This window comes from Ascaphus truei, chromosome 5 (genome assembly GCF_040206685.1).
Source record: "Ascaphus truei isolate aAscTru1 chromosome 5, aAscTru1.hap1, whole genome shotgun sequence".
NCBI classification, from domain to species: domain Eukaryota; kingdom Metazoa; phylum Chordata; class Amphibia; order Anura; family Ascaphidae; genus Ascaphus; species Ascaphus truei.
The window spans coordinates 33811183-33955361 of NC_134487.1; the positions used below are offsets into that span (position 1 = coordinate 33811183).

The window sequence follows — 144179 nt, forward strand, 5'->3', positions numbered from 1 at the left end:
CATGTACATATAATATGCTACAATGAAATGTATGAAATGTATCTGCAAACACCCAAATAAAAAGATATTTTATAAAAAAATTAATTTAAAAAAAACACATGGACCATGGTGCAGTTTTATTATGTACTACTGTACCATGTCCATAGAGCAAGAGAAACCAGAATGTGATTTTGGTCCCCTTATTGGAAGGAGACAGGAACATTACTGAAGTGATCTTAGCTATGCTTCGGTCTATTGATAAAGGTAAAAATATTGTTACAATAATACGTACATTTTAAACATGGTTTTATTTTTACCCTCTGTCTGTCATTCCCAAAGTCAAATATACACTTTTTTTTTACTTCTTAAGTTCCCATCCATATTGCTATTATAGAAATTGCATTGGGAAGAATTGCAGGGAGTAAATGATGATACTATTTTTTACCAAGGGAACCAATGGTATTACGTTGTATACCCGAATGGGATGTATGTAGTACCTTTATGAAGCATCCTTTATCTTTGTTGTATTGCATGGCAAATGTCTGCCATGTAACCTCTACAAGGGAATTAATCAGCGTTTGTCTAACAGTAGGAAATGATAAGAATATCTGTGCGCAGGCTCATAATACTTCTAAAAACTGTTTTCCGGCCAACCCTCACCACACCGACTTGCTGATGAATGAAATCATCTGCCCGACGCTCGATTGCGTGATTTTGTGTTCCACTGTGGAAAACAGCACCATGTTCCAAGCAGAAGAGGGAACATCCACCAATACCAATTATTGGCAGCATCATCACTATAAGGAAACAAAATAACATAACAATGCCCTGAAGCATACTGTAGGCATACTACATCAGAGCTCCTATTAATACACAGCATAGAAGTAAACAAAGCAAAAGGACAAATGTTAATAAAAAGCAATATACTGTAAATAAAGGGGTATACAGAAATACTAGAGATAATATTTACAAATCGGGACAAAGTATCAGATGTAATTGTGGGTGAGAGCTTAGGTTCAAGTAATCATCAATCAGTGAGGTTTTGTACAAACACATAAGCTGGGTCGTAACACACAAAAACTAAGGTTTTACAATTCAAGAGAGCTGATTTTTCAGAGATGGGAAAATATTTCAGGCATTCTTTGGCAGAGTTGAGGTATTTGAGTGGAGTGCAAGAGCAGTAGGAAAAATTAAAAGATGCAACTGAGAGCAACTGACCTTTGTATCAGAAAGGTTAGTAAAAGCACAAAGGTTCCCCTTACATTGGATGATATTTCACTGTGTTGTAGTGTTTGCCTTCCTCTCGATCAAAATACTGTAAATACAATTATAAGATAAAGTATCTGTTGTCTAAATTTAGCATACAGTAAGTTGAACTTGATGGACATATGTCTTTTGAACCTCATTTAGTATGCAACTGTAACGATGTAACTAAGTAATATGATATGGTTCACGAGGAGGTGGTCAGTATTGTAGAGTCTAAAAACCTTTTCGGAAATATAGGCAAGTAAAGGAAAAGAAGATAGAGAACTACTATACCAGGTTAGGGAGAAATAATCTATTTGAAATATATTGGTGAAAGGAGATAAACAACAGGAGAAATAGTAAGACTAAAGACAGAAACGGACGGAGACCAAGGTATAGCAAACCATCTCAATCTTATACAATACTATACAAGAACATGCTATTATTGTATTCCCAGCTGAAAAGGAAGGGAGGGCCCACAGTTAGAGAACATGAATATAAATAGAAAGGTGAACACAAGTCAATTTATTGAAAATAAAGTTTAATGCAATTTTTAAAACTGAGAGTTGACTAGTCAATGGGGTCAGATGGGATGCATCTAAGGATATTAAAATAGCTTAGAGGTGTGCTAGCAACATTCAAAAACAAGGGAGGGGGTAGGGGAACCCTTGCTCTGCTCACATATGTTTTGTGTTGATAGGTAAGGTGCTACCCGGGATATATATGTTAATGGAGACGAAAATAGAAAAAGGATCCCAGTTATGAGCACTCGGTGGCTAGTTTCGATGATATAGATAGATAATGTGGTATATTGGTGCATCACCACAGTAAGCTGAGAGTAAGCCACAACATAAGTCTCATTGAATGAATCCAGAATCCAGGAACAATAATATGATGATAGAAATGAACTTCCCAGGGTAAAAATAGGGACCTGGTGGTGCCCACACAGCTACACCAATATATGGTCTCCGATATGCATAAATTCACCACTGGGGTATACACCTTGAGAAAGTCCTGAGGGCTGAAACGCGTTGGTGCGTGTTCCTATACTATTGCCAAGCTGATCATTAAAGGTTAATATATATTTTTTTCCCTTGATTGGAGTTGCCCTTATTTTCGCATTTTGGATGCTGTGAGCTGTGCTCCTTTTCTCTTCTACCTTGATGATATAGAAGAATTTATTTAAAAATAGCTTTTATTAATGTACAAATATAAAATAGTTTGGGCTTTTAGACAAAATGGCGAATTGGTAAATTATATGGTCGACAGAGGTTAAAATGTTGCCAGGGTGTGTATGACTTGATACACTAGTAATTGCCAAGAGCGTCTATGTGAACCCTGTATCGAATTACTGCTTATCTTGCCTAGCCAATGTATGTATACTGTGTTGCAGTTGTTTTACTCAGGGTGCTCCCCCCTCCCCCCACAGTGTTGTATTAGGCTAGGTTGTGAGGATTTTAACTATATCTCAATCAGCAGTTATTCATTCTTTTCTGGCGACCTAACTCCGACATCTATATCCAGAATATGCCCAGGTCAGTGAAATACAGTGTACATAGAGCTGATCCTGATACCGCTACTCTCTAGGATACAATCATTTTGTTTTCTTAAATTGATCCTGCATGTGTCATTATCCTGATATTTTGTTGCTGCATTCGCTAAGCTGCTTTGAGTCTCTGAACTCCTATTGTCGGGAGCTCTGCTGCGTTTCTCAGCAGTAGTGACCTTAATCGATTCCTAGACAAACCAGTTTTGGTGCTAGGTCCAGTTAATTGGTTGTATCCTGTGATTGTTAGTATCCTGATACTTAGTACTGTACTTGCGGCTCCTAGACCTAACGGTATAAAGATGAACTAGGTTAATTGGTTAGATCCTTAATCTGTATGTGTCTGGATACTTAGTAGCAGTGATCATTTAGATAGTTTACCCCCCAGAAGTCCTCCTTCTGTTATCAGGAGTTCTGCTGTGGTTCTTAGTAATGATGGTAGCCGGACCATATTTGCTTAGAAGTTATAGGAGAAAGGATGTCTAGCAATCTAGTGGGCGATCATTGAGATTATGTGGTCCGTGTCACCACCTTTAGTTAATACCAATATGCATCCGATCCCTGTATATGTTTTTTGATCACTTTTTAAATGGTAAATGTCTGTTGCCTGTAGGGTTTGATACTGATACAGAGTAACACAACGGAGCTCCTATTGTATTAGGAGACTAGAGCCACGATCTCACCAAAAGAACATAAGTAGTGATGTCATTTTATACATCATTGGTCTATAAAGCCTTCATGGTCCCTAATTTAGCCAAGGGGTTCATACCAATACCCTAACAACTTTGCAACCCATTGTATACCATAGACTACAACTTCTATGGCATCAATGGGTTAACCACAGCCTGTAATTTGTTCGTTATTGGCCTAACCTCTCTCCCTTGGGCCTTAACCCCCATAACCCACCCCACCCAACGAACCTAAACCCCCTCTACAGTACTGGACAGTTGCCTTACTAGCCTAAGGTGGCTAATAGAGATAATAGCCAATATAAACACAATATACTGTACAGTGACACAAAACCTCATTACAAATTCTATATATACATATATATATATATATATATATATATACATATATATATATATATATATATATATATATATATATAATTAAAAAATAAATAGATGATACCGTTCTGTGGCTAACAAAATGCTTTTATTTGTGCGAGCTTTCGAGATACGCTGATCTCTTCTTCCGGCGATGTTACAATGAATGAAGCAAGCAAAAGTATACAAACAAGACCAACGTTTCGGTCCTTGCACACCCTGAGGAAGTTCATACAAGAACCGAAACGTTGGTCTTGTTTGTGCTGTACTATCAGAATATAGTTTTTTTTGTTGCCATTTATCCTTGAGTGCTGTCCTTTGTCTTCTCTTGCTAGGGTTGATCTCTCCCCCTCTCTCCCCCTCTCTCCCCCTCTCTCCCCCTCTCTCCCCCTCTCTCCCCCTCTCTCCCCCTCTCTCCCCCTCTCTCCCCCTCTCTCCCCCTCTCTCCCCCTCTCTCCCCCTCTCTCCCCCTCTCTCCCCCTCTCTCCCCCTCTCTCCCCCTCTCTCCTCCCCTCTCTCCCCCTCTCTCCCCCTCTCTCCCCCTCCCTCCCCCTCTCTCCCCCTCCCTCCCCCTCTCTCCCCCTCTCTCTCTCCCATAATCCGTAATATCACTCAATGGAACCTCAAATACTCATATGATTTACCCCATTCTAGTTTATAGCCTCCATTTTAAGGACGATAAGCCCCTTTCAACCAATCCACCAAAAGGGCTGATGCACAACCATACATTTTTATTTTACAAAGGTTCGATGGTCAAAAACCTTTAAACAAGTCAAAATCACTTAACCAGCAATAAAAATTAAAAAATCCACATGCCTGATGGCAAAAAAAAAAAAAAAATAACAGAACTCAAACAGTCAAATAAATCCGGGCCATATGGCCTATTTGTAATTTGCAGCCATGTGTGGCCTGGTGACAAGAGCTCCTCATCTTGACCGACACACTCGATCCTCTATTGATTGAAGATTCTTTGTTGATTGGTTATCACATCATAGATTTGGCCAGTCATGTTTGGCTAAATCTGTAATGTCAAGATTAATGATGACAATCAAATTGTGCAGCAAGCAATCTGAGTTGTTGCTGTACCATGTGATGCCAAATTTGTTGATAGAAGCACCTAACACCGGTCTAAAACATTTGGTCATGGTCATTTCACCGCGACCAAATGGCCACCAGTGCTTCACCCCGACTCCCCCATCCTTCCCCGAAACCTTCATAACTACACCCCCCTCCCACCCCCACAGAAACTGCTTCCGCCATCCACTTTGCCACTTACCCTAAAACCCCCTACCCTAATCCCATACCCAAAACCCCTTACCGTTACCTGCTAAAACCCTTTAAATTAACACCATACCCTAACACTTAAACCCCTTAAATCATCCCCCTACCCTAGCCGCTAAACCCTTTCGTTAACACCTACCCTAAGAACTAAAACCCCTTAAATGAAACCCCAACCCTAAAAAGTAATAAAACTTACCTTAGAAGCAGTGAATTCCTTACCTTAGAACAGTGGCGGATCGACTGCGGCGGAGAATACGTCTCACGCCGGTGGCCATTTGGTCACGGAGAAATGGCCACGACCAAATGTCCCATTACGCCTAACGCTAGGTATAGCCATAACCTAAATAAAAATGCCATAATTCTTGCGTTAACGTTGACAGACTCCTGTCGATATGCATTGAGGGGCTCCACACATCTTTTTCATATCATTAGCTCTAACGTCACTTAATGGTAATAATACAGCACATAACACCTCGTTAGGGGGCATTAAAGATAGCGTTACCACTTAATGAGATGTTAAACTTAAGTTAATGTTTCGGTAAGTCATTAAAGAACTTCTGAGGACCTATATCTCTGTGCTGGCAGAGTATATGCTATCGTAAGTACTGTATGTATCTCTATTTAAAATGATAACCGAGAAAAGTTGAAAAATCCCACCTCATGCATTATGGACGGGGAATTTAAGATTCATTAACCAGTATACTACCTTGGGCATGAAAGATTATATTTACATTCGTGTGTAACTTATGTCAGACCCAAAATCACTTAAAAAATATAAAGATGTAGCAGATGTTATTTCACCCGGTGGCACGCTATGTGTTGTCTAAAAACAGGCTGAGTTGTACTTCACGTGTCTTCTAGCACAGGGTTTCGATACAGATGTGCTTTATCACCATTCGCAATTATACTGCGATACCAGGTATGAACACTTGGTGCTTCCAATAGCTATATTGTAGAGTTGTAATCTGTGGAACGCATGTGCGTTTCACATAGTCACGTCATGTGCATGCGCCGAAATCCATTGCCTGTCTATGGCCCAGAAAACAGTAAATTTTGCGGCCCAGGAGGATTAAAGCGGCTTTAATCCTACTGGTCCAGCCAGTCTGATAGAGCTACGCAGAGGAGTCCCAGAGAAAAGCAGTCTCTCTCCATGTAAAGGTTGGTAAGTAATTTAGTCCGGTCTGTCCTGCCCCTTAATGACGTCATCTATGTCATCAAGCGAGTTGGACAGGACTTTAAAATGACGTAAATATCCATATTCGGTCAACTACATTATCGATTTGCAGGATAGATACGGAGATTGCTTCAGAGCTGCTCTGGGGATACATAGAGAGGTGTTGTTTCCTCTGCGTAGCTCTTCCAGACTGGTGACTGGCCGCAATGGTTTAAGGCTGTGGGGGTCCCATTCAGAAGCATGGACACCTGCAGAGGTAACATTTCTGGGCAGCTTACTATTTTTGGGGTCATGATCGCACACGGCAGCACTGTGGTCCAGCAGCCATGTGTGAATGTGGCCCCGCAAACAGTAAGTCTGTCTACATCTGTAATTCCCCAGTGCTGCTGCAAAGAAAAAGTAAAACAACTCCAACCGGAACTGTTGGATTTTCAAAACTATATTTCAGGGGTCTTCCGTGAGTTAAAATGTTTGCTCCGTAAAGCAATAACTGCTGTCCACTGTTGATAAGTATGTCCCGGTCACGTACACTAGTGACTGTGTAGGTGACAGGGGTTAATAACATATAGCTGACTCACTAACCTCCCGGCAGGACATTAAAAATCAACAATAAGTCCCCAAAACTCGCCACACTAAACCTCAGTTACTCAACCACCACCAAAAATCATTTATGGCCTTACTCTCAGGAGTCATTGGTCCCTTAATACTAAAGAAATATGGAAGGAACACAAAAACCCAATGTAGCAAAACTTGCCCGAAAATTCCTTCAAAAAGGTAATAGGTCCAATCAGAGCTCAAAGACTGTACTTATTCAATTTTTATTTCATGTTACAAAAAGTTTACAGTGCTTGTTACCGAAGAGAAAGATTGCAAAAACATACAATACATTAATGCAAACATTTTAATCAAAGTAAAGGCAATAAAACAGTAAGCCTAATACTGTATGTTACCACCTACTAGACTCCTCAAGAGACTTGAGATTAGAGATATGAACACTCGCGTGTTATTGATATTACAGCCTTCTTATTCTCATTTTGCCGCAAACTTTGCCGCTTTGACAAAAAAACAGGCCAACCTTTTGTTATCTCCCACTGATCAATCTTTTGTGACATTTATGGCTGATGTGACTAGGAGAGAGAGAGAATGATTTTAAGAAAATACCTCATTGCTAGATTAACGCTTCCCACATCATTGCGTTTGGATGATTTTAATGCATGCAAAGACATCTGTTTTGATAGCGCTACTTCTAATTTTCAGAGGGAAACAAATTATCTGACATAAGCAATCCTGGCCATCCTCACATCTGGATTCCACCTTTTCCTTAAAAAAGTCAGCAAAGTCCTGAGGTGAGATGGAAGAAGAAGAGGTGGCAGCCGAGGGTGGTCTGAGTAGAGGGTCAAAGTCAGAAAAGAGTCGGCGTGGGTTAGACTTGTGTATTTTGATTAGTGATGAAAAGTAGGTTTGTTTAGCCTGAGAGAGGGCAGAATTGAAACAGGACAGCATAAATTTGTAGTGAATGAAGTCTGCGAGCGTATGAGATTTCCTCCAGAGGCGTTCAGAGGAACGAGTGGAGCAACGCAGCATGCATGTGTGGGAGTTTAGCCAGGGTCTGGGGTTAGAAGGGCGAAGACGGCAGAGAGAAAGCGGGGCATGAAGATCAAGAGAGGAAGATAAGGCAGAGTTGTAGTTCCTGACCAGGTTGTCAGGGTATGAAGCAGAACTGAGAGAGGAGAGGGAGGAGCTTAAAGTGGAATCAAGAGCTGGTAGGTTAATAGAGCGCAGGTTTCTGCAAAAATGAGGGCGAGATGGAGATGGAGAGAAGCGAGAGAGAGAAAATGAGATGAGGTGATGATCAGAGAGAGGAAAAGGGGAAATGGAGAAATCGGAGACAGAGAAGTTTTTAGTGAAAACCAGGTCTAGATAGTGTCCATCCTTGTGGGTGCTGGCTTCAGTCCACTGTTGAAGGCCAAAAGAAGAGGTTAGAGAGAGAAAGCGGGAAGCCGAAGGGAGAGAAGGGTCATCAATGTGGCAGTTGAAGTCCCCAAGGAAAAGAACAGGGGAGTCTGAGGAGAGAAAGAAAGAGCCAGGATTCAAAGTGAGAGAGAAAGGCAGAAGGGGGATGAGTAGAGGAAGGTGGGCGATAGATGACCGCCACATGGACAGGGAGAGGAGAGAAGATCTGGACTGTGTGAACCTCAAAAGAGGGAAAAGCAAGAGAGGGAGGAATAGGAATGGTTCGGTAGCGGCAGAGAGAGAACAGCAGGAGCCCCACGCCTCCACCCCTGCCATCAGGGCGCGAAGTGTGGGAGAAGGAAAGGCAACCATAAGAGAGGGCAGCTTCCAGAGCAGAGTCAGGTCTCAGTTATAGTAAATAGGAGCAGAGAGTGAGAGAGAAAGAAGTCATGCACAGAGAGGAACTTGTTGGAGAGGGAGTGGGCATTCAAAAGGGCACAGGAGCAAGGGAGAGAGGGGGGAGGGTGGCAGGGAATGGGTATGAGGTTGGAGGGGTTGACACCAGAAGGAGTATAAGTTGCATGTGGAAGGCGAGGACGAGAGCAAGTAGAAATAAGGCAGGGACCAGGATTGGGAGAGATATCCCCAGAAGCGAGGAGGAGAAGCATGGATAGAAAGAGAATGTGTGAGGATGATTTGTAGGGGTGTGTTTTAGTGAAGGGGGTATAGCTGTGGGTTGTCAGAGGGCGCAGGTAAGAAAGGAGTTCATGTGAACTGAGAAGTGGTGAAGGAAGGAGAGATGAAGATATATGAATAGAGTTAGAGACATGACGAGGCTGGTGGAAGGAAGTGCATAATTTGAAAAGAAGTGAGGTCACAGCAAATATAAAAAATAAAGGTGGCATCACAGCAATCGTTAAGTGCTGAGATGTGCAGTCTGGGATAGATGATATCCTCCTTTCCAGCGTAGTTCAAATGCAGGAATCAGAAGCAGAGGGTGTTGTCCACTTTTCCACTTCTTTTTGAACTAATCCAACTATATACTGTATTTCCTTGCTGGATTTCTGTTATCACTACTTTCTCACTCTGTGAAGGTTAAACAGGAGGCCACAAGCCAGAGTTTTGTCCTTGGAAATAGAACAAACATCTCCTGTTTAACTTTCTTTTATTTCAGCTCTGCAAATATATATGCTAATTTGTGTGTGTTGACACAGCAAGTAAACGTCCAGTGACAAGAAATGCACTGTACTTACTGTACTGCATGATTACGCCTCGTTTTTCTGCCTGCTATTAAGTATAGATGTATTAAATATTAGTGCCTATGTTCATCCGACTCCGGTCTGGCCTTCCATATGTATCTCTTCCTGTAACTACTCAATAATAAAAAAAAGTCTCTGGCAGACAGTTTTACTAAAAAACAAAAGGGAAACTTTGTTTCTTCCACACCTGTGAGGATTGGAATACCTCAATTTTCAGGTTTTACTGCAGAGGACAAGCACACTTACAGTCCTAAGGGTCCATAAGGCCTTGGACATGGTCAAAAAGACCGTGCTGAGGCGCACTGAGCCGCGCTAAGGGAAAACATTATCCCTATCAGCGCGGCTTTAGACGGCGCTTCTGCACGCTTCCGCAAGCGTGCGGAGGCGTGTGGAAATGCAGGAGACAGGCAAGTTTAAATTTTGCCGCTCATGCAAGCGCAGGGCCTGTCACGTGACTGCCAGAAGCCAATGGCAGTCCGTGACGTCGGCGCCGTGACACTCTAGCCCCACCTTCCGGCCCGCTTCCATGCCCGCCTCGCACCCGGCTCCCACCCTGCACACAAGCGCGCTCGCTTACGCTCATGCAGGGACAAGAAAAATCTCCTGCGTGAGCAGGTGAGCATGAGCGTCAGCGCTGCCAGCGCCGCTCCCTGCACTATGTCCCAGGCCTTAACCGTACAAGAGTGTACACAACTCGCAAAAGAATGGAGAATGTGTCAGTGTCACTCCAGGTGTCTGTTTTATGTTTTAAATAAATTGTTTTAGTTGATATGTAGTATGGTGCTTTCTATTCCTATTTCTATATCATTGATGTACGACTGTATACTCAACTACAACTGATGGCTACACGAGAAGCCCTGAATCTTATCGATTTGCAACTTAGGTGTGAGTCTGTTTGAAATACAGGAGCACTATTGTTAATTACTGCACTGCAAACTGCAGAAGGGTTAAGGTGTGTTTTAAAAGATCGTCACAATTAAGGGTGTACAGGCATACCCCGCATTAACGTACGCAATGGGCCCGGAGCATGTATGTAAAGCGAAAAAGGACTTAAAGTGAAGCACTACCTTTTCCCCACTTATCGATGCATGTACAGTACTGCAATCATCATATGCGTGCGTAACTGATGTAAATAACGCATTTGTAACAGGCTCTATAGTCTCCCCGCTTGTGCACAGCTTCGGTACAGGTAGGGAGCCGGTATTGCTGTTCAGGACGTGCTGACAGGCGCATGCGTGAGCTGCCGTTTGCCTATTGGGCGATATGTCTTTACTCGCGAGTGTACTTAAAGTGAGTGTCCTTAAACCGGGGTATGCCTGTATTTTATATTTTCAAGGTGACCTATAACCACTGGATTTGGGTATAAGACTCATTTGTCTATTAACAAATTTATTGTCTGATATTTTACACTGTTTCTTCATCTTTTTATATATTCAAATGATATGTACTGTATTGTATTGCGCACTGATAATTGGAAACCAGTGCCAAGGAGGATAATTTTTCATCAATTACAACAGTCTGCTCACTGGCATAGAGCTACAATAATGAACGCTCCCACCCCACAGTTTAGAAAACAAACAGCAAACATTTCTGATTAAAGTGTTAATTGTTTTACAATTGGATGTCAGTGTAAGGGTTCCAGTCCAGGCTTTGGCTAGCTGCTGTGTACTTTAATTATTTTTTAAGTATTTTGATTACTGGCAGCCTGCTATATTGGCTGCACCTGTTCAAGGGCTTAAATCGCAGCCATGACTTTCAGCCCCTCTCTGAGCATTGCATACTTTTCGTTGTGTTTCTGGCCACCCTGGACTTTAGTTCGTGAGCTTTCCCCATTCCTGAGCCTTCCGTGTGGCTTGCCTATCCCTGTGGCTTCCCTGTTCCAGAGGCTAGCCTGTTGCTGTGGCTTGCCTATCCCTGTGGCTGCCTGTTGCTGTGGCTTGTCTATCCCTGTGGCTTCCTGTTCCAGAGGCTAGCCTGTTGCTTTGGCTTGCCTATCCATGTGGCTGCCTGTTGCTGTGGCTTGTCTATCCCTGTGGCTTCCTGTTCCAGAAGTTAGCCTGTTGCTGTGGCTTGCCTATCCCTGTGGCTTCCCTGTTCATTTGGAGTTCCTTTAGCTGACCTCGACCTCGCTGCCTTCCGCCTGCCCTGACCTTTTGCCTGTCGTCTGGATTCTGCAACATTGCTGCCTGCCCTGACCATTTGCCTGCTTATGACCACGAATACTCTAACAGGACTCTTTTCCTTGGCTCTGATCGGTTAATTGGCGCCTCAGCCCTGCAGGTCCACTTCCTGATCAGAGATGAGCATCGTCACAGTCAGAAAGCTTTGTGTATCTGATCTCCTATTCTGTGTACTGAATGGAACAAAAGTATGTGATGATATTTCCTGATATCTAAAATACTAGTCAAAACACGTTCCTCCCCTTTGTGCTTTATAATTAAATGACAAATCATATCAGAAATCATTGTTAGATCTTATAATTATTGTTTAAAGCACACAAAGATACAAATTATCTTATATTTAGATAGAATAGTGTTGCCACCAAGATACAAGTCTGGGAATATGGCTAGTTTGTATTTGATCTAAGACTGTTTTTCATTTTTACAGAAATAAATCATTTCTAAATGAATAAGCAATTCAATCTTGGAAAAAATGCAAAGACAAACAAAGAACTACAAAAAGTTAAGGTATTTATTGTTTTTTTTTTACATCATATTTGAAATTCACTTTTTTCACAAATGTTCTTTTTTATGATAAAATTGAAAGACAAAATTTACTTTAAAAGAGTTTGAAGGAGCAACCCAAGTAATATCCAACACGTGTGTTTAAAAAAAATCTGTTCTGTAGTATTAGATAATACTTACTACCTTTTTTTAATTTTAAAATTGAACTCGTAATGCCGTTTTAATACGGAGCATATTTTCATTTCTATAACAGGCTTTAGCAGACCTCCCCAGCATCTTTGTAATACTTTCCTGTTTGCGATCATGTGTTTCTAAGATTCCCAGCAGTTTGAGCTGCAAACTGTAACAATAGATAATGTTACCTTATTAATATAAGAATACAATGTAGCTGCTGAGTCACCCCGACTGAAGGATTGATTTGAAACGGAAAGGCAGCCTTTTAGTGACCCCAAGGAAGCAGGATTTTGCTGTTTGATCACGAGAACGAATCGATCAGCAGCTTAGGTAATTAGTTTTCAATAAAGGTAATCAAATGCATACTGTATATTAAACCAAAAAAAGATTTTTTTTTAAGAGTCTTGGATTGCCTCTTTAAGTGAATAGAATTGAGGAAAACATTTTCTATGTGTTCATTGTTGATGTTTTATGGAGATTATGAAATAATATGTATTTTGATGACTAATGGCACTGGAAACAAATGTGCATTTTCCTTCTCCATGTGTGATTACTAATAATTATATAATGAGCTGAATGTTTTCATTAAAAATAAAGTGCAAAGCATTAGAAGTTGTATTGGTCAGGGACAGGCTTAGAACTGTCCTAGGAGAGTTTATCCCACGTTCCATTTTATTGTATGGAGCAGTGGTTCTCAAACCTCTCTCTCTTCAGGAACCACCGGCCACAACAAGTTTTAGGAATAACCAACACTTGCACAGTTGAATTAACTTCATTTGCATATGAGTAGAATGTTGGGTGGTTACTCCATCAAACCTGGTCTAGCTCAGGGGCCTGTGACGAGGGTTGAGAACACTGGTAAAGAGGTTTTCAATCCTCCCAGTTCTCCTATTCATGTGCACCTAAAGAAGAGAACTGTGAGTTTTCAAAGATCTTTATATAATCATAGAAGATGTTTTACATAATTTCATGAGTGAATAACTCTCTTGTTTATCCACTTAACACCATTACAACCTGCAACAACCCGATCATTAAACAACAACCTTTAAGGCAAATATTCAAATTTTACTTTATGTCCGTAGCTACTGTACCATCCACATGCAATTAATACAAGAGCTTGGGTTTGCAGACTACACTAGTTTACCCATTTTTGTAAAATAATCTGATTTCAGAAAGCTTACTGACAAGATGTGCAGGAACATCTAGCACTGCTATGCAACTTTTCTGAGTGATATACTACAGTATTTTGATGACACCCAACTATGTAAAACAGTTCAAATGTTATGTACGGCCTGCTAATTCAACTGCACTTGTGTGTGCTTTGCTGGAGTGTCTAAAGTACATACAGTACTTCTATATTATATAAACTATGCAAGACTATATTTGATTTTCTATGTTACCTAAAGTATATTTCGGCAACTGGGTACTGTATCTGTCCCTATTATGTCCTTTCTTGGTTTCGACTGTTTAATCACCCTAAATGATTGCACTCTTTCTCACAAGAAAATGACAATATGAGAGCACATTGAATTTTCAATCTTATAGTTCAATTAAAAGTAATAGAGTCTGCTCTCCAAAATGTAAATATTGCACTAAATGATAGCATTTATGTACATCATGGCACAGACTTTCAGAAGGTTGCTAGCAAGACCAAAATATAGCTAAGTCTATACACCACACATCAAATCTTTATCTTAACAAGCAAATTCACCGTGTCAGACTAAAGTGTAGATTCTCAAAAATGCTGGATTGTTTACTGTAATAAGTATCTCTATGCTATTGTTCCTGATTTCCTAATATAGAAATATACATTTTACCCCAAAAATGTTGTGGATTATTTTTGGTCTTCTGAACTACCATGAATTCTCTGAGCGTTCTGATTTGACCGACACAAATGAATTGAATTCTGTTGGACTTTACTCATGGCAAAATAGAAGTGGATATAAATGGTTTACGTATGGACCCATTTCCACGTGTATTTAAAATGAAGTACATTAAAAAACCTGTTCAATCACATACAGTACCAGTACTTTTTTTTTTCTTTTTTCCCCCCCAATCTCAATATGACTTTGCAGTACATTAAGTCAAGGAAGTAGGGGGAAAAGGGGGGCAATGATTATTAATGATGTTATTGCAATTTGCCATCATGGTTAGTGTATACTGAAGAGTCATGGGTCACTCAATATCTTCTGATCATATGTTTCCCTTTATCTTCATATTTTCCGTAATTCAAAAGCTTACAGTTGTTTACCTGAAATGCAAATTGTTACTATAAATCTCAGGCAATAATAAAGTTTATGTAATCATAATAACTAAGTTAATTGTTGTTGTTAATTGCTGTTTTGTGTAATTTGGTAGATGTGAGAGCCCAGATAGTGTTTAAAGTAACTTAAAGTATATATTCTAGAGCCGCGGTGCGCAAACTCCCCGCGCCCCCCTACCTGCTCCCTCCTTGGTCACGCCCCCCCTCACGTCTAATGATGCATCAAATGACGGTGCTGGGTCATGTGATGTCACATGACTCGCAGCGGCATTTGACGTCACTTCACGCCACGTTATCATAGAGACGGGTGACCAGAGCCTGGTAATTACGTTTGCAGAGGCCTCGCGCTCTCAGAACAGGGCCTTTGTAAATGCTGCGCCCCCCCCCCAGAAAAATCTCGGGCCCCCAGTTTGCACACCGCTAATATAGAGTATAAACATTTTAATTGTGCCCTTGTCTGATAATAGAACCGTGGGATCTATGTATTGAGAAGATGTTAAGCACTACGAGTAAAAAACAATTGTGTTATTTTGGGGTTTTGTGAAATGTAACATCAGATTTTTTGTGTTATTATTGCATATTATCAGTGAATTAGAAGCTCAATACCATGTGTTGAAGGTGAAAAAAATGGGTAAACATCTACATCTGGATCAAAACACAATAAAAAAAAATCTATTGTTTTTTCTTTATGCAGATATGAATTGTGCATGATATCATATAAAATGTATTTATTATGTGAATCATTTTATAATAGCATTACACAGGCTCTTATAATAGAAACATCCCCCCAATGCCCCTTGTAATCACTTGCCATATTGCTAAATTAGCAAAATCGGAGGAAATGACCTTGCAAACCTTTCTTCCTGATTAACTAACATCCATCATCCTACATTATCTATCAACATTATTACAGTATGTCAATCTTATCCTACATGCAAACTGTACTATTTTCCAAGTGGAAATAGTTTGTTTGGCAGTAAATACGAACTTATTCTTAGGAGTGCAGGAAAAGCAAACAATGGGTCTTTTTTTGTCCATGAAAAAGTCCTTATTCTGCTTCTACTTTGTGTTTTTATCCTCTTTAAATTTACCTTTATATACAGATGCAGCCACCAGTGTCCAATCACTTGCCGGGGTAAAAACTAAGGCATCTCACAGCAAATGCCTCAACATTTCTGTGAGATTCCTAATGTCCCATCGGATTTACACAGCAGGGGTCCCTGCAGTCCCATTCTGTTTGAAAGGGACTGCAGGGACCTCCCGCTGTGTTAATCCGATGGGCCATTAGGAATCTCACAGAAATGTTGAGGCATTTACTGTGAGACTGCCCCAGATTTTACAAGGCAAGTGATCTAATACTGGTGGCTGCATCTGTAGTCCAATTAAAAAGAGAGCTCTGGGCACGTAGTGGAGGGGGAGCAGGACTTAGATGCCAAGGGGTCCCTCTCCAGGTGTTGTGTGTGGATGACAGTAGGGGGTGGGGGCTAGGGTATTTTAAGTGGGGGCATTAGTTAGCCCTTCCTCTTTTAAGTTATCTGTGGATGAAAAGTTCCAGCGCTCCCTCCATTAAAGAGGTATTTACCTGTGGGGCTTTATGAATAATACAAAAAAAAATGTTTTAAAAGGAAAGAAGAGAAGCAACAGAGGGTGGAAGGAATAGGACAGAGGGGGATGAGGATCCTATAACAGATATGTGCTTATGGCTGGTTTCTTTGGTTAGGTAACCATGGTAATGCATCTGCAAGGATTCAGTCAGTCTTGGCTCCCTTATTTGAGGTGTTGTGATCCTCTTATTATATGTTATCAGGGAAGCCAGTGTCAAGCCCGGCTAGAGCGGCCAGTATGGGCGTGTTCTTCTAGTGTGACGTTATGTGGCCTAGGTGGCTAGTGGCAATGTTGAGTACTAGCCGAAGGTATCCCTTGGGCTCTTATAAATGGTGGCACAGCTAGCTGGCTTGATTCCTGTGGTTTATCAATGTGATGTATTTTCATTATCCTGTTTAAATAAAGCTGTGATAGATTTATCCTCCCAAAGTTTGCGTGGTGTGTTTTTATTGGGGTTAAGGAAGGGGACAGGACAATAGTGTACTAAACCCTTTACAATCAGTATTCAGAATGAAATAGTGCACTTACCTATTTAGATTTTTTGGAGCTCCTGACACAAAGTGTTATTGAGCATGCGAGAAACACAACAATGCCAAGACAAAGCAGTACTATTTGCATTATCAGGAGAAGCTCCATAGGGTTAGTTACAGTTCCCCTAAACATCTTTGCTGTGTCATCATCAACTGTAGCCGTCTAAAAAAAAAAAGTTACATTAAGTTCACATTTTTCTGGTTTATTGGGGTAACGAGTAGAGCTTTTCTCTATCAGTAGAGTCCAGTACATTGAGAGATTAAGCCCCTGTGACTACTAAAGATGGTAGAATTACAGCCCGTAAATACCTTCCGGCCCATTAAAGGGAAGGTATCGTCATGTGCCAGAAGGTAGACCCCATGACATAGTAACTACGGCATGCCCAACAGAAAACATTTTTTTAGGCTTAAATCACGTCCTGTGTTCCCATGAAGAGCCCAGGGAGGAAACGAAGCCGGGCTCAACTTCTTCAGTTTCCTGCAAAATGGCCCCTGCAGTCACATGACCACTATTGAAACCGGTCACGTGACCGCACTGTGCTGGAGGGACGTGGCACTCAAGCACCCCAACCCCTCAGGCACTCAAAGGGTTAAATTGCCTTTTGCACAGAAATAACAAGCAAATCGAGTTCCTTGCCACTTCTTAGGGAGCTTCAGCTGGGCCACTCATCTATTCTAAAATGTGCTCCAGAAATAATTGGTGATCACTAGAAAAACCTAAATAGTGAACTTCAGATCTTCATTCAACCTGACAAATACTTGCCCGCTATGGTGTCCCTTCAATCTTTACAATACGCGATATATAAGAGCACAGAGTATGATAGTTGGCATGCTTAATATCTTGTTAGGAAAGTTAGAATGAGTAATAATGGGTGCACAATTACTAGCGATGTGCGAATGTCCCCAAAAGTGAAATGATTTTATGTAATTCGTAAATTTTGACAAAGCCACAATGTTTTGCACGGCTTAAAAAATTAACCAAAATGTAGCACATTCCATGGAGCATTTGCATTCCACGTCCTAAAATTGTGCGTTTACTGAAGAAGTGGACAAAACCCCTGTTTCAGGTTTTGGATTGGAAGCATTGGCGAATCACTCGCACACGCTGATGAGGCTGCAACATTTTTCACAGGATAAAAAGGGGAATATGTTGCTTGGTTCACAATCTTGGGTGAAAATTTGACACCTCTCAGTGCATACAGTTATGTATTGATGGAGTTGTTGTTTTGATGTGTACAGTAATGTAAAAAGCTATGGAAAAGCCACGGGAAATATGCTATTTTAGATTTAGTTATTCAGCTTTCTTTCTGAAATACATGAAAACAACATGTAGAATATTTTATCATCTGTTATTTTATGCAACTTAAATATTTGTTCAGAAACTCAAGAAAAAATGCAGTCTATACTGCATATTTTTTTCCCACTACACAAGAAAAATTCTGCTACAAAAAAATGTGCAAATTAAAGTTCTGTAAAAATCACTTCCTGCTATTCGTGAAAAGGGAAACCCATCCACTTTGGTGGTTACTGGAATACAATTGTGGGCTTTGGGAGCCTGTGTGGCTGGCTATCCCCATTCACCCTACAACTGTGACAGTGTTCTGTGTACTGTACATGTATAATTATAGCTGTACTCATTAAAATACAGGTCATTAAAGAACATTTTTATACAAGACTAGTGATGACTGCTCAACAAATTGCCGCAAGCCTCCAGGATTCCTTGCGAGCAGTTTAAACAGAACTCTATTGACTATACATTTGTGGGATAGATCCTGACTCCTTATTACATCTCTATATACTACAAGCAGAAGGTTTTTGTCTGGAACAAAGAATACCATCTTTAATTTTTTTTTTTTTACAACATTTATAATTCTTCATAATCCTCTCCCTCTCGTCCCCTCCTCAAGAAAAAAAAATCCACATTAAATAAATCTAACCAGAAATATTCTAAAGAACAAAACCACCAGACAAAATGTCACCACTCAATAATCTATTCATGTCTGACACTTTTAATACTGTATGTGCTCACCTCATTTAGCCATAAAACAGGAAACACAAACTCTGATCGGAGGTTTGACAAAACACTGGAAAAATAATTTCAAATATTGTATGAGTACAAAAATATAATTGGTCTCTATCATACTGCATCAGTGAATTTATTTTGATAAATACAAATATCAACATCTCTCTCATACAGATCACAAAATAATGGGAGATATTTTGTACTGTAGACATGAAATGCCATGTACAGTAGCTTGCCATTTATATAATATACAATACACACTACTTTAAGAGAGAAGTAAAATATACCAAACTGTTTTCACATTTACACAACATCTGAAGCAGCTTCAACTTGGCAACCACATATCTGCACAAAAATGTAGACTATGATTTTAAAATATACTCATTATATGTGACAAGCAGCTCATTTCATGACTGAAGGCTAAAATCACATTTAAAAAATGCAAAATGTTTTCCAGTTCGCAAAGAGAATATTCGAGAATAAGCAAAATATTCTAAAGTTCCAAAAAAAAGAGAAATACTGGTATAAAAAAAAGTCAAAAGAATATGCATCATATTCGCAATTTGGTGCCTAAATTGGGGAAAAAATGTGAATTGAATTTCGACAAGTTTGTCCATCTCTATAACAAAGCTGAATTTCAAGTTTAGGAGCAAGCTAAAAAGACAATAAAACCAATAAAATGAAGGGTGGGAACTTTCACCGGTGTTTTGGTTCGAACAATTTTTCCTGTTTTGGTTTTGTGTTTGCCAAAACTACATTGGTTTGCGATTTTTTTTTTTTTTAATTATTGATAAAACTAAAATAAAAAAATCACTATTGTCTTCTAACATACAATGCTTCCCCTGCAGCTAGGGATTCTGGGAACTTAACAAATAAAAATAAAATAAATAAAAACACACAAACATTATAATAAAAAAGGTGAATACGAAGATGGTCCTTTCTTGGGTTTTGGCTCAAATTTCCTTCCGATAGAACATTAATGATGAAGTTTTATTCTTGATCTGATCGACTTGGAATTTGCAATGAACATGAAGTCCGCAAAGTTTGTAATGTAAATCTGAAAATGTGCCTATCGTTGATTAAAATATTACAGTGTTTTAAAGCAGCAGTTCAACTATCCAATTTTTATTTTATCCTTTCAGTTACCTGAGCCATGCTAGTCTTACCTCTGGCCGATCCCCGGTTCAGGAACTATTCAGCTAGGTTTTCACATCTCTTAGGAAAAAATTCCACCAGTAAAATTATGACAGTAAGCCAATGAGAAAGAGTAATATCATTAGGATGGGTACTATTTCCCTCATTGTTTGACTGCTGAATCTGAGGCCTTTTTTGTTGCAGATTTTTGCTGGTCCATATATTTGAAACTATGACATTCCCAGGTTTTAAAGCATGGAAATTCTGCTCTGTCCTACTCTACGTAGGTTTAAGTACAAAAAAATAGGGGGGGGGGGGGGGGGGGGGGGGAAATGCTAAGCATCCAAAATAACTTCTTATATCGCAGACAACAGGAATTTCGGGGTCTATACAAATCTGGCAGAAATACACCTGGAATATGTGGGAAATAGTTTTCCAAATTGTATGCGCATATTGAATAATTGAATAATAAATAATTATAGTATATTTTATACTCACTCAATTTTTTTTGTTGGCTTAAACATTACATTGACCTGCAATCTTTTGGCAAATTGCAAAGTAAATCCAGTTACCTGAAATAAAAGAATAAATCACAATATTGTTTCATTATTTTGATCTTCAATCTACAAATCTAGGAAAAATATATGTCAGATTCAAACAGTTGCAACATAAACGTTTGAGTTTTAGGGGCCCTTCTAAAAACGTAAATGTAGCATGAAGGGCAAAATAAATGTATATGCATAATGTCAACTGTTTAATTCTATTACCAAAAGGCTGTGTTTTATGCAGATGTGAGGACTATTTAATGGTATAACTATTTAAGCCGCAGCAGCTAAGCAAAATAACAACATTTTGTACAGAAAGTAACAATCACATTTACTTCTTTAAACAAATGTAACCATATATCATTATGACTGGGCCTGTGCTGAAACAGGGATACCCTGAAAACCTGACCTGTTGGTAGCCCTGGAGGACTGGAGTCGCCCCCCTCGTCTCCCCCCCCCCCCCACCCCCCACCCTGGTATACAAAAAAGGATTGCTTGCTTTTGTTTTGTTTTTTTAAATCAAGCACACATTCCTTTTCTATGCATAGAAGTGTTTCCCTTCCTGTATTTTACCATGCCCTTATCAGCAAGACAATTAAGGTAAGAGATTGGGAGAGTGGGGTGATTAACCTGTGCAAACTCACGCTGTACACACAGTGATAGCACACAAAATGGAGTAGACAGAAGAAATTAAATTGCTTATACTGTACCAGGGGTGAGCAAACTTTTTATGCTGAGCCCCCCTTTTCATCCATAAAATTTCTCGCCCCCCCCCCCTGCCTGATGTAATCAAAATCACATGGGGAAAAAAAAAAAAAAACTTTATTAAACGGTATACAATATAAATCCAAATATGTTTAAATACTTACATATTTCAACAGCTCACGCTTGCAAAATTAGGCTGCGTCCACGCTGCCGCTGAGAGCGGTGACATCACCAACTCTCCAAGCATGAGCACAGGGTGTCCTGCATAATTGCGCAAGCGTGGATCGGGGCTATTTGTGTGTGTGTCTGTGTGTGTATGTGTGTGTGTGTATTGACTGCTGCTGAGCGCACATCAAAGTCAATTTTGTTTGTCTCCCCAAGCGCCAAGCTTGGGAGAGCGTACGTGCACAAAGGCAATCCTTTGGGGGGGCATTCATCCACCTCTTTGCTACCTCCCTTCCCTCTCCCCCCCCTTTTTTTTCTTCCTTCCCCTCCATGCTTTTTATCTTGCTATCCTCATTGTCATCCAAACTCCTACCTACAGTATTATTTATTTTTTACCGTTTTCAATGTTGTGTTTACACAGTTTTTTTTACATTATTTCTGTACATTCATAGTATGATTGATACAGTGGCAGCCTACCCTTTCACTTGCAGAGGATCGCAGCGAAGCAGGTTGCCAGCAGAGGAGAGCAGGAACACAGCGCTATTGCAGGGCAGACACCGAAGGAGGGGCGTTTGATTTCACCGTGCTCGGGCGTGCTCCTCCCTGTACCTTCGAAGCCCCTGCGCATGCGCTCACACACCATCACGTTGCTGCCACCTGCACTATCCTGTTCAGCCACCCGCACACATCTTTGGCTGCCCGCCCGTGCACATCTTCTTGGCCGCCCCTCGCGCACAGCGTCTGCCAGCCCGCGCACCCAGTTTTGGTCGCACGCCGCCTGCGCCCCCTAAATAATCTTGCGCCTCATTGCCCCCCCAGTTTGCGCACCACTGCATTACAACACACACCCTCTCAATCAATCACCACATACACACACTCACCACATACACTCAATCAATCACCACACACACACACTCAATCCCCCCCCACACACACACACTCACACACACCATACACTCAATCCCCACACACTCACACAATCACCCCCCCACCCACACACTCAACCCCCCCCCCCACACACACACACTCAATCCCTCCCCCCACACACTCAATCCCCCCCCCACACACACTCAATCCCCCCCCCACACACACACTCAATCCCCCCCACACACACACACAACCCCCCCCCCCCCCCACACACACACAATCCCCCCCCACACACAATCCTCCCCCTACACACACACACACAATCCCCCCACAAACTCAATCCCCACACACTCACACACACACACAATCCCCCCACGCACACACACACTCAATCCCCCCCCCCCCACACACACTCAATCCCCACACACACACTTAATCCCCCCCCCCCCACACACACACACACAATCCCCCACACACACACACACAATTGCCCCCACACACACACTCAATCCCCCCCCCACACACACACACTCAATCCCCCGCACACACACACACTCAATCCCCCCCACACACACACTCAATCCCCACACACACACTCAATCCCCCCCCCCACACACACACAATCCCCCCCCCCACACACACACAATCCCCCCCCACACACACACAAACTCAATACACACACACACACACACACACACACACACACACACACACACACACACACACACACACACACACACACACACACACACACACACACACACACACACTTTCTCCTGGGGGGGCGACATGCTCCGATCCCCCAACCCCCCATGCTGCAGAAAACTGGTGCAGGAAGCAGACAGAAGCCCCGCCCCCTCTGCAAGACACAGACACATAGAAGCAGCAGCACGGAGCTTCTGGCCGTCCGTGCACAGCTCTGCCCGCCCCCAGGTTTCCCTGCAAGCAGCCCGCGCCCCCCCTACATAATCTTGCGCCCCCCCAAGGGGGCGCGCCCCACAGTTTGCGCACCGCTGCTGTATACTATAAGTACAGATATAGGATAAGGGGCCTCATGCAGAGAGCATAGAATTTTAAAATTGGCGAATTTCATAAAAAGTAGCTTTTTTGGAGAGATTTATTCTCCATATGCAGAAAAGTGCGAATTCTGCTATGTTTAACATGGATGCGTGTGGCGAGTTTAAATTGGCGAGATGCGCGCTTCAGAAACGTGTAAAAACAAATTTGCGCCTTTTTTTTCCCCTTTACTATAGGCGGCGAGCGCCATCTTGCCATCTTTTCCTGGCGCGGCAAAAATGCGAGAATCGCGCCATTTTCTTGGCGCGAACAGCCGCTACATGCCGTTCGCACCTCTCTGCATTCGGAGAGTTTTAAAAATGGCGAGATGGAGGTTCTCGTCTTGGCTCGTATGTTGTGCCTACTTACAAGATGTAAGTTGTTTTCAAGCGTTTTAGACACACAATGGTCTCTGCTATGGATGTTGTTCTCCACTTAATGAAGCGGTCTCCAATAGTCAGCTCAGCAACCCAGTGCATGTAAAGAAAAATGATACCATAGTACAGACCAGTATAATGATAAAATTAGACTTTATATATTTAAAATTGAACACTTACAATAAAAATGAATATATTAAGCATTGTTCACAATATTAGTGAGGAGAGAAGAGTGTGTTAGCTTCCGGCTCACCCGCCTCCTCCGATGGGACCCGGTACAGTTAGCCTCTTTCCGCGACTCCACGTCTTTGGCGGTGGACTGTGTGATTTGGGCTGTATTCTCCCGTGGGCTGTTTGAACTCCCCTTCAGCTATTCAAGCCTGGAGCTGCCTCTCGGGTGGGTGATCCCGCCTCTCTCACCGCCGGAGCGTCACTTCCGTTTAGTTCCGTCGCGTCACTTCCGGGTGCGGCTGGTAGAATTTCTAAATGGCAATCACGCCTCTCTCCTCTCTCCCGTCTGGACGGCTCCCACTCTACGCGTTTCGCCAGAAAAGGGTGTGTGGCTTCCTCCTCCTCCTGTACCGGGTCCCATCGGAGGAGGCGGGTGAGCCGGAAGCTAACACACTCTTCTCTCCTCACTAATATTGTGAACAATGCTTAATATATTCATTTTTATTGTAAGTGTTCAATTTTAAATATATAAAGTCTAATTTTATCATTATACTGGTCTGCACTATGGTATCATTTTTCTTTACATGCACTGGGTTGCTGAGCTGACTATTGGAGACCGCTTCATTAAGTGGAGAACAACATCCATAGCAGAGACCATTGTGTGTCTAAAACGCTTGAAAACAACTTACATCTTGTAAGTAGGCACAACATACGAGCCAAGACAAGATATTGAATTTTGCACTTTAAATACTGTTTACACTTAGATTGTTTTTTTCTGTTCTATTTTCCTCCATGCTCCCCCTGGAATACAACAGGAGTGACGATTTGCGGGACTAGCGAAACCAGTCCCTACCAGCTGGGTTTGAGCAGGGGGTTTGAACCTTTTAAATATCACTATTTGCACGTTATTTGAGCACGTTTTGAATACCTGCTATAATCAATTGATTTTGTTAACAACATTCACGGTATAGTTTTTTTAGTGAAACACTAATAGAGCTAGCGCCGTTTTTTTCACCTTCACAAGAGATGGAGGTTCTCGCCAGCCGCGAGGCGAGTTTTAGCAATAGAAAAAACAAAATGGCGCGTTTTTCGTAACTCGCCATTTTCTGCCGGTTTCTGCGCGAAATTGTACAAAAAATGGCGAATTTCGAAATAACGATGCTCTCTGCATGAGGCCCAAAGTATCTGTCGTCTAAATTTAACATAGGTCGACCTTGATGGATGTCTTTTTTTCAACCTCATCTACTGCAGTATGTAACTATATGTAGCTCCCAAGTCTCAGTTCAACATGTTAACAATCTAACTGTAAAAATAAAAAAAAATGTAACAAAATGAATCAAAATCCCTTAGATGTAAACCTTTTAAACATGCCCCTGCCGTTAGTATTATCTGGCTCTAGGAGGGACTGCCCCTTGAAGAGCATGTTATAGTTAGTAAAGTGCATTTTCTTTCCTGGGGAAGGGACTTGTAAGAGTTTTGCCTTAATTTCTCACTGCCAGATAGGATTTGGTTCTTAAAGCAGTGCAAACTTCAAGTAGCTTAAATTTACCATCAGGGTGATGGATACAAGTCTTACAACACCAGGGCAAACTTGAAAAACAACTAACAAGGAAAAAATGTGTGGGAAAAGTAGCCCCTATAAAAGAAAAGTCTGTCTATAAAGGAAACCCTGAAGCCATTAGCGCAAGGGCAGAATGACTGCAGTTCCAAATGACTTGTAGCCAGTCCAAAAAGGATTATTGTCACGAGATACAGTATGCCATGGAGACAGTTAAACGACAACTAATCAGAAAAAATGGAACTGCCTTACTCCAACCGTGAGAATATGTGTCATAAAAAGGTAAGGTTTTGCATGCATAATTTGCACAGCCAGATAATAAAACCATGAAGGAAATACTGTATAATAAACCAACTTTCTCTGGCTGTTGTGACATAGTCCAAAGATGTTAGGCAGCTTTCTGCCCCGTTTTAGGTCAGAAAGTGCAGAAATAGTTAAAAATGATCCATTCCACAGCTTCACATTAACTCAGACTGCTGGATGGAAAATCCAGACCACAGATTACAATGGGTCTAGTTCTCCCTCACCTGCTCTTCTAATCACTTGCACAGGTATGTAGAGCAGAGAGGTTTGCATTTCACTCTCTCTCCTTAGAGCCTGGAGGCTGGGGGTATCGCTGCTCCCCGGAATCCAGTTCGGGGTGGACGGCCCCTCCAAGTATCACAGTACCAGAGGATTTGCCTGGACACTTGGAACCGTGTTCCCAGAACGAACAGATAAGACAAAACAAATGGTTATTGCTGTTGATAAAAGACTGTGCTGTATCTAGTGACCCTAAATGAGAGGGCATTGTTTTAAGCTGGGGAACCAGGTTAGTTGGCCCAGTTAGTTCGCAGTTAGAGGCTGATTCTGATGTGTAGTTAGTTCCCTGAAAGGGATAGGATTTCTTTATATGATTTGGGTTTTTATTTCTTAAAAGTGACACTGTGTGAAATGCTATAACACTGATATGAGTAAACCGCTGAAGGTTAAATGTCTGAGCGCCTCCTGCCTACACATGTTAAAGCTGCAGTACCTTACTTGGATGAAAATAAAGCAGGCAGAAGCCTGAGTTAAGCAACGTAATACTTTGCATGTTCCTGTTTGTTGTATAAATAACCCCAGAAGACTGTGTCGGGAAGAACCCAGACAGACGTCAGCGCTACAAAAGAGGGGCGTTTGTCACATATGGTGGAGAATGCGGGTCGACACTAAAAAGTCTGTGGGTTTGCAAATAAATGCGGGGGTTTAAAATGGCCGCCCAGCTGAAGATAAAGTACAGATGCTATGAGTGAAGTTTGTCCCACTGTGTATATCAGTTGTGCTTCCAGCATACACAGAGAATGTGCGAAGTGTGGATGCAATAGCACCCTGAACCTAAAAAAAAAAAAAAAAAAATACATTTTTTTGGTTTTCTGAAGAAAGTGAAAATTGCATCTAGCAAGTGCTGTTTGTAAAGCTAATGTCTTTTGCTGAAGTGAGTGAATTTGCAGCTAACAAGTGCTGTATGTAAGTTGCTGAAGTGAGTGAAATTGCAGCTAGCAAATTGTCCCTGCCGGGTTTCTAAAATGGCTGACGTGAAATGTTTGTTTTGTAATGTACATAATCATGAAATACAGTGTCCCTTCAGGCCATACGATGATGATGACGACGATGTGGCCGCTGGAAGAGAGCCGTACCTACAGATGAAATTAGTATGCTGGGCCTGTCATAAAGTAGGTCACATGGAAGATGTGTGCCCCAAAATTCTCAAAGACAAACAGCTGCAAAAGCAAGCAACGCCCTGTGAGTGCAAGCAAGATGTGGAAGCTGATACCAGTGAGTGTGTGCCCAGTACCACTGATATCTCTGGAGCTAATAAAGCAAAAAGAAAGAAGAAGAAAAAGAAAACTGTTCCTCAAGTCACAGGGGAAGTGACCGAGCCACTTGAACCTGCGCTGTCAGGACATGCGTCAGAAAGGCGCAGAGATTTGCTGCAGACCGGAGTGACCAGCAGAATTGTCACGGGAACAGTGGCAAAGAAAAAGGAGGAGCAAAGGGAAGCTTTGATTTCTGCACTCCAAGCTGCCCGCCATGATTATGAAGTCCTGTGGCAGGATTTGGTGAAGGAGCGAGAATGTTGGAAGAAGGAGCAAGAATCTAACAATAAGGTGCGAGAATCGAACGCCGAGTTACCGAGGTGTATACTTCCAGCTTTACAGGAGTACGAGGCTTTGAAGAAAACAGAGTCTCTCTTACGGAGTGAGTTGGAAGAGGTGACGAATAGGCTGGAAATGGCCAACACCGTAATTGCCACCATGGATGGAAAACAGATTAAGTCTGACAAATCAATTGCTATCCTAAAACAGAAATACGGGAAGGCTCTACAAGAGGTTCACGCGCTCAGCACAGAGGTGCAAAACTCATGCCTGGAGGGCCACGGTTTGAACACAGAGCTGGGAATGTTGAAGCAAACCCATGAGATTGCCCTGAGTGAGTTAGAGACTGTAAAGCAAGAAAATGAGACTCTGAAATTGAAAAATTCAGATTTGACTGACCAAGCAGAAAAAGTAAAGAAACAGTTGACTCAGGAAAAATTAGAAGTGCAGGAAGCACTACAGAATGCATTGATGCACACTCAGAACCAGCACCAGGAAGAAATGGAGGCTCTGAGAACAGAATTGCGACATGTGTGCACAAAACAGAATTCTCTCGTGGAGGAACTTAACGTTTTGAAAAAGGAGAAAAGCATTAGAATAATTCAGAAGCACTGCAAAGCTCTTATCCAAGGGAGAAGGGAAAGAGAAAATTATCGGCGTAAATGCGCCGCAACTACTGCACCGACACACTTTATTCGAGCAAATACCCAGTATGTACCTGGCAGATACCTGGAATGCGCCGCTCCTCACCTCTGACAAGCCCCGTTGCGTTTGCCTTCCCAGCCTGGGTTCATGCCTGGCTGACGGGCGGCTGATCTGTTAAATGATAATGATTAGGATTTAATAGGCTGCAATGCTTTGCGTGTCTACCAGATGGCATAAATTCCTGAATTGTAATGCAGTATATATATATATATACTGTGCAGTATTGCAGCCAGCGGGAATAAAATGCTTCAATCCCTGCCTGGAAAATAACCCAATGCACTCGGGCAGAAAACAGTCACAAACCTCAATACACCCGGGTATACCCGAATTCGTGGGACTAGCCGAGCTCGAATAAAGTGTGTCGCCAGTGTATCATCATACAGGCTGCCTACAGAGGGATGAAAATTCACCGGAATAAAGCAGCCTATGTTCTTCAATCATTCTACCGTGCCCGCATGGTACGAAACAGGTTCCTCATTATGAAAGGAGCAACTATCAAAATTCAGTCTCTGACTAGGATGACACAGAACAGGATTCGCTATCAAACCCTGAGAAAGGCGTCACTGGTTATCCAGCGGTACGTTCGCCTGAATAAATGTAGGCCTCAGGAAAGAGAGGCCCAAGGCTACATGCTTGCCAGCTGCAAAGGTAAAATGCCACACGGTACAGCCATCAAGGTGAAGGTGCTCCAGGTAATTAGCTCTTCATCTTCTAAGTACCATATAATTGCCCCAAAGGGAAAATCCCAAATCTCTAAGAGTGAAGATGGTTGTGAGAAAATACATGGCAGTAAGAAGTACCATAAAGGTTCAAAGGTTGCAAAGCAAAAGTGACGAAGGTCAACGCTGGCCTTGAATTTATCCAGATCTTGCCACTCTGGGCCACAATATAAAGACAAAGACTATCCGGCCCCAGAGTTCCGTCAGAAGCTAAAGAGACAGTCCGACCATGTGCAAGAGACAGAAAGCGTTAAAATGAACTCTGAGGATATAATGGACTGGAAGTCAAGGGGAAAAAAAAGTAGTGGAACTAACCAATTGGGTTACACGTGCGGACTATGTCACTACTACAGTATATGCTATACTATGCCTTTAGAAAAGCATTTTTGTAAATATTGCAATGTTGTATTTTTTTTCTCTTCATTGAAAATATAGGTAAAACTACAAATTAATATACAGGGTTGATGGCCCTTAAGATTACAAGGCTGTAGTTTATATATAAAATATATATATATATATATATATATATATATATATATATATATATATATATATATATATATATATATTGGTATCTTACAATATAGGGAAAAAATGCCCTTTCCGGTTGGTAAATATATAATGAGGTTCATATTCTAGAGTAGAAAAACCCAGGGAGGTAATAGAAACTGTCTGGTTTTGTGAGCATATTTAGCATATCCTGGGTTATAAGAATGTGTGCTAGACATTTATTTTTCAAAATAGTTCCCTAATAGAGAGAAACAAAATATGTTTGCCAAGTATAGTCTCTTATGACGAAAACTATTGACCATAATTGCCGCGGGAAAAAGAAAAAAAAGTTAATATTCGTGTCGTGAATGTTTAATATTGTACTGAGGAGTTAGCTCAAGTATTTCAGGTAGGACGCTCACCCCAGTGAGGTCCATGGCCGCTCACCCCAATAAGTGTGAGCTGGGGAGGGGGATATGTGACATAGTCCAAAGATGTTAGGCAATTCTTAACCCTATGCGTTTCAACACAAGGTGTCTTCGTCAGGTGAAGAAACCCCTGTCGAAGACACCTTGTGTTGAAACGCGTAGGGTTAACTTATTAGAGAGAGGAACCCTGTCTGTAAGATTTGTCCCCATGTTCCTGGTCTGTTTTCATAGCAGACAAGTTGAAAACCATTGCTGTTTTCGATCGGATTGAAGACTGTTCAGTTTCTAAGTTGAACGTCGCACGAGACATGAAGAGGCTCCCCCATGTGATGCGGAAGTGGTGAGGGTGGTGGAGACAAGCCGTGCATTTGGAGATACTGGATGTACTGATTCCAAGTCCAACAAAAGAAGAGGAGATCGAGGTAGAGGGTAGCTGTGCGTCTGGAGACGCGGATTATACAAATTTATCTACTCGTTGAAGAGGGGTGAGTGAGTTGCTGGAGAAATAGGAAGAAGAGGCAGGCTAGCCCCTTCCTTCTCCCCCCCTCCCCCTCCCTCTCTCCAACAGCGTTCCACACTGCTTCAAAGCAGATAAACTACACATATCCCACCACCCAGAAGATCATCACGGAGGGTAAGGAGAACTACTATATATATTTTTTTTCCTGTGTGAGCATCAATCTATGCTATAGGAACTACACCCAAAGTTTTTTTAAAGACTTGGTTTCATATCGGGACATTGTCATTCTACTTAGATGACGTGTATCCTCTCTCACATTATTGTTGTTTTATTTGTATTAAGTAAAGTTTTTTAAATTTTTCAAAGAAGACTACTATTCATTCAAGAATTGCACTGATTATAATATCTACAATCCTGATGGATAGAATTATACCATTGGTTCATCATTTCCATATATTAACTATTCATACTCCCAATTGTCTACAGCAAGGAATCTTCTTGTTCCCAATGGGATATAGTGACAGTTGTTTTTTGGGAATCCCTTCCTTGATGGTGCTCTGTTTTTTGACATATTGTGGAATTCTCACTTTATTTTTTCCATCCCTTTTTCGCGCCTAGGTCATCTTCACTCATATATATATATATATATATATATATATATATATATATATAAATATATATATATATATACACACACACACACCAAAGTTTAATTGTAGCCTTTAACTTGTAATACAACTGACTGATTTCAGAGCATGTTGTCATCTACTGTAACTAGCCGATTTCCCTTTATATTAACGGGACCTTTTGCATTTCCCTCCCCGATCAGTGTGTTTTTGGAGGAGGAAGAAGCAAATGGCTTGTACAAGTCTGGAAAAACAATCTAAATTAGAAATCGGCAGTATACTAGGTAACGTAAATACCACATCAATGTGTCAGCAGATTCAACTTAACAAGTTGATATTACACAACTGCAGGATGTATGCATGTATATGAATACAGTATATATGAGTTTCAATATTACGGTACGGTTGCAGATCCGAAGCAGATTTCTCAATCTGACTGATAAGAATCATATTATCCAGACAGTACCATAGGATTCTGATGTATAGTATGTAATACATGCCACATTATAAAGCACAGAAAATGTAACTGAAAACAGCAGATTGTTACAACCAGATTCAACACTCAAATATAGTATATTAACACTTAGTTGTAAAGTACATGCAGAACAAGAGATTATGTATGCCAATTAAAATGGCATTTCTACAGGGGAACTTAAGCACAAGGAACAATAATTTATTAAGGCTCTAGAGGAAAGGGGTGCACAGGCCTGAGCGGCTATAATGACTACCAAAGAATAGTGAAAGAGTGGCTACTCAATGTGAGGAAGTAAACAAGCATTGGTGGAGAATTGTGTATTGCTTCCACTTCTCCAGTAAAGCAGCAGGAGTCTCGGAATATAATAATAGTTGGTGGATCCTTCAGCTCTCTCGCTTTATACTGGGCATGAGTTTTCTTAATTGGAGTTTAAAAAGTGTTCAGAAAGACAAACATGAATGCAAAGTATTTCATATTTATATCAAAGCAGTCAAGAGGCATGTGGGGTATGATGACATAAATGCCGAGGAAGGGCTCAAAGAAAGGACAAGGGCAATGTAGTAGTGTCAAGTGTGGGTATGTAATAGGGTAATTAAGGTCTCAAAAACAAATACATAAAAGGAAGATGCTGGGTCAACCCAGGCACAAGCACAGTTATTATGAGAAGGCTTCTAGGGATACAATTTACTAACTGCCAGTCCAATATTTGAGACTTTTTATTAATATTAATATTTTCATGCTTTTATTTGGTTCTTTTTAAATGTATTTCATTATATGACTTTGATCTAAATGGGTATTAGTGCAAGCACACTATCCATTTCATCTCTCCGCAGCACGTTTGGACAGAGGTTATGTGGTCCTTCAAGACCTTTTGGTAAACAACCTCATCCAGTGCATGGTAAGTTCCAGATCAAGCCATTTTATTTTGGAACGCTGACTACCCAAAGGATTCGTAGCACTGAACAATATGGTGAGCAATTGAGGTTAGTCCCCAAATGTTTCACAGAAGAGATGAGTCTTAACTGATTTCTTAAAGGCTTGGAAGGCGGGAGCCTGATGTCAATAAGGAGATTGTTCCAAAACTCAAAACCTTCTGCTGGCGTTTTTTGTTATTTGCCAATTCTAGTGGATTTTAGCAGGGCATTGTTTGGTTGATCTGAGTGGTCTGGTTGGCTGACGTGGAGTGATAGGTTCTGAGTTTATGTTTGGTGCTACACCATGTGTAGCCTTATAGATTGTAAAGAGGAATTTGAACTCAATTCATGGTCTGACTGCTAGTCAATGAAGTTCTCTCAAAGTTCAAATGATGTGGTAGTATCTGATTAGGTTTCTGAATTGTCTGCTAGTTATTGATCTGGTTGTTTGGCAAGCCAAGATAGAGTGAGTTGCCATAGTCAAGTCTGGTGGTGACCAGCGTGTGGGTGGCCTTTCAAAGATCTTCTTCCCTAAGGAGAGGCTTGAGTCACATGATGGAATAGATATGATGGAGGCAGGACTTGACTATCTGTTTGACTTGTTTTTTCATTGTTATAGTCACAGCCAGGTGCCATCTGCATATTGGTGATATCTGAGACCATGACTTGCAATTATGGGACCAAGTGGCTTAATATAGATGTTAGAGAGGTGAGGGGAGAAAATGTAGCCTTGAGGCACTCCATATGTAAAGTGTTTTGGGGATGATGGAAGCCCTTACATACATATTTTTTCCGATTCTTCTTTTCAAAGAGGCAAGCCAGTCAAGTACCTGGTGATATATTCCTGCAACAGTTTTCAGCCTCTGTAATTTGGAGGCTATGGTCAACCATGTTGAAGACAGCCAAAAGGTCCAGCAGGATGATAATTGATGGAAATCCTCTGTCCATGTACATCAGAAAGTAATCTATCACAGCTTTTCATGGCACTTGTGGTGCTGTCTTGTAAAGCTTGACTGATGTTTGCTCAGAATGTTATTGTTTTCTAGGTAAACTTGTAGTTGGAGCTCTATTGACTTGAAGAGGAATGGGAGGTTGGAAACCAGTCTACACCTCCTTTAGGTCTAATTTATTTAATGTTGACATTTCTTAAAATTGGTTGAACTAAGGCAGGTTTCAGGATATCCAGGTATATGCTCTAATATATTGAGTACACCTTCTGCAAGACAATATGGACATGGGTCCAAGTCACATGTTGTAGGTCAGATGGCAAAGGTAAATAGAAATTACTTTGTGTGATGGGTAATATTGGATGGCAATAAGTATTATTGCAATATTTGAGGGAGTGTATTTACAGTAGATTATAATGATTAGATAAAGTAGCGGAAGAATAGGTACTGATCAATACAGCAGGTACAGTAACATATGGGACATCACCCATGTCCTGACATTGAGTTTATTTATTTCGATTTTTGTCGAGCACGCTACTCAGATGAAACTTACCAAGAAACTTAGTACTAGAGTGTGTGTAGGAACTTAGGTAGAACGTCCATCCCACACCTATAACCGGATCCTACCGAAGGAAAACATACAGTATAGGGGAACGACGAGGAAGACCAACAAAGAGTGGAAAACACTAATGGGAGCAGGGAATCTGCCTGCCAGGGTATTAGGGTCTGATTGCAATGTTTTGTTTAAAAAGGAAGATTTTTAATTCCTTTCTGAATGGAAGTAAAACTTTCTGATTTCTTAAGGCAGCAGAGAGCTTATTCCACAGTTTTGGGTCTGTTCTTGAAAAAGCTCTACTTCCAGATTTATTGACCTTAAACGAAGCTCAATCAGTTGAGGGGCAATGGCAGATCTAAGGGCCTGATTGGGGGTGTTACTGACAGGTAGTTCTGAAGATAAGGGGGGCAAATCCATGGATAGCTTTAAATGTAAGGCTCAAAATCTTAAATGAAACCTTTGCTCCAACAAAACCCTGTTGAGTAAAGCCTTAGTACAGTATAACAGCGGACAATAGAGGCAGGCTCAGGACTGCACAGGAGGATGAACAGAGGATGACTCAGTTTGGAGCTGCAGTTTGCATCACTGCTTGGCTTGTAGTGTGTGAGCCAGATCGTGCGCATGCAACTCTGGATCAGCTGGTGAGGGGAGTTAACCTCTGACCCAGGTGTCAGAAGTTAACCCCTCTCACCAGCTGATCCAGAGTTGCGTGAGCATGATCCCAGGGGTCAGAGGTTAATTCCTCTCACCAGCTGATCCAGAGTTGCATGCCACGATCCGGCTCACACACTACAAGCCAAGCAGTGACGCCAACTGCAGCTCCAATCTGAGTCATCAGGTGGCACAGGTCATCCACGGATATCCGTGCAGCATAGGCATTCTGGAAAGGAGCACACGTGGGCACTGTGACAGGGTAAATAAAAGCCACCAGTTATATGCCTGGAAAACCTATGTCTAGTCTGCAGTGCAGCACTGACTAGGTTAACTTCAGCTGGGAACCTCAAGACAATTAGTTGGATCCCAGCTGCCTAATCAAGGTGTGTTAAAAGCAAGGCTGTAGACACATGGATCCTGGCTGTTGAGTAAGCTGCTGAAGAGATTTCCTGATACAAGGTCTGATTAGCAAAGTAGATGAATTATGAACTGTCTGTTCCCTGCATAGAAAAGGGTAACTGCCTGATTTATACACTGTCTGCTAAAGAGAAACTGTTTGTGTTTGTCTGCTGAAGAAAAGCCATTTTTCTTTTGTTGCTGATGAAAAGCTATTTTTGTTTTGTGTGCTGTATATATTTTAAGGCTAAATAAATAAGCCTTGTCAAGAAACCCGCGTGTGTAGTTGCATGTACCCTGCAACAGGCACCCTGCAGCCTCTTCATGTGGACATATTCCTGATGTTCCGGATTGTGCCTTACTTGTTGTGAGTAGGTCTTCAATTGTATCCAATTGAGGATCACCAGCATCTTTGTGATCCAGAATTCTGATTGTTATATTTTATCTATTTTTATATTGTATTAAATTGTATTTTCCATTAGTTCACTAGCATTTATGTGATATATGTTTGTTAGTCCTAGTGTGGTCAGTCTAGTTTGAATATGTTATGTGTTGTTGTCCATGTTTTGTTAATTATTAGTAGTCTAGCACTATACACTATGATTTCTCTGTTTGTTTATCTTCACATGTCCTGAGGATCATCTCACGGCCATCAGAGCCTTTTCCATGTCTACCTGACTGGACTTTAATACGATATTTGATACATATTTGCCTATCCTTGTTTTCTTGACTTTTAATTTACCTTTGGGGCGCCGGAAGTCATTTATTGTTTTTATTTATGTAGCGCCTCTATGTACATAGCGCTTCACAGCAGTAACACACGTGACATAATAATATAACACAGAATAGGAACAAGTGTCTTAAGACAAAGTAACACTAGGAAATGAGTCCCTGCCCTGAAGAGCTTACAATCTAAGTGGTAAGTAGGGAGAACTTACAGAGACAGTAGGAAGGTGTTCTGCTAAGTGCATCTGCAAGGGATCAAGGTCAGTGCATATGACATGTATAGTAACCAAATGGAGCTACCCAAATGCTTCATTAAAGAGTTATGTTTTAAGGTCGGTCTAAAAAGTGGAGAGAGAAGATGCTTGTCAGATATTGATTTATAGCTGTAAAAATGGGATAGAGGGCCACATTTTCACAGGGATATTAATGGGTGTATGGAAGTAAGAAAAAATCTGGCTGTTAACATAATAAAGGACATTATTATGGTCTGACTGGAAGGTTGGTAGTTGGTTTCCACCCTGTGAAAATAGTTGTAAACGGGAAGTTGTGTTTATATTTTTGTTCAAACTGGGATAAAGGTAAAAGTAGAATAACTTCCAAACTTAACAATAAAGACTGATATTGTTTTTTGTTTCTAGAACTTATTTCATGCCATTTTCCCACTTACTGTACAAAGGTATTTTTAGCTTGATCAGATTTGTCATGGAAAGACAGCAGCCTGCATTGCTTACACTCAAAAATGTGGCAACACATTTTCAGTCCTTTCATTTTCAGCTTCAATTTACAAATCTGTGCTGAAGAGATTTACATTGTGAGTAAGCATTTGGGATTCGGACAAATTTTTCTCTAAGCAAACAGACATTTATTCAGATGAAAACAAAGACTGTGGAAGACAAATGTGCTTATTTAATATGTTTACATTTTATACATTTAAAGATGATGTTAGAAGTGCTAGCGAGTTCAGCATGCTGGTGTTGCATCTCTTTCTATAATTAACGGGGCATTGGTTATATACTGTACTTCAATGTGGGAAAGGTGTATTCTTCTTCTCAGTGATATATATTGTTCATGTTCTCCATTTGAATTTGTATTATAATTACGACAGATGTACTGCAATTATTTGTTACCAGAGTCACGGTTACAAGTGGCTTCTCTCTTGCAACAGACCCATGCTACTTTGCTCTTTTTGTAGTGTGGCTTTATGAACAAAAGGGCATTTTTGCATTTTACCTGGTTTAAAAAAAAAATCATTTGATAAAAAAAGCCCCCCATTTGCAAAACAGGTGCAAAGAATTAGATATATAAATTAAAAGTGTACAGTAGGTCAGACAGCACAACGTCATTTATAAGGTGCAAGGGGAACAAGATGGAATCCTAATCCCTCACCAGCAATAAATACAATTCTGATTGCCTCAGCACTCAAGTGAACAAGACTCATACTGGAGTCAATAGTAGTTTTCTAAGATGTTCTTTTTTTTAATATCGCACACATATTATACTGGGCTGATATTGGTGGTGGATAGTGATAGAGGTTTCTGCAAAACCTCCATATAAACATACAGGCATACCCCACATTAACGTACACAATGGGACTGGAGCATGTATGTAAAGCGAAAATGTACTTAAAGTGAAGCACTACCTTTTTCCCACTTATCGATGCATGTACTGTACTGCAATCGTCATATACGTGCATGACTGATGTAAATAACGCATTGGTAACAGTCTCTATAGTCTCCCTTCTTGCGCACACCTTTGGTACAGGTAGGGAGCCGGTATTGCTGTTCAGGACGTGCTTACTGGTGCATGCGTGAGCTGCCGTTTGCCTATTGAGAGAGATGTACTTACTCGCGAGTGTACTTAAAGTGAGTGTCCTTAAACCGGGGTATGCCTGTAATTACACATCCACATGTATATCATACAAAGTAAATAAAAGAGAGATTTATCCACCAATCCGAGCGATCTCCCAATATTGCAAAGCACGCGCGCAAACAAAGGAATCAGCATGCAAATAGCTATGAAAGATCGAAAATGAGCAACTATGTGAAAGGGGCTACTTAATAAGGAGCCCACTAGATGCTCGCATTAGAGCTTTCATAGCTATATGCATGTTGATTGCCTTTTTTGCGCACATTCTATTGACTCCCGTATAATTATTTTTCACTTGAGTACTCGGGGCAACCAAGATTGGAAGAATTAGATATACTGTGTAGATGAATCAAGAAAAATAGAGCAAAGGTTACCCCCAGATCTACCCTAGTTATTAGTATTGTATAACCTCGATTGTGTATCATTGTTTCAATTATATGTAAGACAATATACAGTAAAACATATACTTTATCATAATTATTATCACAATGAATGAAAAAAAAACGTGATTGAAAATGATAAAGCCACGTACATCCAGGACTTATGTAATGAAAAAAGGTAACATCAAAGAGTGATTAAAAAATGCACCTAAGCACATTTCACAAAAGCCCATCACCCTTCCTCATCCATTTATAGCACGTATGTCATTATTATGTACTCATAATTATTTTATACAGTATTGAAAATTATTTTTACTTTTGTTTTAAAATTATCCCTTATCCCTTTTTATTCTGCACTCCCAACAGAATGTATGAAAACTTGCATAAATATTAAGTTTAAAAAAAAATGTAAACAAATGTTTCAGACAGAAACATCCCAAACTGCAGTTTTAGAGTATATAGAATGTACCCCTTAGTATTACAGAAAGAAGAGAGATGTAATAAATTACTGCAATTTTAAATCACAACTGTTGGGCAGAATTGCAAATAATGTCATAGTTGCATCATTGTGAACTATTAATGAAAAAGCCGAAAAGTAAACAGAAGTAACACATAAATACAAATAAAAAAATGTTTTATATAGTGAAACCATCCATAAATACAGTATATTTAAATAATCTATGTATACATACAAAATGTCAAAAATATGATACTGGTACATGCAGATATTGTATGTTAGGGACATACTAATTGCAGGTATTAGCATAAAAGAAATAAGTAATATGTTGGTATTTGTAGATCCTTACAAATGTTCTCTTGAATATTCTATTTTACTTAACTAGATAAATAAAATATAAACTTCTTCTCCAGATTTACAGTACTGTATATTACACAAAAACTTGGACCCAGGCACACATTTTTACAAGATCGCCAACTACAGTATGTGGGTAAAACGTAATACTTTTATTTATATAGACTTCCTGGAAATGTAAGAACTATCTAATGGAATTCTAAATCAACTTACAGGTTCCACATCTAAATAGGTCTCATGTTCTTCTACACTAGGACTCAGGCCGCTCACAGAATCCAGAATGAAGTCACTGGCATACAGGTAATGAGGAAGTGAAAGGAAGATTGGTTTTCCTAAAAGGAGATGAATGGTTAGTAGTATTAATATATCATGTAATATAATATAAAATATAATATGTTGTAAAGACATGTACAATATAAATCATATGGGAAGACAGGGGGAAAAAAATGCGCAAGTACACATACAGTATTCTGATAACCTGGAATATTAGTGAGTTATACTGTACGCCAATAGAAATGCTATTCAATAAGTGGCAATACCACTCTCAAAATCCACAACTTTCCCACTGACTCTAATGTGGACAATATAATCACCTCTAATGCCACCATTAACTGCATTAGCATCCAAAACAGGGTATAGTAAATATTTCACAGTAAACACAATGGGGGAGATGTATCAACGTAATGTTTTTTATAAATATAAGTATAAGTTTGTTTTGATGCGTTGTTCCATTTCAAAAAAGTTAGGATGACATAATTACTAAAGTAATTATGTAAACACACAATCCCAGCAAGCTGTAACCCAGAACCCACCACATCATATATATATATATATATATATATATATATATTTGTATCAAAAGGAGTGCTACTGAGCGTGGCCAAATGTATACAACAAAAGACAAAAATACCCAATGTGCAGGACAGGTCTATTAAGACCATTCTCCCTCCAGAGCAGAGGTAAATGAGAATTTGTAGTTTTAGGACCTGTATACTGGTCATGCCATGATGTGGCTGCAGGCTTATAACGCTTTGGCCAAAGGGTTTAACTAAATGACCCTTACTCATGAGAATACTAATTTTTAAGTATTTAACTATGTATTTTGTCACATTTGATGTAGCTCTGGGTATTTTTGTCTTTTGTTGTATAGTAATTATGTATCATTCTAACTTTTTTTATACTACTCTTGTGTTAAATTGATTTTTGGTTTAGATTAAAATAATTGGGTTCTTTTTTCATACAATAAATTTAAGTCATTTTTGAGAGGCGGTCCATTATATTCCTTTTAATTGCACCTTCCCCCCCCCCCCTTTATGCCTACAGTAAGTATTACTTATTTGTATTGAAAAGCTGTCATATATGTTTTCTTTGCTTAATAACTTACCACCTTGGCAGGCTGCGAGATCTAAAAGACCAGCTGCAGTGCAATTTCTTGAAAGCTCGACGTCTGTGCAATAGCAGTGGTTATCTGGATTATCTATAGGGGAGGCCAGTGCTTCCCTTGGGAGTACAAACCGATGTACTGGAATTCCCTTCAACACATGTTCTTTTTCAAAATTCCCATATATCGCTCTGTTGGAAAATGAAGCTGGTTATTGAACATTCATCATTATGTTCAATTTTTGTAATCTAAAATCTGTCATGATTTATTGATTTCCCCTCACTGACTTTCATAATCCTTAGAAAAGAAATCCACAATAAATATTATTTTGCAAAATGACACATCTTTTGCCTAGAGTCCTAGACGTTATCCTTTTATTCAGAGAACTGTAATAGTCTCTCATAAAGAATGGGATTTCAGTGCAGAAATATCACCATTTTTATAACAGAAAACTGAAATGTGAGCAATGTGACCTACTTCTCCTACAGTATGTAGCTCAAATAACTTGGCTTTAAAATAAAGTTTCAAAGTAATAGCACTTTGTTTATTTTCTTACAAAAATAACATTTTAATTTAAATGTAAAGGAAGAAAACCTGATTAAAGAACAGAAATGGGTGAATGTCTTGCAGTTTGTTTTGCAAACATTTCTGTGACTTGTTATGGAAAGTCGCACGTCCATGCACGTATTTACAACGATTTACATTCAAGCAGTTTCCACAACAGTTTGCGACTTTGTGAATATCAGCACATTTAAGAGCCAGAGTCAGAGTTCAGAAGCCTGTCCTGTTAGCAGTGATAAGGGTGATAGGGGAGCCCCTGCTGCGGCCACAATAAGGTAACTTACCTTATAGTTCACTGGTATATATAGTTTATTTGTTTATATATCTATCAGTCACTACTGGTCACTCTACTCTATTTTACCTTGGTGTATGCAGATTCTGCCCTTATGTGACCAGTAGTTTGAACATCTACCTGAACACACCCTATAGTATCCCTTTTAATACACAGGTCCACACTTGGATTTCTGTGTTGTCTCGTCAGGTGTGTGTGATCTGGAATCACCAAACACACACAACTATTTGCGATCCTGAACCTATACGGCTGTCAGCACTATGGATCTACTTACCTGCTGCACGTTGTTTTAACACCCATTATTTTATATGTTGGTATTAATAAAGTTTATGTTTTAACTCATTCACTTATCACCAGAGGGTGAACCTGAGTGCTAATTTGGGTTCTCTCTCTCTATCTTCCTGTTAGCAGTGATGGAAGGAATCTAGTGACTCTCTCACAGGCAGAGTAGCAAGGTTGTACTGTACATGGTGGGGACAAAACGAAGTTACTTTTCTTCTAAGAAGAAAGAAAGCGATGGAGATACATAGAGATACATAGAGATGAGATAATCATTCACATTATATATTGAATTATATACGTTCATTTTAGATCATTTCATTTTTTTGTCTCAAAAATATAAAGCACAAGACAGTTTTTTATTTTACTTTTCCATTGCCCGTGCGATTTACGGAGGGGGCTCACGTTCACTTAAACAGTAAGGTGCGTTACTGCTTGCCACAGCATAATAGAAATAACCCTTAAAGCAGCAATCCCCCAAACCTCTTTGTTTATTTCTTACCTTAGTATATTTGTGTAATTACACGGAGCTCAACTGTGGTGCTCTCGGGTTCTGCTTTAAAGCAACAATCCATGCTGCATAATGATTATAATTTTTTTATTTACTGTTACCGGGGGGGGGAATGTTAACCAAACCATGTTGCTCCAATATGTGAAATTTTACAGATTTCAATTTTGCTAATGTAGAGAGTAAAAGTTAATATGGGGCTTCTTTAGATTGCACGGGCCCTCATAACCTCTTGGTATCTGTTTGCAGGGTCGTCAACATGGGGGAGAGGTGGGACAAGGGCCAGAAGCCCTGTGGCTGCGAGGGCCCAGCCCACCGGAGCTGGAACCTTGGAACTTCTAAGCCCAGCTGCCTGTCCTCTTGTTGCCGCCAGGCCCCGGCTCTCCCCAGCTGCGGGCCTGCCTGCCTCTCCCTCACTCTCTCTGCCTCTCTCTGATGCCGGTGCGCACTGGGCCTCTCTGGCATCTGCATGCACCAGGACCTGGGCAGCTTCTGGAGCACACCGGCATGAGAGAGAGGCAGAGAGAGTGAGGGAGAGGTAGGCTCGCAGCCGGGGAGAGTTGAGGCCCGGCTGTAACGAGAGGCCCGGCAGCGGTCGTGCCCAACTGCTTTGTCCGGCTGCCGGGCCCTGCATCTCCCCAGCTGCAGGCCTCTCTTATGGTCCCGCGCAGGGCCTCTCTCTGATGTCAGAGCGTGCACCGGAATGAGAGAGAGGACTGGTGTGGGAAAGGGGAAGCCCAAAAGGAAGCCTTCAGCAGCTGGGGTAGAGCCGGGCTACCGGAGGCCTGAGACCATCCCCAAGGTAAGTGTGTTTTGTATGTATTTGTGGGGTGGGGTTTTCCTTGTATGCGTTTTTTTATGTATTTGGTGGTGTTTTTTATTTGATGTATTTGAGGCTGGTGGGGGGTTTGTATGTAATTGTGGGGTGTTTTTTTGTATTATTGCGGGGTGTGGGGGGGTTGTATGTATTCGCGGGGTGGGGGGGATTTTGTATGTATTGGGTGTGAGGGTGGGTTGTATGTATTTGGGGTGAGGGGAGTTGGGGCGGGGTGTATTTATTTTGGAAGTGGAGGGTTTATTTTGTATGTATTTTGTCCGTGTGTGTGGGGGGGGGGATTATTGTGGAGAGATTGTGTGTGTGTGTGTGTGTGTGGCTGCGGGGGGGGGGGGAATGAGTGTGAGGGGTATTGAGGAAGTGGGATTGGGTGAGAGGGAGGTAATTTGAGGGGGTTGGGGAATAGTGAGGGGAGAGGGGGTGTAAGAGAGGGAGTGAGGAAGAGATAGAGGTGAGAGGGGGAGAGTGCGTGAGGAAAAGAGGGCGTTGAGTGAGATGGATACATGGGAAGAAAATGGGGGGAAATAGAGGAGGGGGACTGCGAGGTGTGAAATGGGGGCTCGTAAGACCACCAACAGGGGGCATGGGTTGGGGAAGTCCTGTCAAAACTCTAGTCCTGGGCCTGGGAAATTTGTTGGCGGCCCTGTCTGTTTGTGCATGTTTGTCCTCACCTGTATGTAACTCTGTTTATGTTTTTGTACTATACTTTACATAACTCTGTACACAACACTTTACCCCATTGTACGAGCTGCCGAATAAGTTGCCATTTCACAACAAAACAAGGATAATAATAATAATTAATAATAGTTGGACAAATATAAAGGTATGGGGGAGGGAAGTGGGCAGAGGAATTGCTGCTACAGTAACTTAATTGTTTGATTTGTATTTCCCATTCATGTAACAAAATACAATGCTTGAGCTGCATTGATACCGTACATACATGCATTGATTATGGATGTTCCTTTGTTAAGTGAAAGTTTTGCAATATATGATTATACTTTTTCTATTGGACAAATGACATTTAGTTGATCAGTCAATTGTCTTGTTGCCACCTAATGTATCCACTTTATAGGAATCTGTGATTTAAATGTTGACTTTAAAAAGTTTAATTGAAATGTGGCACTTTACTAGATTGAACATCGTTCTGTACTGTGCTATGGGGTCTCTACTAATTTTCAATTTGGTAATTGTGAATACATTTTTAAATATATTTTCTTAAGTGCATCTTATAAACAATATGCTTGTGGTACATGTGTAGATATGGGACAAATGAAAATGAAAACACTTGGGAAATGTTAACCTCCTTTGCTTCCTACTGTATTGACTCTTGTAAATTCTTCATTTCTTGGGAATGTTGTATCAGCTATTTTTGCTTCAAGAAGCAAGGTAATTGATTGTAAGCTCACAAACAAATAATGCATTTGACTACTTCCTTAGGTCCATTGTTCTTACACAATGTCAGTACTCACTTACCTGCAGATTTCGGAGGAAAAGAAGTATAACGTCTTTCTATTATGAACAAATGGAGGGAACGAAGTTCCATCTGTTAGACCAGAACAGAGAAATGTATAGCTTTAGTTCATGTTTTATACTTGCTACAATAGTCCAGAAGAGGCTCGCAGTAGTTAGTACGGAGTTTACTCTATATTTTCTGAAGTTTTTAACTTTACATCCGTCAAAAAGGAATAGAAAATGATTTTACATATTACATTTAAAGATAAATATTGTAAACATCATGTTGATATAAACCTGTATGACAGTTGAACAAATTGACATCTAGTAGATACAAAAGATGCACATTTTTAAAAAAAAAGTCACATTGTTTTTTACTTACCTGTACCATTGATCATGTCACAATATGTATCATTCCAGTACGAGAGGGTTCTAAAAGAAAATTTACGGTGCGTAAGGAATTTGAAAATATAGCTATATTAGCATGTAAAATCTAGCTAACATATTTGTGAACTAAAGTACAGTATTAACTGTTTATTCAATGCAAAATAAAAATCTACGAACAAATATTTTTCACCAAGTATGTAATTATTCTGAAGCCAGGGTCACGTGTGATGTGTGAATTGCCCCAGATAGCATTAACTCAGCTCCCTTTCCAAATCACTCCAAGTCCTATAATATTTCCTTCACTTTATTGGAAAAGCAGCAGTAAATACAGGCACTTGTGGATGGTGTGTAGTAGTAATTTGTAGTTAGAAACAGGTAGAAAGAGGTGGCCTTGCCATAGGAGAGTAACAGAGATGGGTGCTGTACTCACTGTCTCCAGGGTGGAAAAGGAAGTGTGGAGCAATGTGGGTAAAAGGAATAGTCTTGGGACAGACTATCTGTGAACAAAGACAGAAGGGAGGGCGGAATAGCCCATTCTGAGAAGAATCTCAGAGGTTGCTGTAGCAACTCACTGGTTACATGCTCAGAGGCAGAAAGGGCAACATATTGATACATCACACAGGCACTGTGTGTGTGTGGAACAAATACGTGCAGCTGAACTTAAGGAGCTGACAAGCAGAATGCAAAGAAGGGGGGGGGGGATAATCAGAGAGAGCAGAAATGGGCTTACTTGTTCCATGACAGTAATATAAGGGTTTATTTTATTTTTTTCTACAAGCATCTTTTATTTTGCCTGATCACATACAGTACTTACTTTCAATTTTGGTAAAATATTAATTGAAAGACCTTTTTCAGTGTTAATTCCAAAAATAGAAGAACATTGTTAAAATGAGAATTGCTTTGTAATCCCATACCAATCAATAGCTTGTTCTGCTGAGTAGAAGCCACTAACAATACTCCCAACAAGAACAGTATTTTTTATATAGTTTTTGTTATGTTATTGAGGTTTTCACGGCTATGTTTTCAGATTTATATTGCTATCTTGGAGTGTACCATTACATTTGATTTTCACATATTACAAGGAAACGTGTTCATATCATCCCACCAAAAAAAAAATATTGAAAAAATTGTGTAAATAAAGGACATTTATTGTTTATGTGCTGGGTTTAGGTTCCAAAAAAGAGGAAGAGACTACTTGAATTCCCTTTTTTTTTTAAATGGCTTTTGTAGTTTAATTTAAACAATATATAATATATCCAGGTAAACTCCCTAGACATTTGTATTGAATAATTTATGTTACAGTATATATAAGGACATACTTGAAAATGAGAGGTAACTCACAATGTATTACTTCCTGGTAAAATATTTTATAAATAAATATATAGAAGGGTATTATGTGCCTTTTTGGTACACAATACACAGTTGTACCTCATTTATAATCACACTGCCTTAACTATTTTGCTTTATCTATTCACAGGTACAAAAGTAGAGGCAGCAAGTGAGGAGATTAACAAAGCATATGAGTAGCTCTGTGGCTGATACCTGGCACCTCTTACATAAACCTTAGCCCCCTGCAGACGCACTTACCAGAACACCCTCCTACTGTCTCTGTACAGTCCTCCTATTTACCAATTAGATTGTAAGCTCTTCGGGGCAGGAGCTCTTTTCCTAAATTTTACTTTTATGTCTGAAGCGCTTCTTCCCATTATGTGATTTATATTATTTGCTATTTATATTATTATGTCAAGTGTATTACTGCTGTGAAGCGCTATATAAATTAATGGGACTATATATATAAAAAATTATATATATAAAGATATACATACATACATACAAGCCGGATTTCCTCTGCCCTATGTGTGATATATTGTAACATGGCTGCTTGTGATATGATCCTCTCTGTTACTGTTACATACATGTTTTAAACGCATCAAGTAAGGAATTAGATGGGGGTGCTCTTGCATCCCAAACCCCCCACAACAATAATGTTTCAGTATTCTCGTGAATTGGGAATTATGCATTACAACCTATTGATTAAGAAATGTAAACTCTCTATAAAACCACAAACACAAAAAGGGAACTAAATGGTACAAATGTTTCTAAATGTTGCTTGATTGTATGCTTTACACATTTCCATATACAGTAGCTGAATGAATGGACAAAGCCAGGCTTCTCATTTTGTCTCCTAATGTATAGGTTGAATATATACCGTACTGTCATATGTATACGGAATGTACGTAAGACTGGTTGATTGACCCTGACTGACTTGAGATACCGTATACTGCCATAAATATATGGGATGAGAATATAAAAATCTTTCTTACCTGTTTCCTTTGTATCCATCAATTATTGCAACTTTTTTGATATCATCCTTCCCATTATAAACATTAAAAACGCCATCTCCTGTTCCATTGTACTGTGGGAAGCACAAAGAGTGGAAAATTACATCGGCAAATAAATCAACAAACTAAGTAAGCACTTTTGTATTAACCAATATAACATTAAGACACATTTCAATGTGAATAAAACCAAAAAAAGCTTCTGAATTATTAACACACCTAGGGGCTAATTTTATATCAGTATAAGCAGTCGCTAGCCCAGCAACAGGGCATATTCTTGAAATGGGTATGTTTACAGTTCACATGGGTTGTACAGTATGTGTGTGTATGTTTATATATATATAAACATACCCATTTCAAGAATATATACTGTGTGTATATATATATATATATATATATATATATATATATATACATATACATATATATATATATATATAACAGTCATAGGGGCCTATACTAGTAGCTTCGATAAGATTACTGCTATCTTAAATGGTGTGGCATGACACATCTATAAAATTCTCTAAAATCACAAAATGTGCTTAATGCTAAGAGTATTAATAGGGCACACATATCATATTTTGCTTACTATCTGGCGATATTTCATTGAAAGCTTACTGATTTGCGACATTTTGCAAATGCATTTTTGACAGTTTCGTACATTTCTACTGTCTGATTGCATTTGTCTTTTGTGCCTGTTAAAGATGCCTCTCATACTGTATGTAAATGTACCTGTGTCTGTAAAGTGTTTAATTGTAATCAGGTGACTTCTTAGGCATATATATTTAGAGACAGACATAGGTAGCAGTATTGCAAGGGGGTTGCTTTATGCAACACATGGAGACATACATGTGAACAAACCTGAGATACCTGGGAAATATGCTAATTGAAAGCATTGAAATATAATTAGCATATTTAAATGTGGGTATATAGTTATCGCATACATTTGGCACTCTTGTTCATTATAGTTAACGCAATGCTGTTTTGGGGAGAAAACATGACTTATGGTAACATTACATTACATTATAGGCTTTTGAAGTTACACATCACGTTAAGTTACTTAGGGGAGCTTTGCAGATCTGGCCCTCATGTTTTTTTAGCTACATTCGTTACAAGAGTCTGCTCCTGTTACTTATCCTTTCTGATGCTAAATGGAACTATTTTATTGTCATTTGTCACTGCTAACTTAAACATTTAATATTCTTCTGATAGATACATACCGGGTAGAACACTCCAGTGGTTTTATCCTTGATCAGAAAGTTTGGTATTGCTACCAAAAGTGGATCTCTGTAGCCCCATAAAAGTTCTTTAACACTTCTGACTTGGAACAGAGAGGAGTTTGATGCCTTAATGAAGCCATTTATTAATGTTGGAATAGACGAATATAGAGAGGGTGCAGCCTAAAACAGAGAACAGTTGCATACAATATTAAGTCTGTTATTTAATAGAAACATTCAAAATGTGTTTAATTAACCTATTCACATCCTGTTCAGTTGGAGACATCTACAGCACTGGTGTACTTTCCTTGTAAATACCGCAATACAACATTATTTAATAACAGCTTAAACCATATTGAAGAACAAAACAATTTCTTTCTTTTTATGGGTGAGAATTTACAAGAACACTCACATAAATGATATACAAAGTGATCTACATTATGGGCCAACGTAGCATTTTGGTTATTGTCGACTTAAATATATGTAGCCATGCATAATAATGACTGCGTACATCTTCCCTGTTGGCAGTAAGTCCTGGTAAGTAGAGGCCTGCCAACAGTAGTTATGGAGGTTTTCCCTCAGACCCTGGTGTGGTGCCCTGTGTAAGGAAGGGAGTGGCTGTATGCTTTGAGTCCCTGGATAGTGACATCAGAGATGCGCCTGCCCCCTGAGGTATAAAGGGCACAGCACTGTCAGTTATTGTAGTGTTAGCCAGCAGTTGTGTGAAGCAGCTGGTAAAATGTATGCTCCTGCATAAGGGATTGGAGGAATACTTTTGTGACCCTAGTGCTGTAACTAGCGGTAGCAGAGTGACCAATCAAGTCTGTCTAAGTCACGCTGTGTCCAGGGACCTGGCGCAGTGGTGATCTCCCTAGGAGAACGGGAATCCCACTTCAATACGGGAGGGCGTACCTGGCAAAGGGACAGCACGGAGAGATGTGCGGCTAGAGCCGGCAGCTGCATGGGGCAGTCTGCTACATCCCATTCTACAATAAAGATGCCAAGTTCAAAGATACCCCCCCCCCACTGTGTGAGTGTGAGATTACTCTGCAGTGGCAGTCACCACCGAGAAGGAGTTCCTCACCAGGACCATCTCCCTGCGGAAGCACAGATCCTGATGAGGTGGAGGCGCTGCACATGAAGTAAGTTGGACTCGTAACCACTACCTCAGATACCTGTCCTGCTGCCATCCTCTATAACACCAAGCGGGAGACTCAGGAGTCCTGTTACTAGCAGGTGCACCACCACACACGACCTTGTAATGGGGACCGGTTAGACCACACGGGCCAATGTGAGATTGGGTGGGTCAGACAAGGGGGGTCCACCCGTTACAATTGGAGGCGCTGCTGAGATACCTGTTAACAGGACAGGCTTTTGCTAGGCACACACTAGGAAACAGGGAGAGTGTCTGCTGCCACTTTGTGCTGCGTGGGACGGAGCCAGGGGTAGTCAGGCAGATGCTGGAGCTGCATGCCGCAAAGACGCCTTGGGATCCGTTAGGGGTTAGTGAGTCTGGAGCCGGGGGCTATTGCTGTTCTAGTCGCCTTGAGGTAGCGCTAGAGGGGGACGCCTGAAGGGGTAAACTGGTAACTTAGGGCAGGAATTCTGGAAGGGTCCGCACTAGGCTAGCCAACAGTAGGTCGACGCCCAAAGTACTGCATGGAAGAGCCAGAGTACTCTAGTCTCCATTCCAGACCACTTACCAAGGAGCACAGACTGGAGGAACGTGTTACAGTAGACACAGAAAGAGTGAGCCTAGCCTGAGGTAGTGCAAACACGAGTCAGATCTACGTTAGGTACACAAGGTGGTGCACAAGGCATGTTTATTGTACGGCTGTGGTAGCTGCCCCGCAGAGCGGAGCTCCACGTACAGGAAATCAGTGTTCAACGATCAAGAGAGAGATCTGTCGGAATGGAGGATCAGTACAGAGCAGAAGGTCCAGGATGGCAGGGTGAGCGAACCGTCAGAATGGAGGATCTGCACAGAGTAGAAGGTCCAGGATGGCGGGGAGAGAGAACCGTAGGAATGGAGGATCTGCATAGAGCAGAAGGTCCAGGATTGCGGTCAGAGGAAGAACACGCATATGAACTGTGCGTGGACGAAGAACAAGCTACAGAAGAGACTTTTGTGAGTTTGTTGTGGAATGGCGTGAAAGCCGTGGCTGAGCCGTGTTTATCATGTTTTTGTTCTCGGGATGATACCCCTGAGAATAATGAGCATGACAGTGTTATCTGATGGGAGGAACGAGATGGACTGTGTTGTACCCCAATTAACAGCCAGACGTTGCCTTAAATGGGAAAAAGGACAATCCTTACCAAAATGGCGGTTCCCGCGTTCCCGGGACACCGCGTGGGCATGCTGCAGAAAGTCTTGCAACTTTGCAGTTTGCTAAATGTTGGCCAGGATTGGCGCCAACGAGAAAACTCCACCCCGATGGGGAGTTTGGCACGAAAGCTGGAGCCGCGCCCTCATGGACTATGACTCACTCTGCACCTGTGCTGGGTCAGCCTACAAGTCTACGAGACATCCCCCTAGTCTCAACCAGGGGGAGTGGTTTGCAGTTCCACCGGATATCGATGGAGAAAGAAGGAGGAGGGGTTGCCAAACCCGCCCCTGCCCTTCAGTTGCGAAGAGCCATTGACCAGTACAAACGAGTGCCTCCGCTGGTGAATATGGCTGAAGTTGCTGATAAAGTGGACCAGAGTCCGTTGATCTCTACGCAACCCTACTCGGCTCCAGGAGGCTTCCTGGTCATCTGTGTGAAGGGTGTGGAGACTGTGGTGTGTCTTTGCCTGAAGTGCAGACTGCCGGGCGGAGCCGTGGGCAGCGAGGCCCGATGCCCCCACTGTGGACTGCAGTACATGTGGCCCATGACCACTTTTGTACCGTTACAAGCTGTGGGAGTAGCAGGAAATGTCCCGATGCTGATCGACGAACAGCCGGGAGCACTATGGAACGAGAGTGCAGGTCCCGCGGAGTCAGAGTCAGGTTCGGTGCTCCCGACTGAGAAACCCAACCATTGGAGAGGTGATCACCGAGGAATCCATTGCCGGTCTCCTATTGGGATGCCCAGACCGAAATGCGGGTTGGGATCCTCGGACGAGGAGTGTGCTGGGCTGTCGAGTGCGATGGTCAGAGAAAGAGACTGTCATACTATTGGTACGCCATGGAGAGATGCCATTCCCCGTGGTGTAGAGACGCGGAGTAGAGTGTCTCCAGTACCGCGACCACCCGATCGCCGGAGTCCCACTGCCGTGGTGACTAGTGGATCGGAGGGAGGTCGATCCACCCCGACCCTGCGAGGTACTAAGATGACACAGTGCCTGTCGCAGATCCAGGGGGGGGAGGAGAAGGAAGAGCGAGTCCAGAGCCAGACTGGATCGCGCAGCAGACGGGCGTTGCCAGATGTCCTCGTGGAGGAAGAGATCCCGATTGGGGATCCAACCCAAGATGGCGTCGAAGCACGTGCGTGCGCGGAGGAGATTCCGGATGACCAGAGCAGCATCGAGTGGGAGATGATCGCGCCTCTGTGGTCGAGCAGCGGAAGTCGTTCACCTCCTGCCAGATGGAATGGGCGTTCGAGCCGGAGAGCAAGAGGCCCAGCTGCTGGTGAGAAAGAGAGACTTTGTGCCGAAGCCGAGACAGGTATTGCTGGGGAGCAGGTCGTAACCCTGCCTATACCTACGGTTCGGTCCCGTCCCCAAACCCCGTCCACACCCAAGGTTAGCCCCAAGGCCCTAGCTAAAGCCCCTGTCCCCGTCACTATTTCATTCGGGTCCGGTTCTAGCTTAGGGTTGTCTGGGGGTTCCCGGGGTCCTATCCAAGAACGGACTGGAAGCCTGGACTGGGGAACGTCTGATGATGGATCGGAGGGTGGAGGGAGGATTTCTCGACATGGGTCGATGGCCAGCGAGAGTTATAGCGCGCTGGGTATTGAGGGCGGACACTGGTCACAGAGTAAGAGCCCAGTGGGGCGATCTGAGGGTACGTCCAGGGTATCTTCGGGTGGGCCTGATGAGGAATCAATAGAGGAGTCTATAGAACCTAGCTCTGAAGAACGGAAGGAGACTAGGTGGTGGGCCCCGTTGTACGAGGGGTATGTCGCTTGGTTCGACCGCACCCGATTTATCCTAGAAAGGGATGGGGTGGTTGATCACTGGTGGGCTGCCGGGGACTTTGATGATGAGGCATACCTTAGGGCCCTAAGGGTAAGGTGGGACCGCATCCAGGCAGGCCTTATTACCCCAAGGGGATCCACAGGGCTAGAGGACCCGGTAGAGGCAGATGAGCCCCTGTCATGGGTGCTGCCCGGATCGGCTGGCAAAAGTAAGTTAACCAGGACTTGCCGAGCTGAACGGGTTATTGCGGCTAAGTATAAAAGGTCGCATGGGCTTGAGTACCCATATGTACCGGAACCTCTAATGAGAGAAATAGAGGAAAATAGAGAAAGGTGGCTCAAAACCGATATTCAGTACTATATCGTAAATAAAGGGGGAGCCATTAAAGGAATTCAGGCCGAGCAGAGGGTGTCCCAGCTTATGCGGGTCTGGAAGATAGGACGCAGTGTGTACATGCACAAAGTGGTATATTGCAACGAGCGAGGGTTACCACGGGAATACAGCGTGATTGTGCATGATACCGCGGGGCGGGAGGTGAAGAAGCCAGATCCTCGACATTATTATTGAGTGCCAATTAGAGTGGTCTGCTTTTTCTTTAGCGCTCCCTGCTGGTCAGTGAGTGAGATGGGCTTGCATTATTATGTCAATGTGATGGTGTTTGCCATGTTATTTGTGTTCTTTTGCAGTGTTTCCTGGCGCAAGGTACACCAAATTTAGGTCCAAGCCGGGTCGGTGGGTATTAACCAGGGGGAGTATGTAGCCATGCATAATAATGACTGCGTACATCTTCCCTGTTGGTAGTAAGTCCTGGTAAGTAGAAGCCTGCCAACTGTAGTTATGGAGGTTTTCCCTCAGACCCTAGTGTGGTGCCCTGTGTAAGGAAGGGAGTGGCTGTATGCTTTGAGTCCCTGGATAGTGACATCAGAGATGCGCCTGCCCCCTGAGGTATAAAGGGCACAGCACTGTCAGTTATTGTAGTGTTAGCCAGCAGTGTGAAGCAGCTGGTAAAATGTATGCTCCTGCATAAGGGATTGGAGGAATACTTTTGTGACCCTAGTGCTGTAACTAGCGGTAGCAGAGTGACCAATCAAGTCTGTCTAAGTCACGCTGTGTCCAGGGACCTGGCGCAGTGGTGATCTCCCTAGGAGAACGGGAATCCCACTTCAATACGGGAGGGCGTACCTGGCAAAGGGACAGCACGGAGAGATGTGCGGCTAGAGCCGGCAGCTGCATGGGGCAGTCTGCTACATCCAAGTCTATAATAAAGATGCCTTGTTCAAAGAAACCCCCACTGTGTGAGTGTGAGATTACTCTGCAGTGGCGGTCACCACCAAGAAGGAGTTCCTCACCAGGACCATCTCCCTGCGGAAGCACAGATCCTGATGAGGTGGAGGCGCTGCACATGAAGTAAGTTGGACTCGTAACCACTACCTCAGATACCTGTCCTGCTGCCATCCTCTATAACACCAAGCGGGAGACTCAGGAGTCCTGTTACTAGCAGGTGCACCACCACACACGACCTTTTAAATGGGGACCGGTTAGACCACATGGGCCAATGTGAGATTGGGTGGGTCAGACAAGGGGGGTCCACCCGTTACATATACTTGGCACTTTTGACTCAAAATAGAATGGAATTTTGATGATTGTTCTGGGCCCATATTTACTAAAAAAAAAGCAATACATTTACCTAGTTACATATTAGATAGAAAGGCTGAAAAAAAGACCTATGTCCATCGAGTCCAACCTATGCCTGTTCAATTTTGATGACAGATACTTACTCTACATTTGTATGTAAGGGGGTCACTCCCGGTATCCCTGATTTTCCTTTGCTCCCTGTCTTACCCCTGTGGCAGTGGGGGAAGGGGACGGCGACTTCTCCCGGTGGGCGCCACCATCATGGTTGTGGTGCGAGGTTCGCGCAATGCGCAGAGGTTGGCAAGGGTAGCGGTGGCCATTACAAGTGTGCAGGAGTTCTGGGAGGTTGCGCAGGCGCAGTTAAGCGTAGCGGCGGCCATTACAGCTTTGCACAGGCGCAGTAGAGATCGCGCACGCGGTCCCCATGGGAAAGAGGTCCTGAGTGGACTACATCCCTCAGCAGCCTCTGGGGAACGCCCTATGATCGCTGTCACCTGCAGCCAGCCACTGAGACTTGCAGATTCTCTGCAGCAGGGAATTGGATACAATGTTGTGTGCAGACAGGGATTGTTCAGTCAGGCTGAGGACACAGAGGGGGAAAGAAGGGGGGCAGAGAGCTGCGAGCTTCTGCCCTAGGCCAGAAATCCCCAAGCTAAAGCTGAGGTCCTGACTCCCCACTAGAGAGGGTGGGTGTTCATAGGGACAGGCCCTTAGGTAAGGACCCTGTGTCCCTTCAGCTGTGTGCTAGGCACACCTAGTGACAGTACCTGTGCAGTTACTTAGTGCAGGAAGAGAGAGAAGCCCTGCTGCAGTTCTTTAGTGCAGGGACCCAGTATAGTGTACAGTATGCTGCATGTTCCTGTAAGCTGTGTTGCTGATACAGAGACTGTCCTTATGGTGGGACGTTCGGCTGGACCCCATCCACGCGGAGGTACAGATCAGCGCTGGACCAAGCAGCGCCAGTAGATCTTTTGCCAAGACACTCAGGTGTAGAGACACCTGGGCAGGTATTTACAACCTTCCACACGTGCACCAACTTTAACTTGCTCCTCACATGTGACAGGCCTGTTCACACACTTGGGTGGGCTTGGACTCTTTGGACACGGGGTTGGGAAGGGGGTGTAAAGGTATAGCCCAGTTAGGGGCAAGGTTATAGTTGCCAGCTAGTGGTAGAGGGTGGTACATATATCTTGTTGTGTATTGCTGATGTATGTGTTAGGTTACATTCTGCATATAGTAAAGACCGTTGCTATTTGACATCCAGTGTATGTGTTCATTTGTATGTGTCCTGCGAGGAACAACTCCCGCTCTGCTGGGAGCCATCGCAGGTGGAGGCGCTGCACCATATAGTAGTAAGAGTAATTCACTCCAGGTTCCCCGTGGCGGAAGCTCAGCCTCCTGGTTGCCAAACAGGTACAGCACCACCCTGATTAGTAGTCAGATACACCTACCACCCCAATCTCACTTAGGGTGGGGGGTAAGAGGGCTACATGTATTTAAAGTTTTTTCATCTAGAGGAAGGCAAACAAAAAGCTCCAGTAAAACATTATCCAATGATGTCTCATAAGGGGAAAAATAAATTCCAATAATGGCAGATTTCTCCCTGGATCAACATCCTTCCTACAAAACACACTGCAGACACACACGAACAAAACAGACTGCTGCCCATTCTAATCCATAAAACACACACCAGCAGCCCCCCTCTACATCCACTGCAGCCCCCCTGTAAGCCCCCCACCCTCCCACACACACACACAAAACACTTTGCACCCCTCCTTCACTCACAAAATACACACTGGAGCCCCTCCTCTACACCCACAAAACACACACTGCACACACTGCAGCACCCCTTTCCCCCATCTGCACCCACACACAAACCAAAAAACAGACTCTGCCACGTCAACATATATAAAACACACAGCAGCAGCCCCCGCTCTACACCCACTGCAGCCCCTTGTAAACCCACACACCACACACACACACACACACACACACACACACACACACACACACACACACACACACACACACACAAACACTCTGCACCCCTCCTTCACCCACAAAACAGACATACAGCAGACACACACCAACAAAACAGACTCTGCTGCCCCCTCTAGACCCACAAAACACCCACACAGGAGACACACACCAACAAAACAGACTCTGCTGCACCCTCTACACCCACAAAACACCCACACACCATTAAAACACTTTGCTGCTCCCCTCTGGACCCACAAAACACACCACAGACAAACACACACCTTTCTCCTCACTCTCCTGTGCGGAGCTCTCAGCAGGCAGGGTGGGGAGGAGTCAGTGCCTTGCTGGTGCCTCCTGTCCAACCACCTCCCCTGTCTGAGAGCTGATCTCACTTTTTGTGAATGAGAACTGAAAGGTGAATGGCTGAAAAACTTGGCAGAGTGCCCAAAATTCCGGGCCATTACTGGTTGGTTAAAATTCCGGGCATTATTCAATCAAAGAGCAGGGATTTCAATAATGCCTGGAATTTAACAGCTTTAGCCTATAATTCTGGATAACACTCAAAATTCAAAGGCACACTAAGCGGGCTCTATTTATTAAGCTAAGAGACGCATAGTATTTGGTTCTTCTAATTAATACATTGTAACTTTTATTTCCATTCTTTAATACAAATACATATAAAAAGATCAATTGCAATTGAAATAGTGAAAGAGTTAATCCGTATAAAACGTTAGAACAGTTTTTTTTTTAAATGTATAAAAATAATAACCAATTGGCATTTGTCCATGAAATACTGTAGCTTGGGTTATTGCTGAAGTTTCCACAGCAAATGAACTTAGTGAAGAGTTACTACAACATAGGGATTTAGCCTCTCCATTAATTAGAAACATAATTGCCTCCCCTTACTTACAGCAACAGCAAGGTTCAACACTGTGAAATTATCATCTTCTGATCCAACAGACATGTGTGGCTGAAAAACGGCAGAATTGGGCAGCACAAAAGACACAGTATTATTTGAATTCTGGGTAATATTTTCCTTAGGTAGATATCGGACCCTATAAAACATAAATAAGACAAAAGAATAAACTGCTTAGGCAAACTGCTCATTACCATTTGATTTGCATACAAGTAAGCCTACAGTCCATTCAAATGTATTGACCCGTTATTTTTAAGGAAAATTCATGAACATTGTTGCATTACGGATATGGATACACTAAATTGAGATGACGAAACGTAAAAAAAATAGTGCACTTCTGAGGATCTACCTCTTAATATCATTAAGGGGGGTATTAGTCTGACAAATCCCACTGACATTGCAAATGCATTCAATGACTACTTTGTGGAGTGTGCTATTGACTTATTAGCAAAACGCAACCCAAACCACAAACATGAATCTCATCCTGGGAGTACCCATATAGCCCCACCTCCTTCCAACACTGCCCACAATTTTCAATTTGGCCCAGTATCCGAAGAGGAGATTACACAAGCGCTCCTCCAATTAAAACTAAGCAGCCAATGTGGACCTGATTTACTGCAATCTAAGTTCCTAATACTTTTTTGCCCCAGCCATTGCCAAACAAATTGCTTCCATAGTCAACTCCATTCTGTCTGCAGGCCATATCCCTAAGACCTGGAAAACTGCCACAGTTGTCCCAATCTTCAAAAGTGCGGATAAAAACACTGTCTCAAACTACAGCCAATCTCTCTGCTCCCAATACTATCCAAAGTCATGGAAAAATCTGTTCACTCCCAATTAAGCGATTACTATACCAAGACAAATTTCCCTAGTCAATTCCAATCTGGCTTTCGCCCCAAACACTCTACCCTAACTACCCTGCTAAAAGTTTGCAATGAAATCCAGTATGGCATGGAATGGGGACAACTCACTGGTGCAATATTCCTAGATTTTGCCATGGATTTTGATACTGTTTTTCATGCTATCCTGCTTTACAAACTCCAGTGCTCTGGAATAGAGAAGCATGTTTCAAACTGGTTTCAGTCCTACCTATCAGGTAGATTCCAACATGTGTCCATCTCAGGCTCTAACTCCAACCCCTTGGATTTCACCTGTGGTGTCCCGCAAGGCTCTGTTCTGGGGCCCCTACTCTTCTCAGTGTTCATCAATGATCTTCCCACAGCTTGTAAGGAAGCTTCAATACACATATATGCAGATGACACAATCCTATATGCACACAGCCATAGCCTCTCCGACCTTGAACATATACTTCAGTCTGACTTTTTGAGACTCGGAAACTGAATTTCCCAAAACAAACTGTTTTAAACATTGACAAGACTGTAACAATGGTATTTGGGACCATGACTAAATTCTTAAAGCTTCCAGTGACCGAGCTCCAAATCAGAACCAACACTAACAATACCCTAACTCCTGTTACTAGTTTTAAATACCTGGGCATATGGTTTGACTCCAACTCAACATTCGGGATGCACATTGATACCCTGACATACAAAACCTATGCCAAGGGGTACTTTACAGGAACAAATCCTCCCTAAGCCTTCTGGTCAGAAAGCGTGATGCTAATGCCAATTATCGACTATGGAGACATAGTATACGGCTCGGCACCTCAAACCCACCTTAGCAAACTGGACGCCCTCTACAATTCAATATGCTGTTTTGTTCTCCAATGCAACTACAACACACATCACTGCGAAATGCTCAAATAACTAAATTGGTCATCACTTGCGTCTAGGCGCAAAGTTCACCTTTCCTGTCTTGCCTTCAAATACTTTCTTGATAAGCTACCCATCTATCTGAACAAGCTCCTCACCCCTACCACACGCAGCACTTATCATCTGAGATCTGACTCCAAAAAACTGTTCATGGTCCCAAGGCTCAACAAAGTATCCGGCCGCTCCTCCTTTTCTTACCGTGCACCCCAAAACTGGAACAACCTACCTGACACTCTCACATCCACCACCAGTTTAAGTTCTTTCCAAACTAAGGCTGTCTCACATTTTTATCTGGCAAAAAATGTTTTTTTTCGGCGGTCACTGCTGCTGGGGTATAAAGAGGATGTCCCACACGCAAAGGCAATAAAAAGATTTAGTGCATATACACAAAAGAAAAAACTGCTACAGAGTGAACTCTTGACGCGTTTCGTCCCGAGGACTTTGTCAAAAGAGTATCTAACACAGCCCAAGATGATGTGTATATAGTGCGCTGACTGCTGTATCATTGGTTAATTGTGATGTGATGTGTGTGTGCGCAGGCCCACGGATGAGTGCATGAGCAGGCCCGGTGAAGCGCGCATGCGCAGGACTCCAGAAGTTGGCCGCAACATGAATGATCAGCTGCATGGATACCTTCCTATGCCTGGCTCACATCGAATTCTCTGCTGCACTGGTGGGTCACCCACACCCCCACCCACACCCCCACACTGTCAGTCACACACCCACCCAGTCAGTCACCCACCCAAGTCAGTCAGTCACCCACCCAGGTCAAAGTCACCCACCCAGGTCAGTCGGTCACCCACCCACTCAGTCAGTCAGTCACCCAGTCAACCACCCAGGTCAGTCAGTGAAGTTCCCCCACCCACCCAGGTCAGTAAGTCACCCACTCAGGTCAGTCAAAGGTTAGTAAGTCAGTCAAGGGTCAGTCAGTCAAACACCCACCAACCCAGGTCAGTCAGTCACCCACCCAACTACCCAGGTCCATCAGTCACCCAGCCAACAATCCAGGTCAGTCAGTCACCGACCCAACCAGGTCAGTCACCCACACATACTGTCCTCCTGTCACCCACACACACTGTCACCCACACACACTGTCACGCACTGTTACCCTGTCACCATGTCACCTACTGTTACCCACTGTCACTCAGTGTCACCTACACTGTCACGCACACAGTCACGCACACTGTCATGCACACTGTCACGCACACACAGAGACACAAACAAACATATATATATACAGTGTATGTATATATATATATATATATATATATATATATATATATATATATATATATATATATATATATATATATATATATATATATATCAATACAGTACATATATATATAAATATAAATGTTTTTTTATTATATAGTGTATATATTGTTTTGAACTGGTTTGGGATCCCAGTCTTTCTGCTGGCACCCCATATTAGCCCTTATATACCATTTTTTGCTTTTGCTTGCTTCATTCATTGTAACATCGCCGGAAGAAGAGATTCGTGTATCTCGAAAGCTCGCACAAATAAAAGCATTTCGTTAGCCACAGAACGGTATCATCTATTTATTTTTTGATTATATATATATATATATTTATCTATATCTATATCTATATCTATATCTATATATATATATATATATACAGTGTGTATATATATATATCAATACAGTACATATATATATAAATATTTTTTAATATATACTGTATATATTGTTTTGAACTAGTTTGGGATCCCAGTCTTTCTGCTGGCACCCCATATTAGCCCTTATATACCATTTTTTGCTTTTGGAGTGCACCAGGCACCATTGTATTTTGTGTATATGTATATATGTATATACTGTATATTTACTGTATGATCTTGCATGTGCAAACTGATAATTTTCCTGAACCTTAAAGAATAAGTGATTGGAACTGTGAGTCCCAGATGAACGTCATTAAATTGATCAGAGGTCTTCTTTGTTGGCATTAGGTATCAAATACAAATACGATCAATGGAATTAACATATGGATGGTTTATTTGGCACATTTCACATTATTTATGGATATGTTTGTTCTTAAGGTAATTATTAACTATTGCTGTCAAGTATCCTACTTGTTCAAAATACTACTCATAAAAAACAGTGTTCCTCAACTGTACCCTGTACCAGGGGGATATGTTCAAAATAATATAGAAATAACAAAGTGACAAACTGTCATTTTTATAAATTAAGGGGGTGATGTATCTAAGTGTCCTGTCTCCTAAAGGGTGGGGGGGAGGGGGCAGGGGTTAGAGGGAAGAGCTGAGCGTGAGGCTGATTGATCAAAATAAACAATCTCATTGAAACCAATTGGGTTTTTTTCTTTAATAAATCTAGTGCTGATTTTTTGCCCCTTGTTTTTTAACCCACAAGACTTTTACAGTATACAGAGTCCTTTAAGTTTCTTATGTAAGATATTCTTAATGTACTTGTGAAGCAGGTGATATGCATTATGAAGGGAAGCTTCGATTTTACTGCATGGATGGGGTAATAGTAATTACTAACCCCTAATACAGGGTTACAGTAATTATACAAGAGCTCACAGACCTCACTGCAATCACTATATTTAGTCATTTGCGTTACTGTAGTAAATGGTCTTTCCATTTGTACATGCAATCAGGGTTACCATCTTCTACCGAAGGCCAACCCGTAAAAATAAAAAAAATTCCCTTACTTGGTTCTTTGTGGTGTGTTGTGGTGCGGCGTCTCCCGGCAGCCTGCTGCAATTCTCCATCCAACTGCAGTGAACATGGCTGCGCGGCATCAAATGACGCTGCGTTGCCATGACAACGGGATGCTACGTTATGTCATGACGCAACCATGTTCACTGCAGTTGGAGGGGGAATTGCAGGAGAACACCGGAGAATGCCGGAGACGCCACCGTTCCCCGCCGCCACCCGGAGATTGACAGGCTAAGCCCGTAGCCCGGAGCTAAGTGCCCGAAACCCGGAGTCTCCAGGACCCGGAGAGGTGGCAACCCTGCATGCAATATGTTTCTGCTTTATTTGCATACATCTCATGTAGTATGTTTGTAATGCTGGATTTTGGTCTATTAAAAAAAGCTCTCACAGAGATACAGGCGAATGAGAAATGACAAATGTCACACATAATAAACCCATCAAACAAGGGCAAATGAATAAAGTAAAATAATTACAGATATGTGTAGGGTCCTTTTTGCAGTAGTTCTGGTTTGCTACCATTTAGTATATCCTGAGGATTTAGGACATGATAAATCCAAAATTGCCTGTAGACAGGACTTCTTGTTTTAACCCAAGTTTCATAGGCAATTGTTCCATCTTCAATTACTGCTTCCTATTGAAAAACAAAAAAAAAGAGTGGTTAGTCCTGATTTTGGGCTCAGCCTTCGTCCTTCCTCTTAGCCCTATCTTTTACCTCAGCCCTGCTCCCAACCAGGGCTGCAAACAGAATTTTGGGGGCCAGGACACTCTTGAAGAATGGGGCCCTTGCAAATGTTAAGACAATCACATTCAGTCTACATTGTTCGTCATTTGTCTTTGTTCCCCCCCCTCCTCGTCTTAGTGTCTTTCTCTCTCACACTCTTTATGTAATTTCATCTTTCCCCTTCTGTATCTCTGTTCTTCCCTTTTCCCATGTATCTCTTCTTTCCCCCACATGTTTCTCTCCTCTCCCCCTGCATGCTTTTCTCTCTTCTCCCCCAAGCATATCTCTCTTCTCTCCCCCTGTATGTCTCTCTCCTCTCCCCCCCAGCATGTCTTTCTCTCTTCTCCCCCCAAGTATTTATCTCTTCTCTCCCCCCGTATGTCTCTATCCTCTCCCACCGTATGTCTCTCTCCTCTCCCCCCAGCATGTCTCTCTCCTCTCCTCTCCCCCCAGCATGTCTCACTAAACTCCCCCCAGCATGTCTCTCCTCTCCCCCAGCATGTCTCTCTCCTCTCCCATCCAGAATTTATCCCTCCTCTCTCCCCAGCATGTCTCTTTTCTCTCCCCTTTATTTAATCCCCCTCTATTTTCCCCTATATCATCTTATCTCTAATAATCTGTTTCTTTTTCCAGCATCTTTTTCTCTTTTCCTTTCCTTTCTCACTCTTTCCTCTTCATGGCTTGCTGGTTTCTTCCCCTCATGTCTTTCTCTCTTCTCTCCCCCTGTCTTTCTTTCCTCTATTATGTATTTCTCTCTTGTACTTTATTTTCTTTGTTTTTCTCTCTTCCTTTCTTTCTTCCGTTTCTGTTTTTTACCCCGATGATTTAACTCTTTCCTCTCACATTTTCCACACGGTCTCTCCGTTCCAGCCCCATGCTGCTCTACTTGAGCCCTGCCCCCTGATCTATGCGCCGCCCACCTACAAAGTGTCTGCCGATGACAGGGATTTCCCCTCTGTGATCTTCCTGCTGCATCTCGGGGTCCCACTGCAGGGAGTTAATATGCGGGCAGGAAGCCTGGCCCCTAAACACACTGGGCTGGGACAGCAGTCCTGGCTGCCCCTCCCCACCCCCCGATGGCGGCCCTGCTCCCACTCACTGCTCCGAATCTTCTTATTGCTCACAGAGTACCAAACTACCTCCTAACTCATCTCTGAAGCTGCCACACAGGTCTAATCCAGTTTCCAAACATTAGGTTTAACCTTCTTGCAGCACTCAGGAGGGGGCTTTAGTGAGGCAATGTGTGCTACAATGGTCAAGAAAGGTATGGTGTCAGAGCTAGCAATAAACTGGGACCAGAATCAATAATGTCATATAGCTTGGGCAAGTCCTCCCAATTTAAACAGAGGAAATGTTTCTATTCTGAAATGTAATACACAGTACAATCTCAAACCCCTAGGGTTAATCTTGCAGATCAGTATGTTAAAAGAAGAATAAGTTAGTGTGCCTCATTTTGTTGTTGGAGGAAGATAATTGTAATGCTTTCATGAGAATTGGTGAAGAGCCCGGACAAACAGGCCACGGAGAGCACAGGTCGAGAGCAAAAAATGGAAACCAGATTGAAATGCCAGTAAAAAAGGTAGGTTTATTCTTTAACAGGAATCATCCACAACATAGGAGTTGTACACAGACAGTTCTCTTATGCGTTTCGTGCTCCAGGCGCTTTATCAAAGAGTAACTAACCTTAGAGATATATATACTATACATGTGTTCAAGAACTACCCGGCACACCTCCACAGTAACTCCCAAACCAATGAGAGCCTCCGGTAGCCAAAACCCAGGTGATCACAATCTGCAGAAGACTGCAGAAGACTGCAGAAGGAGAGACGGACACTCCCCCAACACATAATAGACACATAAAACTACAAAGAAGTTTTCATTAAAAAATAACCACTAAGTAATTATAAGAATTTAAACTCAAAATGGTAACTCACTTTAGAGACTGAGTTCCACCATTAGGATTGATAAAAAAAGAAAAAAAGACGGTGTATAATCAGCGCTAAAATAAAAAATGATGTGAAACCCTAAACTAGGTAAGGCTAGGCCACCTAGTGAATACTGATTGCACAATCAGATAACAGGTAACACAAGAAAAAAAGGAAAACCGGCACCTTACAAGTCCAAATAGATGAATGGAATATCCAAACAATACGTGGAAAGTCCCAATAATGTCCTCTTAGATAAGGGAAATGAAGGTAATGGAATGCAGCTCCCACCGTGCATATGTGGCGCTGCATTCCATTACCTTCATTTCCCTTATCTAAGAGGACATTATTGGGACTTTCCACGTATTGTTTGGATATTCCATTCATCTATTTGGACTTGTAAGGCGCTGGTTTAACCATTAGGATTGATGCAGATGTTAACTGCGTAATTAAAGCTCTCATGTTTTATTGTTCGAATTAAATGGAATGAGACAGGCCCACTTAATTTTGTGCTCATGGCCACTTATGGTGTAGTTACGCCACTGAGAAGCGATCAGAGCTAAAAATTGGAAATGTGCAATTTAATGGACTTTTGTATGGCTATATGACTGAATAAAAAGAGGCTAAAAATACAGTACTGCCAACAGAAATCTTTGGGATAAATGCAAAGAACGACCATGAGCACTTACATGAGTTGTTCATGAGTTTTTACCTTCGCCCTCCTCTTATATTGTACTGTGGAGCTGTGCAGCAGATTGTAGCTGGGACATGCAGATTAACTTGACTGGGTGAATGGGCTACTTAGCATGCGGAGGAAAGATGAGACGATCTGTGAATATGGGCTTTGAGGGAAGTAGAACATAAGATGGGCACTAGAGTAGCAAAAGGCAGAGCTAGGTCCTACTGTATTGACTACAAAAGCCCTGGTGCTTCTTGATTCACTGTCAAATGTCTCTTGCAGCTGAGACAGATATCATATTTGTCTCAGCAAACTAAAAAACTAGTGCATACTTCACAATTGACTGTATATATATTTTATTATGTAAGCATGTAGCAATGCCAGAACTCTGTATTAATGCAACACTATGCATGTCTTTCATTGCATTGTTTGTAACATACTTCAATGTAAGCACACAATATCTCCTGCTGTATGTATTTATTTTACTTACAGTATTTTCCATACACATATTTGATCAGCTATATGGTACTGTTAAGGGTTTGCTTATGCTTTAAGATTTATTTAACTCTCTAGCCTAAAGCGATTTTGTACAGTATGTGTGTATTTTTATTTTACATTATCAAATGAATAGGAAATTCCTTCATAATGTCACCAACCTTTTGTGAAAAAGAATGCAAAATAATGAATGAAAATTGTAGAAGTACAGTAGTACAACTAGCAAATGCGTTCTCTGCTACTTATAATTGTACGTTTCACAGTTAAGGTTTCTGGCCTTAGAGTTCAAAACTATTAAAAATATTTAAAATTATTACACAATTATGAAAAGGGAGCAAACCTTTTTCATGGCTAAGTGCTTTCATTTTTTGGGGAACTCCAAATGATGTAAGCGGTGTATCAAGACTAGTTTTTGGAATAGGAATTGAAAGTGCATTGTGTCCAAAAAACGATTACTCTACTTAGCTAAAATCATTAGCAACATATGTTGGTTTGTCAGTATTCATTTTCTTAAATTTGGGACATATTCTTGTTCTTTGCATTGTGTGCACCATTTTCAGTAGTGTTTTGAGCAAGTACTCTTTCTATACTCGCTATACTGAATAAACAAAGGTGGGTGCGCCAAATGCTGTTCAGGGTCTTTTAATATTGTATTGTAGGTCCTGATGGAACCAAAACACGTTGGAATGACCACTTAAATCAATAAAGAAACCTTTTACTATCTAAAGGAGTGCTCGCTGCCTTTCTGTTTTTGCTGTGTGTCATGTTCATACATATGAATGCACTAATAATTGTTTGTGTATAATTGCATTTGTCTTTTATGCCAAGAAAAACTTGACGGACAATTTTGACACACCAGTGGTGTACGTGACATATTATTTACATACTGTATGTGCGACTTGAATAACATCTAAACTCCAACTTTAACTTCATCCCTTAGCAATATTTTATTCTTTGAAAAAAGAAAGTGATGGACAAAGTGCACAACAAAATAGTTTTTTTTTGATTGACGCACTGACACAATAACGCTATCCCCATGAGCGCTTTTATTACAAAATTACTTACAGTATACAGTATACAGTAGCGACACTTTATACATACAGTAGCCCTCTTTGTTACTATGTTGCTAATTTAGTATAATTCTATGGCATACAATCCGCACCATATGTATCAAAGGACAAAATCCTATTGAGACCAACATATTTTTATTTTTATTGATACACCTGGGGCAGATTGTTGTGCCCCAGAATTGCACCACTTTTGTCTTGATACATAACCCCAGAAAAAATGGAAAAAGAAGGGAACTTGTCAGGTTGTCAATATTTGGCTAATACATTATTTTTTTTTTAGTAAAATCCAACAATTCTACTTTTTCTGATGTAATGGAGAGCAGCAAGTCGGACCTAGGGTTAGGAGCACCAGTATTAATGTAACACCTTTTTTTTGCATAAATACAGTAGAGTGCTACAATACAACTGTATTTTCTTGTTTTGGTAAATAACCCCCCATGGTTTTACTGTACATAAATTATTTTCCATAATAGAAACATATCAGGGACTTTCACAATATAGTGAGTGATCAGAGTGGAAAAGATAAAGTAAATGCTATTTGGACAAATAAGAATAATGATAATAATACAAGTGGACAGCGAAACTGATGCTACAGCTTTCAATGTATATTTTAGAGGTTGAGAGTTGTCTGAATCTAAGCTAATTTGACAATAATATATATCACATTATTTGTTACAACAGAACTAGCAGACTAATACACAAGGATAACCATGGAATCTTACATAGGTCATTGAAACAAACATATCGCATTGTATTTATACTGTAGAGCACTGCATTTTCATGTACGCTTCAGTGAAAGCTGCTTCAGTGACAGCTAGCTACATTGTTAATGTTATGTAACTGTGTTATTGTTAAACTATAAGTTTTGTTTGGTTTTAACTTTTTTTATCATTGTATTTTCACATCATAAAATGTATTTATTCATCAAATAAAGCAAACTCCCTCCATGGCTGCGTAGGAACCAGCAACAGATATTTAAATCAAGACTAAACATAAAGTCATGTTTTTAAAGTTGGTACACTTAAGAATTAACCATAATAAAACGATAGAAAGGAATAAAGCCCACAGATGAAAAGGATTTTCAGTAAATGCATATTATTTAATTTATTTAATACAGGTACCTTATTTATTTTGTCCCCAATGATCTTATCTCCCACAGGTATTAGGATTCCCCCAAGAATAGCCAACAATCCTCCAATGACAGATCCAGCTATTAACCAGCATTGTGTATTGCAGCACATAGTACTTCTTCTTGTGACAAATCTAAACCGTATTGTGAGACCAGTTTAAAGACTTCAGTTTCTTTTATAGCCACGTATGAGCCTTGGTTGATAATGCTAATATTGCTGTTAACTGTACTGATAAAAGAAGAAAAAGCCTGACCATCATTAAAGATCAAAGTACAAGATACAGTACAACAGGGTAAAGATAAGATAATGTCACGCAAACAGTGCAGCATGCTACATAGCATGTCCTGTAATTACATCTTTGCTAAGAATATCGACTGCGGGGATATTTGTGAAACAATTATATTATTATAAAGGAGAGAAGCGCACACCTCATAGTAGAGTACTATCTTCTTTACTTGGCACAAAGAATAAAAATGCACTTACAAAAATCTATGCATCAAGAGCAATGAACAGAAATGCTGTTGGGGTCTCTGTAGTTTAGGAACAGTTTAGGCAAGGATTTACTCAATCTTGTTGGCGCGTCCGCCAGACTGGTCTGTCCGGTAGCACCTCCCTGCTTCCGCACCACGTGAGCAATGCGCCACCACATCACCACATCGTGATATCACTGCAACACAGATGTTCATCACAGGAATGAGCATTGAGGATGGTCTGAGCTGGAGTAAACACCAGAGGCTCCACTTGCGTCTCCTCCTGCATGCCAATTCCTGCTACACCCACAGCTCACTAGCAGCTAACCAAAAGCCTCCCTACGTGTTTCGAGGTGTTACCTCTTCATCAGGGGCATGGCTTTAGTTGCCAAACATGTCCCATTATATACCTCCTTTCAATAAAACTTTAATTAAGCACAATGGAGTGTATATAGAGCAAGGTGAGGGAGTATGTATGAAATATCTAAGGATATGGACATCTACCTCACAGTCCTAACATATTCAATAAATAAGTAACACATTAAGGAAAAAGTCATGGTTAATTATATAAATATATAATAATTATTAAAAACATCAATTCATAAACAATTATATTAATTATATGCTTCCAGCAACATAAAACTAACTGCAGTTTGTGACTGAACCTCACAAACCTGCAAGGGGAGAATCAACCAATTTTAGATCCATATCATGAATAATTGAATAAAAATCTTTAATTATTTAACTTTTTAAATATATATATATATATATATACCAATAGAAATCTATTTGGGAATTTATAGTTAATGAAACAACTACAGTAAAACTTTGTTTTAGAAACTTTTGAGGAATGTTATTTAGGTATGTTATATTTATAACAGATTTCTACATTGTCATAACACATTGCTCTTTTAACATAAAACAACTACAAACCCTCAAACACTCACTTAAACAGTCGTATTGAATTGATAACATTTTCATTGATTCTAGTTTCTCTAGGTGCTCGGTTCAAGATGACACTGGCAGAATAATGTGCTCTGAACTATGCACCAATTTATGTCAATTTAGCAAAATGTGGATATTTCCAGAGGATCGGACACCTCTAATAATAATAATCTCTTAAATCCGTGCTCTTCAACTAGTTTTCAAGTAGTTTAGTCACTCTTTGAAAAAGCACTGAGGGAGGAGCAAGATGCGTTAAAATTTTTATATGGACGTGTGTCAATAAAGACCTTTTTCAAGATATTTTTGCTTCCCAGCCCTTTATACAATAATTTCTTCCATATTTATTAAAGGGAGGCTGTGTGTAACATGTGGGAGTTGTGGGGACCTGGTGGTAAAGGTGGTAAAGGTATAGGCTGGTGGGCAGTTCCTGCCTCCTCTGACTTTTCTTCCTGCTGTGGGGGCACAGGGAGTGCTGTAGCTGTAGATCGGAGCTTCCTGACTAGAATGAATCTTATTGTCCCACTTCCCTCCTGAGCCACAGAACTATTTAGTAGCAGAAGAGAGGAGTGGAAAAGTAATAAACACCACACTTTTCATTGGGAAAAGCTTCCTGCTCCATCTGCCCTAGGCAGAAGAAGTGGAGTGAAGCAGTACAGTATAAAACATTCACTGGCTGGGAGTTCAAAAAGTTCAAAAGCTTAAGCTTTAATAATATACATTACTTGTGTAGCCATGTAACCTCTGGCTACAAAATTATAAACCCTAATACAATAAGTCCTGGTAGGAGCAGGCAGAGCTAGGGTTAAACCCCACTTACATGGCCCAGTATGTGAGCCTCATCCCCATTATGTAACATTGTTGCAGTTGCCAGGCAGATGCCTAAAGAACTGTTGGAGCACATGCCAGGGGATGGGCTTACTCCAGTAGTACTGCCCAGTTACTAGGACAATGTAGTGGGGCACACCCCTTGTATAAATGTTGGCTCCCTTCCAAATTCTAGTGGTTCTATTATAGTTCCATCTGAGAGTGTGTTCTACCTTTGTGTACCGGGAAGCCTAGACTAGCCTATGGGCCTCAAGCTCCTGGTGTGAATAGTCATGTCCTAGCCAGGGAAGGGATGGTACCCCTGGGCTGGGATACTAGAAGCAAGGGATGCTGGTATCCAGACTCCATTCTGCTGCTACAAAGGAAGTTTCTATGGGGATAAACTCCTGTCTATGGCAGGAGCCCAGCAGAATGGAGGCACTGCACCATCACTAAAAGACTATCCTGTACCCTACTCCCTACAACATCGCGGAAACTATGCCTCTAGAGAACCAACAGGTGAGCACTACAGCATCACTAACACCTATGTACCAGCAAATCTCCCTTAGGGGGGTATAGGGGTGTTACACTTGCATGCCAAAAAGAATTATAAACTCAGATTAATTTAGTGAAGAAGAACACAAAAGATCAGTGAATAAGAAAACATATAAAAAGTTATAACATTTAAAGCGGCACTGAATGCTCAGTCTAAAACAAGCATGTCAAACTCAAAGACTAACACGGGCCAAATAAACAAGGTTTACGTTTATGTGGGCCACAAAAAACAAAAACTCCAGGTACCTCATTACCACAAGGCTATATTTTGGAGGGGAGGTGTTCTCTACCTGTCTTCTGGGTTAGGGGGGATTTTTATGTCTCCCGTGTGAAGCTTGAGTCAGATCTGGAAGAAAGCAGTATAGGTTACTTCGGTGTAGGTATAGGGCAGTTAAGATATACAGGGTAAATAAAATATCCAGAGTGTTAGACAGAGAGTGTGGGTGAGAGAGTGTGAGACAGAGAGTTTGGGTAAGAGAGTGTGAGACAGAGAGTGTGAGACAGAGAGTGTGTGTGAGAGAGTGTGAGACAGAGAGTGTGAGACAGAGTGTGAGACAGAGAGTGTGGGTTAGAGTGTGGGTGAGAGAGTGTGGGTGAGAGAGCGTGAGACAGAGAGCGTGAGATAGAGTGTGGGTGAGAGAGTGTGGGTGAGAGAGTGTGGGTGAGAGTGTAGGTGAGAGACGGGGTGATAGAGACAGGGGGTGACAGAGACAGGGGGTGAGAGACAGGCGGTGAAAGAGAGGGGATGACAGGGACAGGGGGTGACAGAGACAGGGGGTGACAGAGACAGGGGGTGACAGAGACAGGGGTGACAGAGACAGAGGGTGACAGGGGGTGACAGAGAGTGAGGGTGACAGAGAGTGAGGGTGAGAGACAGGGGGTGACAGAGAGTGAGGGTGAGAGATGGGGTGACAGAGAGTGAGGGTGAGAGACAGTGGGTGACAGAGAGTGAGGGTGAGAGACAGGGGTGATAGAGAGTGAGGGTGAGAGACAGGGGTGATAGAGAGTGAGGGTGAGAGACAGGGGTGACAGAGAGTGAGGGTGAGAGACATGGGGTGACAGAGAGTGAGGGTGAAAGACAGGGGGTGACAGAGAGTGAGGATGAGAGACAGGGGGTGACAGAGAGTGAGGGTGAGAGACAGGGGGTGACAGAGAGTGCGTGACAGGAGGTGACTGGGTGAGGGGGTGACAGGGTGACTGGGGGAGGGGGTGACTAGGGGAGGGGTGACTGGGGGAGGGGGTGACATGGTGAGGCTGGGTGGGTGACAGGGTGAGGCCGGGAGGGTGACCCCAGGCTGGCCCCCATGCCCCATCAGCATCTTATCCCCCACCCCCTGCCCCCCATCATTATAATCTGCCCAGGCTGGCCCCCAAGCCGCATCAGCATCTTATCCCCCACCCCCTGCCCCCCCCATCATTATTATCTGCCCAGACTGGCCCCATGCCCCATCATGATCTTATCCCCGACCCACTGCCCCCCATCATTATCTGCCCAGGCTGGCCCCCATGCCTCATCAGCATCTTATCCCCCACCCCCTGCCCCCCATCATTATTATCTGCCCAGGCTGGCCCCCAAGCCCATCAGCATCTTATCCCCCACCCCCTACCCCCTATCATTATTATCTGCCCAGGCTGGCCCCCATGCCCCATCATCATATTCCCCCCCCCCCATGATCATCTCGGCCTCCCCCCCCCCAAAAAAATATTGTCCTTACCTTATTCCCAGGCTTCCAGGCAGGAGGCAGTCCCACAGACGTCTCTGAAGCTTTCTTCGCCGAGGTGTTGTCTCCGCCCCCGCTGTCCTCTCCACATCTCAAACACGGCACGGGTGCAGGATGACTGCGCTCGGCCACCATTTAGCCCCAGCAGGCCAGCTCTTCCTTCAGCCGTGCTTGCCGCACCCGCCATGCCTGCGCTCGCCACCACGCTCCCTACTCCCGGCCACACGCTTGCTACCGCTGCCCACGCGCTCGCAGACGCACAGGCCCACCGCACCGTTATATTAGCTGGGCCGGGGGCCGCAAAGATATTCGTTGTGGGCCGCATGCGGTCCACGGGCCGCGAGTTTGAAATGCTTGCTCTAATAGCTGAAAAAAACAAAACATTATTTGTCATGTGTGCACATACCGTAGGTCAGTGATTTTCAACTGGGGTTCCACAAGCCCCCCTCAGGGGTTCTGCGGCCACCATTGGGTGGAGCTGGGACAACTCTCCCAGCTGTTCCAGGCCTGGTGGAACAGCGACAACCCACATAACAATGACACGGTGGCTCCCGAGCTCAGCAGCACAGCCACCCGGTCACGGCTATAATTCCGCTCTCTGCTCCTTTAGGCGCCAGAAGTTGCGTCAACTTACGACTGACAGGAGGGAGAGGAAGGATCAGTTATCAGATATAAAGTTTGTATAAAGCTTTTTTTTTTGTGTGTGTGTGTGCAATGTTTGTTTACGTGCAATGTCCGATTTTGTATAAAGTTTTGGTTGTACATTGATTGGAAGGCTGTAATACACCTATACTAGCTCCCATTGGCAGTGGAATTACTGTATCTGTTTTTGCTATATAAGAGCAGCTATGGGAGTGGCTAGACATACCTCCTGAAGAAGCGTCATATGATGCGAAACGCGTAGAGGTGACATAATCACGCATCGAGGAGCGGACGTGACGACGGGTGCTCGGTCGATTGCGGTTGTTTTCCCCTGACTTTGCATGAAAGCTGGTCCCTGTTTCAACCACATGTTGTAACGCCTGTATGCCCGCAGACCTGTCTTATAAACCCAAGTGATTCAGAACGGCGCTAGACAACAAAAATAATCAATAAATATGTAGTGAACAAATAAAGCTAGGTGTAAGGTGAAATAGAAAGAGTCTCAACCTTCACAGGGAATTGTACAGGTTCCCTTGTAAACAGCAATTGACATTGAGGGTATGAAGGGAGCGATGATTCAGGAACACCCCAAAAGAGAAATAAACAATGATGGTGCAGTAAAATCACAAAAATATGATGAAGCAGTGAAATCTTGGCTCATATGAAATGCCTACTTACAACAGATAAGTGAAGAGTCAGCATAAACGGGGAACACGATAGGTAGAAGCTCAGGAGGGCTCTCACTCAGGATTGTACTCATGGAAAACAGCAGAGAGAGACCATGGTGTGGACCAATAAACGAATTTATATCAGTATAAAAGCTTAAGAAATGTACTCACAATGTGTACGTCAAAAACAAAAAACGCAAGCAGATCGGCGACGTCAGGTGGGGCCAGAATACAAACCTGGAGACAGAGTTTGGCTATCTTCAAAAAATATCAAGCTTAAAACTCCTTCCCAGAAGCTGTTTTTCTGTTTTTGGACGGCCCTTTGCAAGGCTTTTTGAATCTTCTTCCAAGAGTTTTGTAGATTAGAGACGTGAGTATCTGCTGCAGGAACACCAGAGGGGGGGGGGGGGAGGAGAGGGGAAGGCTGCTGGAATGGAACCCTTAATTAATGAAAAAAGGCGACTCTTGCGTGGATTCATTCTTCAGCGAATTAATAGCGAACTCCGCCCAGGGTAATAGGTCCACCCATTTGTCTTGAGATTCTGAGACAAAGCATCTGAGATCTGATTCATTCTCTCTGTCTGGCCATTGGTCTGCGGGTGGTCACCCGAGGAGAAGAGGAGGGAAATGCCAAGTCTCTGAGAGAATGCTCGCCAAAACTTAGAGATGAATTGAGTGCCCCTGTCAGAAACAATAGAGAGAGGCATGCTGTGTAACCTGAAAATTTCTTTAGAAAAAATATCAGCCAAGGTGGCTGAATTGGGAAGGCCGTTGAGGGGTATAAAGTGTGTTTGCTTGGAAAACCTGTCCACTACCACAAGGATCGTATTCATCCCCTTGGAAGTTGGAAGTTCCACAATAAAGTCCATGGAAATATGCTTCCAAGGCCGTACCGGAATAGGAAGAGGCAGAAGGAGACCGGAAGGTTTGTGTCGGGTGGACTTGCTCTGAGCACAGACTGGACAAGCTCTGGTAAAATCGAAAATGTCTTTGTTCATTTTAGGCCACCAAAAGGTTCGTTTAATAAGATCCACTGTCCTCTTGAAGCCTGGATGACCAGCAGATCTGGAAGAATGCCCCCACTCCAGGATTTTGTGGCGAAAACGTGGAGCAGCGTACAGACGTCCTTCTGGCACCTTAAATCTCCTAGGGATATGAGCCTGGGATTTATTGATCTCATCCAGGATATCAAACGTATTGGCAGAAATAATACATTTTGCTAGAAGGATGGTTTCGGAAGATTCGTTACTGTAGATCCTTCCTCCGTAGAAAATTGGCGAGAAAGGGCATCGGCCTTGATATTCTTGGTACAGAAAAAAGGAAAAATGGTGTTATAAATAGCACTAATTAATAATGGATAGTGACCTCTCTTATAGAAAGGATATTCTAAAATGAAGAAGGGCAGCCTGGTAAACAATTATTAGTACAAACCAAAATACAATTGAAACAAAAAAGAAAAAAAATGGCGCCTTACAGTACAAGTCCAGAATAAGTGAATGTCCTGGATAATAAGTTCAAACTGGAAAATTGTCCAATAAGGAAGTCCCTTTACTGACCAGGGACAGGTTCCTCCGTATTGTTGCATGATATGAAAGAAAAACAGAGAGAAAATATAGTGCAACACAGCCAGCAAATCGTGAAGACTGACACTGACTGAGAACAGGAAACAAATACTGACACACTAAGGACATACAACAGACAAACTAACTTTAAACAGACAAAAACTAGGCTGTAAACAAAATGAAAAGGAGAGCTTATTTAATACAAAGAAAAAAACAATAAAATTGTGAATGTGCAATGGACAAGATAATTGCTGGTCCGGTCGGTTAAAACCAGGACCCTACTCACGAGATGGATGCAGTAGTCAAGCAATGAACAACGGTCGTTGGAGAGTGCACGATCCTCCTCCGGTCACACTTGTGCTAACACCACCGTGATATTCTTGGTACCCGGAATATAGGAAATCGTGTAATTGAAACAAGAGAAAAAGAGTGCCCAACGTGCTTGACGGGATCCCAGGCGACGAGCCCCCTCAATGTACAATAAGTTTTTCTGATGAGTGAGAATAGCTACTGGCTCTTTGGTACCCTCAAGGAGATGTCTCCATTCTTGCAAGGCTAATTTGATAGCCAGAAGTTCTCGGTTCCCGACATCATAATTTCTCTCGGCCGAAGAGAATTTCCTAGAAAAGAATCCACACGGATAGAGTTTTTCTTGAGGAGAAGATCTTGAGGAGAACAGAGTCACTCTTTTGATAGCAGGCGCAGGTCCCGCGGAAGTGCTGCCGGGAGCGGGGAGTTCGCAGAAGGTAAGGCGGGAGTGCGCCGAGGGCAGCGTTACTCCCGTATCCTTACAAGCAGGGATTTATTATGTATTTTCATTTAAAATGTTGCAGTCCCACTGCCTGGGACTAATAAAGCAGGCAGAAGCCTGAGGAACCCAACATTGTGGTATGTGTCCTCGATCTATCTTTTATATATATTTAAAAATGATCTGAATGACTTCATGTATACTGATGTAACCAGGTCCCGTCTGTTCCCCGGTTCCTCCGTTCTTTCCCCCTCCTCTTACCTCTGATCAGGGAGGTGGATGCCGGGCGATCGGGTGACGGGAAGCCCGCGGGGAGCACAGCTACAGGGGAAATGCAGCGCATGCACAGTACGTCTTGCGCATGCGCAGATGATCGAGAAGGTGCGGTGGCCATTAGAGGGAGACTCGTGCATGCGCAGTGTTAAGTGCGTGTGGCAACCATTACATGCGGAGAGCTGCAGGGGAACAACAATCCCCAGAAGGCACTGGGGTGGTGGAGACACATGACACCACATAGCCGGTAGGGCTGCAGCATTCCCCCTCATAAGTAGATACATTTGCACACTTCGGGGACAATGTCAGGCAGAGCAGGGACAGGACAAGGGTATGGTGTGCGTGTGCACGTGTCTGTGGCACCTGCACTAGGCTAGAGACCCCCTTAGGCCCCAGCTAGGACCCGACACCCCTCAGTTTGTGGCTGCTGCAGGGACAGGCCCAGAGATGGTGACACTGCCCCTGTAGCTTCAGTGTGAGGGACACAGGCAGGAGCGGCTGCATCCTGGCCTCAGGTGGTCTAGGACCAGACCACCAATCTGCTGTCAGGGACATTACGCATGGCTAGGGTGACCAGATTTTGAAAATGAAAAACCGGGACACATTTTTTTAAAATATATATATATAACAGTTTATTTATTGTAGTACACTTATACTTTACTAAGATTAGAGTGTGTGTGTGTGTGTGTGTGTGTGTGTGTGTGTGTGTGTGTGTGTGTGTGTGTGTGTACACCTCAATAATCGAACAAAAAAAACCCCAGATGTGAATGATTCTGAACCCATTAACCAGTGTCTGGATGCCCCCTCTTCACAATTTCTAAAAGCAGCAATCCCACCTGGTATCTTACCTGATCCGCAGTCCCTCAAGGTACTATACTGGAGGGGAGGTGTTCCTTACCTGTCTTCCGATGTCTCCCACGTGAAATTTGAGTCAGATCTGGAAGAAAGCAGAGTAGGTTACTTCGGTGTAGGTATACGGCAGTTAAGATAAGACAGGGTGAGGGAGACAGGGAGGGAGGGCGAGGGAGACAGGGAGGGAGACAGGGAGGGAGAGCGAAGGAGGGAGACAGGGAGGGAGGGCGAGGGAGGGAGACAGGGAGGGAGGGCGAGGGAGCGAGACAGGAAGGGAGGGCGAGGGAGGGAGACAGGGAGGGAGGGTGAGGGAGGGAGACAGGGAGGGAGGGCGAGGGAGGGAGACAGGGAGACAGGGTGAGGGAGGGAGGGTGAGGGAGGGCGAGGGAGGGTGAGACAGGGAGGGTAAGACAGGGAGTGTGAGACAGGGAGGGTGAGACAGGGAGGGTGAGACAGGGAGGGTGAGATGGGGAGGGTGAGACAGGGAGGGTGAGACACGGATGGAGGGAGGGTGAGACACGGAGGGAGGGTGAGACACAGAGGGAGGGAGGGTGAGACACGGAGGTAGGGAGGGTGAGACAGGGAGGGAGGGAGGGTGAGACAGGGAGGGAGGGAGGGTGAGACAGGGAGGGAGGGTGAGACAGGGAGGGTGAGACAGGGAGGGAGGGTGAGACAGGGAGGGAGGGTGAGACAGGGAGGGAGGGTGAGACAGGGAGGGATGGAGGGTAAGACAGGGAGGTGGGGAGGGTGAGACAGGGTGGGAGGGAGGGTGAGACAGGGTGGGAGGGAGGGTGAGACAGGGAGGGAGGGAGGGAGGGTGAGACAGGGAGACAGGGAGGGAGACAGGGAGTGAGACAGGGAGGGAGACAGGGAGGGAGACAGGGAGACAGGGAGGGAGACAGGGAGAGAGACAGAGAGACAGGGAGACAGGGAGGGAGATGGAGAGACAGGGAGGGAGAGAGACAGGGAGGGAGAGAGACAGGGAGGGAGGGAGACAGGGAGGGAGGGAGACAGGGAGACAGGGAGACAGGGAGGGAGACAGGGAGGGAGACAGGGTGAGACAGGGAGGTAGGGAGGGAGACAGGGTGAGACAGGGAGGGAGGGAGACAGGTGATACAGGTTGGGAGGGAAGGAGGGAGACAGGGGGTGAGACAGGGGGTGACATGGGGTGAGACAGGGAGGGAAGCATGGAAACAGGGTTGGAGGGAAGGAGGGAGACAGGGGGTGAGACAGGGGGTGACATGGGGTGAGACAGGGAGGGAAGGAGGGAGACAGGGTTGGAGGGAAGGAGGGAGGGAAGGAGGGAGACAGGGTGGGAGGGAAGGAGGGAGGGAAGGAGGGAGACAGGGTGGGAGGGAAGGAGGGGACAGGGTGGGAGGGAAGGAGGGAGACAGGGTGGGAGGGAGGGAGGGAAGGAGGGAGACAGGGTGGGAGGGAAGGAGGGGACAGGGTGGGAGGGAAGGAGGGGGACAGGGTGGGAGGGAAGGAGGGAGACAAGGTGGGAGGGAAGGAGGGAGACAGGATGGGAGGGAAGGAGGGAGACAGGGTGGGAGGGAAGGAGGGAGACAGGGTGGGAGGGAAGGAGGGAGGGAAGGAGGGAGACAGGGTGGGAGGGAAGGAGGGAGACAGGGTGGGAGGGAAGGAGAGAGACAGGGTGGGAGGGAAGGAGGGAGACAGGGTGGGAGGGAAGGAGGGAAGGAGGGAGACAGGGTGGGAGGGAAGGAGGGAGACAAGGTGGGAGGGAAGGAGGGAGGGAAGGAGGGAGACAGGGTAGCAGGGAAGGAGGGAGACAGGGTGGGAGACAGGGTGGGAGGGAAGGAGGAAGACAGGGTGGGAGGGAAGGAGGGAGACAGGGTGGGAGGGAAGGAGTGAGACAGGGTGGGAGGGAAGGAGGGAGACAGGGTGGGAGACAGGGTGGGAGGGAAGGAGGGAGACAGGGTGGGAGGGAAGGAGGGAGACAGGGTGGGAGGGAAGGAGGGAGACAGGGTGGGAGGGAAGGAGGGCAACAGGGTGGGAGACAAGGAGGGCGACAGGGTGGGAGACAAGGAGGGCGACAGGGTGGGAGACAAGGAGGGAGACAGGGTGGGAGGGAAGAAGGGCAACAGGGTGGGAGGGAAGGAGGGCAACAGGGTGGGAGACAAGGAGGGCGACAGGGTGGGAGACAAGGAGGGCGACAGGGTGGGAGAAAAGGAGGGAGACAGGGTGGGAGACAAGGAGGGAGACAGGGTGGGAGACAAGGAGGGAGACAGGGTGGGAGACAAGGAGGGAGACAGGGTGGGAGACAAGGAGGGAGACAGGGTGGGAGACAAGGAGGGAGACAAGGAGGGAGACAGGGTGGGAGACAGACAGGGTGGGAGACAGACAGGGTGGGAGACAGACAGGGTGGGAGACAGACAGGGTGGGAGACAGACAGGGTGGGAGACAGACAGGGAGGGAAACATACAGGGAGGGAGACAGACAGGGAGGGAGACAGACAGACAGGGAGGGAGGGAGGGAGACAGGGAGGGAGACAGATAGGGAGGGAGACAGACAGGGAGGGAGACAGACAGGGAGGGAGACAGACAGGGAGGGAGACAGGGAGGGAGGGAGACAGGGTGGGAGGGAGACAGGGTGGGAGGGAGACAGGGTGGGAGACGGGTTGGGAGGGAAGGAGGGAGACAGGGTGGGGGAGAGAGGGAGGGAGAGAGAGGGAGGGAGAGACACACACCCACTGACACACACTAATATTGATACACACACTGATACTGATACACACACACACACACCCACTGATACACACACACACACCCACTGATACACACACACCCCCCCACTGATACACACACACACACACCCACTGATACACACACACACACACACACACACTGATACACACACACCCACCCACTGATACACCCCCACCCCCACTGATACACACACACACACACACACTGATACACACACCCACTGATACACGCACCCACTGATACACCCACCCACTGATACACCCACCCACTGATACACCCACCCACTGATACACCCACCCACTGATACACACACCCACTGATACACACACCCACTGATACACACACTGATACACACACCCACACACACTGATACACACACCCACTGATACCCACTGATACACACACGCACACTGATACACACACAGATACACACACACTGATAAACTGATACACATACACCCACCCACACACACACCCATACACACAGATACACACACACAGATACACACACATCACTGATACACACACACAGATACACCCCGCCTCCCCCTGCACCGCCAGCCAGCCCCTGCACCGCCCGCGACCGCTCAGCAACCACTGCCCGCCCCCGAGCCCATCTCCCACATGAAGGGGACAGGGGGGAAGTGAGCGCCGGTGGGCAAACCTGTGAGCGACGGGGGACAAAGCTGGGAGCGCCGATGGGCAAAGGTGGCAGCGCCGGGGGGGGGGCAATAGTGGGAGTGCCAGGGGGGCAATGGTGGGAGAGCCGGAGTGGCAATGGTGGGAGCGCCAGGGGGGAAATAGTGGGAGCGCCGGGGGGGAAATGGTGGGAGCGCCGGAGGGGGGCAATGCTGGAAGCGCCGGGGGGGCAATGCTGGGAGCGCCGGGGGGGGCAATGCTGGGAGCGCCGGGGGGGGCAAAGGTACAAGGTGGTACAAAGGCAGGCGCACCCCCGCTACCACCTCCTATTCCTCCCCCCCCCCCTGGATGGGACCCGGGACAGAAGGGGGACACTCACCGTGCACAGAGGAGCCAGGAGCGGGAAGACACGTGTGCTCTGCACAAAGCAGAAGTCCCGCCCCCGGCTTCCTCTGACCTGCCTGCAACCAATCCCCTGCGGGCCGGCCGGCATTCTATGTCCCGCCCCTGGCATCATCATTCATCCAAACCCCTACGGGCCGGCCGGCATTCTACGTCCCGCCCCCGGCATTCTCCATCATTCAGTCCCCCCGGCAGCATTCACACACACTTAGAAAATACTTACCGGCCGCCGCATTCTCACCGCCGCTGGCCTGCAATACCGGGACCAGGGACAAAAACCGGGACATAACCGGGACGGAGCTAAAATCGGGACAGGGCAGAAAAAAACGGGACTGTCCCGGCAAAACCGGTACGAATGGTCACCCTACGCATGGTGGCACCATCCACACGTGACCCACCCAACATAGAGGCAGAGGCTTCGCGAATACATCCAGGAACCGTGGATCCCATCACTGTGACAACAGTGCGCCCGGGTGTGGGACCACCGGGCAGGTACCTCACCTCATCGTGTGCACCAACTCTACACTTTAGTGGGTCAGCACTGTCTCATACTTAGTGGAGGGGTGGGGCGACTTTGGGGACACCAGGGTGGTTGAGTGCAAAAGGGCCCCTCAGTACTTTGGGGACTGTGATTCCAGGGAAGGGAACGGCCATGTGTGGCCGAATTGGTGGGTCTGGTACCGTATATCTAATTGTGTACATAGTAAACCGTTATCTTATACAGCGTGTGTATTTCTTATGGGTCCTGGAACAGGGGTTTTCCACATAGTAGAATCCCGTACAGGTGGAGGCGCTACCGAGCATCGATCCAGGTCTTACATCTGCCACATTTGTGGAAACCTATCAAAAAAGAAGATTGACTTCCAGTCGACATTTATCACACAATATAATAGAGAAGCAAATAAAATAAAAGATGTGATTTTTATACATTGGCATGTCCTTAGAAATGACCCAATCCTAGGAAGTGAGATACCAAAAAGACCACAAGTTATTTTTAAGAAAGCAAACAATCTGAAGAGTAGACAAGCTCCAAGCACTTTTAAGAAAGGAAAAATTGAAATTTCGAGTACTACATGGCTGAAATCCCCTATAGGTTTCCACAAATGTGGCAGATGTAAGGCCTGTGAATATGGTTCAAATGAGAAAACACATTTTTATTCAAATACAACAAAGGAGAAATTTAGTACAACAGATTTCATCAACTGCACAATGGATTTTGTAGTTTATTTGATTGAATGTCCATGTGGACAACAGTACATAGGCCGTACCACTCGCCCACTGAAAATTAGAATATTAGAACATACATGTAATATTCGAAGAAAATTGCAGAGCCACACAGTACCGAAACACTTTGAATTGTATCATGGAAGTAATCCAAAAGGTCTGACTTTCAGAGGGATAGAGAGAGTAAGGGCCCATTGGAGGAGCAGCAACAGGGTGTCTCTCTTGTCACAAAGGGAGACATTCTGGATACATAAAATGAAAACTATGAGCCCTGAAGGCATGAATGTAGACATAGACATTGCCGCTATCCTGTGACCCTTTGCTATCACTATACCCTTATAGAGATAGGACTATCATTTTTCATTTTTTAAATTTTATCTTATTTTATATTAAAGCTATTTTCCACAAAACACATGTAATGTTTGCTTTTTTATATCCCTAGTGAATGATTATATTTAAATTATAGTAATTTAATTGATTAGAATATATTCATAGAATTCATTAAAGTAATATATTCATTAAAGTAATATGTTCCCGTTCTCCTAGGATAATCATGATCCCCTTTGGATGGTGTGAGATGTCGGCCACACCATATAAATAATAGACAGATTTGTTTATATCATTTTATTAGAGATAGGAGATATAATGTATTGTATCTTGCGAAAAGATAGTTTGTATATGCATGTGATGATGCGTCAGAATGTTGTTCTACACTTCGTACACACAGCGCTCCCATTGGTTAAACATAGACCAATCATGGTGCTCATAGACTCACCTACGGACCAATGAGAGCAAGAGAACTGCTATAAGTTGGAAGAATGAGAAGCCAATCATAGACTCCTGACGAAGCGACGACAGCGAAACGCGTAATGTCGGAAGCGCCCTGCTGTCGCCACTCACCTGCCCTCGATCTGCACCTTAGAGTCCCCTCCATTCGGTGAATTACAGCCGTGCCGGGATACCGGAATTGAGACGCCGGTGAACCGGAAGGGGGGTGAGAAAGAGGGGGTGAGGTTTGGGACACAGAGTTCGCTTTTCCTATGTGTCTGGTACAAGTTTTATTGATGTAAGCATACACCTATATGGGTTTTTAGCAATTAAAGTGTTCATTTTGTACGGTACACACTATGTCTGGCTTTCCGTTTTCCCATATACAGTTAGGTCCGGAAATAATTGGACACTGACACAATTTTCATAATTTGGGCTCTGTACGCCACCACAATGGATTTGAAATGAAACAACCAAGATGCAATAGAAGTGCAGACTTTCAGCTTCAATTCAAGAGGTTGAACAAAAATATCATATGAAACGTTTAGGAATTGCAACCATTTTCATACACAGTCCCCTTATTTCAGGGGCACAAATGTAATTGGACAAATTAACACAATCATAAATAAAATGTTCATTTTTAATTCTTTGTCGAGAATCCTTTGCAGGCAATGACTGCTTGAAGTCTGGAACACATGGACATCACTAAATGCTGGGTTTCCTTCTTTGTGATGCTTTTCGAGGCCTTTACTGCAGCTGTTTTCAGTTGTTGTTTGTTCGTGGGTCTTTCTGCCTTAAGTTTTGTCTTCAGCAAGTGAAATGCATGCTCGATGGGGTTGAGATCAGGTGATTGACTCGGCCATTGCAGAATATTCCACTTCTTTGCCTTAAAAAACTCCTGGGTTGCTTTCGCAGTATGTTTTGGGTCAATGTCCATCTGTAAAGTGAAGCGCCGCCCAATCAACTTCGCTGAATTTGGCTGAATCTGAGCAGACAATATATCCCTATACACGTCAGAATTCATCCAGCTCTTTCTGTCTTCTGTCACATCATCAATAAACACTAGTGACCCAGTGCCATTGTAAGCCATGCATGCCCATGCCATCACACTGCCTCCACCGTGTTTTACAGATGATGTGGTATGCTTCGGATCATGAGCCGTTCCAAGCCTTCTCCATACTTTTGTCTTCCCATCATTCTGGGATTCAGGTTGATCTTAGTTTCATCTGTCCAAAGAATGCTGTTCCAGAACTGGGCTGGCTTTTTTAGTTATTGTTTGGCAAAGTCTAATCTGACCTTTCAATTCTTGAGGCTTATGAATGGTTTGCACCTTGTGGTGAACCCTCTGATTTTGCTCTCGTGAAGTCTTCTCTTTATGGTAGACTTGGATAATGATATGCCTACCTCCTGGAGAGTGTTCTTCACTTGGCTGGATGTTGTGAAGGGGTTCTTCTTTACCATGGAAAGGATCCTACGATCATCCACCACTGTTGTCTTCCGTGCACGTCCAGACCTTTTTGTGTTGCAGAGCTCACCAGTGCGTTCTTTTTTTCTCAGAATGTACCAAACTGTTTATTTGGCCACTCTTAATGTTCCTGCTATCTCTCTGATGGATTTTCTTTTTTTTGCAGCCTAAGGAAGCGCTGTTTAACTTGCATTGAGAACTCCTTTGACCGCATGTTGTGGGTTCACAGCAACAGCTTCCAAATGCAAATGCACACCTGGAATCAACTCCAGACCTTTTACCTGCTTAATTGATGATGAAATAACGAAGGAATAGCCTACACCTGTCCATGAAACAGCTTTTGATTCAATTGTCCAATTACTTTTGGCCCCTTGAAAAAGTGGGGGCTACATATTAAAGAGATGTAATTGCTAAACCCTTGCTCCAATTTGGATGTGAATACCCTCAAATTAAAGCTGATAGACTGCACTTTAAGCCCATATTAATTATTTAACTGTAACTTGAAATTATTTTGGTACACAGCCGAAATAACAAAACTTGTATCAATGTCCAATTTTTTCCTGACCTAACTGTATATGGCTGATACCTTGGCAACTTGAGAGAATCAAAGTATCCCCAAGAACCCTGGGAATAGAGAGAGAGAGAACCTACACGAATTTCCACATTACTCACATCAGTTTTGGTTAAATGCTCGTTAACTTATGAAAGAATGTGAGTTCTGAATTTATAGAAATCTACTGAATTTGGAGTATAATCTACAAAGACTGTGTTGCACTATTGTATCATTTTTTATTCGATATATTCACCACTGAATGAGTTGCGCTCCCCTTTCCTTTCCACAACCTTATCCTTGCTGTATGGCTGACCCTTCTTGTTTTGTCTTTTGGCGTCGAACTAAAAACCGAGATTTAGGTTCTCCTGTACACATGTAGGGTATAAACCAGATTCTGTAACACACAGGTGAAAGGACATACACTGAGACGGGACCTCAATACTGGGAGTGGATACAGGAAGATGAGAGGAATACGAGTGGGCTGTAATAGACAGGCTGCAAACAAAGGTCAAAATGCAAAATGGAAGACAGTCAGACCGGAAGAGACAGCAAGATTAGTTTTCGAGAGGAGCCAGACAAAAACAGGTAGATGGTGAGAAAATACAGTGCAGATATAGATGCCTAACCCAAACTACAACCTTCATCAGGGAGCATAGTCTAGGACTGGTGTGATAAATTCGGATAAGGTGTGAGGGAATGGAATCAAGAGGGCAAGTGGTAGAGGAAGAAGAGGAGAACAGCTCAAAATCTTCCAACTCTGTAACAGTAGCAAGAGTCAAGAGTGGAAGATGGCGAGTTTGGTAGAAGCAGGTATTATGAAATGTTTATAAACTTGAAATAGTTTTTAGAATTTTACTGTTTATGGTTCGTGGTATCATTATTGTGCATATGTACAGTAAGTCATTGTTATGATAAATACATTAGAAAAAACTTTTTATGTGTTTTTATAGGAGCTCTGCCTGAGATCATTGTATTTGGTATTAATTCTCCATTGATGCCATTCTGTCTTTAACAAGACTAAAATGTACAGTTAGGTCACCTCGTGTAGTGATATCGCCTCCAAGTGGTAAGATTACCACATTACTGTTAAACATCCCATTTATGATTAAAAATATATTGATGAGCCCTATATTTTTCTGTTTGCACTAACTAGTTTCCAAGAACAGAAATTCAAAATGATTAATATTATCTTTTCTGGCTACTGTAATGTATTGAACTAGACAACACATGTGACTATCACTTTTTACAGTTGGTAAAAGTTATTTATAAACCGTCTATCACACTTCAAGGGATTCCTTGTTATTTCAAGATGGCATCACCACAAGTGTACAGTACAGTACAGTATGTTACTAAATCTGAACATACAGCGTAAGGAAAACATGTCAACAGTCTTATTTTTCCTCAGACCAACCAACTCACAGCAGCCTATTATACAGAGCACAGACGGGCCATGCCGGTTGGTGATGGAAATTGGACCTGGACGGGGCCAACACTCCACCCAGATAAATCCTCTTTGTTTCCCCGCACCAATATGGCTGAGCACTCACACAAACTAGATTTAAACAGTACTATCCCCCCTCCCCCCCAGTAAAATTCTTTAAGGTGTGAAATGTGTGTGTGTTTTTTATGTGTCATTGTGAAATTCTGTGTGGAATTGTGTGTGTGTGTGTATGTGTGGAATTGTGTGACACTGTATGTGAAATTGTGTGTGTGTGTGACACTGTGTGTGTGTGCAATTGTGTGTGTGACTGTGTGTGTGGCGGGGGTTGGGACGGGGGATGAGTAAGAAAGTGAGTGAGACAAGGGGGAGAGAGGTGGGAGATAAATACATGAGAGGAGTGTGAGGATGTGAGAGCAAGGTGGTGTGTGAGAGGGGGGGTGCTCCCAAGGCCGCTGACACGAAGACCCTGGTTGAAACTATTTTTTTATTATTATTTAGGTGCTCTTGAAATTGTTTTGCAGGGGGACCCAAAAATATGTAGTTACAGTACACCAAGGATTTCAAAACTTAATTTTAACAGAAAAGGGTGCTTTATTTTGCTTCCATGGGTGCACTTCCTCTGGTGGTGAGAGGTCCTACACTAGTAATCATTGGCCCTTAATCTTACAGTACGAGAAGCAGTACAAAGAGTAATGGGGAGATATTTGTAACAGAGTCTATGGGACAACGTGGGGATGTGTGTGCACATAGTGCCATAGTAGAAATTCACAAAGGAAAGGGAATTACCACTAAGTGCATGTACAGTATACTGATGTGAAAACTAGAGGGGTCTGCTTCACCTTAAATTCCTTGTCAGACAATTGTCCATCTTAAAATGTACAAATTCTGTCTGTTCTATTTGGGAGGTCAAGTGATTTTTAGCAGTATCAGTTACAGTAGTATGAACTTTGTTTGTGGAAGCATTGCAGGGTGACAGGGCACTGTTAATGTGTTCATATTATAAAGTGAATATGTTTAAGTGTACTTGGAGTTAAACCTAAGTTGGACCGGAGGTGGATTTCAGTCTGTCTGGATCCTTTAGCAACTTCTTCTACAGTACATGAGGATATTACTATACTACTTTCTGTAAACAACCTCCTCTACACTAATATTCTATATGGCAGCCTGCATCATTACCCTCCCCCACTTTCATCTACCACAGTCTCTCTCAATACTTCTTCTTATTTTCTCACAATCATGACACCTTGCTTTTCTGACTATCCCATTCTGCATTATGTTCACCCTTCTTTTTGCATATTTTCTCAATAACACTTTATCTTCCTTTAACCTACCTCACAGCTCTGCTTACAATAAAGGCATCTTCTCTTTTCTTCTCCGTCTTTGCACAGGAAACGGTGTCCGTCCCCCCCCCCCCCCCCCAATCGCAGATAGGGGCCATTACGGGGTGTGTGTGGTGCATACCTCCTGGTAACAAGGGGGCTGAGTCGTCTTCGATGATTTTGGGACACAGTAACAGGCTTAACTTATCATTGCAGCACCTCCATCTGCCGTAGGCTCCAGGAATATATGGAGATGATCTCCCACGGTAGAACTTGTACCTCTCCCCCCAGTTAGATCACACATCAGGCCGGAGGTATATTACAAACAGGAACGGTTTATTACTACACACTTTGCAGTAACACAGCTACACAGCAGTCGTCTGCCGGATACAGTCTCCTTAGATCAGCTCTCACTTGAGATGGTCCCTGGACTGTCCCTACAGGCCAAGGGCACCCACACCCATCCTAACTCTTCCTCACCTCCCTAGTGGAGGCAGAGGTATAATCACACTCACTCCTCCCTGCAGGGAAGAGCACATGGGTAGGCCCCAATCCCCGTCTCCCAGTCGGGTGACTGCCTTCCTCAGGGGGAAGGAACAACCCCCAAATTAGGGCGGTCCTGCCCCTAAGTAAAGCCAGAAGGCGGGCACCCCGTTGTCCCAGCTACAACAGGATGTACCACCCCCTGCTGTCACTCAAGTATAGTACCAAAGGTGAAGGGGAAAACCCCATACCAACTACTGGCAAGCCTGTAAATATCAGGGTTTACTGCCAGGCCATTGGGTAGAATAGTAGCCAGGGGGTACCCCATTACACACACATGAACTCCACTGCTTCTTGCACTCACTTCTGCCCCCTGCCTACTCTTCTTCTCATAAGAGCATATGCACTTACAAGTCTTTGTCTGATCTCCTGTCCCTATCCCTTCCTTCTCTTGGCTGCTGGAGACATTTCTCCAAACCCTGACCCCCCACCAAATATGCATTTCTCGAATACCAACCCTCTCATCTGTAATATCTGAAAACTCCAACCCTTCCGACCTGATAGCTTTCCCCGCTTACCTTTTGCGCCTTTCTCCCTTTTCCTGTGTTGTCTGTATTCTTGCTCTCTGTAACAAAATACTAGCTCTACATGACTAGACATGGGCAAATGTGTCCAAGTTTGGTTTCAGAAGAATTCGACACATTTTTTAAACATTTGCAAACCTGCAAATACAGTATGATTTTTCCAATAAAAATCCATGCAAATGCATGGAAATCCTTTACTTTGTTTTTACCTTTGATTCAACAAATGTTTACAAAAATTCGGCAAATTGTTCATTGGATAATGCGAGTACTTGGATTGTTCGGTGTCAGATGGGTCCGTGAATATTCGTGCTTGTGAATAAATGAGATTCACGGCACATTCACCAATCTCTATAGATTACCTGTTCTCTCGCTTTCTTCTCCTCTTTCCACAAACTTTGCTCTCACACTTTGACTCTGCCCTAGTGACTGCTCTTTCCTATGGTGGCCAGTCTTTCTCAAACACACCTCAGCCCTTTGGTCAGCGTAGAGAAAGAAAAGGCAGGGAATATTAGACAAGTTCTCCAGTCAGCTTTGCATAAGTAATAACGTTGTGATGGCTTGAATAAAGGACTATAACCTCCTGTCTCCACAATGTGAATCTCAAGCAGATGCTGTTCTGCAGTGGAACGTAACAATATTTATGATTGTGCCTACTTCTCTTGTTTAAAAGTTAGTTATCCTATGCAAAATATAGCCAGAGCTTGGCTTTTTGCATTCCAGGTGGTGGATGATACACATCTGTATTGCATTGTTTTGATTGCATTTCCCAAGACCTCTTTGTATGGAAGCCATTAAACTTTTTTTTTACATTAAGTCCACACTTCCACTTCTTTTTCTGAGCAAGGTCATTCAAATAAACGTCATCAAAAACATACTGAGTCACTGAGCACATTCGATCATGTTTTCATGCATGTAATTAGGTCAGGTTTAAGTGCCTCTATCACATACCATTTCCAGATGCAAAAATGCAGTTCTAGGAGCATCTTGCGCTAAAATATGTTTGGGAGGCAGTACCAACTTCCTGTATATGTTAATATTTTATGCATTGAACTAATTAATAAACATTGGTTTCAAATGTAAATTGTAGAAGAAGATAAATGGTAATATATATGTGTTATAATGTTGAAACAGCATTGTACATATGTGCCTGTCCCATACTGCACATCTCTCAATCTACATTTGTGTTGCCAAAGGCAAAGTATGGTTAAGCAACTCAGATAATAAAACATAGTGGCTGACAGAATTGCACAAAGTAGACAATTTTGTGTGTGATTTTTTTGAAATATTAGAGACAGATAAGAAAGTCAGTCCGCTTTAATAAATTCATTGAATTGTATGTCTACTGTCCAATCAACTACACTACTCTACTGAAAGTCAGAGCCAGACAGTAGCTCTACTATTTCAACCATTATTTTTGAAAGATCTATGGCATTATAGGCGGTCGAATGAGGTCAGAGATCAGGCAACTACTGGTAAGCAGGAGATCAAAGCAGCTTGAATGGAAACTCAAAAAATGCCAGAACAATAAAACTACAGCTAAACCCCGTTATAACGCGCCTCGCTATACCGCGATTCGGTTATAACGCGGTTTTCCCATGGCTCCCGTTTAAAAAATTTTTTTGCACACTGCACACACTGCACACACTCACTGCACACACACTACTCATTGCTCACACTGCACACACACTGCACACTGCACACACACTGCACACACACTGCACACACACTGCACACACACTGACACACTACACACACACTGCTCATTGCTCACACTGCACACACACTGCTCACACTGACACACACTGCACACTGCACACACTGCTCATTGCTCACACTGCACACACTGACACACTGACACACACTGCTCATTGCTCACACTGCACACACTGACACACTGCTCATTGCTCACACTGCACACACACTGCTCACACTGACACACACACTGCACACTGCACACACACTGCTCATTGCTCACACTGCACACACTGACACACTGCTCATTGCACACACTGCACACACTGCTCATTGCTCACACTGCACACACACTGCTCACACTGACACACACTGCTCATTGCTCACACTGACACACTGCTCATTGCTCACACTGCACACACACTGCTCACACTGACACACACACTGCTCATTGCTCACACTGCACACACTGACACACTGCTCATTGCTCACACTGCACACACACTGCTCACACTGACACACACTGCACACTGCACACACACTGCTCATTGCTCACACTGCACACACTGACACACTGCTCATTGCTCACACTGCACACACTGCTCACACTGACACACACTGCACACTGCACACACACTGCTCATTGCTCACACTGCACACACTGACACACTGCTCACACTGACACACACTGCTCATTGCTCACACTGCACACACTGACACACTGCACACTGCACACACACTGCTCACACTGACACAAACACACACTACACATATACATAAATCAGCCTTACCTTACCTTGGGGATGATTATTGAGGCATGTGGCTGCAGGGTGGGGGTGGGGGTGGGGGGGGACGTGCCGGTGGGGGTGGTGCTGCGGTGGAGGGGGATGATGGCTGCTGCGGGGGCCCCCGATGCTGCGGGGGCTGGTGGGATGGCCCGGTGCAGCGCGGGGGGGCATGGAGGGGGGGGAGGACAGGACGACCCTGTGCTACGGCAGGGCCAGGGGGCCCTGTATTGCGGCGCGAGGGCCCTGTGCTGCGGCGGGGGGAGCCGGACCGGAGGGGAATCCCCCCTCCCATCTCCTGTCACGCGGTGACAGGGGAAGCGGAAGCCGGAGGGGCATCCCCCCTCCCATCTCCTGTACCGCGGTGGCAGGGGAAGCCGGAACCGGAGGGGAATCCCCCCTCCCATCTCCTGTCACGCGGTGACAGGGGGAAGCCGGGACCGCGGGGTAAATAGTGTATGCACTTATGCGGCGGCCATTTTTTTTTTTTAAATTAGCGCGACCCCGTTAGTAACGCGGTGGTCTCGGGGTGGACCCCGAGGACCGCGTTATAACGGGGTTTAGCTGTACTTGTTAGGTAATATCTATTTTACTATTTTAATTAATAGTCTCAAGTGGTGTGCACATCAATCTCTAAAGGCAGATGTATTTAAACATTGCTGTAAATGTTGCTGTAAGACCATTTGCACCAGAGAATGACTTAGGGTGGTGTTTTTTTTTTTTTAATTATTATTTCTAAAATACTTACAGGTACCGCATGATGCCACTATTAGTCATTAGTTAAACAGGTAACAGGTCAATGTGATTGGCTGATACTGTATGCATGAATTCAGCAACCCTCCCTCCCCCCCCCAAGCAAAATGTATTCAGTGTTCACAGAATACAAATAACAAAGGTTGTTACCCTAATGGTGAACAATTCTAACGGGGCAAATCTCAACCCCATCGGTACATCTTGTATAATGAAACAAAGTCTTGCAAGTCGGTTGCTATGTATTGATTAAATTTAAAAAAAAAAATGAAAACATTAGTATTATTGAACAACTGTTTGCAGTTACCAGAATCTGAACGCCAGAAAACAGGTTATGAAAACCTAATCTGCAAATACATTGAATCAATGTAAAAATTCTGAGTTTGTCTTGACGCGCTGCCCCATTTCCTGCTTGCGGTTGTGTGAAAGAGTTCCCGAAATTTTATGTAAATAATTACCCAGAGAAGTTTACTTCACTTCAGACTTTGCTGATTTTTTTTAAACATAAATACAAAATTAAAAATAAAAGTTTGAAAACAACTTAATGGGAGAAAGCAATCGTTAGTGACAAGCTTAGGTCACAAGTGGTGCTGAGTGTGCCACCGAAAACGCTTTTCAAAAGAGCTCGTTCAGAAGTTATAAAATTACCAATTTCTTAGATTTATTTTACTGTACACACGAGAACGAAAACAATCTACCCTCATACAAGGTAATTAGATTGTAAGTGATAACCTTGGAAGTGGACACATAATCATTATTGTATCCTTTTGAGCTATATACCTGATAATTAGATCTATTGGATATCTCCTAATATGACATATTGGTGAGCTACATGCAACATTTCTATATATTTTAAATACATTTGAGGAAAAAAAACTTTTATTTATGTTGCCCTCTTTCCCCCTTACTAAAGAGACTACCAGTGCTGCCGTTACCTGTTGACTTAAAGGAGGCCGGAGCCTCCGCCACTGGGAGCCTAGGGTGATCAGATGTCCACCTCGGCGCAGTGCCTCCACCTGACAGAGATCCTGATGCAGCAGGATAAGCCCCAGGAACAATACCAGTAATACACACACACGTCTGTATATATAATAACCTTTACTATGCACTATCAACAGTACCCTGTACCACACAGTATAACAACCCCAATTCAGTATCACCAATGAGTGTCCCCCAAAGTACATTAGGTGCTAGGCACCAATAACTTGATGTCCTTTTCCCCAATGTAAGGGCCCACCCGAAAGTGTAGGGAATAGAGCTACCCCGTGAATTGTTGGTGCACTGTGTTGAGGTACCTTCTGAGTAGTAATAATATTAATAATAATAATAATAGCATGTTCTTGTATAGCGCTGCTAGTTTTATGTAGCGCTTCACAGAGACATTTAGCAAGCACAGGTCCCTGCCCCGTGGAGTTTACAATCTATGTTTTTGGTGCCTGAAGCACAAGGAGATAAAGTGACTTGCCCAAGGAGCTGACACCGGGAATTGAACCAGGTTTCAAACTCAGTGCCAGTCAGTGTCTTTACTTACTGAGCCACTCCTTCTCCCTGTACTCCGGTACTCAGTGCGGCTGACTTAAAGATGAGGATGTCATCGTCCGCGATGGTGATCCGCCTCTGCGTTGGGTGAACTCCGGTAGGTGGGTCTCACCTTTAAGAGTCTCTGATAACACCGTGGTGGTCTGGTCCCAGACACGAGGCCGCAAACACCGCCCAGCGTCTTCCTCTGTGTCCCTGACAATACTCAGTAAATGGTGAAGCATCACTATCTAGGGCCTTCCCTGAAGAAACACAAGCTCACTTGAGTGGGGCTTATCTGGGACCTAAGGGGTACTCTAGCCTAGCCTGAGTGCTACTGACAAACAGACCCTACCTTCCACTTCTCTGTCCTGGCTCCAACTGACTAGTGTAGTTGAAGCGCGCAAAATGTATCTTCTTGCCTCAGGGCAATTCGACGCTCTATTGGCTGCTCGCCACCTGTGACCTATGCAGCCCCGGTACCTTCTGGGGATTGTAGTTCCCCTCAGAGCCTTCCCTTAATGGCCGTCGCTCTGCCTAAGCTCAGGCGCAAAGCCCTGGGATGGCCGCTGCACCTCCGGTCCACTCTGCGCATGCGCAACTCATACTGTGCATGTGTGCGCAAAACTAGTATGGCAGCACCCTTCTCGGTGTCCCACCGAGGAGCGCCAGTGACCCTGTGCATCTGCCCACAATGCACCTGCACTCACAGGAGTGCGCACAGCCCACTCAGTGCAGTTGCATTCTGGACTGTAGGCAAGCGGAGTAGGGGGGGGGGACGGACGACCTGGCTACATCTATAGCTGAAATTAACCTTTTGGGTGCCCTAGGATGAAGTCACTATGTCATGGGACTAGCACTCTGGGAATTTCCATGGAGTAGTGACTGGGTCTTGACCAGGGTTGTTTTTTTATAGCTTAGATTGTGTTGTGTGTTGTCATCGTGTGTAGCACACAATCTAACCAGTCAGGAAAAGGAGGATCCCTCCTCTTCCGTTTCCTCCAAAATGAGCACCACTGTCACATGACTGCACTGTGCCGGAGGGGCCATGGCACCACCACCCCTCAGGCACTCAAAGGGTTGAATAATGTTTTCCTCTATGGTCTTTATATTGTATTGAGTGCAGGAAATAAGTTTTTTCTCTCCCTCCTTTTCTCTTCTTTGTGGCTCAAATAGTCTCCCTTTTTTGCACCTACAATACTACGTATCAGTTTGAGCAAGGAAATGTGTGTGTTTCTGTCCTCTATCTAGCAAAGAATGGCGGGTAGCTGTGTTGGGACTTTCTTTCATGCAGTAACAAAGAAGGGAGAGGGAGTAGGTGGTAAGATACCTTTTATTGGAACAACAAGTAGTTGAAATGTTACAAGACTTAGCAGAGTCGGTTCTACCATTAGTCAGTGTAAGGAATCGGGGGCCACGTCCCTTGCAGCGTGACCCCTCCTTACCCACTACCAGTACTGCAGCGGCTGCTGCCCCTGCCCCCCGTCGCCACCCATGCCGCCGCCCAGTGCATACCTTGAACTCTGCCGTCGCCATCTTGGATTCTGGCACTGGTGTTACAGACCTCAGCTGGGCTCTACAATTTCGTGGTCCCTCAGCCACTCACGAGCAGCTCCTCGACACGCCTCCGCCATGCCCCTCATCCGGATTGGTCACTGTCGCTTTAAATATCCTGCTTTGACTTCACTTCCTTGCTCTGCATAGCTCCTTGCTTGCTGTGTAGCGTGGATACTGTGTCGTGCTCCTGTTTGTCTTTACTCCTACAGATTTGAACCGGCTTGTCTGACTTACCTCCCTGGCTCCCGACTTCGGTTTACCCATCACGATTCTTACCTCTCAGACCCTCGGACATGGAAACGGATATTACTACGGAACTCTCTATACTCCTGAATTCGGCAAGTACAACGACTATTCTAAATCTTTACCCAGGCCTGGCCACGCTACAACCACATCCCGGACCCGCTCCCTCTGCTGTCGGTGTGTATATTCAACATCCCACCTCAGTACAGGGGACTGGCCTGGTCTGCGGGCTGCACAGCGTGACATTATGCAGAGCCCAACAGAAACAGACCTGACTGAGGTGGGCCAACTAATCAGGGAACTTGCGATTTGCATTGGTACTTTGGGAACTCAGATCACAAGCCTGGTACAACAGCTTTCCCAGCTTTCACTACAGCCTATTCCGCCACCGGCCCCAGCCGCGCAATTTGAGATTTCTCCCAGCCTGTTCCCCACCGGACGCACCAAAGTAGCCTATGTTTACTCTCTTTTAACAGGGGACGCCTTGGCATGGGCCTCTCCTATCTGGGAGTTGCGTGCGGAAACCACCCAGGATTACCAGCTCTTCCGCCAAGAATTCCAGCAGGTATTTGATATTCCCGCCCGCAGAGATACTGCCGCTGCTTCTCTTGTTCAATTGTCTCAAGGTCGTAGGTCCGTAGCCAAATACGCATTGGAATTCCGGACTGTCGCGGCGGAGACGTATTGGAATCAAGAAGCCCTTATTGCTGTGTTTTGGCAAGGTTTGTCCGACTCTGTAAAGGATGAATTTGCAGTTCAGCCCAGGCCCCAGGGATTGGAGGAATTGATCGCACTATGCATACGAGGGGATCAGCACCTTCAACAGCGCCGTCATGAACGCCAGCGTCCCAGAATTTTCTCTTCTGACCCTATTCTTCCCAGATCCTTCCCAGCTATTCGTCCTGTTCTAGACACTGTGGAACCCATGCAGATTGCCAGTCAAGAGTTCCGTAATACCGACAGGACTGCCGATAGAACCCCTGACCGGACTGCCGAAAGGGCTCGTCGCCGGAATGAGGGCCTTTGCTACTACTGTGGATCTCCTGAACATACGGTACGTTTTTATCCTTTAAGGCCCAAAGAACAAACACGACCAATGGGGCAAGAGGAACTCATTTTGGGGTCAATATCTTCTCACCCTATCTCTGAAGAGGAACTCCCTAAGAGAATTATGCTTCCAGTCTCGCTTGAAGGTCTGAATTTTCGCGTAACCACAGCCGCTTTTCTTGATTCAGGATCCGGTGGTAACTTTGTGGATCAAGATTTTGCTACTCTTAACAAGATTCCGCTCATCGCTAAGAAATCGCCGATTGGCCTCAAGGCTATTGATGGTCGTCCTTTGCAACCTGCCTTCATCACGTTAGAGACTCTTCCTCTCACCCTTTCTGCCGGTACTCATACCGAAATCATATCCTTTGACGTGATGCACTCTCCGGCCGTTCCAGTTATCCTAGGATTACCCTGGCTACAGCAGCACAACCCATGCATTGATTGGAGGGATGGCAAGACAATTCAGTGGGAGCCAGAGTCAGACGCCTCACCATTGCCGATCATTTCTCCTACCACAGTCCTCGTGGGAGTGGAGACGCCCCCGGCTAATGATTCCGCTCTTCCTGAAGCATATGCGGATTTCATCGACGTGTTTAGCAAGACACAATCAGAGGTTCTACCTCCTCACAGACCTTATGATTGCCCCATTAATCTGGTTCCCGGCGCTGTCCTACACCTTGTCTCTCCCTGAAACTGAAGCCATGGCAGCATACATCAAAGAAAACCTTGAAAAAGGATTCATTTGTAATTCTTCATCCCCCGCTGGTGCCGGTTTCTTTTTTGTCAAAAAGAAAGATGGATCCCTGAGACCATGCATTGATTACCGAGGGCTCAATCTCATCACAGTCAAGAATCGATACCCCCTTCCGCTGATCTCCGAACTTTTTGATAGGCTTCAAGGGGCAAAAAAAAATTCCAAGCTAGACCTCCGAGGAGCTTACAATCTTGTTCGCATCCGAGAAGGCGATGAATGGAAGACTGCCTTCAATACCAGAAGCGGCCACTACGAGTATCTTGTAATGCCCTTCGGCTTATGCAATGCTCCTGCTGTTTTTCAGGATTTCATGAATGATGTCTTCCGTGATGTACTCAACTCTTTCGTAATCGTCTATCTGGACGATATCCTAATTTTTTCTAAAAATCTTCAAGATCATGTCCAGCATACCAGGCTCGTTCTCGCTCGCCTTCGTGTCAATAATCTCTACCTAAGCTCGAGAAATGTCTTTTTCATCAAACCTCTACTGCCTTCTTAGGCTATATAATTTCAGATAAAGGATTTTCAATGGACCCTGAAAAACGTAAGGCTGTTTTGGATTGGCCTTAGCCCAACTCTCTCAAAGCCATCCAGCGTTTTTTGGGCTTCTCCAATTACTATAGGAAATTCATCCGAAAATTTTCCACCACTGTGGCTCCCATTACGGCCCTTACCAAGAAGGAAGCTGACCCGTCTGTATGGCCTCCGCTGGCCGTCTCGTCCTTCGAAACCCTGAATCAAGCTTTCGTCTCGGCACCCATCCTGCGACATCCCGATGTTAGTCTTCCTTTTACTTTAGAAGTTGATGCGTCTGATTGTGGTGCAGGCGCCATCCTGTCCCAGAGATTCTTCCCTCAATATAAGCTTCATCCATGTGGTTTTTTTTTCAAAGGATTTTTCGCCCGCTGAAAAGAACTATGATGTTGGCAATAGAGAGCTCTTGGCTATCAAGATGGCCTTACAGGAATGGTGACATCTCCTGGAAGGTTCCCGTGAACCTATTTCTATATTGACCGACCATAAAAATCTTCTGTATATCGAAAATGCACGTCGTGTGGGGTCTCGTCAAGCTCGTTGGGCACTATTTTTCTCAAGATTTAATTATACTCTGTCTTATATTCCTGGTTCTAAGAACACAAAAGCTGATGCCTTGTCCCGACAATTTTCTCCGGAGAAAGATCCGAAGAAACCCCTGAAACTATCGTACCCTCTAAGTTTATAATTTCCGCCAACTCATTTGACATTCTCGAAAAGATCGTTGAAGCCCAAACACAAATTCCGAGTGGTCTAGAGGTACCGGAAGGAACTCTTTATGCCGCACCCAGGTTTCATCAAAAGATATTAGAATGGGGTCACTCTGTCCATTCATCCGGCCATCCCGGCTTCAAAAGAACTTTGGATCTTATCAAGCGTACTTTTTGGTGGCCTAATATGGCAAAGATGGTTCATGAATTTACTAGTGCTTGTCCAGTATGCGCACAAAACAAGACTCTTCATCAAAGACCCTCAGGCTTGCTCATGCCCTTGCCAGTACCTGAACGTCCATGGTCACATATTTCAATGGATTTCATTGTGGATCTACCCCCTTCCAGAGGGATGAATACCATTTTGGTCATCGTTGACCGTTTTTCAAAACAGGCCCACTTTGTTCCACTCAAAGGACTTCCCTCCTCGCCCACCCTAGCTGATATCTTCACCAAGGAGGTGTTTCGCATCCATGGGATACCTACATCCATAGTCTCGGACCGAGGCACGCAATTTATATCGAAATTTTGGCGGGCTTTCTCCAAGAGGCTTGGCATGGCGCTATCCTTCTCATCAGGCTATCACCCCCAGACTAATGGGCAAACAGAAAGACTAAATCAAACGCTGGAACAATACCTGCGGTGTTTTATTTCCGATTCCCAGGCTAATTGGGTTGACCTGCTACCTTGGGCAGAATTTGCAACCAATTCACTTCGTAATGAATCCACGCACGAAACCCCGTTCTTCGTGAATTATGGTTTCCACCCAAGTCGACTGCCAATCGCAAACATTCCGATAGGCGGCTGATGAATGGGTAACTACTCTTCAGAAGTCATGGATCAAGATTCAGTCCGCGCTTCTTAGCGCCGCTCAGAAATTCAAGTCTCAGGCAGACCACCGTCGTCAACAGGCCCCTAATTACAAGCCAGGGGACCGAGTTTGGCTTTCGTCTAAGAATATCAAGTTGAAGTCTCCGACCCCGAAATTAGCACCTCGATTCTTAGGGCCTTTTCTAATCCAGGAACAAATCAATCCTGTGGCATTTCGTCTGCAACTTACGTCTTCCATGAGGATTCCAAACGTATTCCACGTTTCCTTGCTCAAGCCATTCGTCCAGAGCAAACGGTTCCCTGCTAAGACCCATAGACCCAAACCAGTCACGATCCAAGGACAACCTGAATTCGAAATCCAGACAATCATGGATTCTCGTGTATCCAGAGGAAAGATACAATTCCTTGTTCACTGGAAGGGTTATAGCCAGAGGAATGCTCTTGGGTACCCAAGGAGGACATCCATGCTCCAGTTCTCTTGGACCGCTTCCACAAGAAATTTCCACAGAAGCCTTGGATGGATCGTCCTGAGGTCGATCCTGAAGGGGGGGGTAATCCAATCAGGGGGATTTCCCCGAGCAGGAAGAGAGCTGGCAGTTTCTTCCATCCTGATTGGTGACATTACCCTGCAGCAGTCAATCAGGAGTGTGTGTGTTCTGCTCTGTCCTGTGTCTGTGGCTATCGTGTGTTTGTGTGTGACAGGGAGGGGGCAATGACAGAGAGGGGGTGACAGAGAGATGTGAGAGCGAGCGACAGAGAGAGGGGGAGAATGACAAAGAGAGAGGAGAGAATGAAAGAGAGAGGGGAGAGAGAATGTGGGAGAGGGAGGGGGATAGAAGGGGAGAGTGACAGGGAGAGAGGGGGGAATGAGAATGACAGGGGAGAGTGGAAGGGAGAGAGGTTGAAAATGACAAAGGGGGGGAGAATAAGGGGGAGAGGGGAGAGAGAATGATGGAGGAAGTGTGTGTTTTCTGTTGCCGTCTTGTGTGTTTGTGTGTGTCAGGGGGAGAGAGGATGACAGAGGGGGGAATGACAGAGGGGACTGTGAATGACAGAAGACAGTGAATGATAGAGAGAGGGAAGAGAATGACACAGGGAGAGGGGGATAATGACACAAGGAAAGGGGAGAGAATAACAGAGAGGGGGAGAGAATGACAGAGAGAGGGGAGAGCGAAGCAGGAGGGGGAGAGAATGAGGGTGGAGGAGAGGGAAGGGGAGAGTGGCAGGGAGAGAGGGGGAATGAGAATGACAGGGAGAGAGTGAGGGAGGGAAATGACAGAGAGGGGGGAAGAATGAGGGAGAGAGGGGAGAGAAAATGAGGAAGAAAGGGGAGAGAGAATGAGAGTGTGTGCGTGTGCATGTGTGTGCGTGTGTGTGTGTGTGTGTATTTTCTATGGCTGTCCTGTGTGCATTTATCTGTGTCAGGGGGAAAGAGGATGACCAAGGGGGTAAAACAGAGAATGAAATAGAGAAGGGAGACAATATCAGAGAAAGGAGAGAGAATGACAGAGGAGAGAGAATGATAGAGGAGAGAAATTGACAGAGAGAGGTGAGAGAGTGACAGAGAGACAGGGGAGAGAATGACAGAGGGAGGGGGTGACAGAGAGGGAGGGAGAAAATGACTGACAGGGGAGAGACAATCAGGGAAAAAATGTGAGGGGGAGGTAGAGAAAAGGGGAGAGTTACAGGGAGACAGGGGAGAACATGAATGATAGAAAGAGAGGGGGATGACTATAACAGAGAGAGGGGGCAGTGTGTGTGAATGTTAAAAAAAATCTATTAGGTGTAGCCATGCCATCTGTGGCTACTAGTTTGCTTCCCTCCTGGCAGCAAGCCCTGGTACAATCAGGCTGCCAATAGTTGATATGGGGTTTTCCTCCTCCTTGGTGCTGCACTTGAATAACAGCGGGAGGCGATGACATCAGGCCTGGGCATGACCAATCATGAGACTGTACTTAAGGGCAGTGCCATCCAAATTCAGTGGTGCCTCTACCCACTTGAGGGCAAGTCACACAGCCAAGAGCCTGACTATTGGACCTTCTATGGTCCTCTTCCCTCCAGGGGAGGGTGAGTGTGTACCATACCGCTGCCTCTGCTAGAGGGGCAAGGAAGAGCTGGGATTGCTGTGGGTGCCATGGGCCTGTAGTGATGGTCCAGGGACCATACTTCAGTGGGTAGCCGAGAGACTGCATCGGGCAGAAACCTGCCTTGGTTCTGTGCTTTACAGTGAAGACAACAAACAGTTCCTGTTTGCATATACCTCCAGCCTGGTATGTGACCTTACTAGGGGGAGAGGTAATCTGTTCTACTGAGGGAGATCATCTTCAATTCCCTGGAGCCTACAGCAGATGGAGGTGCTGCACTGCTAAAGAATATGTAGGTCATGAACCCCAGAAGCCTAGTCCTGTGTCCCCACTACCATCGGCGGACGAGTCAGCCCTCCTGTTACCAGCAGGTATCATGCACCACATACGTAGTAATGACCAAATCTCCCACCGGGTGGGGGAAACACCGTTAAAAAGGTATAACATTTACATTTACAGTTAGATAGAAAAAAAATCTGAATGTGAATTGCGTGTGTGGGAGGGGACGGAAGCTGATGTTACACCTACGGCACCAAATTCCCTGGCACCAGCTCTGCCTCTCAGGGTCCTTCATCAGGTATGGTAGAAATACAGAAACGCAATATAATATACAGTGTATGCTCGATCTATGAAAAGAGCACAAGACTGATAAACCAGAGTTCAGTATTTCAGTGCAAAGAAAATTACAGATAAATAACTCAGTAATCACACTAGTGCTAAATCTATAATTTCCTCCAGTTTTCAAAGTATGGAATAAAGACACAATAACATTCTACTATTTAAAAAAAATTATGTTTTTAGCACTGAATTAAAGCTGCTTCAAAACTTTGAAATAACTCTAGGCTTGTCATTGTGGGAAGGGAAAGAGATCGTATTGGTTTTACACTTATAAAGGTACATTTTCTATTGTTTTCATTGCTTTATTTTTATCTACTGCGACACATATTGCCACAACGAATAAACAAAACACCAGCACTCCTAAATGAACAATTCTGTAGATAATGTGAATGGTGCAATAGGGAATGGAGTGAAAGGCTACACTAAGAACTGATAGAACAAACGTCCCAGATGGGGCGATTGGATCAGTGAAAAAAACATATTGCTCAACAAAATTAGATTGAAGTGAGTTTTCGATGTGAAAATCGTGTCATTTTTAAAATATGTACAGTATATGATTTGTCCTTATGTGAGAATGGCCGATAATGCTTTGCTTACTTAAGGGGAGATTTGTAATCAATAATTATGTAAATCTCCACTGCATGTCTATATTGTTGGTTGGTAGTAGACATATGCAAAGCTTTCGAGTTCACTTACCTGTAAAATGTGAACCTTTCACAGAAATGAGTCAGAGTTGAGTCACTATACAGTCATAATTTGAGATTTAAGCTAACAATACTAACTACCATCCTGAACCTAATAAATGGCTTTTGCAGGAGAGAAAATGAGAAAATGTTTGGTGAGTCACTTGTGAATTGTGACTGATTTGTGATCCATTGACGGAACGGTGAATTCGTGGTAGAAATTTGGGATTTCTGAGAAACTTTTAGACATTAAAACTTCTGGAAACTGGTTCACCGGGAAACCAATTTTGTTTAAAAAAAACCACAACTTTGCAAATACATTTTGAAAGATTTTACACATCTTAAATTGGTAGTACTTGAGGCTAGCAATTAAAGATTTTGAAAGTACTAAAAAAAAGGTTAGAAGGGTCATTTACAGCATGTTATTTTTAAGCAGCAGTTCAAAGTATTGAAACAATGAAAATCATCCATGTACTAAAAATCAGAACCAATCTGGTTTCATTCAGATAAAAAAATTGATGACAGATTAATTGATGGATGCTTTAAGATGCAGTACCATCTGTACAGTATTATTTCATAGTCAAATCACCAGCTCTTAGCTGATGTAAACCTTTCTGCAAAAAGGAGCATCAACACCATGTTTGTATAAGTAACACACCCACCGATACTTAGATTGTAAGCTCTCCAGGGCAGGGACTCATTTTCCTATACTTTTTATATCTGCAGTACTTATTCCCATTGTGTTATAATATAATGTTACGTGTATTGTTGAGCGCTATGTACTTGTATGGCACTATATAAATAAAGGTATACAGGCAGTCCTTGCTTATCCGCCGGAATCCATCCCACAAACAGCCATTGGATAACGAACTGTCGGATTGCAGGTCCATGTTAATCTGCAGCGGTAAAGGTTGCATAAGCGGTTCCGACGTCGGATAATGTGTCCAGCGGACTGCATTATGCGGCATTGGATAAGCCATTCGATGGAAAATGGACAGTGGGATACTGATGACCACCAGAACATACATGCATAATTCATACTGTAAGGTAATGAAATATAATTCATGCATCTATTTCTTCTCTAAATAACCATCTCACAATTATTTTACATTTGAACCTGTAAAAGATAGCAAGAAGAAGTTGATTGAAGATTAAAATACTACAAATACTTTTGAAAGAATAGTCATTGTTTAAGCCTTGTTTTCATCCCTTTTTGCAGATATTTGTCAAGCCGATGAACATCAGCAGCAATAATGAAGGTAATGGATGTGTTCCATTCAATTGTCAATATCTGTACTGGTTATGCGTGGCATACAGTTCGCATGTGCAGAAATTCAATAACACGCATATGCGTTTTATCCAGGTTCCATAGAACACTCAAGCGCAGAAATTAAAGACACAGATATGCGTTCCATACAAGTTCCATAGAACACGCATGTGCAGAAATTCAATGACACGTATATGCGTTCCATACCAGTTTACAGTAATACACTTTTCACTCAGTGTCATTCATGCATTTATTTCTTATTGATTATTAATAAATACAATTTTCACAGTTATTTTACAGATGAAACTACACAAGAGCGAGCCAGAAGAAGATGTTGATTGAAGAAGATTGTATATTTGCAAGAAGATTAAAGAATTTATTATTTCATAAAGTTGTTTTTTTATCTCTGAACTGTCATTTACTATAATCTAAAAAAAATTCTTACTTTAAAAATACTTTTTAGTCATCTGAAGTTTTTAGGGTAATAAGTGGTGGTTTACATTGAAATAAATGGGATATCATACCATATGAAATCAACGTGAATAAGGGATGGGTTACATCACAGTTAGATTAATGACACACTAGCGCCACCTATCACTAATGAAGAGTACTATGACCAATGCTAAAACTCTATTTTTCCAGTCACGGCTCAGTAACGATAACCCCACAAAACGTAAATAATTGCCGGGGATTTACACTTAGCTTCTCACGGTCACGGTGGCAGTAAGTCTTACTACATCTGTAAGCCATATTTATACAACATATTTTGTTTTCTCTATTTAATACACAGGCTAAAGTTAACCATGTCCAGGTCCAAGTCACTGCATAAGCCAAAAAGTGTGCATCTTACCGCAAAATGTTTAAATCCCAAAGCATTGCTGGCTAAATTCACAGCTTGGGTCTTATTGCATTGTGATCAGAAGAGACCCGATCTGTAAACTATAAATGATAATTATCTACCTTCAGTAATAATCCTTATTCCAACTCCATTTTTTTCTGACCAATGTGTAAAATAGCAGGAAAGACAAAAATCGATCACTCATATGACCAACCAGTAGAAACTGATCCAGGTGTCTGGTCAGTAGTTTTTATTGCTCTTAAGCATCAAGAAAAGCAAATAACATTAACCAGATCAAACAAAGCACATTGCTTGCATTTCTGCATGTGCCATAAATCTCTGTAAATGAACATAGGCTTTGATATGTTATCTTGTGTACTGTATGTGAATATTGTCATAAAGAGAGAAATATGTCTTCACATTTATTAACATTTTTAAGTTGGTAGTAAAACAAGCTCCAGAAAATAAATCTAACAACATTATCATATTAATTGATTTAGCTTCTTCCGCACCACCGAAACAAATGATTTTTTTATATCATGTTATTCTGATATTTTTGTATTTTTTTTTAGGTGTGCTCTACTGTTTTTTTCCCATTTGCTATGACTCATTTTGCACCTTGGCCAGTGTGATTTTTTCATGTGAGGCAATGGTTATAACAGAAAAAGGTTCCCTATATGATGCACTCAAAGGCCTTCATTAATGGATAAAATATAGCTTTTATTAATCATAATTGGGGAAGAAGTTCAGTAGAAATAAATGCGCGTCGGGAAGTAATGATGCCAGATACTATGACATCATGCGTGAGACTGAGATGCCGGTATCAAAAGGCTAAATGTAGTATTGTGGACAGTCACAGCGGAGCTTATACATATAGACTTAACTATAGAAACAGATGCAGCGGCCGTTATGAAAACATTTCACGGAGCCGTTTTCGTGAACTCTGCTGAATTCCACGTGGCATTCACTCGTTATTCTTCCGTGAACGCTGCCAATAACACCTTTGTTTACCATTGTTGATTTATTTGAATGACCTGAATTCTTTGTGTGCAGTTCTTCGCGTATCCGCCAGATGGCAGAAAGTGCAAAAATGAATTCCCTTTGCACTACAGTATCCAGTGGCTAGTACAATTACTACACTGCACCGTACTGTTGCAATTTGCAGGTATTTAAAAAACAGATAAAAGTCTACTACAGTGACCCATTGTGAATCGACCTTGGTCGCTGAAGACACTGAAGACGTATCGAATTTAGGTGTTTCATAATAAAAATCTCTAAAACACAATGCTGTGGGCTTTTTTCTACATTGTTATCCTTGCTCAATTGCTGAATGGGCACCATGTCAACCCCATACATGTATACCAAACGTGACTATAATTCTGCATATTAAAATTTTCTGCAATTAATGCTGGAAAAGATAATAAGGCGATCTTATCAGAAATATATGAATATTTCATTTCGAACTATGATTTTTTCAAATTTTCACCGAAAGTTCGTGGGTGGAAGCATTCGGTAAGACAAATATTAAGTAATAAGCAATGCTTTTTCGCAGTGCTCCTCCTCTGGGAGATAGAAGAGGGTATTGGTCTGTGATCCCACATTTTGACAGTATGCTCATGGTAACAATAAAATGAGAAAATTCGGGTTTAATTCATTTAAGATTCGTCTTTCCCGATCCAGAAATGTACCAGCACCAGTTTACCAATACTATTGCAATAACGGTCGGACCGTCGGTGAAAACTTGGTGAACCGCAATCCTTGCTACCTGACCCCACCAGATTATTTTAAACCTTTGAGTGTATGATTGATTTTAAACCTTTGAGTGTATGATTGATTTTAAATCTTTGAGTGTATGATTGATATTTTTAAACCTTTGAGTGTATGATTGATATATCTGCATTAAATCTTTTTTGTTTTTTTGTCGTTTTCTGCTATTAGTTTCTAGCTAAGGGATTCATCTTTTTGGCTTTAGAAACATACACCAGCATTAGGTAATGAGTGCAAATAGAGGGGTACTTTTGAACTCACTCTTTTGAGTTTACTCTGTTATTTACATGTTTTCTACCTCCCTTGCACCTACCGTTTTAATATCAGTATATTCAATTTCATAGGTGAGCAGTTTTTCCTATAACCCGTGCCCACCAGATTACCAGCAAGATTTCCAGCCATATTACCAGCCAGATTAACAACATGATTATCAGTTTCAGCAGCTTCAGTAGGCACCGGTCAACTACGTGCATAAGGCTGTAAAATATAATGCAGACTACAGGAGTGACCCCAATTTGTACGCACAATACACAAAGCACATAGTGAAGTATATTTAAAATAAATTATATTATTAAAGATAATAATTCTGCGTACATAAATTCAGATATTATAAGCAATTCCATGAATTAAGTGAAAAAATCAGGGTATAAACCCTAAACACTGATGCTACAACAATGCAGATATTGTGGATATTTAGAGAGAAGGCAGAGTAAAATCACCGCAGCAACAAATGACATTCATAAAATCCATAAAGACTCCTCCATAATAAACCCATAAACCTAGATGGGGGGCTTATGTAGCATGGCTGGTAGAAGTACAGCGGAGCCCTGTCAGAACAGAGCCCTGGAGTAAGTCATAAATCCAGCTACTTCTAGCCTCACCTGCATCTGGTCAGCGAAGGGTTGTCTCAGCCGGCACACATCATCTGTTGAGCTGTAGGGCTGCCGGGTGCTGCTGAAGGGAAAAGCTGCTGCTGTTGCTGTGATCGATGGCGTGCTCCTGCTCGCAATGGGTGTAAGAAGGTAAGTAATAAAAACGGCTGTCACTGCTCCTCTGGAAAGAACTCCAACCAGGCATATTAAAAACTAAAAGTACTTTAATATATCAAAAAGAAAAAGAACAACCACATAGCTGTGAAACTCTGCCGCGTTTCGTTCTATAGATAGAACTTTATCAAAGAGTACTTTTAGTTTTTAATACGCCTGGTTGGAGTTCTTTCCAGAGGAGCAGTGACCGCCGTTTTTTCTACTTAAATTCCATGTATTAGGTCATGGGTTACCAGGCACCAGGATGTAGCAGGAACAGTCTCAATTCTGCATCCTCTGATGGTCTCAATCAGTGGCTTTTGGGACGCGTGGTTCTCTCTCAGGTAGGTGGCTGCTCCAAGAGTGGCACTATCAGTCTTTCTTGATGAACCCGTCCCCTCTGACGTCCTACTCCAGTGGTTATGAACTCGGATGGTAAAAAATGTCCAAAGTCTCTGGGTAGGGGTAAGTCTCCCTTAGAGGCACTCAGTGTGTTAAATGTAACCTCTGGAGACAATGGCGGTCGGGATCCAATACTCAGGGCTATATACTTCGCACATGTAATGCGATTAGCTAGCCAGAGTAAGGCGTCACGGAAAACCCTTCAGCTCATATACATGCGCACTGCTAGGTGTCAGCTGCTTGGTGTATATACCGGCAGACCGCCATGAGGTAATGGACGAAAACGGGATCAAGATAAGCCCATATTCGGCAGCGCAATGTGTTAGAGCTTAGGGGGTTACCTGACACGGTCGCAAATGACGCAGGAGGTTAAAGGTGGCCTCCACTGTATGCATTTCGTAGCGGTATGCTACTTCTTCAGGGATCCTAATCGGGGATGGTGGCAGAACCCGTGCGTCACGGAGGTCAGGGGGCAGAGAATGGAGCGTGCATCACTCCCACGCTGGTTCTGAATGGCCTTAGAGCAAGAGGGGGCGGGAACAATCTCGCGCCGACCCGCGTGTGTCATGGAGGCCAGGGGGCGGAGCCCAGAGCGTGCGTCACTCCCACGCCGGTCCTGTCCATCACCAGAGCAGGGGCGGGGCTTGGACCGCGCATCAGCAGGGAGGCTGGATGAACGCACCCGTCGTGCGTCAGATCAGGGGGCGGGGTCCGAATCTGCATATGGGGGATCAGGCCGCGCAAGGTCCGCACGTGCGTACTGGGGCCACGAGACCGCGCATTCTGAGTTTCCTTCACGGAAGGCTTGTTGAGGTGAGGAGATGGTCTGCCACAGCCAGGATGGTGAATCCTCACAGAACCCCCCCTCCCTTTAGGAGCGACCTCTGGGCGACTCCACAATGGCTTCTTTGGAAATTTGGCATGGAACATACGAACGAGTTTGGCTGCGTGATCCCGGTGGCTCGGAATCCAGGATCTCTCCTCCGGGCCGAAACCTCTCCAATACACCAGATAGTGCAGCGAACCTCTGGAGATGTTAGAGTCAAGGATAGATTGGATCTCGTATTCAGGTTGTCCTTGAACCATGAGGGGAGAGGTGGGAGCCACTGGAACTGAAAAGGCATTCTGGACCACCAACCGGTGAGATGAGAAACATGAAATACGGAGGGGATTTTCATGGAAGGCGAGAGCGCGAGGCGGTACACCCTGGATTGATCCTTTCGGATATAGCAAAGGGTCCAAGAAATCTTGGTGCAAACTTCATAGAGGGGACATTCAACCTGATGTTCCTGGATGACAACCAGACCTTGTCACCAGGTTTAAGGTCCAGAGCTGGTCTGCCTGATGTTGACCTGGATCTTTTTCCACAGGTCTTGTAAGGTTTTTATCCTGTCATCCACATCTGAGATCCCTGAGGAAGGTAAAACAAGAGGAAGAGTGGAAAGGTTGAATCCGTAATTTACGAAGAATGGAGACTCCAGGGTAGAACTGCTTCATGCGTAATTGTGGGCGAATTCTGCCCAGGGTAAGATTTCAGCCCAGTCATCTTGTGAATCTGACATAAAGCAAGCGCACCATGGGCCCCCCATGCTCACCCCCTCCGTCTGCAGAATACATGTATACCCTTCTGGGGGAGGAGATGACAACCCCAGTAAGGCCACAATAGGAGGAAAGCATCCTCCCAGACCATCTACCCCCCGCCTGCTGCCAGAAGCACACCCGCACCAACTCCCGGTATTGTACAGCTCCCAGACATCATGTTGAGAGAACTGCCCCAGAACATCTGGGAGAAATCCAAGCTCAGATGTGGTGGTCTACCTCAGAAATATGCCCAGTTAATCTTTAAACATCACGTCAGTTTTTAGGTGTACAGCGAGTGGACCCATAATGTCAATTATTACGGCAAAGACAAGAAGGCTCTTCCTGCAATTTTAAGGAACACAATAATGTACGGCGCGATTGATAATATAGAATATTGTCTCTTTCTTTCCAGACCCAGATGTCCAAGAAACAGCAGCCATTACAAAGATGGAAAAAGCAAGATTGTACATTTTGAAGAAGCGACGTTGTATTTTTGTATTATTCCTTTTTCCTTTATTATCCTTTACAAATAAAACTTCTCATACGTTAAATATACTTTATGTGTGTTCCTGTTTTTACTATCTATACACTTACAGTAGTACTATACCTTCTTTGGGCATTTCAATATATAAAAATGTGTCATTGATAAACTGTACAGAATACAGTCCTGTACAGTATGTACAGTATGTACAGTATGTACAAAATAATATATACATTTAGAAAAAGTACTACTTAAAATACTAATATACCTCTATTAGGATTAAAATTCTCATTTACCTCTATTAGGAGGGAGAAAGACCACATTGGATCTATATCCAGTAGAATGAAATAGGATATAGTTCCAATGTGATCTGTATCCCTCCTCATAGAGGTAAATTAGAATTTTAATCCTAATAGAGGTATATTAGTATTTTATCTGGTAGTGTTAGGACTAGCGAACGGGTGTCTGCCTTGTCGTGGCTCGCAAGCTTACAACGCTTTGGCCAAAGGGTTAAACTAAATGACTCTTTTTCAAGAGAATATATAAGTATTTTACTGTGTATTTCTGTCATGTTGGATGTAGCATTGGGCTTCTCTGTCGTCTGTTGTATACATATGCCACGCTCAATAGCACTCCTTTTTGACACTTATATACATATATATATATTTTGTGGGGGCTCAGGGTTCCCAAAAAGAGGTTGCTGGGGTTTTGTGTTTCGTTAACCTATTCTCAGCTGTTTCAGCTGTTGGAGGTTAGTGGCTCCTCCTTCCCAGATTTTAAGCCCGCCTCTCCCCACTTCCCAAGTTAGTAGGTCCTTTCATTCTACTGGATATAGATCCAATGTGGTCTTTCTCCCTCCTAATAGATGTAAATGAGAATTGTAACCCTAATAGAGGTATATTAGTATTTTATCTGGTAGTGTTAGGACTTGCGAATGGGTGTCTGGTTTGTCGTGGCTCGCAAGCTTACAACGCTGGCCAAAGGGTTAAACTAAATGACCCTTTTTCAAGAGAATATATAAGTATTTTACTGTGTATTTCTGTGTCACCCCCTCTCCCAGTATATTGATTTCTACCTTCAGCCAATGGTCATTAAGATGTTGAGCTACATCAAGGACACCACAGATTAATAAATTGTTGGCAGTGAGGGTGGACCTGAATTATGTTTTGTTCGTAACAATGGATGTTTCAAGCCTGTATACGAATATTGCCCATACAGAGGGGATGGAGGCCATTGCGGATCATTTAAAGAATTGTGATGACTATACTGGACCACCTGTGGAATTCCTCCTCCTTCTGATAGACATTGTGTTACACAAAAACTTCTTCAAGTTTGAAACAAAATTCTATCTCCAACTAATGGGTACAGCGATGGGATCCCCATCGTATGCAAACCTCTACATGGACCAATATGAGCAAATGCACATTCTTGGTGATTCACCCCATACTACTCATATTATTAAAAATATGAGATACATTGATGACATCTTTATGTTGTGGGGTGGCTCAGAGGGGGAACTTTTCCAGTTCTTGGACTACTTGAATAAAATCCCCTCGAATATTCGTTTCACCATGACCCATTCGGCCAGTGAAGTGGTCTTTTTGGACACTATAGTCTACAGCGGGGCAGACAGACTATTGACCAAGATTCATCAGAAGTTAACGGACAAAAACAATCTGCTTCTGGCCAATAGCCACCACCCCTCATCACTGAAGAAGGGGTTACCATATTCCCAGTTTCTGAGGGTACGGAGGGTGACCAGCAATGTTGAATATTGCGAGACAGCACTGCTCAACATGGCGCGTAGATTCCAGGACCGCAACTATGCGAAAGGAGAGATCAATACCGCGCTTAAGAAGGCCAGACTGATTCTTTGTGAGCAATATCGCACATCTACTATTAAATCACAGGATACAGAAAGGTTTCCTGTTGCTTGTACTTATAGCACAGCCTCGGGACTGATAAAATCAAGCGTGCAAAGACACTGGCATATACTCGCCAATGACAAAAAGATTGGTGCGCACTTCAACAAACCCCCATTGTTCTGTTATAGACGAGGACGCAATATTGGTGATTCCCTCTTGCAGTCAGACCCTATGATGAAATATGCTAATAGTACCACTTGGCTTACCAGGACCCCAGGAGTCTACAAATATCATGGGTGCACTAATTGCCAGCATATGATCTTGGGCAAACATTATGCGCACCCAAACAGTGGCAAGGCTATCAAGATAAAGGACTTCATGAATTGTGAGAGTCGCTTTGTGGTTTATTTTATTCGCTGCCGTTGTGGTATGTACTATGTGGGCAAGACAACTCGGATGTTGAAGGAGAGGATCTGTCTCCATAGATCAGCCATCAGGAAGGCATTATCAGAAGTGGGTGACAGTGATGACCAAAAACTACAACCGGTTGCAAGACATTTTAAGAAATTCAAAGACAACCTTGCGACAATGAGATGCATGCCCATCATGCAAGCTCATGTGTCACCACGGGGTGGAGATACACTGGCGACACACTTTATTCGAGCTCGGCTAGTCCCACGAATTCGGGTATACCCGGGTGTATTGAGGTTTGTGACTGTTTTCTGCCCGAGTGCATTGAGTTATTTTCCGGCAGGGATTGAAGCATTTTATTCCCGCTGGCTGCAATACTGCACAGTACATATATATATACTGCATTACAATTCATGAATTTATGCCATCTGGTAGACACGCGAAGCATTGCAGCCTATTAAATCCTAGTCATTATCATTTAACAGATCAGCCGCCCGTCAGCCAGGCATGAACCCAGGCTGGGAAGGCAAATGCAACGGGGTTTGTCAGAGGTGAGGAGCGGCGCATTCCAGGTATCTGCCAGGTACATACCGGGTATTTGCTCGAATAAAGTGTGTCGGTGCAGTAGGGGAAGACTCTTATTACAGCTGGAAACAAGACTCATTTTTGAGCTCAATACAATGGCCCCAAAGGGTCTCAATGAGGATTTCAAGCTTGGGTGCTTTCTTTAACAACAGTGTGTTACTTATTTGGGCGGGCTGATTGCCCTCGGCTGTATGTGTTTCTTTCCCCATTTCCTACTTCCCTCCTTTCTCATTCCTTCCCTACTTGACTTATTCTTCCCTCCCCCTCTATGTTCTCACCTATCCTTCCCTCCCTCTCTTCCTCCTGTTATTAATGTGTCTTTCACGGTCAGTGTTTTACCATCTATATATAGCTTTTTGTAGCCATCTCCTTCCCCTGGTTTTGATTAACTCAGGGTCCTTGTAGCCATTTTGTAGATCAAGTGGCCTAATGATCATATAGTGTTGTAATTTTTTTTTTTTTCAACATATATTTTTTTATTTTTCAGGAAACAGGATAACATAAAAAGGGGGGGGAATGAAGGTGGGTACATAAAATAAAAGGGTTGTGGGGTAGGAGAGGGCAGGGCAGTAAGGTAGCATCCATCACTGGCTTCACGCTGGAAGCAAACATTCCATAGCACTTGTTGCATCCTTTGCTATGTCTAGGCCTACCTAACCATGAGTAGTTGTTTCTAGTTTCCTTTCTATTTTATGGTTCCTATTGGGTTCTTCCATATATAGGTCTCCCAGGGGTCCCATGTTGTCATGAAGGTGCTGTATCTGTCATGTATTAGACTTGTAAATCTCTCCATTGTCATTATATAATTTATCTTGGGCATTAACACAGTGATCGGGGGGGGGGGAGGGTCGTTATGTTTCCAGTGTTTTGCGATTAGAGTTTTGGCTGCGGAGAGGATCTGTGTTATCAAGAAGTCTAATTTTCTCTCGAGACCCTTATTCGGTTTTAGTAAGTTTCTATATCCCATGATAGCTCCACCCCTGTTACCCCTTCTATTAGACGTCTAATTCTTCCCCAGAATATAATTATTTTGGGGCAGGACCACCATATATATATTTAAATGTACCTATTTGACCGCAATTGCGCCAGCACATAGGAGAGGTTAGCGGAAAAAAGGAATGGGGGTGAGCTGGTGTGTAATACCACCTGTGTAGGACTTTCAAGTTTGTTTCCCTGATAATTGAGCATCGGTAGGCTTTAGCTATCCTTTCGTGGATTTCTGCCCAGTCCTCTTCCTCTAGGGGGTTTCCTATATCGTGTTCCCAGTCTAGAATATTTTTGCTTGTTTGGCCTTCATATTGTTTCAATAGTGTCTGATAGAGTTGAGCAAATGTCCCTTTATTATATTGACCTTTTTGGAACAGGCTCTCAAAGTTGGTGAGTGGTCTGTTCCAAGTGTCACTTGGTTGAATTGAGGAGACATAGTGGGCCAATTGTATGTATTGGAATATTTGTGTGGTTCGGATATTGTATTCCTCTCTTATGCCCATGAATGACTTAACTCTTCCACCTTTCTGCATGTCTCCTAGCTTGGAAAGTCCTTTCTTATCCCATTGCTTAAAGATATTTGAGTTGTGAGCTGGTGTAAATTCGGGGTTGGATATTTGAGTTGTGAGCTGGTGTAAATTTGGGGGTTGTTCTTTTTATTAATGCCTGCAGCGATAAGGAATTCTGCTCTGCTTTTATTTCTCCTTATCCTTTTTTTCATGTTTGTTTCTCACTTTCTGTCATTTTATAGTACCCATGGAGATCCCCCTTATGTCCCGGTTATTACTGCACCTTATCTCAATATGAGTGTTCCCACTGATGTGCAGTCAGATACTATATACTATATTCACCATCATGATTGCCAGGATGTGAGGGATCGATTGCAAATCTCTCCACTGTGTGAGATGCCGCGCAGCCTACTCAAGTGGTGATGTGGCCGGGCATGTGCGTATTGCTAAGCCGTTGAGTCCTCTTCGATGGACCACGGCATCACGGTCTCCAGCAGCACGGCACCATGGTTACGGAGGATGCTTTCTTCCCTCGCAGTGGCAGCCTTATGGTATTGCATACACAACTCAGTGGTGGCCTGATGGTACACTGGCGACACACTTTATTCGAGCTCGGCTAGTCCCACGAATTCGGGTATACCCGGGTGTATTAAGGTTTGTGACTGTTTTCTGCCCGAGTGCATTGCGTTATTTTCCAGGCAGGGATTGAAGCATTTTATTCCCGCTGGCTGCAATACTGCGCAGTATATATATATATATACTGCATTACAATTCATGAATTTATGCCATCTGGTAGACACGCGAAGCATTGCAGCCTATTAAATCCTAATCATTATCATTTAACAGATCAGCCGCCCGTCAGCCAGGCATGAACCATGGCTGGGAAGGCAAACGCAACGGGGCTTGTCAGAGGTGAGGAGCGGCGCATTCCAGGTATCTGCCAGGTACATACTGGGTATTTGCTCGAATAAAGTGTGTCGCAGCAGTACTGCATACACAACTCTGATCCCTGTGGATCATGTGGCTGTGTTGATGACAGGCATAGTGCGACATCAGCGACTTTTGGTCTGATCATGGGACTTGATGCACGGCCAATCAGCTATTCTGGTTGAGTAATTTTGGTGGGGATATGGGGGTATTTAAGGGATCCACTGGCCTTTAGTCTCAAGCACCACCCTGAGGAAGGTCCCACGAGAACCGAAACATTGGTCATGTTTGTGCCATGTTTATTTTTGAATACAATTTTTCTTACGTACCTTTGAGTGCTGTCTTGTGTCTGCTCCTGCTGGAGTGAATTGATTCTCTCTCTCTCTCTCTCTCTCTCTCTCTCTCTCTCTCTCTCTCTCTCTCTCTCTCTCTCTCTCTCTCTCTCTCTCTCTCTCTCTCTCTCTCTATATATATATATATATATATATATATATATATATATATATATAGTCAATGAAAAAATAGTTTGCACTCACGGTTTCTCAAATGAAGGCAGATGCTCGTCCCATATAGAAACATGTACAGGGTAACCAGGGAAATCCAGGTAACAAAGAGACAGCACACCGCAATATAATGAAGTAAATAAAGTGTATTAACAACACAGGACAGCCAACATTTCGGTCCTCAGAGTGGGACCTCCCTACCCTGAGGAAGGTCCCACTCTGAGGACCGTAGAAAACCAGACTGTGTGGTGCTCTTAAAACGTAGACTCAGCAACTTCAATTATAATGTATTACATAGTGATTTTAATTTAAAATTCACTTACACTTATGATTTTCACCATATTCATTATCTTGATCTATATTTATTTATTGATATGCACATGAAAATTGGTTCAAATATTTATAGAAAAGAAAACTCACGTAACACATATCTAAGATTTGACAGCTGCCATCCAAAACCCCTCTTAAATTCAATACCTAAAGGACAACTCATCCGATTAAAAAGGATTTGTTCCAATGAGGAGGACTTTCTGATTCAATCAGAGGAACTCTTAAAAAGATTTGAGGAGAGGGGATATCTTAAAACTAATCTTGAAAGGTAATTTGCTGAAGTTAGGGATATGAATAGGGATGATCTCTTAAACAAACAAAGGAATCCAAAACAGAGCACATGGGACTTTAATAGTCCAATGTTTATAACACAATTCAATGTTCAAGCGAATGGTATTAAGGAGATTGTGAGGAAACATTGGAATGTATTATCTGCAGACCCCTTACTGAGGAAAGTATACCAGGAGGGCCCACGTTTCGTCTTCAAAAAGGCTAAAACGGTTGCTAATTATGTCTCTCAAAGTCTTTTTACATCTAAACAACAATCACATGGGGTTGGTCTACCAAAGGGCTGTTACAAATGTTTGAGGTGTATTTCTTGTACGTTCATGGATCAAACATCTGATTTCAAATCCTTTAATACAGGACAAATATACACTATAAAATCCTTCATAAATTGCAATACCACATTCATAGTCTATTTATTGGACTGTGGATGTGGTAAGCAATATGTGGGACGCACAACACGAGCATTGAAGGCCAGAATGCGAGAACATATTAGGTTGATTAAACTTAAAGATCTAACGCATCCGGTATCCCAACACTTTACAACCTGTAAATATGGAGATATTACCAAATTAAGATTTAGAGGAATCGAACATATTGAAATGCCATATAGGGGTGGTAATAGATTGGAATTACTGGATAAAAAGGAACTCTTCTGGATTTTTACTCTAAATACTAGGATCCCCTATGGATTGAATACAGATTGGGATCTAAACCCATACTTAAAATGAAGATTGATACCTAATTAATTGTATTAGGAATTCATTAATTATCACCATATAAAAATTTATATGTATTATGAATCCATTCATTATATACAAATGTATATCTTTATGTATATATATTCTATTTGCATATTATAATCTATTTGCATTACCATCAATTTCTATGTATATATTTGATTGTATAATGATAAAATAAATTACATACTTATAAGTGCCATGGATATACTGGGAAAACTATGTTATATCACTTACACTATAAGATACTCATCCTCAAAGCTGTATATGGTTAAGATTATGATCTGAAACATATGAATCCCATACCCATACCTTAGGAATATAACTTACATACAATTGTAAAAAATCTGTTGGTACAGGCATGTATGCTAGTTATTCATTAGGTTTGAATAAATAAGGGAATATGTTGACTAATTTGTAGGTACATGCTGGTTATAAAATCTTGGATATGGTGGGGATATGTGGATTCATATGTTTCACAACCCAATATATAAATAAATATTTTCTTTTAAACTTGTAACGATTAACGTTTTTTCATTAAACCTTGCTTGTATTTTTTCTTTAAACTTGCTTGTGTTTTTTTTTTTAATTGATTTTATTCGTATTATATGTTTGTATCTTTAGTTAATATATATTATGTTTCAATAGATTAATAAAGTTGTTTGAAGTTATGTTAGGTTGTTAAGTTTATATTGTCAATAAAGTTTGTTGTGTTTCTTGACGCGCTGACGTCACCGCGACACCCGCCGTTAAGCGTGGTACTCGTGATGCACTCTGGCAACAGGGCGCATTGCAGGTGATACAGCTAAGCGACGGGTTAACGGGACGTTTGGCGGGAAAAGGAGACTATATTAGGTAAGGGGGAATATTAGATCATTGTACACCTTGATAAAGAGCGCACGCTCGAAACATGTCGGTGGGGGCCTGAGGGCTCTATTTTTTCTGCTAACCATGCTCTGACCATAATAAACCTCTTATTTTGGGAAACACTCTCTAGCATATTTTTTATGTAGCTGTGCTCCAATTCTCCTTCTGGATATCCACTCTGAGGACCGAAACGTTGGCTGCCCTGTGTTGTTACTACACTTTATTTACTTCATTATATTGCGGTGTGCTGTCTCTTTGTTACCTGGATTTCCCTGGTTACCCTGTATGTATGTATATATATATATATATATATATATATATATATATATATATATATATATTTTTTTTTTTTTATATATATATATATATATATATATTGTGACAGAAACCAGGGGATGGTAATAAATTCCGTATATAGGGCTCCCAGGATACTAGACAGTTTCTATCCTGTTTGGCCTGGGAGTGCAGCCTTATAATACATACACTCCATCCCACAGTTTGGCAAGCGCTGGAACTGAGGGATGAGAGATCCAGACCAGAGTTTGTCTGCTGCCTGATTTCTGTCACCTGTCATGCTAATTAGGAATCAGGTATGAAAGACTGATTTCCTGTTTGCTCTGGTCTCTCCACAAGAGCCAGGAGGCTGGAAGGCTGCTGAACTACAGAGGGGAGAAGCCTCTTCCCCAAACAGGTTCAATCTTTCTGTTCATTTGTGTAAGACTGCAAAAGTACCTTGTTTTGTTGTTGGGAGTGGAAAAGCCACTTCCAACCCTGAGTCAGGGATATCTAAGTTAAGTTATCGCTCAGGTGAGCAGCTTTTGTTTTGATCTGTTTTCTGTTGTATGCACTGTGGCAGTCTCAGTGCCTGGGACTGAATAAACCAGGCATAGCCTGTTTAAAGGAACAGTACGTGACGCCTCATCATTTAACCTACCCTAAAAGACCGTGTTCTAAACAGTCCCGGACAAACGACGGAGCCCCGGAGTAAGCCGTTTGTCACATATGGTGGAGAATGCGGGCAGAGCACTAGGGGGTCTGCGGGTTGAAGAACTTTGAAAAAAAAAAAAAAAAAAAAAAAGTTTTTTTCATCCTCTGCAAACAAGATGGAAGACGTGGTGGGTGCGCTGGTACGCAATGTCGCTGCCCAGAAAGACGCGAATGAAACCCAGCAACAGCTGTTAATAGCCCAGCAAGAAACTAATGCAAACCAGCAGCAGACGAATGCAGCCCAGCAACAGCTGCTAATAGCCCAGCAAGAGATTAATGCCAACCAGCAACAGGCGAATGCCAACCAGCAACAGGCGAATGCAAACCAGCAACAGACGAATGAAGCCCTGCAAAACGCGAATGCAAACCAGCAAGAGACAAACCGCTTGCTGAGAGAGGAGCAACAGCGGTTCGCTCAGGGCTTACAGCAGGAACTCGAGATCCTGAGGGGGACTATCAGTAACCTTCCACTGGCAGCGGCAGCCCCAGTTCCGAAAATGACCAGGGCAAGCCACTACCTTCAGAAGATGGGACCCTCGGATGATGTGGAAGCCTATCTTCTCACGTTTGAACGCACGGCACAGAGAGAGGGATGGCCAGAAGCTGAGTGGGCTGGTCTAATCGCACCCTTCCTAAGCGGCGAACCCCAGAAGGCTTACTTTGATCTAGAGCCAGCCGAAGCTAACGTCTATGCAAAATTGAAGTTCGAGATCCTCGCCCGCCTCGGCGTAACCATGGCTGTTCGCGCCCAAAGGTTTCACGCATGGTCCTTCACGATGGATAAAGCCACCCGAAGCCAGATGTATGACCTCATCCACCTCGCCCGGAAGTGGCTACAACCCGAGATCAACTCAGCCAGCCACATCGTGGAACGGTTGGTCATGGACCAGTTCTTGAGGAAACTTCCCTCTGCCTTACGCCGTTGGGTCAGTCGGAGTGACCCCCACAATGCGGATGAGCTTGTGGCCCTCGTAGAAAGGTACAATGCAGCAGAAGATCACCCGCAACCCACAGTCGTGGAGCAACCCCACTACCCGAGGTTCCAGGACTCTTCCAGAGACGGTAAAAGGGTACCGGGGTTAAGGGGCGCTGAAGAGCGGCGACCCCCTTCACGCAGCACAAGCAACAGTGGTTCGCACACTAAGGGCAATAGCCAACATGGGGAGCCGGGAAAAGGCTCTAAGTGGGACACAGACTATGTACCTAAATGTGTAAATTGTCATGAGAGGGGCCACACAGCAAAAATCTGCCCACTAAATGATGAGCCCATGCAATGCAACAGCGTGGAACCTTATTCGCTGTTGTCCCAATGTATGGGCCCTAGCCCAGAGGACCCCTTGAATAACCATCTGTGGGCATTTGTAAAGGTTAATGGTAAGAGGGTTCGGGCACTTCTTGACTCTGGGAGCATGGTCACACTAGTGTCCGAATACCTCTTGCCCATTAAGAAGAAACAGGGAAACAGTTCACAAAGAGTGGCAATTTGTTGTATACATGGGGATAATCATGAATATTCCACTGTTGATGTTTTTTTTGAAACAGAGTTTGGTTCTTTAGATTTCAAGGTGGGTATTGTACCCAAACTGGCACATGATGTGTTAATAGGGACCGACTTTCCCCATTTTCTAAAAATGTGGTCCCCCGCTCAGAATAGCGCCCAGAGTTCAATAGCGGACCATAACGAAGTATTAGAAGAAACAAATCCTTTCCCTTTTTCAGAAATGGAGGTTGACGAGGGCCCAAATAAGAAGGGGGAAAAGGAGGAGTGCTGTGAAATTCCCTTCCCCATCACTACTTTGGTAGGGAATACCCCAAATCAAGATGTTGAGCAGACACTTACCACCCCAGAACCGGATAAGACCCTCGCTGACCTAGAGGTCAGTCCTGGGAGTTTTAAGAAGGCCCAGTGGGAGGACCCCACATTAGCGGTAGCAAGGGGAAATATACGGGACCAGAATAGTACTCCTGGCCAACCAGATAGGTCACTTGCTTACCCCTACTTCGAGGTAGAGAACGACCTAGTATATCGGGTTGATAAAAGGAAATCAGTTACAACTAAACAATTGTTGGTACCACAGACATTCCGTAACGTAGTATTACACCTCGCACATAGTCATCCATTGGGGGGACACCTAGGGGTGGAAAAGACAAAAGAAAAGGTTCTCCGAAGCTTCTATTGGCCTGGGGTTCTGGCAGAAATTACGAATTATTGTTCCTCATGCCCAGAATGTCAGATCACCGCCCCGTTCAAGGCGTACCGCAGCCCATTGGTACCCCTTCCCATAATAGAGGTACCATTTGACCGGATTGCTATGGATCTAGTAGGACCCCTAATAAAGTCTGCTAGGGGACATCAGCATATATTGGTAATATTAGATTATGCCACCCGATATCCGGAGGCAGTTCCCCTACGTAGCACCTCAGCTAAAAACATAGCAAAAGAGTTAGTAGTTCTGTTTTCCCGGGTCGGGATTCCTAAAGAGATTCTATCTGACCAGGGAACACCATTTATGTCCCAAGTAACGAAAGAGCTATGTAAACTCCTAAAAATCAAGCATCTCAGAACCTCAGTCTATCATCCACAAACAGATGGTTTAGTGGAAAGGTTCAATAAAACCTTAAAGAGCATGTTACGGCGGGCGGTTGATAAAGATGGGAAAAACTGGGATTGTTTGTTACCGTACCTGTTATTTGCCATTAGGGAAGTTCCCCAATCATCCACAGGCTTCTCCCCGTTTGAACTATTGTATGGCCGACACCCAAGGGGCTTACTGGATATAGCCAAAGAGACTTGGGAACACGAGGTTACCCCTTACAGAAGTGTAATAGAGCATGTTGCCCAGATGCAGGACCGCATTGCTGCAGTCCTACCCATAGTGAGGGAACACATGGAGAAAGCTCAAGAAGCACAGAGGAATACATATAATAAGGGTGCTAGGGTCAGAATTTTTTCTCCAGGTGATAGGGTACTAGTTCTGGTTCCCACCGTGGAGAGTAAATTCCTTGCTAAATGGCATGGGCCATATGAGGTCTTGGAAAGAGTGGGAGAAGTAAATTATAAGGTAAGACAGCCAGGTAGGAGGAAACCTGAGCAAATTTACCATATAAACCTACTCAAGCCCTGGAAAGATAGAGAAGTCTTGTTAACCCTAGTACCCCCAGGTCCATCAGAGAATCAAGAAACTGACCCAGAGGTTAGCATAGCTGAAACCCTGTCTGTTCATCAGAAAAGAGAGGTTCAGAATTTAGTGAGAAGAAACAAAGAAATCTTCTCTATACGGCCAGGTAGAACTAGCGTAATTGAACATGACCTAGTCTCTGAACCGGGGGTCCGAGTTAACCTTAAACCGTACCGAATCCCAGAGGCCAAAAGAAAGGCTATAAGTTTAGAGGTTAAAAAAATGCTAAAACTAGGTGTAATTGAGGAATCCCAAAGTGGGTGGAACAGCCCTATAGTCTTAGTCCCAAAGCCAGATGGTACAACAAGGTTTTGTAATGACTACCGGAAACTAAACGCGGTGTCAAAATTTGATACTTATCCTATGCCCAGGGTAGATGAACTTGTAGAGAGACTGGGCAAAGCCCGATATCTCACAACCCTAGACCTAACAAAAGGGTACTGGCAGGTTCCCCTCACAGAAAGGGCAAAAGAAAAGACAGCCTTCTCAACCCCAGACGGCCTCTTTCAGTATAGGGTGCTGCCTTTTGGCTTACATGGAGCTCCCGCCACATTCCAAAGAATGATGGATAAAATTTTAAAACCACATGCTCGGTATGCTGCCGCATACCTGGATGATGTGGTAATCCATAGTGAAGATTGGCAATCCCACCTTCCAAAGGTCCAAGCTGTGCTTGACGCAGTCCGGTCTGCTGGACTAACTGCTAACCCCGCTAAATGCACTATTGGTCTGGAGGAGGCCAAGTATCTGGGATATTCTATTGGCAGAGGTTTACTCAAACCCCAAACACTCAAAGTGGAGGCGATACAAAATTGGCCAAGGCCAGTTACAAAAAAACAAGTAAGGACCTTTTTGGGGTTAATTGGGTACTATAGAAGGTTTATTCCCAATTTTGCAACTAAGGCAACCCCACTAACTGACCTCACAAAAGCAAGAGGACCGCTAATGGTAAAGTGGTCCCCGGAAACCGAACAGGCCTTTAGAAGCCTGAAAGAAGCTCTCTGTGCCCAACCAGTGTTGGTCACACCTGACTTCTCCAAAGAGTTCGTAGTCCAAACCGACGCATCTGAGGTAGGGCTGGGGGCGGTACTCTCCCAGGAGTCTCAAGGTGAGGAGCACCCCATCCTTTATTTAAGTAGGAAACTAAATCCCCAGGAGAAAAATTACTCCATAGTAGAGAAAGAGTGTCTCGCAATAAAGTGGGCTGTAGAGACGCTCAAATACTACCTGTTGGGGAGAAAATTCCGGTTGGTCACAGATCATGCACCCCTTACCTGGATGTGTCAAAACAGGGAAAAGAATGCTAGAGTGACCAGGTGGTTCCTAAGCCTACAACCCTTTAAATTTTCTGTGGAACACAGGTCAGGGCACAAACATGGCAATGCTGACGGGTTGTCAAGGATGCACTCCCTAATATCCATGGTCGCTCATCCCTCGAGGTCTGAGCTGGGGGGGAGGATATGTGACAGAAACCAGGGGATGGTAATAAATTCCGTATATAGGGCTCCCAGGATACTAGACAGTTTCTATCCTGTTTGGCCTGGGAGTGCAGCCTTATAATACATACACTCCATCCCACAGTTTGGCAAGCGCTGGAACTGAGGGATGAGAGATCCAGACCAGAGTTTGTCTGCTGCCTGATTTCTGTCACCTGTCATGCTAATTAGGAATCAGGTATGAAAGACTGATTTCCTGTTTGCTCTGGTCTCTCCACAAGAGCCAGGAGGCTGGAAGGCTGCTGAACTACAGAGGGGAGAAGCCTCTTCCCCAAACAGGTTCAATCTTTCTGTTCATTTGTGTAAGACTGCAAAAGTACCTTGTTTTGTTGTTGGGAGTGGAAAAGCCACTTCCAACCCTGAGTCAGGGATATCTAAGTTAAGTTATCGCTCAGGTGAGCAGCTTTTGTTTTGATCTGTTTTCTGTTGTATGCACTGTGGCAGTCTCAGTGCCTGGGACTGAATAAACCAGGCATAGCCTGTTTAAAGGAACAGTACGTGACGCCTCATCATTTAACCTACCCTAAAAGACCGTGTTCTAAACAGTCCCGGACAAACGACGGAGCCCCGGAGTAAGCCGTTTGTCACAATATATATATAGTTAGTTCTGTCAGTCCTTCCATTTATTTACTAAATGTGACCGAGTCAGGAAGCGAATCTAGGGAAAGAATGCCAGAGCATACAGATCTGTTTTGTTTGGGCCGCTGATTTTCAAGATTCCTGGTCAGAATTTAAAAAAATATTCTAATAAAAATGAGCAGACTTTTAGGCCCATGTTTTTTAAGTAGTGCTATCTCATAATTCTCCTTGCACCAGAAGACATTTGAGGGTGTCTTTAATCACAAGAAGGTGTCTTACTATATAGCATAGTACTGCTAAGTATGTATGCACGTTGATGTCATAAAAGGCCCTTGGTTTATCAATACGTCTTTGTGTAATAATTAATCACATTATGTGTTGATTGTATTTTTCAAACCCTGTAATATAGTATCTAAATATTTTAGGATATTGTATAATGAATAAGACTGTTCTATATAGAATTTTCTATACACAATTACCACTGCTACAAATGTTTTATGTAACAGAATTGTAATAACTTGAGCCACAAGAGGCCATTCCAGTTTCATTAGCTAGCTTAACGGATAGAAAAAGTTACCGGTATCTACTGTACATTCACTTTCATACAAGAATACTTCCTTGGTAAGCTCCTCCAACATACATAATATTTTTACATTTCATAATACTGGTAGAAGTGTTGTTGAGTGTGACCAATTTGTGCAAATGCAACAACTGAAGATGTGTGAAATTTTAGAAGTGCATGAACCAGGCAAAGTTTATCCTTTTTTTCTTTGAATAATCTTGTCATGTGTAGCCCAGTACCCCTGGCTATGGGTTTTCTGGCCCTGACATTATAAGTCCTGTAATATATTGGAGATACCCCGCTGCAGCTAGATAATATGTAGGTGATGGTTGAGGGTAAGGTGCTCTGGGTGGTGAACAGGTAAGTAAGTGCAGAGAACAAGAACCCAGTTTAAGCACTCGATACCCTAATTGAATGTTTAATGAATAATTTAAAAGAAACTTTTAATAATCATCAGTATAAAATAATGGGGTTAAAAATCCAAAGATTGGACACACACATTGAATCCAATGTCGAGTGCTTAAGGCACTCCGGATTATATATGATAGGAACAATTGAGTGGGATTAAATCAATGTTCCAGATGGAGCTGGTGCGCAGCTGACCCTGGTGAGGTGTATCTTGACACAGCAGGGATAGGACAGAAGTGAGGGATAGGTCTATCTGTGTACATATATAGTCACTAATTGTATTGGGCTACCTGTGAGTTCACTGTCCTAGTAAGTTTGTGTTGCTGGTATAGTGACAAAGTTATAATGTGCAGAGACTGCCACTGCAAGAATTGGGCGTCACTAATACTGACAGCAATCAGATATAGCAGTTAGTAAGTAGCATTCAGGTACATTGTAATGTATTGTATGTCTTTATTTATATAGCGCCATTAATGTACATAGCGCTTCACAGTAGTAATACATTTGGTAATCAAATAAATAACAGATAATATAAATAACAGATCATGGGAATAAGTGCTTTAGACATAAAAGTAAGGCTAAGGCCCCGGTATCTCCGCTGCAACGCGCGCCCACGAGATTGGCGGCGCGTGCAGCCGATTCCCTGGTCTGCAGCTCACTGCAGGAAGAGAGACTGGGGGGGCGTGGCGGGGGAGTGATGGGGGCGCGGCCGTAACGTCACCCGGCAGGTTCGCCCTCATTGGCTGAACCACCGGGGGCGTGCTGTATCGCTCAACACGAGCCCTGCTCTCAATTCTATTGAGAGCAGGGGCAACTCTCGCCCCAGCGCTGCGGCCCCCCCTCGCATCGGGCCCGGCGCCATTGAGGGGAGGGCTCTTGTCCGTGCAGCGTCCGCCACAGCGGATGCTGTAGTAGGCAGCGGGGTCAAGGCCTAACATTAAGGAAGAGGAGTCCCTGCCCCGAGGAGCTTACAGTCTAATTGGTAGGTAGGGAGAACGTACAGAGACAGTAGGAGGGAGTTCTGGTAAGTGCGTCTGCAGGGGGGCAAGCTTTATGTATCATGTGTTCAGAATATCCACAGTGCTATTCATATGCTTCTTTAAGCAAGTGTGTCTTAAGGTGGGTCTTTAAGGTGGATAGAGAGGGTGCTAGTCGGGTACTGAGGGGATTGGCATTCCAGAGGTGTGGGGCAGTCAGTGAAAAAGGTTTAAGGCGGGAGAGGGCTTTAGATACAAAGGGGGTAAAAAGAAGACATCCTTGAGAAGAACGCAAGAGTCTGGATGGTGCATAACGAGAAATTAAGGCTGAGATGTAAGGAGGAGCAGAAGAGTGTAAAGCTTTAAAAGTGAGGATAAGAATGGAGTGTGAGATGCGGGATTTGATCGGAAGCCAGGAGAGGGATTTCATGAGGGGAGATGCTGAGACAGATCTAGGAAAGAGTAGAGTGATTCTGGCAGCAGCATTTAGGATAGATTGTAGGGGAGACAGGTGAGAGGCAGAAAGGCTGGACAGCAGGAGGTTACAGTAATCAAGACTGGAGAGAATGAGGGTCTGAGTCAGCGTTTTAGCAGTCGAGCAACAGAGGAAAGGATGTATCTTTGTTGTATTGCGGAGGAAAAAGCTACAAGTTTTAGAAATGATACATATAAGGTGGTGTGGCTAATTGAGTATGCCTATGCCCATATTAATGAATGGGCTCAACCGCCTGGTACTGAGCTAAAGCTACTATGGTAAGGGAATCTACAGAAGGAATCATTGAGATATGTCCCTATAGATGCACAATAACTAATGTACCAGCAATACAATGCTACGGTGTGGCCATGTGCATGCCTATGTCCATATTAATAAATGGACTCAACCGTGCAGTGCAAAGACAATATCCCTGGCTAACATGTTCTCACCTACTGTGTATCGAGTGAAACACCGTTACTCCTATTAAAATGGATGCTGCAAGAACGCAGGATCTGGCAGCTGCTCGCTGGGCATGGCTGGAGGTTGCCACGTCAGTACTGACCCAGCGCGTGCACATGTGTAGAACCGACGCGTGCGTTTCGCGAAGGAAATGCTATCTCAAGGCTGTGAGGAGAGGGGGTGGTCCCATAGATGCAGTACGATATTTATGTGCTGTTAAGTGTTTCTATTGGTTAGATGACTCACTCCAGTCGCCGCCTCATGTGGTGTTCTTATGGTAAGTACCTATAACATCCATAATATTGTTAAATTTAGTGACATGAGTGGCTACAAGACATATACTTAAGAGTAAGCACTTAGTAATGCAGCAGTGTGTTTAAACTTATTTTTACACTGCTGCACCTGACTGTGATATATGTACACAACATATGCACAGTTCATAACCAAAGTGCAAGAGAGGGTCATTAAAATGTCTGAGACCCAAGAAGAGAAGAGTGGACTGTCACACACTCTCATTAAGTATGAGTGAGTATAGGAATGTATTTTATACCTGATGAACACTGTACTCCACTGTTATGAATATCACAGATGTAGGATTAGGGTAGATAAATAGTCTGCCCTAAGTGGATTCAATAGTCCACTATAATAGAAACGTATTTGATGTTGGTAAGTATGTTGGCAGGAGTTTACCCACCCTGGTAACCAGAGTGGCAACAGGATATGCTGTAAACTGTGTGCACTTGAACAGAACTGATAGCAAACTTTGATAAACTGGAATAAAGATGATTTAGTCAGGGGAAGTGGGGACCTGCACAACAACAACAAGAGATGTTCAAGTTGTCTTGTATCTTAAATAAAAGGAGTAAACAAGAAACCTTCATTGAGGCCATTATAATTCCTGGTAAGAGCAGGCAGTGTTGGGGTTAAATTCCTTTCACATGGGCAGCATGTGACTCTTCTCACTGGAGTGTTAATTTGTTACAGCCTGGAAACCATTGGAGCATGTGCCAGGGGGGGTGGGCTCACTGGAGGAGTGCTGCCAGTTACTGGAGCTTAGTAGTGGCACCTTTCCCTGGTATAAAACATGGCTCCCTTTCAAATTTAGTTCTGTTCTGGATTCTACCTTGCCCCATAAGGGTAAGACTAGCCCAGGGCCTCAAGCTCCTGGGGGCCTAGTCAAGGGAAAGGGTCCTGAGAGCCTGGCTCTGACCAAGGGAAGAAATGCAAGCTGCGAGGGAAATGTCCTATGAATAATATGGAGAGGAAGATGAAGCATGAGCTGGTCTGCTAATAAACCATGTTATAGAGTTCCTGGTACAGTATGTGGCTGCTTTACTGGGAGGGTTCCTGTGGGAATAACTTCTAACCCCTGGCAGAGCCCTGCAGGATGGAGGCTCTGCACCAAAGACTGAAAACCTGTCTTATTGCTTATCTGCTATACCAATGCGGAGACTCAGACCCCCTGAGAGCCTACAGGTGAGCCACCTGGCACCACAATAACATCATGTAACTACAGGTACTATCAGATCTCACTTAGGGGGGGGAAGAAGTGTTACATTTGGAGGAGCTGCTGAGAGGGACAATAGGGACAGGCAGTAAATAGAATGGGATATATGCTGAGGAAGAAGTGAAGGACCAGTCACTGTATACAAGCCACATATTCCCCACTGCTTGCAAGCTGAGGTGCTCCCTGAGGAGGTGCCAGGGGTACCAGTCAGCTCATGATTGCAAGTTCACGCTGGAGAGGCAAGTGTTCAGTCAAGTGTTGGGAGAGGCTGCAGTAAATAAAGTGTACATGGGGTTAAAAGTGCAAGCTAACAAGCAGGGATAATAGTGTGGTCAGATAAGCTCACCATTTGTTGCCTTGTGTAGAAGTTGGCAGAAAGATGCAGGCCCCAGTCAACCTCTATTCATACTATAGTCTAACTAAATTTTTACTTAAAGATGGTCACTTAAGATACAGCATTTAAGATGCTAACACCAACCCTGCTAATACTTCCCTTAGGAAGGAAGGAAAATCTGGCGCCACAGCCTGTGACAAAATCCAAGGCACTTCCGGGTTGTAGAATAACTTTATTGAGACTTCACGAACACAACAGGCTACACCACAGTCTCCCCTCAGAAGTTCAATGCTTTAAATAGATCTGAGTAATATTGCAGACAATTGTTTACCTATTGTCTTAGATCTGATACCGCTAGAAGCTGAAAGGATCATAAACTAGACTTTTTATGCTAAAACATAGGCAAAATATACTAAACGGTCACTTGTAAAGAGTGAAATTACTTTTCAAATAAGTAAAAATGTTGGTGATATTTGTTTCTGCACTGGGGCTTTAAAAAAAACATCAATAAGGGAAATATAATTTAAAAAAAGGATGCTTCTTAAGGAAAAAATCGGGGGGGGAAATGTGTGCTAGACAGTAACAGATATAAAAATAACCTACTGACAAAAGTGAATCATGTAAATGTTGCCATTTGTTATTGGTAGATTAATCACTATGAAATGATAATTTTCTTTATATTAGATATCAAGACTACACAATACAGTTCAATGAAAGTTGGCATGAAACGACCTGTGAGGTCAACAGTGGCAATTTCCATTCTTATATGTGCCTCCAATCCCAAGCTTGGAGTTTTTTAATAATTGGGATGTAACAATGGATATGTTATACTGTAGTATAAGGAACAATATAAATGTTGTATTAAATAACACCGCAATTTAGGGGAGAAAAGAAAATTGCAGTTAATAAAAAAAAAATGGTACATTAGGGCTGTAATTATAAAATAACTTTAAATAAGAGCATTGAAATGGAGACAGCTGCAAACCTAGGTTCAATACAATAAATAAGTATTGTGTGTTAGGCATACAGTAGAGTTATTTATATATTAATTAATTAAATGAAAAAAAAAGCATGTTGAAGAGTTCTATTTTGCAAATGTTATAATAGCTATTCATGCAAAACCCAGGAAAGATTTACTATAATAGTCACAGAACAAGTAACCGAATGGAAAGTAGGATCGTCACCTGTCAACGTGGGCATTTGCCAGGCTTCATTTGCATAGTATTATTTGCACCGTCAGACAAGGATGAGACTGTGTCTAAAAAGGGAACAATACAAATTACGGTTGAAAGGAAACCTTTTTAGCCACATTCAATATTGACAAACATTTGCATTCTCTGTCAGCATTGACATTTTTTTTTTGGGGTGTAACTGATCTAGAAATTAGGTAAATAAAAGGAAAAATGGGTATCAATTTACAAAGGGAAGAATAAAGCCAAAGAAGCACTGGTATTTTTCCTTCCGATAAATCTGGTGCAATTATTTTGGTCGTATTCCTATTTTGCAGGCGGGAGACTTTCTTAAATAAACCTCTGCTTGACAAATGTAAGTAAGTTGCTGATCAAGTTTTAAAGCCACGTATGTGTAGGTTTATGTGGTGGATTGAGGGTTTATGCTGTTATAAAAAAGGATGGGAAGAGACACAGAAATGGATGCATCTCATCATCATATGTATCACATATCTGTAACTCCTATTGTTCCTTATTATTAATTCCCATTATAATGCAACATGGGACAAAATAGCAGCAGAGCAGGGGGATAAAATGAAGCTGTTAAAGGCATTTTACAAATGATGTTTTAGCATCAATGTATTACTAAAATAATAATAATAATAATAAAATCCTGATACATTGATCTGTAATGTAGTGCTATCATTATTATTATCATTATATTTAATATGTTACAACATATTGCTCAGCGCAATATACTGTAATGGGGTGGCTAAATGACATCACTTAAGCAAACCTTTTTTTCTCTTTCTTTTTATTATCTTTGTATTCTCCAATCCATTTCAATGTCAGACATTCAGATTAATTATTTTGTGAAGCAGTGTTTTAAGTAGTTGAAGTGAAAACATTACCCACTCAAGCAGAAATTCAATGTTGTTAACTATAACTTTTTGGGGGGATACTTCAGAGGAACTGAAATAATATATATTGATTGTTAAATTATTACAATGCTTTTTCCTGTACATCCCCATGGCAGTGGGCACACTGGCTGAAATAGGAAACAATCAATCAGTGCCTCCGTCTGTGGATGGATACAATAGACGAAAAAAGGAAGGAAAAACGGAGCACTAAATCCAAAATTGGTTGAACCAAAATAAGATACAAGGATGCGTTCCCATAATGCGTTTGTGGTTTATCTGTTAAAATGTGGTTGCGGTAAACAATACATTGGTCGAAACCATCAGGTGCATGAAGGTTCGCATTTTTGAACACCTACGCCTCATTATCAAAAAGGATACCAACCATCCAGTGTCCCTACACTTTGCCAACTGCAACATGGGCAACATTAATAATTTTACATTTCAGGGTATAGAACACATACCTTGCCCAGTTAGAGGAGGGAACAGACTGAATATTCTCAATAAAAGAGAATTATTTTGGATCTTTATGTTGCAAACACGTACTCCTCATGGTTTGAATTCTGATTGGGACATAGGACCATTACTTTTTGACACCTAACAATGTAAGTTTCATTGTGGGTCCCATTTTTCGATTTCTGTGATACTAGATATTAATCATTAAAAGTTTTTTGTATAGTATTGCCATACTTCATTAGTTCCCTACAGGATACTAGTCCTTCAATACAGAACATCTGAAAACTATCAATTGTGGTATACAATTTATTCTTAAAAGAATCGCACTATTATTTATAGTGATTTATGCGATAATATACTGTTCATAATATATTTAGAGCCACAATTAGATATTGTTTTGATATACCATTCAGCATCATAATTGGTCTGTTTGGAAGCACATTTGTTATCGGTTTAAAATAATCAGTCTCTCAAACCTTTTTATGCTACTTTGGGTATGATCATCTTAGTGACAACAGTTTTTATAAAAATGCTACAGTGATACTTATTAATTTATCAACATGTTACATGATCACCATCAGATTACCCTATGCATAACCATTGCTACTCAGATACCCATGGTCGACGTCAAGATAAGTTTAATTAACATTTATTGGATTGTTTATCCTTTTTTTAATATGTCTGTTTGTATGCTTTGTATACATTTTTTCTGTTATTTTGTATTTTTTATTGACGTTTGTCCCCATTTCGGAGTGTCTGACTAATAAAGTTGTAATCTTTTGTAATTTTTTTGTACAGGCCCAGTGACGCGCCCACGCTGATCACCACGTGATATGTGTGTCCCGTCCCCATACGCGCGGTAGTCACGCACGGGTCGCAGCCTGTGGTGGATGCGGATGAGCCCATTGACCTCAAGGGGCGGTGAGTCTCTTTCCGATCCCCTCAGTAGGCGCCATGGTGTTTTGCTTCGCGCGGGAGAGTGACGTATGTTTACGTGATGACGCATGACGTCCCAATTAGTGACGTATGCGGAAATGGTGGCGATTGGCGCGCGCGGGTGAGTATTTTTATATAAATAACACTCCATATGGGTGAGTGGTTATTCACCTTGAGAAAGGACTTTTGTTTGTCCGAAACGCGTTGGTGTGGTTGTTTTTTGCTCATTCATTAAATAAGCTATTTTTATTATGGGAACGCATCCTTGTATCTTATTTTGGTTCAACCAATTTTGGATTTAGTGCTCCGTTTTTTCCTTCCTTTTTTCGTCTATTGATACCACCAGATAGTTCTAACTTTGAACCAGATTTTGTTTATAGCCTTGTTAAAGCAATTAAAGAAGAGTCACAAACAGACTGTTTATACTGTATGTGCCCAGAGGAAAGAGATCATTTTACATTCATAAGGGGTTCTAGGATATGATCAAAGTAGAGTGGGTACAGCCAAATAGGAGAATCTTTATTCCGAAATATTTTAATAAGATGTGATCGAGTTAATGATATGTCATAGAGCAGGATGCACAAACTTTTTTGTCTCAGCGCCCCTGCCTGCTCTCGCTTCGCTCGCGCCCCCTTACCTTTTCTCCTGCGTTTTCTTTTGTCACGACATCATGTCACGTCATGTGGCTCCGTGGCATCATTTTATGTGTGTTGTCATGGCGATGCATAGCCAGAAGCCACGGAGACCAGGTAAGAGAATATACAGAGGCCTTGCACGCTCCGTGGCATTTAATTGAAATGTTGCAGGGAAGACTGCAGGGCCTCTGTACCGCACCGCCCAGTTTGCACACCCCTAACTTAGAGCACTCCAATCTATCAAAATATACTTGTGATTCTTCTTCCGGTGCACCAGATTCCCCAATTAAGTCTTACCACTTGTAAGAATATATAAAATAAGAAAAAACGAGAGGCACTGTGAATTTTCTTTAAAAAAAGTGTATTAGAGATCACATCATGTGGTGTGATGTGGCCATCAATGTTTTGGCTATCTTATAGCCCCTCTCTTACTCCACATCAACTTTGGGAGGAGCTTTGCAGGACTTAGCCTATCTGTAAAGGGTATAGCCAAAATGTTGATGTTTGGTGTGATCTTTAATACACTTTGTGAGGGCAGGGCATAACCAGTCTATACAATAAAGGTTTAAGCCCATCTGGTTACCCCAGAAACCGTGGGGTCCCTTGTAGCTACGTAGCACCATAAGCCAGGTACCAGGGATTATACATGTCAAAAATAAAGTGACCCCTGTTTTTCCTGTTTACATGTGCCCTTTGCCCTAGAACTGTGAAATTTCGTATGTGCAAGTTTTAGGTGGGATATTTGGGTAGCAATGCAATTATTTGGTTTGCAGGAGTTCGGGGCCGAAGTTGCCGGTAGTCCTTTAATTCTCCCCGGCAAAGCAGACGTGATCCCCCAGAGTCCCCCAGACTCCTGAGTTTCGAGTCCAAATATCCCAAACCCATTTCCCTTATGTGTATGAGGTTCCCAAAAGTCCATACTTTATTAAAGTGTACTTGGTAATGTTTTAGAATTTTTTTATAAGACGCTATACCGTCAGCCAGGGCATCTGTATAGATGCCAGCATGTCTGTATAGGGTCCGTAGTTCAAAGAGAAGAGGATGTCCAGAGGTGAGAAGACCATTTAGTGGGTGAGGAAGGGCAAATTGCCAGGTCCGGAGAACAAAAGGCACCCTGTGGGGACACCTTTTGTATCTGCCAGACTTGGTGGAGCCTGCCCAGTGGGTGGCAATGAGTTAGCTTGGGGAGCTGCAGCTCGTAGGCGCTTCTTCCATTGGCTAAATCAAGTTTCCCGCTCACCTGGCTTTTCTAGCCAGCTTGGCACACCTCCTCCTCTGACATCAGCCAAAGGACGAGCCCCTATTCCTATTGACTGGCGGGGAGGAATTCCCACGCTCTGATTGGTCGCTCCTCCTTCCTATATGCTGAGCATAGTTCAGGCTTCGTTTTTGGAGCTAGGAAAGTCTGCTCTGCAGAGACTAAGTCAGGCACGAGGACAAAGTTCTCAGTTTCGAATGTAGCGGTCGCGGCTAGGAACTAAAGCAGATAAAAGGTCCAGGAAGCCTGGGTGTAGATCCCGGTCAGGGTAAGCCCTCCAAAGCCGGCTCCCTGCACAGATTTAACCCCCAGCGCCCCTGTAAGTGTGTATATTTCTGTCTTGTGTATTTCTGTTGTGTTTCTGAGGTTTTTATCCAAATAAACCCCATTTTATTTCACTACCTTGTTTGGCCTATTGAATTATCCCGGTATAAATTTGTTAAAAGACCTGATCTCCCGTGACACACTTTTTAAAAATAAATCTGCAGTGCCATCACCTTATTATTATTTAATAAGATGTTACCCTTTACAGATAGGCTAGGGCCTAGGAAACTCCTCCAAAAGTTGATGGAGCCATTACCAGATTGGCTAGATGAGCCACTCTACAAGTGGAAGATGCCATTTTCTTTAAAGATTCTATGGGGAACCAGATGAAGTGTATTGCGTAAATCATTTCTTGCAGTGGGAACAACTGCAAGCCAACAGTAGTAACAGTCTCAGTTTCCAAGGTTATGAGGATCTGATTGGCCAATATGGAGGAGGCCCTTGATAGGGGAATAAAATATCCTCCATTCTTGGAACATTAGCTGAAATTAAACTGGTGATACTGTAGAATTTATAGCAGAAGCCTTGTTTGACATGGCACACCTGGCAGCAAAATCAATGGAGCTGTCAGTGGCATCTCGAAGGGCATTATGACCGAGTCCTTGTTTGGCACATGACTTCTAAAAACAACCTTTGTACTCTTCCCCATCACTAATGGGCCTGGTTGAAAGTCCTCTTTTCACCCTCAAGAACAGCGCATGAGACAATTCATAGGCCCCACATAACAGCCAGTGCACTTTAGAGAAGCAAAATCCTATTGCCCTGGAAGAGCTTATACTAGCATCTGGCATGGAAAGGTGGACAAGGCAGTCTCTTTCATGCCTCCAGAGTAAGAGGTGCAACCTATAGAGGACAATTTACCTGAGAGTTCCGCAGTTGCTGGTGGGTGGAAGACGCGCGTGATTCAAGGCTGCATGGGCTCAAACTGTTAGACAGATGGGTTCTTCAAATGTTATCATCAGGTTACCATCTCAGGTTACCATCTAGAATTCAAAGCTTTTCTAAGGAAGAATATGTTCCGGAATGAAAAGGGCCAAAACGTAAGGAATCAAGAAAAGCTATGGGCCAAATCATCCAAAACCTCAAATGAAATCATGTGATTGTGGAGGTTCAAAGAATGCAAGAAATGTACGTGAACATTTTCTTTAGTAAAAAAAGTCTGCATGGGGCTTCAGAAGGTTCAAGATGGAATATTTGAAATCAATGGTACAGGCAGTAGACCCAAGAGACTGGTTGGTGTCGCTGGATCTAAGAGATGCTTATCTGAACATTCAAATTGCCTTAAATCATCCGATGTACCCAGATTCTCAGTCGCAGGTCTTCACTTGCATCACGCATCTTTTCCATTTGGTCTGTAATTGGCTTTGAGAACTTTCAGAAAAGTGTTTGTCATCCTAATGGCATAATTGAGAGGTCAAGGCATCCATATTTTCACAAAATTATTATACAGTTTCCAAATCTAGACATATTATACCATTTCAAAGCACGAAGAGTCTGGTGTCTCATCTCAGAATAGTTTCAACACCTATAAATATACACAGTTGGTTATTAAAAAAAGGAGAAAAACATCTGTAACCAACTTAGTCAGTTCAATTTCTTGAAATTACAGTATGTACGATATAGCCAAAGGAAAAGTTCATCTGCTGCAGTAAAAAGTATTTGACATTATCAGAATATTGGATGTACAACACAGCCGTTATACATTAGGTTCTTGGAACATAGAAAGAACATTGATAATATGAATAAACTGCATTGTGTATCCAGATGCTTTGCTAATTGTACTTTGGTATAATTTATATATGGTGAGTATTTCATATATAGGATTTTCAGTACATAAGTGAATTCTCAAATCTTGTTGTGGTCTTTCATTCTGGGATTTCTTTTTCACCTTTTTTCTGCTTTAGATATCATGTATACTGTATTCATTGCACTCATCGGAAATTGTGCGGATGTGGTTGCATGTGTTTTCTACATATGACATCTAAAATTGGGTTAGTGTTTTATGCAGATCCATGTATATTCAATTTGTACACAAAAGTGCTTTATAATGTATTTCCTCTTTCCCTTTCCTTCCCATATACATACTGTAGGGTTATGTGGTATATTTTATGTACATGTTAAATTAATTTTGTACAATGATCATACAGGTTTAGGAAATAAGGATCCATGTTTTGTATCTCTCAGTTGCTTGGTAACTGAGACCTATTTACACGTGTTAGTTTATCTAATGGCATATCCCTGATAAAGTAAGGTTATTTGTGACAAAACGCTAAATTCCAATTCCTGCACTCTTTCAGACCACTGTAAAGTTACGGCTAACTCACGTGAAAATGAAAACATTCTCACTGCATGAATAGGCACGGATTAGGTTGCCGTGCGGCAAGCGGTAGAGAACAGGCAGTTACATCTGTATTAGAATGTACAGTGTTGTTTGTTACCGTGAATACCAAATTTATTATTATTTTTCATATTTAAATTCTCTGAAATGGGTCGAGTCAATTTTTCTGAAAATTTAGAACAGGTTGCAAAATTATACGTTTAATGTTTTGTATCAAGAATCCGGTCGGCGTTGATTTTTTTTTTAATCACTTCAAAAAAACAAAAAATGAATTCCAAGATGGGGGCTGCACTGATTCGATTGAAACTTCTGGCAGATCCAAGTTAGCATGGCAGAAAGGTACCCACAACATATCATCGAAATTGGTCAATGCGTTTGGCCTGTGAAGAGAGAACAAACAAACACAAACACACAACCAAAGAGGTCACAAAGTCTAGTAGAAGTCATCACTTCACTTGCTCTGCTCGCTCATCCAATTATCTTTGCTTATTCCATTGGTCATACACTTCCCCAGTCTAGAATATTTGGTCACCACTCACCTCACCGCAGAGACATCTCGCCACCAAGGTTAGCCCTTAAAAGGAAGCTCACTCCCTCCCACATTTAAATGGTTATAAGCTCACTCCATGGCATCTCCAACTATCAGGGGAACTTGCCTGCATGCAGTGTGATTGTGACAAATCTATTACAGAGTGCTTTTCCTGGTAATGTACAGGTTAATAAAAGCTTCAATCAGACTTAGAACTTTTGCAACTCATATTGACAGATTTATTATAAATCATTCTTCCTGGCAATGCACAGGTTATTAAGAATTTATATTAGTGTAGGGACCCTTGAACGTGGTCTGCCGTGAAGTTTGGCTCAAGGGCTTACAACAATTTGGCCAAAATGTTAAACTAAAAGACCATTTTATTTATTAGTTATTTATACATGTATATTTAGGCACTGTACCGTATATAAGTTTTTCTGGATGTGCACTGAGCTTTGTCTGTGTTTTATGTTATGTCTCTGGTTTTAAATAGCCCTTAACATTACCCTAAAAAACTCTAATCTTAACCCATAATACTAATGTTACCCCTATAATAATAACCTTAACCCTTTATGCTGAAACCCCTTACACTAAGCCATTATACAGTCATAATATCCCGATTGTACTATTGCAACCTGCTTTTAGTTGGTCTCCTCTCTTCTTCTGCTACTTCACAATGTAAATCACTATACTGGTTATTCAAACCCTACAGGGTCAGAATCCAGACACTTGTACTCACCTTCAAATCCATATATAACACCATTCCTCTCTACATCTGACCTAACTCCCAAGTACTCTCCTACATTCAGTCTATGATTGTCTCAAGATCATCTCTCAACCTTGCTCATTACTGCCCCTCACTCCTGCCTCCAAGACTTCTGGAATTCTATAGCAATCACGATCACACGCTCCCCTAACACGCATATTTTTAAAAGTTCTCTAAAAACACACTTTTCTGGAGGCGCATGCGCGATGGTGAGGGGAACGGTTGCCTAATCATATAGCTCCCACCCCCGCCAAAGCATTTTTCAAATAACGCTAACCAAAACTACTAAAATCTACTGAAAAAGTACGTGTACCAACGCAAGAATACACCGCGATGGCTCCGCCATCAACAAAAAAAAAGAACACAGGGGATCTGCGGAGGTATCTGAGTAGATCCTCATCCAGAGATGGGAGGGCAGAAATGGCGCCCGGCTCGGCACCAGGATCGGGATCAGAACGAGAGGAGGACCGGGAGGAGACACCAGAGCAACGGCCAGTACGGCGGTGCGATTTCGACCGGCTGTACAACGACATGAAGTCGTTATTTAGAGCCGAAATACAAGAACTCCGACAGGAGGTACAAGGCCTGGGAACACGAACTGGGGCCCTGGAGGACAAAATGGTGGCGGTCTCCTCCACGATTAAAAAATCAGACAAACGTGCTGCATACCTGCAAAACCAGATCACAGAGCTGGCCGAGAGACAGGAGGATGCGGAGAACCGGGACCGGCGGAGCAACATCCGCATCCGAGGCATACCAGAGGAAATAACAGACATTGAAGATTTCCTCACAAGATGGATGACGAGTCTGCTCCCTGACACTCCAGCAGCTGAACTAATGTTAGATCGATGCCATAGGGCCCTACGGAGCAAACCGCTGGCGAATGCGCAACCCTGGGATGTGATAGCCAGGTTACATTATTACCGCACCCGGCAAGCAGTTTTTACGAAAGCCCGGGGGGAGGAAGCCTGTAAATTCGAGGGTATCTCGATACAGCTTTTTCAGGATCTGTCCCCCCTGACCCTGGCCAGACGCCTGAAGCTACAGCCCATAACCCGCCTCCTCAGGGACAAAGCCATCCGATACCGGTGGACCTTTCCGTTCGGCTTACTAGTCATTAGGAACGGAAAGGCCACCTCAATGAAAAACCTGGAGGAGGGGGAGGAATTCCTGCGTAGGCTGGGAATTACGACCGGGGAACCCAGGAGCCCCCGGGCAGAGAGAGAGCCGGACAATGAGTGGCAGCAGGCCGGCACATCCCGGAAGACTCGAGCCGCCAGTGAACCGGAGAAGGAGTGAAAAAGCAAATAAAAACAAAGATTGCTCAGCTCCAATAAAATGTTTTGTTACCAGTTTTGGTTGCCTACAAGTTATGGCCAACAGTTGGGACTCTCAGGACTGCTAACAGCTTGATGCGCTAAGTAGCGGAGTAGGCATAAGTAATGCCACAGCTTCACCTATCTAAGGCGAGATAAACAGACTCTATTCCACGGGGCCAGACCTAAGCCTGCAAAGGGAAAAACTTACCAGAAATTCCGGTGACAATGGCTGCCCCGCAACCCGGAAGAGACGCGTGACACGCACCTAGGAAAGATGGAGGCATCGCGCCTCGTGGCGAGACAGAAAAAACCTGCACGGCCGGAAGAAGATGAGTCCAGCGCAGGAAGACGTCCACTCCCGTCGACATCCGGCGGTGAATGAGCCAAGACCGGAAGGACGTCACCGGATATGGCCGTGCGGCCATCTTGGTAGAGGCGCCTATGAGGGAAAAGAGGATTTACGTCACGAGACGGCGCCGGAACAGCCCCGAGACTGGAGAAACCGGATGCCTGCGGCACCACACGAATGAAGGCACAGCCCCACGGACAGATGAGCAGTGTCGCCCTGCCCGCGGACCCACCGGCCGCAGACGCTCCTTTGAAGGACACCCCGGCCCCGCTTACGGACGCCCCCCCGATGGACAGGGCCATTACCTACCCATAGCATAGACACGGGGCTAGGGCAGTCGAGGGAAGTAGGGGGAAGGAGGAATACCCAAGGGCGGCAAGGCAGGGTGGAGTAACACCACACAGCGGACAGCAGTAACGCCACTAATTAAAGGGGAACAGGGCCACTTAGGCTTATGCTCCAAAGTATGGGGCCAGTAAGGAAGGGGCTAGGAGAGAGCTAGCATGTAAAATCGGCCGTAAACCACCGTGGGATAGATAGTGGCTACAGGGCACAGAGACACCACACACCACATAAAAGCTAAGTTCCCCACATAGATAGGTGACACATGTATACCAAATCAGCTTGCAGTCCTGAAGACGCCAGACGTTCACATGGATTATAAAGAGTTGCCATAAGCTTGGTTAAAATCCGATGGGGGGGGGGGTAGCCTCCTTCTTGCCGTCGCCATGAGTCTCCTCATGGATACCTGGGGGATAGACCCCAGGAGATTCATGCAAGACCCCAGTGGGCCGGGGAACATGGGTACGGCTCAACCTCACATGATCAGAGGTGGGCCCGCTCGAACCGGAACCCCACGTGGGGCAGTTCAGGTGCCCAGGGGATCTCGGTCCTCTGAGGTCACCGAAAGTTATCAAAGTTTATTTGTTGTCTCCCCAATGTTCCCATTGTGTTTACCCCAGTGTTTCTCCCCTGCGCAGATGAGCAGTATACAAAGCGGTTCACAAGATCATACTCTGAGGAAGTTCTTGTCCCCATTAGAAAGAGGTAACGCAGCAATTCCTATTGAAAACACCAATGGGTAAGGATTTTACAATCTTATCACACAACACAAAAGGTTTTAATAGCCCCCTGAAAAGAAAACTTGCATTCACAGACTACCGGAGGCAAGACCCCGACATAATACTACTCCAAGAGACCCACTTCTCAAGGACCAGTTCCCCCAAGTTTCTAGATAGCAGATATAGAACGTGGCTCTCCGCACCAGCAAATGTTAAAAAAAGAGGAGTAGCAACCCTATTACATAATCGCCTGGCATTCAATATTACGCTAACAAAAAGGGATAAGAATGGTCGCTTCCTGATAGTAGTAGGCGAGATAGGAGGACAGCCTCTCACAATTGCCAACGTATACGCCCCCAACGAGGGAGCCGATACTTTCTTCACGAAATTCTTCACCATCTTACATAGAGTGGCACAAGGCGGTATAGTTTTAGGGGGCGATTTCAATCTGACATTAGATCCCAAGGCCGACAGGTGCACACCCAAAGCACCGAAGCACACACAAAGTAGAGCAATTTGGAACCAAGGCCTTAAGACAAATAGGCTGGTAGATATATGGCGGGAACAACACCCAGGAGCAAAAGAGTACACGTTCTATTCGCACCCACATGACAGATACAGCAGGATAGACTACCTCTTTGTGTCTAACAGAATGGTTTCGCAGATCTCCCATACGGGCATCCATGATATTTCATGGTCAGATCATGCGCCAATTGAGCTGCGGTGCACAGACTTCAGACTAGACAGACCAGGAGCGACATGGAAGCTTAATGAATGCTTGCTAAAAATCCCTGAAATTGAAACAGAAATAAGGGATAAAATCAGGGTCTATTTTGAGGAGAATGTCGGTAGCGTGACATCCCAATCCACCCTATGGGAGGCCCATAAGGCAACTCTCCGCGGAGAACTCATAGGGATAGCTAGTAGGCGGAAAAAAGCAAGGGAAAAGAAAATTCTGATTCTCCAATCCGAGCTATCTGCCCTCTCCGCCCTACACAAAACTACCAAACAAGCGCAGACCTTACAGGCCTGGCGTGACACTAAAACTAAATTGCATCTGTTGATGTCCTCCCGAGCTGAAAAGGAGCTGACCTGGTCTAGGCGACAATTCTATGAGAAAGCGAACAAGCCAGATACCCCACTTGCCAATAAACTCAAAAATTGTAACCGTAACTTCCATATCCAATCCATTCGTACCAAGAACGGTGACCTTACTTCTGATCCTAAACTAATTGTAGAGGAATTCAAAAAGTACTATGAGACCCTGTATGACGGGGCGAAGGTCTCCCATTGTGAGAACACTCATAGGCAGCTGAGGACGTTTCTAACAGAGGCAAAACTACCCAGACTGGGCAGATTGGAAAGGGAGGCATTACAGGCAGACTTCTCAGGTGAGGAGATATCAGAGGTAATAAAAGCACTAAAGCCATCCAAAGCCCCGGGCCCGGATGGCTTCTCCAACTTGTACTATAAAAAATTCAGAAAAGCCTTAGTACCTCACCTGGCCCGATTATTCAATTCATTTTTAGATGGTGCCCCTATTCCTAGCCAAATGCTCCAGGCGTCTATAACAGTGATCCCTAAACCAGGAAAGGACCCAGCAGACTGTAAAAGTTATCGGCCAATATCTCTTATCAATTCAGACACTAAAATCTTCTCCAAACTACTAGCCAACCGTCTGAATTCGGTCATGCCGAAGCTGGTCCACCCCGATCAAGTAGGATTTATATGCGGAAGGCAAGCTATGGACAATACCAGACGGATAATAGATTTAATTGATTTGGCACAGAAAAAACACATCCCGTCTATGGCATTGAGTTTAGACGCTAAAAAGGCCTTCGACCGCATTGATTGGCCCTACCTTACAGAGACGCTGCGAGTGTTCGGCATAGGGGGGAGAATGTTGGGCGCTATTCTGGCTCTCTATAGGGAACCAAGGGCGAAGGTCAGACACCAGGGCTTCCCCTCGGCAGACTTTCCAATAAAGAGCGGCACCAGGCAGGGATGCCCCCTGTCCCCACTTATTTTTGCACTATGTATAGAACCCCTAGCGGCACATATCCGCAACTCTCCAGATATAACAGGTATACAGATAAAAGATCAGTCACACAAAGTGGCCCTGTATGCAGATGACATTATACTAATGTTGTCCAAACCCCTTACCTCCCTGCCAAATGTCTTCAGCTTACTAGACGAATTTAATAAGATATCGGGGTTCAAAATAAACCAGACAAAATCAGAAGCACTAAACATCAACCTGCCAAAGGTCACAGAAAAATTAATAGAACTGAATTTTAATTTCAAATGGCAAGCATCCTCCATTAAATATTTAGGTATCTATATCACCAAAGAATATTCAGCCCTATACAAAGCCAATTACCCCAGACTAATTAGGACTTTGAGGGAGGATCTTCGGATCTGGTCAGGCCACACAATCTCATGGATCGGCAGGATCCAATGCCTTAAGATGAATCTCCTCCCCCGAATCTTGTATCTGTTTCAGACCCTCCCGATACAAGTGATCAGGGATGACATCCTCCGCTTACAGTCCTCTATGGTGAAATTCGTCTGGGGTAATAAAAAACCACGAATAAAAAGTAGCATTCTCACGAGGCCAACAGTTAGAGGAGGGTTGGGGGTACCTTGCTTGATATCATATTTCAAAGCGGCACAATTAACCCAAATTATTCAGTGGCACATGCAGCCTAGCCTGCGAAGGTGGGTTGAGTTGGAAAAAGCATGCTGTGACCCTGTAGAGATACAAGACCTAATTTGGCTACCCAAAAAGACATATCTGACAGTGAGTGAGCCGCTGGCCGCAGTGAATAGCTCGTTGGCGACTTGGGAGAACACCAAACACAAGTGTGCACTGACAACCCAGCACACACTTATGACCCCGATTACGGGGAACCCTGATTTCGCTCCGGGTCTGTTACGCAAGAACCTTGCAGTCTGGACAGCAAAAGGTATTACTAGGCTACTACACCTGGAGAGACACCAAAATATTAAATCATTCGAACAAATCCGATCAGAAACAGAGATGCCCCACTCCGAATTTTTTAGATATCTCCAGGTGCGAGCATTCTATGCTAAAATCCCCAAACACCCCAAACGCACAAATTTTGAGCAGCTGTGTTCCAGAGGCACGGACACCACGGGACTCACTTCTCGGATATACGGAGAGGTGGTCTGTCCTGGACGAGATGTAGACATTAAATTAGCATATAGAATCAGATGGGAAACTGACTTAGGGGAGACATTAGAAGACAAGGACTGGTCCACTATAGTACTGGCAGCAGCGAAAAGCTCCATATGCACCACCTTGAAGGAGAATGCATATAAAGTCCTAATGAGGTGGTATCTCACCCCTACACGATTAGCAAAGTTTGTTAAAGGTTACCCCCCATTGTGCCCAAAACAATGTGGGGAACAGGCAGACTTGCTTCACATGCTGTGGGGTTGCCCCAAAGTGGCTCCTTTATGGGAGGAAATCCAGGATTGGCTAACGAGTATTCTCGGACAGTCGGTCCCCCTGGACCCTTGGCTGTTCCTGCTGGGCAGGCGCACTCGGGGAATAGGCAGACCGGCTCAAAAATTGATTGCACATTTTGCAACAGCCATGCGGTGCGAACTCGCAGCCTTGTGGAAGCTCCCAGACTTACCCACCATTCCGAAAATTCGAAACAGAATCTGGTACATTTGCCGGATGGAGCAGTTGACAAGTCTGGTCAACGACACCGGCACAAATTTCCTGAAAATCTGGACCAAGTGGCTAGACCACTCCGACATTCCAGGGGTGAGTGCCACCACCATCATGCCATAATACACCTAAATGCATTCTCCCACGATGTGCCAGTACAGACGGCAATAATAGGGGTACAGGTAGGGATGACATCCATGGATCTCCCGCAATTGAGAGCGGTTCCTAAGTAGGACAGAAAGAGGTGAGACGGTGAACAGGCAGAAGACACTGAGCTCCCCCCCCCCCCCCCCCCATCCCCCACCTTTCCTTCTGTATGTCTGTGTGACGTGCCTTGTATGTGAGTTGGTCTACCCAGTTTGTCTTTGTAAAACCGGAGGAGAGTGGAAACGAGAAAAGTTGGATGTTAGTACACTGGCGACACACTTTATTC

General features: G+C 43.4%; 1 protein-coding gene across 2 annotated transcripts; it reads right to left on the reverse strand.

Annotated features, from left to right (window-relative positions):
- Nucleotides 1-12159: 12159 nt before the first annotated feature.
- CD36 (CD36 molecule (CD36 blood group)) lies at nucleotides 12160-67165 on the reverse strand. 2 transcript variants are annotated; one of them, XM_075599586.1, is made up of 13 exons: nucleotides 66995-67164; nucleotides 61457-61614; nucleotides 56508-56652; nucleotides 47867-48046; nucleotides 46632-46723; nucleotides 44303-44352; nucleotides 43942-44011; nucleotides 39997-40184; nucleotides 38826-38944; nucleotides 20398-20471; nucleotides 18772-18826; nucleotides 16741-16905; nucleotides 12160-14595 (listed from the first exon to the last, which is right to left on the reverse strand). In XM_075599586.1, the coding sequence occupies exons 1-12, from the start codon at nucleotides 67112-67114 to the stop codon at nucleotides 16741-16743; spliced, it is 1416 nt and encodes a 471-aa protein (XP_075455701.1). In that variant the 5' UTR covers nucleotides 67115-67164; the 3' UTR covers nucleotides 12160-14595. The 2 variants fall into 2 exon arrangements, 1 of the variants encoding a protein (XP_075455701.1); XR_012801605.1 differs by lacking the exon at nucleotides 18772-18826 and having other exon boundaries at nucleotides 66995-67165.
- Between the last annotated feature and the right edge of the window lie 77014 nt (nucleotides 67166-144179).

Excerpts from the sequence above, each read along its gene's own strand:
- CD36 (XM_075599586.1), bottom strand. The coding sequence starts at position 67,114 with ATGTGCTGCAATACACAATGCTGGTTAATAGCTGGATCTGTCATTGGA. Across the intron at positions 48,047-56,507 it reads TGTTGAACCTTGCTGTTGCT|GCTGCACCCTCTCTATATTC; the intron begins GTAAGTAAGGGG and ends TCTCTGTTTTAG. Across the intron at positions 38,945-39,996 it reads TCTCGCAGCCTGCCAAGGTG|GAAAACCAATCTTCCTTTCA; the intron begins GTAAGTTATTAA and ends ATCTCCTTTTAG.